The 138,666-nt window shown below is 40.2% G+C and overlaps 7 protein-coding genes across 7 annotated transcripts; 5 read left to right on the plus strand and 2 right to left on the minus strand.

The window, feature by feature from the left end:
• The first annotated feature begins 8,985 nt into the window (after nt 1-8,985).
• On the plus strand, nt 8,986-15,169 carry LOC119740487. The gene is made up of 4 exons (XM_038215813.1): nt 8,986-9,017; nt 12,221-12,323; nt 12,655-12,681; nt 13,953-15,169. Exons 1-4 carry the CDS (start codon nt 8,986-8,988, stop codon nt 14,400-14,402), a joined length of 612 nt encoding a protein of 203 aa, XP_038071741.1. The 3' UTR covers nt 14,403-15,169.
• A 1,790-nt stretch (nt 15,170-16,959) lies between these two features.
• LOC119736836 (betaine--homocysteine S-methyltransferase 1-like) lies at nt 16,960-54,025 on the minus strand. Its single transcript, XM_038210849.1, has 9 exons — nt 53,923-54,025; nt 29,755-29,887; nt 27,095-27,234; nt 23,199-23,390; nt 22,317-22,464; nt 21,646-21,834; nt 20,633-20,763; nt 19,990-20,084; nt 16,960-17,908 (listed from the first exon to the last, which is right to left on the minus strand). Exons 1-9 carry the CDS (start codon nt 53,929-53,931, stop codon nt 17,833-17,835), a joined length of 1,113 nt encoding a protein of 370 aa, XP_038066777.1. The 5' UTR covers nt 53,932-54,025; the 3' UTR covers nt 16,960-17,832.
• Nucleotides 54,026-54,283: 258 nt separating this feature from the next.
• LOC119736825 (betaine--homocysteine S-methyltransferase 1-like) lies at nt 54,284-63,776 on the plus strand. The gene is made up of 9 exons (XM_038210838.1): nt 54,284-54,474; nt 55,998-56,130; nt 57,298-57,425; nt 57,999-58,193; nt 58,339-58,486; nt 58,798-58,995; nt 60,066-60,196; nt 60,753-60,847; nt 62,803-63,776. The coding sequence occupies exons 1-9, from the start codon at nt 54,460-54,462 to the stop codon at nt 62,885-62,887; spliced, it is 1,128 nt and encodes a 375-aa protein (XP_038066766.1). The 5' UTR covers nt 54,284-54,459; the 3' UTR covers nt 62,888-63,776.
• An 8,163-nt stretch (nt 63,777-71,939) lies between these two features.
• Nucleotides 71,940-74,843, minus strand: LOC119733784. Its single transcript, XM_038207152.1, has 3 exons — nt 74,527-74,843; nt 72,985-73,442; nt 71,940-72,325 (listed from the first exon to the last, which is right to left on the minus strand). The coding sequence occupies exons 1-3, from the start codon at nt 74,687-74,689 to the stop codon at nt 72,068-72,070; spliced, it is 879 nt and encodes a 292-aa protein (XP_038063080.1). The 5' UTR covers nt 74,690-74,843; the 3' UTR covers nt 71,940-72,067.
• A 4,400-nt stretch (nt 74,844-79,243) lies between these two features.
• Nucleotides 79,244-87,601, plus strand: LOC119740500. Its single transcript, XM_038215824.1, has 6 exons — nt 79,244-79,463; nt 82,248-82,358; nt 83,191-83,305; nt 84,369-84,481; nt 86,495-86,728; nt 87,392-87,601. The coding sequence occupies exons 1-6, from the start codon at nt 79,244-79,246 to the stop codon at nt 87,481-87,483; spliced, it is 885 nt and encodes a 294-aa protein (XP_038071752.1). The 3' UTR covers nt 87,484-87,601.
• Nucleotides 87,602-93,776: 6,175 nt separating this feature from the next.
• LOC119740506 lies at nt 93,777-106,776 on the plus strand. Its single transcript, XM_038215837.1, has 7 exons — nt 93,777-93,837; nt 94,433-94,642; nt 99,565-99,675; nt 103,404-103,518; nt 104,011-104,123; nt 105,000-105,239; nt 106,697-106,776. Exons 1-7 carry the CDS (start codon nt 93,777-93,779, stop codon nt 106,774-106,776), a joined length of 930 nt encoding a protein of 309 aa, XP_038071765.1.
• Nucleotides 106,777-112,896: 6,120 nt separating this feature from the next.
• On the plus strand, nt 112,897-115,658 carry LOC119740511. The gene is made up of 4 exons (XM_038215851.1): nt 112,897-113,107; nt 114,654-114,758; nt 115,102-115,138; nt 115,316-115,658. The coding sequence occupies exons 1-4, from the start codon at nt 112,897-112,899 to the stop codon at nt 115,635-115,637; spliced, it is 675 nt and encodes a 224-aa protein (XP_038071779.1). The 3' UTR covers nt 115,638-115,658.
• The last annotated feature ends 23,008 nt before the right edge of the window (nt 115,659-138,666 follow it).

A 138,666-nucleotide genomic window follows, 5' to 3' on the forward strand; every position in this document is an offset into this window, starting at 1 on the left:
TTCAGATTTGAACCATTTTTGGGAAAAAAACTGAAATGTGTGTTTTCTGCCCGAATCCTGACTGTAGTGGGCTGAAATCTCTTGGGAATTCATTCATGGCATCTACCCACCTTGTGTGAACATTTGACTTAGTTTCGTGAAGTTGGATTTTTTGGCCCAAAATCAGTATTTTTTGATGACCGCGGATATGGAAAACTTTTCAGATTTGAACCATTTTTGGTAAAAAACTGAAATGTGTGTTTTTCTGCCCGAATCCTGAATGTAGTGGGCTGAAATCTCTTGGGGATTCATTTCTGGCATCTACCCACCTTGTGTGAACATTTGACTTAGTTTCGTGAAGTTGGATTTCTTGGCCAAAAAACAGTATTTTTGATGACCGCGGATATGGAAAACTTTTCAGATTTGAACCATTTTTGGTAAAAAACTGAAATGTGTGTTTTCTGCCCGAATCCTGACTGTAGTGGGCTGAAATCTCTTGGGGATTCATTTCTTGCATCTACCCACCTTGTGTGAACATTTGACTTAGTTTCGTGAAGTTGGATTTTTTGGCCAAAAATCAGTATTTTGATGACCGCGGATATGGAAAACTTTTCAGATTTGAACCATTTTTGGGTAAAAACTGAAATGTGTGTTTTCTGCCCGAATCCTGACTGTAGTGGGCTGAAATCTCTTGGGGATTCATTCCTGGCATCTACCACCTTGTGTGAACATTTGACTTAGTTTCGTGAAGTTGGATTTCTTGGCCAAAAATCAGTATTTTTGATGACAGCGGATATGGAAAACTTTTCAGATTTGAACCGTTTTTGGTAAAAACTGAAATGTGTGTTTTCTGCCCGAATCCTGAATGTAGTGGGCTGAAATCTCTTGGGAATTCATTGCTGGCATCTACCACCTTGTGTGAACATTTGACTTAGTTTCGTGAAGTTGGATTTTTTGGCCCAAAATCAGTATTTTTGATGACCGCGGATATGGAAAACTTTTCAGATTTGAACCATTTTTGGTGAAAAACTTAAATGTGTGTTTTCTGCCCGAATCCTGACCGTAGTGGGCTGAAATCTCTTGGGGATTCATTTCTGCTGCATCTACCCACCTTGTGTGAACATTTGACTTAGTTTCGTGAAGTTGGATTTTTTGGCCAAAATCAGTATTTTTGATGACCGCGGATATGGAAAACTTTTCAGATTGAACCATTTTTGGTAAAAAACTGAAATGTGTGTTTTCTGCCCGAATCCTGTCTGTAGTGGGCTGAAATCTCTTGGGAATTCATTCATGGCATCTACCCACCTTGTGTGAACATTTGACTTAGTTTCGTGAAGTTGGATTTTTGGCCCAAAATCAGTATTTTTGATGACCGCGGATATGGAAAACTTTTCAGATTTGAACCATTTTTGGTAAAAAACTTAGATGTGTGTTTTCTGCCCGAATCCTGACTGTAGTGGGCTGAAATCTCTTGGGGATTCTTTTCTGGCATCTACTCACCTCGTGTGAACATTTGACTTAGTTTCGTGAAGTTGGATTTTTGGGCAAAAATCAGTATTTTTGATGACCGCGGATATGGAAAACATTTCAGATTTGAACCATTTTTGGAAAAAAATTGAAATGTGTGTTTTCTGCCCGAATCCTGACTGTAGTGGGCTGAAATCTCTTGGGGATTCATTCCTGCATCTACCCACCTTGTGTGAACATTTGACTTAGTTTCGTGAAGTTGGATTTTTTGGCCCAAAATCAGTATTTTTGATGACCGCGATATGGAAAACTTTTCAGATTTGAACCATTTTTGGTAAAAAACTGAAATGTGTGTTTTCTGCCCGAATCCTGACCGTAGTGGGCTGAAATCTCTTGGGAATGCATTCATGGCATCTACCCACCTTGTGTGAACATTTGACTTAGTTTCGTGAAGTTGGATTTTTTGGCCAAAAATCAGTATTTTTGATGACTGCGGATATGGAAAACTTTTCAGATTTGAACCATTTTTGGTAAAAAATTGAAATGTGTGTTTTCTTCTGCCCGAATCCTGAATGTAGTGGGCTGAAATCTCTTGGGAATTCATTCATGGCATCTACCCACCTTGTGTGAACATTTGACTTAGTTTCGTGAAGTTGGATTTTTGGCCCAAAATCAGTATTTTTGATGACCGCGGATATGGAAAACTTTTCAGATTTGGACCATTTTTGGTAAAAAACTTAGATGTGTGTTTTCTGCCCGAATCCTGACTGTAGTGGGCTGAAATCGCTTGGGGATTCATTTCTGGCATCTACCCAACTCGTGTGAACATTTGACTTAGTTTCGTGAAGTTGGATTTTTTGGCCCAAAATCAGTATTTTTGTTGACCGCGGATATGGAAAACTTTTCAGATTTGAACCATTTTTGGTAAAAAACTGAAATGTGTGTTTTCTGCCCGAATCCTGAATGTAGTGGGCTGAAATCTCTTGGGGATTCATTTCTGGCATCTACCCACCTTGTGTGAACATTTGACTTAGTTTCGTGAAGTTGGATTTTTTGGCCAAAAATCAGTATTTTTGATGACACCGCGGATATGGAAAACTTTTCAGATTTGAACCATTTTTGGTAAAAAACTTAGATGTGTGTTTTCTGCCCGAATCCTGACTGTAGTGGGCTGAAATCTCTTGGGGATTCATTTCTTGCATCTACCCACCTTGTGTGAACATTTGACTTAGTTTCGTGAAGTTGGATTTTTTGGCCAAAAATCAGTAATTTTGATGACTGCGGATATGGAAAACTTTTCAGATTTGAACCATTTTTGGTAAAAAACTGAAATGTGTGTTTTCTGCCCGAATCCTGACTGTAGTGGGCTGAAATCTCTTGGGATTCATCCTGGCATCTACCCACCTTGTGTGAACATTTGACTTAGTTTCGTGAAGTTGGATTTCTTGGCCAAAAATCAGTATTTTTGATGACAGCGGATATGGAAAACTTTTCAGATTTGAACCATTTTTGAAAAAACTGAAATGTGTGTTTTTCTGCCCGAATCCTGAATGTAGTGGGCTGAAATCTCTTGGGAATTCATTGCTGGCATCTACCCACCTTGTGTGAACATTTGACTTAGTTTCGTGAAGTTGGATTTTTTGGCCCAAAATCAGTATTTTTGATGACCGCGGATATGGAAAACTTTTCAGATTTGAACCATTTTTGGTAAAAAACTGAAATGTGTGTTTTCTGCCCGAATCCTGACCGTAGTGGGCTGAAATCTCTTGGGATTCATTTCTGGCATCTACCCACCTTGTGTGAACATTTGACTTAGTTTCGTGAAGTTGGATTTTTTGGCCAAAAATCAGTATTTTTGATGACCGCGATATGGAAAACTTTTCAGATTGGAACCATTTTGGTAAAAACTGAAATGTGTGTTTTCTGCCCGAAACCTGACTGTAGTGGGCTGAAATCTCTTGGGGATTCATTCATGGCATCTACCCACCTTGTGTGAACATTTGACTTAGTTTCGTGAAGTTGGATTTTTTGGCCCAAATCAGTATTTTTGATGACCGCGGATATGGAAAACTTTTCAGATTTGAACCATTTTTGGTAAAAAACTTAGATGTGTGTTTTCTGCCTGAATCCTGACTGTAGTGGGCTGAAATCTCTTGGGGATTCTTTCTGGCATCTACTCACCTTGTGTGAACATTTGACTTAGTTTCGTGAAGTTGGATTTTTTGGCACAAAATCAGTATTTTTGATGACCGCGGATATGGAAAACATTTCAGATTTGAACCATTTTTGGAAAAAAATTGAAATGTGTGTTTTCTGCCCGAATCCTGACTGTAGTGGGCTGAAATCTCTTGGGATTCATTCATGGCATCTACCCACCTTGTGTGAACATTTGACTTAGTTTCGTGAAGTTGGATTTTTTGGCCCAAAATCAGTATTTTTTGATGACCGCGGATATGGAAAACTTTTCAGATTTGAACCATTTTTGGTAAAAACTGAAATGTGGTTTTTCTGCCCGAATCCTGACCGTAGTGGGCTGAAATCTCTTGGAATGCATTCATGGCATCTACCCACCTTGTGTGAACATTTGACTTAGTTTCGTGAAGTTGGATTTTTTGGCCAAAAATCAGTATTTTTGATGACTGCGGATATGGAAAACTTTTCAGATTTGAACCATTTTGGTAAAAACTGAAATGTGTGTTTTCTGCCCGAATCCTGAATGTAGTGGGCTGAAATCTCTTGGGAATTCATTCATGGCATCTACCCACCTTGTGTGAACATTTGACTTAGTTTCGTGAAGTTGGATTTTTTGGCCCAAAATCAGTATTTTTGATGACCGCGGATATGGAAAACTTTTCAGATTTGGACCATTTTTGGTAAAAAACTTAGATGTGTGTTTTCTGCCCGAATCCTGACTGTAGTGGGCTGAAATCGCTTGGGGATTCATTTCTGGCATCTACCCAACTCGTGTGAACATTTGACTTAGTTTCGTGAAGTTGGATTTTTTTGCCAAAATCAGTATTTTTTGATGACCGCGGATATGGAAAACTTTTCAGATTTGAACCATTTTTGGTAAAAAACTGAAATGTGTGTTTTCTGCCCGAATCCTGACTGTAGTGGGCTGAAATCTCTTGGGGATTCATTCCTGGCATCTACCCACCTTGTGTGAACATTTGACTTAGTTTCGTGAAGTTGGATTTTTTTGGCCAAAAATCAGTATTTTTGATGACCGCGGATATGGAAAACTTTTCAGATTTGAACCATTTTTGGTAAAAAACTGAAATGTGTGTTTTCTGCCCGAATCCTGAATGTAGTGGGCTGAAATCTCTTGGGATTCATTCCTGGCATCTACCCACCTTGTGTGAACATTTGACTTAGTTTCGTGAAGTTGGATTTTTTGGCCAAAATCAGTATTTTTGTTGACCGCGGATATGGAAAACTTTTCAGATTTGAACCATTTTTGGTAAAAAAACTGAAATGTTTGTTTTCTGCCCGAACCTGAATGTAGTCGGCTGAAATCTCTTGGGGATTCATTTCTGGCATCTACCCACCTTGTGTGAACATTTGACTTAGTTTCGTGCAGTTGGATTTTTTGGCCAAAATCAGTATTTTTGATGACCGCGGATATGGAAAACTTTTCAGTTTTGAACCATTTTTGGTCAAAAACTGAAATGTGTGTTTTCTGCCCGAATCCTGACTGTAGTGGGCTGAAATCTCTTGGGATTCATTTCTTACATCTACCCACCTTGTGTGAACATTTGACTTAGTTTCGTGAAGTTGGATTTTTTTGGCCAAAATTCAGTATTTTTGATGACTGCGGATATGGAAAACTTTTCAGTTTTGAACCATTTTTGGTCAAAAACTGAAATGTGTGTTTTCTGCCCGAATCCTGACTGTAGTGGGCTGAAATCTCTTGGGGATTCATTTCTGGCATCTACCCAACTCGTGTGAACATTTGACTTAGTTTCGTGAAGTTGGATTTTTTGGCCAAAAATCAGTATTTTTGATGACCGCGGATATGGAAAACTTTTCAGATTTGAACCATTTTTGGTAAAAACTGAAATGTGTGTTTTCTGCCCGAATCCTGACTGTAGTGGGCTGAAATCTCTTGGGGATTCATTGCTGGCATCTACCCACCTTGTGTGAACATTTGACTTAGTTTCGTGAAGTTGGCCTTTTTGGCCCAAAATCCGTATTTTTGATGACCGCGGATATGGAAAACTTTTCAGATTTGAACCGTTTTTGGTAAAAAACTGAATGTGTGTTTTCTGCCCGAATCCTGAATGTAGTGGGCTGAAATCTCTTGGGAATTCATTGCTGGCATCTACCCACCTTGTGTGAACATTTGACTTAGTTTCGTGAAGTTGGATTTTTTGGCCAAAAATCAGTATTTTTGATGACCGCGGATATGGAAAACTTTTCAGATTTGAACCATTTTTGGTAAAAAACTTAGATGTGTGTTTTCTGCCGGAATCCTGACTGTAGTGGGCTGAAATCTCTTGGGATTCATTCCTGGCATCTACCCACCTTGTGTGAACATTTGACTTAGTTTCGTGAAGTTGGATTTTTTGGCCAAAAATCAGTATTTTTGATGACCGCGGATATGGAAAACTTTTCAGATTTGAACCATTTTTGGTAAAAAACTGAAATGTGTGTTTTCTGCCCGAATCCTGAATGTAGTGGGCTGAAATCTCTTTGGAATTCATTCATGGCATCTACCCACCTTGTGTGAACATTTGACTTAGTTTCGTGAAGTTGGATTTTTTGGCCCAAAATCAGTATTTTTGATGACCGCGGATATGGAAAACTTTTCAGATTTGAACCATTTTTGGTAAAAAACTGAAATGTGTGTTTTCTGCCCGAATCCTGACTGTAGTGAGCTGAAATCTCTTAGGGATTCATTTCTGGCATCTACCCACCTCGTGTGAACATTTGACTTAGTTTCGTGAAGTTGGATTTTTTGGCCAAAAATCAGTATTTTTGATGACCGCAGATATGGAAAACTTTTCAGATTTGAAACATTTTTGGTAAAAAACTTAGATGTGTGTTTTCTGCCCGAATCCTGACTGTAGTGGGCTGAAATCTCTTGGGGATTCATTTCTGGCATCTACCTACCTTGTGTGAACATTTGACTTTGTTTCGTGAAGTTGGATTTTTTGGCCCAAAATTAAGTATTTTTGATGACCGCGGATATGGAAAACTTTTCAGATTTGAACCATTTTTGGTAAAAATTGAAATGTGTGTTTTCTGCCCGAATCCTGAATGTAGTGGGCTGAAATCTCTTGGAATACATTCATCGCATCTACCCACCTTGTGTGAACATTTGACTTAGTTTCGTGAAGTTGGATTTTTTGGCCCAAAATCAGTATTTTTGATGACCGCGGATATGGAAAACTTTTCAGATTTGAACCATTTTTGGTAAAAAACTTAAATGTTTTTTTTCTGCCCGAATCCTGAATGTAGTGGGCTGAAATCTCTTGGGGATTCATTGCTGGCATCTACCCACCTTGTGTGAACATTTGACTTAGTTTCGTGAAGTTGGATTTTTTGGCCCAAAATCAGTATTTTTGATGACCGCGGATATGGAAAACTTTTCAGATTTGAACCATTTTTGGTAAAAAACTGAAATGTTTGTTTTCTGCCCGAATCCTGACTGTAGTGGGCTGAAATCTCTTGGGGATTCATTTCTGGCATCTACCCACCTTGTTTGAACATTTGACTTAGTTTCGTGAAGTTTGATTTTTTGGCCCAAAATCAGTATTTTTGATGACCGCGGATATGGAAAACTTTTCAGATTTGAACCATTTTTGGTAAAAAACTGAAATGTTTGTTTTCTGCCCGAATCCTGACTGTAGTGAGCTGAAATCTCTTGGGGATTCATTGCTGGCATCTACCCACCTCGTGTGAACATTTGACTTAGTTTCGTGAAGTTGGATTTTTTGGCCCAAAATCAGTATTTTTGATGACCGCGGATATGGAAAACTTCTCAGATTTGAACCATTTTTGGTAAAAAACTGAAATGTGTGTTTTCTGCCCGAATCCTGAATGTAGTTGGCTGAAATCTCTTGGGAATGCATTCATGGCATCTACCCACCTTGTGTGAACATTTGACTTAGTTTCGTGAAGTTGGATTTCTTGGCCAAAAATCAGTATTTTTGATGACCGCGGATATGGAAAACTTTTCAGATTTGGACCATTTTTGGTAAAAAACTTAGATGTGTGTTTTCTGCCCGAATCCTGACTGTAGTGGGCTGAAATCTCTTGGGGATTCATTCCTGGCATCTACCCACCTTGTGTGAACATTTGACTTAGTTTCGTGAAGTTGGATTTTTTGGCCAAAATCAGTATTTTTGATGACCGCGGATATGGAAAACTTTTCAGAATTGAACCATTTTTGGTAAAAAACTTAGATGTGTGTTTTCTGCCCGAATCCTGACTGTAATGGGCTGAAATCTCTTGGGGATTCATTTCTGGCATCTACCCACCTCGTGTGAACATTTGACTTACTTTCGTGCAGTTGGATTTTTTTGCAAAAAATCAGTATTTTTGATGACCGCGGATATGGAAAACTTTTCAGATTTGAACCATTTTTGGTAAAAAACTTAGATGTGTGTTTTCTGCCCGAATCCTGACTGAAGTGGGCTGAAATCTCTTGAGGATTCCTTCCTGCCATCTACCCACCTTGTGTGAACATTTGACTTAGTTTCGTGAAGTTGGATTTTCTGGCCCAAAATCAGTATTTTTGATGACCGCGGATATGGAAAACTTTTCAGATTTGAACCATTTTTGGTAAAAAACTGAAATGTTTGTTTTCTGCCCCGAATCCTGACTGTAGTGGGCTGAAATCTCTTGGGGATTCATTTCTGGCATCTACCCACCTTGTGTGAACATTTGACTTAGTTTCGTGAAGTTGGATTTCTTGGCCAAAAATCGGTACTTTTTGATGACCGCTGATATGGAAAACTTTTCAGATTTGGACCATTTTTGGTAAAAAACTTAGATGTGTGTTTTCTGCCCGAATCCTGAATGTAGTGGGCTGAAATCTCTTGGGGATTCATTTCTGGCATCTACCCACCTCGTGTGAACATTTGACTTAGTTTCGTGCAGTTGGATTTTTTGGCCAAAAATCAGTATTTTTGATGACCGCGGATATGGAAAACTTTTCAGATTTGAACCATTTTTGGTAAAAAACTGAAATGTGTGTTTTCTGCCCAAATCCTGACTGTAGTGGGCTGAAATCTCTTGGGATTCATTTCTGGCATCTACCCACCTTGTGTGAACATTTGACTTAGTTTCGTGAAGTTGGATTTCTTGGCCAAAAATCGGTACTTTTGATGACCGCTGATATGGAAAACTTTTCAGATTTGGACCATTTTTGGTAAAAAACTGAAATGTTTGTTTTCTGCCCGGATCCTGACTTTAGTGAGCTGAAATCTCTTGGGGATTCATTCCAAGCCTCTACCCACCTTGTGTGAACATTTGACTTAGTTTCGTGAAGTTGGATTTTTTAGCCAAAAATCAGTATTTTTGATGACCGCAGACATGGAAAACTTTTCAGATGTGAACGATTTGTGGTAAAAAACTGAAATGTGTGTTTTCTGCCCGAATCCTGACTGTAGTGGGCTGAAATCTCTTGGGAATTCATTCCTGGCATCTACCTACCTTGTGTGAACATTTGACTGAGTTTCGTGAAGTTGGATTTTTAGGCCAAAAATCAGTATTTTTGATGACCGCGGATATGGAAAACTTTTCAGATTTGAACGATTTGTGGTAAAAAACTGAAATGTGTGTTTTCTGCCCGAATCCTGAATGTAGTGGGCTGAAATCTCTTGGGAATTCATTCATGGCATCTACCCACCTTGTGTGAACATTTGACTTAGTTTCGTGAAGTTGGATTTTTTGGCCAAAAATCAGTATTTTTGATGACCGCGGATATGGAAAACTTTTCAGATTTGAACGATTTGTGGTAAAAAACTGAAATGTTTGTTTTCTGCCCGGATCCTGACTTTAGTGAGCTGAAATCTCTTGGGGATTCATTCCAAGCCTCTACCCACCTTGTGTGAACATTTGACTTAGTTTCGTGAAGTTGGATTTTTTAGCCAAAAATCAGTATTTTTGATGACCGCAGACATGGAAAACTTTTCAGATTTGAACGATTTGTGGTAAAAAACTGAAATGTGTGTTTTCTGCCCGAATCCTGACTGTAGTGGGCTGAAATCTCTTGGGAATTCATTTCTGGCATCTACCTACCTTGTGTGAACATTTGACTGAGTTTCGTGAAGTTGGATTTTTAGGCCAAAAATCAGTATTTTTGATGACCGCGGATATGGAAAACTTTTCAGATTTGAACGATTTGTGGTAAAAAACTGAAATGTGTGTTTTCTGCCCGAATCCTGAATGTAGTGGGCTGAAATCTCTTGGGAATTCATTCATGGCATCTACCCACCTCGTGTGAACATTTGACTTAGTTTCGTGAAGTTGGATTTTTTGGCCAAAAATCAGTATTTTTGATGACCGCGGATATGGAAAACTTTTCAGATTGGAACGATTTGTGGTAAAAAACTGAAATGTGTGTTTTCTGCCCGAATCCTGACTGTAGTGGGCTGAAATCTCTTGGGAATTCATTTCTGGCATCTACCTACCTTGTGTGAACATTTGACTGAGTTTCGTGAAGTTGGATTTTTAGGCCAAAAATCAGTATTTTTGATGACCGCGGATATGGAAAACTTTTCAGATTTGAACGATTTGTGGTAAAAAACTGAAATGTGTGTTTTCTGCCCGAATCCTGAATGTAGTGGGCTGAAATCTCTTGGGAATTCATTCATGGCATCTACCCACCTCGTGTGAACATTTGACTTAGTTTCGTGAAGTTGGATTTTTTGGCCAAAATCAGTATTTTTGATGACCGCGGATATGGAAAACTTTTCAGATTGGAACGATTTGTGGTAAAAAACTGAAATGTGTGTTTTTCTGCCCGAATCCTGACTGTAGTGGGCTGAAATCTCTTGGGAATTCATTTCTGGCATCTACCTACCTTGTGTGAACATTTGACTTAGTTTCGTGAAGTTGGATTTCTTGGCCAAAATCAGTATTTGATGCTCGCGGATATGGAAAACTTTTCAGATTTGAACGATTTTTGGTAAAAAACTGAAATGTGTGTTTTCTGCCCGAATCCTGACTGTAGTGGGCTGAAATCTCTTGGGGATTCATTCCTGGCATCTACCCACCTCGTGTGAACATTTGACTTAGTTTCGTGCAGTTGGATTTTTTGGCCAAAAATCAGTATTTTTGATGACCGCGGATATGGAACACTTTTCAGATTTGAACCATTTTTGGTAAAAAACTGAAATGTTTGTTTTCTGCCCGGATACTGACTGTAGTGAGCCGAAATCTCTTGGGGATTTATTTCTGGCATCTCTTCACCTTGTGTGAACATTTGACTTAGTTTCGTGAAGTTGGATTTTTTTGCAAAAAATCAGTATTTTTGATGACCGCGGATATGGAAAACTTTTCAGATTCGGACCATGTTTGCTAGAAAACTGAAATGTTTGTTTTCTGCCCGGATACTGACTGTAGTGAGCCGAAATCTCTTTGGGATTCATTTCTGGCATCTCTTCACCTTGTTTGAACATTTGACTTAGTTTCGTGAAGTTGGATTTTTTGGCCAAAAATCAGTATTTTTGATGACCGCCGATATGGAAAACTTTTCAGATTCGGACCATGTTTGCTAGAAAACTGAAATGTTTGTTTTCTGCCCGGATACTGACTGTAGTGAGCTGAAATCTCTTGGGGATTCATTTCTGGCATCTCTTCACCTTGTTTGAACATTTGACTTAGTTTCGTGAAGTTGGATTTTTTGGCCAAAAATCAGTATTTTTGATGACCGCCGATATGGAAAACTTTTCATATTTGGACCATTTTTGGTAAAAAACTGAAATGCTTGTTTTCTGCCCGGATCCTGACTATAGTGAGCTGAAATCTCTTGGGGATTCATTGCTGGCATCTACCCACCTTGTGTGAACATTTGACTTAGTTTCGTGAAGTTGGAGTCTTTGGCCAAAAATCAGTATTTTTGATGACCGCGGATATGGACAACTTTTCAGATTTGGACCATTTTTTCTAAAAAACTGAAATGTTTGGTGTCTGCCGGGATACTGACTGTAGTGGGCTGAAATCTCTTGGGGATTCATTGCTGGCATCTACCCACCTTCTGTGAACATTTGACTTAAATACACACTTTGGGTCGCATGGGTGTCTAGTGCGTAAAGCGCTCGCCTCTCATCACCACTGTGGCCCTGGTTCGTTCCGGACTAGGACCATATGTCAGTAGATGTGTGTTGGTTCTCTTCTGTGCCATAAGGTTTTTTCTCCGGGCTCTCTGTTTTTCCTCTTCTGAAAAAACATTAACACTTTTGATCTCTGGCTGTGCTCCCTGGTCGGATATGGGTGATGTCTTCGGCTGCCTAAGGCGCCTTCACAAGCCTGCGGTTCGACCGCGTTTGTAGCCGCATCCTTCGCAATTCAGCTTCTTAGCTGCGAGTAAGGATGATTAGCTTCCTAAACTATAACGGTAAACATTCATCAGGAGCGCGCATGCATGGTTACAATTTGTAAGCACGCTCTTGGACAAAGGAGCATGGGCAACCGGTGTAAAACTGTGATACTACCTCAGTAAATGGCTTGTAAATGTGGTGTCAACAAATGAATCTGTTTATTTTGGCAAAAATAAATTACAGAACTAAAAACCAATTTGATTAGTTTTCTCCTTCTCCCACAGGTTCCTGACAGAGGAGGGCGCCCCCTGGAGGCCACGCCACCACCAGTTGAGATGCCCGCATTCAGACAGAGGACAGAGCAGCCCAAGGGTCAACGACCTCAAAGTGAGTTTCAGCATCTTCCTGCCACTGTGAAATATGAAATTTGATTTGAAAATTCAAATTTAGATTATTGAGTCTGAAACTACTTAACAAACTAAATTAGCAATATTTGTTACCGTAAATCATGGTGTAAATTGTAGCAGTTGAAAAAATTGGGGGGGGGGAGGGGAATGCCAAAAAGATTAGCAGGATAACAGAAATTTGCATTTACGTTTGCATTAACACTTAGTCTGTAAATAGCCTCAAACCATATAACACAGCATCTCAAAAGTGAGAACTTTGAAAAATTCTGCCAATTGAAAGCCTTCATTGTTTGAAATGATTTCCTTTACAGGTGGTCGAGGTGGCAGAGTGCAAGGAGGTAAGATTCAAAACACTCGTCATTTTTACTGTGACTGTACAATCCAATGCATGTTTACCTAGTACATGGACTTGCACATGATGTGCACATCTCGAACATGCAGTGAGACATTGGGGAGATTAACCTGATTTTGCCCATGTTTAAAAAGTGGGCGTGGCTTATAGCCAAATCTGAATCAGTCAATTACCAATTTTAAATATGAATTGCCTTACTAAAGAGATGAAGAAATGTGTTTTCAGTGGAAAAAAAAAACTGGTAATATGGGCACAGGGAGTTTCAGCAAAATGAAAGAGATTGTTGCCATCAGGTAGAAAATATTACTTTCCAGTACCTTGCAATTAATTACACATAGGCCATCAGCCTGGGGGTTTGGCCAGTATCAAATCAGGGCATAAATAATTATAGAGCACATGCGCAAGGTATACCGCCCCTAGAGTGGTAACAAGCATTTTGATGGACATTTTGAGAGAAAAAAGGGTGACAACACCCAAAAAGCTGCCACCGCTTCAATGCTATCACATATTTTCCAACTCTGGAGGTGTTTACCTTGCCAAAAATCGCTATGACGATTATTCCCCTCATCTGATACCGGTGGCCAAACTTTTGGACCGAGGCTGATGGCCTAACACTGTAACAGAGTGTATGGAAGCCTTGAAGCCACTTGCTGCAAGACACGTTTTACCATTTGGCCAAGTCAGATGTGTCCATATCATCACAGAGCTATATTAAATTACTAGAGCGCTGACTCATGTACAAAGAGATTCCGTCTGGGCGCATCCATGTCTGTGCACAAACCTATGGGAAACTCGAAATTGTGTACGTATTTTGTACGGCTCGTTTGTATTCCATACGGTGCGTTAGCGAAGCAGATACGCCCAAAACCGAAACGCACGATCAGCAAATGAGCATTTCATTTTGCTCTACACAAACAGCACAATGCGTGCATGATGATCCACTGCAGATGTTTTTGGCCGTGACGTATTTTGAAGCGTCATGACGCCTTCAAGTTGTTTGCATAAATTCTGCTTGCGGGTTGCATTTAGACTACACTTTTAAAATTCAATCCATCTAATTTCATGGTGTTCTACAAACACGCACATGAAATCAAAATGTCTGCGTCCAGAGCGGCTTCAAAGCGTCTCCGCGCACAAGAATGAGGAGTTAACGCTTTAGTAATTTGATGTAGCTCTATGGTCCGTACTCATTCAAAACCCTATTTGTCCAATATTTCTCTGATTTAGTTAACAACTGGGATTTTTTTTTTTAAACAGGATGGTCTGAAAGAGATGGCGGTGGAAGAGGCGGAGCTAGAGGAGGAGGAGGAGGAAGAGGAGGAGGTTGGAACCATGGGGGTGGGCACCAGCAGGGTCGGGGTGGGTATCAACATGGAGGGAACCAACAAGGTGGGTACCAGCAGGGTGCGTACCAGCAGGGTGCGTACCCGCAGGGCAGTTACCCGCAGGGCAGTTACCCGCAGGGTGGGCACCAGCAGGGCGGGCACCAGCAGGGCGGGCACCAGCAGGGCGGGTACCAGTCGGGCGGATACCAGCAAGGTGGGCACCAGGGGGAGGTGGGGGTCATCAAGGCGGAGGCCACAGAGGAGGGAGGGGCAAAAGAGGCAAGAGAGGTGGAAGGAATTAACAGGCGTCTTGTCTCGAGTCAGTCAGGTTAAAGCTAGCAGTTTGAAAGTACAGCTTTTCTCATATTATAAAAATGGCTAATACATGTAATACCCAAGAGCAGCTTGTCATGTGTTCCTAGTAGACACGCTATATGGCCTGGGTATGCCCAGGTCTTTGAAGTAGTCTTGGTTAAGACGTCGTATACTGGATACGCGATCATCTGCCACAAGGAGGCGTTATTGCAGTGAATGACTGTCACTTATGCACGAACCGCTGCTACAACATCTTGAGAATCTTGTAAAATTTCCCTCTGAATAATGCATTATTCAGGGGGAAACTAGTGCGCATGCACTACGTCTGCAGACAAATACAGTTCTTTTTCGGTCGCACCTGTACTGCATACATGTACGGCAAAAAAGCTGCCGTGAAGTTGCTCAAAAGACTTGTAACATGTTGTATGTATGTTGAATTTTTGAGTATGTATGTTGAATTTTTAAGTTTTGGTCGGACCTGTTGAAAGTTGTAGAAAGCACAGGTTATACACAGAATAGGCGCGACCGCATGGTACAACCGCTACAAGATTCCCAAAACATTGTTGTGATAGTGGTTTGTGGGTGTCAGCGGTTCGTTTTGATAATGCCCTCTTTTGGCGGGTGATCGCATATCAATATACAACAACTTCGTCTGGATCTGGTGACAAGAAGTATTTTGCATTAACTGAGGTCGAACAACATTCGCATGCATAACACAATTGTAAAGGTTGTAGACTGCATAGAGTGTGGAATTCCTGAGATTGGGCCCTCATGGCCTTTCATGATAGAAATGATTGATTGTTAATGACGTACATGTATCAATGATCAACTACAGAAGTACTTGAAATACTGAGAATCATGTTAAAAAAAACAGCTGTGGAGTGTTGCAAAGATAAATTTTATTTTATTTGTTCCCGTTTGTAATTGCATGCGACACAAAGTTAATCATACACAACTTAATCTTTAAAATTCAAAAGAAGTATTTTCTTTTTTGTATTTGGGTAATTCCGTAAAATACACCATACATCCGACCACATGACGCTCCCGTAAAAGGTCATTAATAGGTGGTGGTGTACCTTATTTTGGTCTGTAGTTGTTTTCTTCTCAATAGACATCAGATATTAGTGATGTCACATTCACTTTCCAAACAGCAGCTCATTGAAGTGTCTGGCATGTACATGCACGTCCGAATTTACGGAATTGCCCAATCCATTATTCTCCACATATTGTGTATTCTATATGTTAAAGTGCATTAGGATGAGACTGTCATAGTTGGGTAGTCAGTAAATTATAATTTATGCCTTAACCCTAACTCCCTACTTAGTTTTACTAGGTAGAAACCATGTCCGTCAAAATCCATCACTCACTCTGCTTCACATAATGCTTCAGGACCAAATCCGTTGAAATCCACCACTGGTGCTGGTGGATTTTGATGAAGTTGGTAAGGTTAGGGGTAAAGGAATTTCTGAGCCAGATCAGTCAAGCAGCAGTCAAGCAGCAGTAGTGTCCCCAAACCCAACCATTAAATATTTGGTGTCGTGTTTTGTTTCAACAACCAGAACGTCATTATTCAAAACGGGTTTTTTTTGTTGTGTAGTTTTTTATTGATTGTTTCATATGATACCCCAAAGGTGGATGGGGGTGTCAAATGTTTGAAATTCCTTCGAAATATATGTACACCACTGAACCAAAAATTCCTCCTTATTTGTTTAAGACTCATTGAGGTTTATTAGTTGGTCACAGTTCCGAGTTCACACACTTTCACAAAGGTTAGAAAAATACCTTCACCCTTTGTTTCACAGTAGTTTATATATGTTTATGAATCTTTAATGTTCATACAACTAATCAGTTCAAGTAATAAACTATTTGCCAACAAATAAATGCGACATCAAAAGCAATATTTGTCTTCTACATCAATCGTTTCTTTGGCGAGTTGCTTTAGTGAAATTACTTCTTAAAAAAAAAATCAGAAAATCTTTCTGTTTTTACTGCATGATAAAAAAAAAGATATTGTATGTGTTAATAACTACTATTAATGACTAACTACTACACTGACTATAGATCTCCCTGATACCTTGAATACATCTTTTTTTCTGACAAAATAGATTTCCTGAATACCAGAAAGCAATTTTTTTGGTATAGAAGTTTCCTGAGAAATTGTTATTGCTTATAAATCTGTATCCGATTAAAGAAACTTACATCACCTGAGCTGTGATAAACAAATCTAATTTTGTTTTAAGTTGCTATTTTTATAGAAAGCAACAGTTGTTTACTTTGAACCGAGACCTAAAACAAAAGAATCCGACCATATTCAGTGAGGAAGTTTTGGATATCTTTTGTGCGTTATGGGAGTAAAACAACCCATAATCAGGGTTCGACCTTAATTTTTATTTTCACTAGCCAGCTTGGCTACTGAAACAGATCATAACTAGCCCGTGGGCATTTTCACTAGCCCTCATGGTTTTTTTTTATAGAGCGTGTCTCATAAACAACAATGTGCATACATGTAAAATGTGTACGCTGAGGCAATCTTGTCAGTGTTTTCAATAAACCGATCTAATAATTTAACCCTAAACAGTTAATAAAATTAGACACAAATTGATACAGGTTTGCTTTCTGAATTTAATGATTTATGTATTTCTGTCCTTTCAACTTTGCCCAATATATTTTGACTTGCCAGACGGGCTACTTAAGGAATAGTTTGACCAGCCCGCCGCTGTTTTGACTAACATTTGGCAAGGGGGCTACCACTAAAGTTGAACCCTGCCCTTAACTATAAGGGCGTTAAAAATGTCCAAAATAGAAAAAAGGATGTTTCTTTTCCATGCAGTTATCAATTACTATGGCACAACAAACTCTACAAATGACTACCATGTCATCATGACGAGCCATTTTCGGGACAGCCTTGAGAGATTATGATCACGTTATTATCATCAACTTAAAATAATCCCCCAAACATAACACAGGATATAAATACACACAGCGACATACAGGTCATCCCAAATGCAAACAAATAGAGAGGGTCCAAATAAAATAATAGATAAACGCTTTGCCTGACACAAACAGTGCATGTGCATGAATCAATATTTTGCATGGTCATCAAGATAAACGATAACAGATATTGATGAGTATTTTTAACAATATCAGAGATGAATTCCATGGCACAATTTTCAAATACTGTTATTTTGTTTTGTCGACATTCAAATGAGTTTGAGATTACTTTTTAAAACATTGTTCTTTTTAGACTCCAGCTTAATACTGGGACCTTTTTTAGATTCAATATTTGCATAAAATGCTTGTTTTCAATCACACTTTTAACATAAAAATAACCAAAGGTTTTTGTTTATGATCCTAATCTACAGTCATTCCTCATACTGTTGAACCTGACTCAAATCTGACATTTTTTGTCCGAGTTCTCAAAGCAGGTTTTCTCCAAAACGCAGCCTTAATTATAAGCTGATCAAATTCTTCAATGCCATTTGCACAAGATAAGGTTGCTACTTTACATCGGCCAGCAATTTGATCTTCCTGCCAGCTGCTGGAACAAGCTTCTTCCAATATTCTGCATTTCCCCTGCAAAAGAAAAAAAAACGGAGCAAAGACAAGAAAGCCTTACTTTTTAAACCCTGAAAATTGCATTTTGCAGAAGCCGTTCCTTTGCTTAACCCATTGCTTTCCTTGCAGCCAGCCAACATGTGCACAAGTGTATTTACCATTACATCTGAGGACAAGGCATTGTCATTCCCTTTGCCCCGATAGTATAACACTCTCCCACAGAGCAAGCACACATACTTACATTTGAGGACCGTTTTCAACAACAGATGTGTGTTTGAGGACAACAAATTAAGAATCTGTTGTTCACTGGCTGTGTTGCTGTCCTTGGAATGTATGTAATACAAGAGCATATTGCCAAAAGACAACAAAAAAGTTGTGTGGTCGAGTCATTGTCCAAGTATGCCAAAAACATAAGTAAATCAGGTTGGCGCAGTGGTTTATGGTCCAAGTTCGATTCCTGCCCTGGTCAGTCCCCACTGATTGTCTGGGTTTTCCCCGTTTTTTTTCTGGGGTGTTCCGCCCACCTCTAAAAACTGTAATTTCTTCATTGTCTTCTCTCTGTAGGTTTCTTCAGGCATGCAAGCTACAGTGCCTATGGCACTTTTGAGAAATCATTTTAATAGTTAATCATAATTTATTTATGCATGGGGAACTGTAAGACAGTCTGGTCTGGGCACTTGGGCTCTTGATTATCTGAGTACTTATACCTACATGTATTTGGACTAAGTAACATTATCTTGAAACCACTCATAATATATTCATACTCATTCGAAGTACATGTACTCATTCAAGTTCAACATCATGGTGTTTGAACTTGATGCCTCCTATAAAACGTATAGTAACATTGAGGCCTCATTTAAATGTGCAGGCATGCAACAGGGAATTTGGAAAAAAATGAGGAAACTCCAAACCACACAAGACTTTGTATAGTATTTTTCAATTCGTAATAGCATTCATAAGGAATGGAAAACAAGGAAACCCTTAATATGAAACTGCAAGTAAATGTTATGAAGATGTCAGAATATTCAGTGCCAATGATTCACTTGCTGGAAATAAAACATCTTTTTAACACGTGGTTATCTTCAAATATCTGGAAAAGACATCAGCTTATCGCAGCCCTATTGATAGCTTAATTTTGTTTTTAGGCTTGCAGTACAGCTAGTCTTATCTTGCTTAAAACTTTGTCTAAACAAAGATATTTCCAAAAGCCTCAACAAACATTTTCACCACCAAAACACGATGATGTAGTTGTTTCTATAATGGAGCTTAAAATGATTACAAATGAAGGATTTAGGACTGTAAGGTGTAAATATTGACCGCTTCGAGTGATGTAGTAAAACTTGCCTTCCGAGATGATCCATGATAGGCCATTAGCCTGGGGGTTTGGTCAGAATCAAATCAGGGCGTAAATGATTATAGTGCGCAAGGTATACCGCCTAGAGTGGTGACAAGCATTTTAAATGGACATTTTGAAAAAAAGACACCCAAAAAGCTGCCACTGCTGCAATGCTATCACATATTTTTCAACTCTGGAGGTGTATACCTTGCCAAAAATCGCTGTGACAATTATTCCCCTCATTCCCCTTGATGGCCTTTGAAGCATTCTAAATTTCCCGAGGCGAAGTTGAGTGAAAATAGAATGCTCCATGGATCACCGAGGGAGGCTAATTTGACTGCACCACGAGATAAAGCAGTCAATACTTGTTTTATAACACCTCTCCCACAGATTCTGCTTGATTTTAAGTGATAACTGATTAATTTAATCTAACTGCAATTAAAATGTACTTCAAATTGAATATGAAAATGGGTGAAAGTTTACTTGCACTTGTCCAAACTACCCCTTCACAAAATGTTTGAACCCAGCTCTGTGGCCCCAGCACGCGCATGGGACTAATACGCGCTACGTGCACACCCGTAATGCTTTTACATACACTACCGGTTCTCATTGTATAGTACTTTTCGTTGTGCACAACAAGATGGCAAAAATACTGAATGCCATGTGACACGCTCTCGGCCAATCAAGATACAGAATCTGTGGGTGAGGTGTTATAATATGTTTTGGTCGACCTTTAACTGTGGTTTTAATTGCCAAATCATACCTTTCCCACATCTCCTCAAAAACGCTTTTTTTCAAGATCTCCCATTTGCTGCTCATGTCTGCCCCCGGGATATCTCTACCCCTCTCAGGTGCCAACTGCAATAAACACACGATTAAAGAAATGCAGTGAGAGAGACCTGCTAACAAACGTACTGTATCAGTCATGCGCCCACACGATTCTTTCTTCTGTCCCCTTGCATAAACTATAGGAACACTTCTGTCGTGCATAAAGGTATCTGTCGTGCATAAAGAACCCATAGGTCACAGGGAATACTCGAGTGCTAACTGTGTCTCGGGAAAGTGATACATACGAGGCATTTTGAGTATTTGCATATGATCCTACATGTCTTTCAGTAACTCACAGTGAACCAATCCATTAAACTTTAATTGCCCAATAGGCGCAGTGTGTGTGTGTGCATGCATCTTTGACCGATATTTGCCGTCCGTTGTGTGCAAATTCCTATAAAAAGGCTCATTATACCAATATTAATTAAACGCCAAACGTAAAATACAATTTCTTTTTCTGGCAACTCTTGCAACCCATAGTTTTGAAATCTGTCATCATGCAACTTTTTAAAATGAAATATTTTAAGTTGCATTTTTTCAAACTACTTTTTGACATCAATGGGTATGGCCCAACCCACCTCTTCTGCAATCGCTCTGATGTGATATGGCTCATACCCACAGCAGCCTCCGAGGTATCGCACTCCTAACTTGTACGCCTCCCGCGCAAACTGCTGCACATCCATACGAGTTAATAAGCGGGGCTCCATGGCTGTTAAAGATAAAAACATACTTCCTATTAAAATTATTCAACTATTGGTCAAATGCAGTTTCAAATAATTGAATACTAATTTATTCAGAAAGGGGCAGCCCTATAATGCAGACCTGTGATGGATTTGTGAGGACTCGTGACGGACTTAGCTATGGGCCATTCACGAGTCGGCCATATTGAATTGAAAGTGAGCTGAAATCTTAATTTTTTTAACTTGCAAAGAGAAATGAAACCAAGTTAATTTCTAAGTAATTCCCGTCTGCTTCAATGAATAATTTCAAATTTGTAATTAAACATTCCCTAATTTAAGATTTTAATGCCAGATTTTAAAAAAACAATGACAGTATAAGGCTGCATTGTTCCTGCATAAATAGTCTAGCGCCATCATTTAACAATTAACAATATTAATGAAATACATTCAGGGAACTCGACAAAAAAGGCCAACTCGTGAATAAGGCCCATGACCAGGCCCATCTTTAAGGGGGGGGGACCTGGTGGGGCCGGGCCCACTTGGCGAGCACACCCCCCCCCCCCCCCCCCCACGGCAAAAGCCATACATATGTATTTTGGGAAAGAATGTTGCAACCTGCTGTTACTTCAGTTATGTACAAAGTCTATGGAGAATCAAGAAAATTTTCTATGTATTTCCTAACAAAAATGGAAAAGTTTCTCAGTCCCAGATTCATGTCTCAGATTCATCATCATTTTTGCAATGGAATGACCCTCAGTGAGATGAGATATGAAGAAAAAAGTGGCGTCAGGTTGCAACCTTCTTTCCCTTTTTTGTATTTATTATGGTTGTGGGTCCCCTAGTTGCCCCCCCCCCCCCCATGCTCAGGGCTCGGGATGAACTGAGTTATGACTCTATCCCATCACACTCACCAAAAGGGAATTCTGGCAGGACTAAATATCCCCGCACCTCGTTCTCAATCTCCTGGGTGTGGTAGCCGACGGGCTGTGCCATGAGGTGGGCCTTCAGCCCCGCCTCCTCCAATCCTTGCTTCATCAGGGCCAGGGTCTTGAGACAAATGCTCGGGTCAAACATGCAGTTCACGCCAATGACGTCCGCCCCTTCAGAAAAAATAATGGAAAAAGTAATGAATGTACATAAAAATAAACATCAGCAAGTGGTTAGGGGGATAACAAAAACCAAGAAGCAATCGACAGGAATTCCAAATTTCACAAGAGATTCTTTAAAAATCTTGAAATCAGGAACATCCCGACAAAAAATCCTGAAATCAAGAAAATTCTGCCCCAAAAAATCTGGGAATTAGGAACAAATCATCACAAATCATTCTGAAAATCCGAAAAAAAATCCTACCAAATCTATAACACCTGTTATGTTGATGGAACTCAAGGCACAGCATCATTTACCGCTGCTTATACTGAGCCCGTACAAAAACAGATTTGTAATGGAGTCCATCACAAGCAAGAAACAATCGACAGGAATTCAAAAATGTAATTAGCAAAAGACTTAGGGCCCAGGCTACACTGATACTACAATTTTATTATCAGCATCTGCTAAACCACGAACACATCAAAGCCATCATTACCTGCTTTGACCATACGTACAGCACACTCCTGTGGAAGGACACCATTTTCGTCCCCGATGGGCGGTATCCTCATGGTGCATGCCACTGGCTTGCCAAGGGCCTTCATAGCCTCAACTGCCCATTCTGCTTCCTGGATGGTGCCAAAAAACTAAGGGAATAGAAATAAAACAGAGGATGTTACTTGGACCAAGAAATCATCAGAGGCAGAACAAGCAATATTATTATTATTAAACAAAATGAATCACGCAGAGTGGGAAAATCCATTTCCTTTTGCATACTTTCTTAATTACTTTTCCCTCACAATTTTAAATTGAATTGACATCTCGATGAGACATACATGTAGAGTGAAAAAAAATACACCAAAGTTTACTTACTATTATTTCTTTAGAATGTTTGAATTATTTGTGGCCCATCAAGAATTCGGATCTTGCCCATTTTTCAGAAGGTTGGCAATGCCCAAAATTATGGACTAAAATTAGTTTTTCCTTCAAAAAAAAACATACGTATTGATAATCTGTAAGCAGAAAAAAAAGGTGTTTTTTTAAGAGCACGCATAATTTGCAACTTTAGATTTTAAAGTTTAAAGTGCTTAATTAACCAACTGGAAATTATTTGAAATTTGAATTCGAAAGTTTATATTCCAAACATTTTGAGAATCTTAGTGTACAGCTAAAAGATTTTTCACAAGACTGTACAATTTTACAATAAGGCATTTAAACCAAAAATACTGTCAGAAATGAAGTCACTACAAAGATCTCTGGAGGTTATGAAGGAATATTTGTTGTCTCTAAATCTCCTGAGAAAAGATCTCTGCGAAGTGCGACAAGAATTATTTCTTGAAATTAGCCTAAAAAAAGCAAATTAAGAGAAGTAAATAATTACCTCTCCTAGCACAAAGTCCACGTCCTTTTCCATGAAGACATCTAGCTGTTTCTTGAATTCCTTCTGGACATTATCTTTGCCTTTGTCCACACAGTAGCACATGACTGGGGACAGCCCGCCGGCTACCAGCGCATCACCCTGAGAGGCGACCTGCCTAGCCAAGTCACAGGCTTGAAGATTCAGAGTACGTGCCTGTGAAACAAAGGAATATTACACACTTAAAGGCAATATGCAACATTTGCAAACATCAAAAAACGAAAGTACCAAACTATTATGAAACACCTTATTACTGGACTATTAGTGAATGACAGCATCCTTTTAAAATCATGGCACCTGGTGTGCTGTCATTTTTAAGAAAAGTGGTATATTTGTATCAATTTCCAGTGCTGGTCGGCCGACCAGCGTTGGAAAAAGCTTCTTCTATTTTCAAATGTACCATTATTTAGTTAGTCTGCATTTTGTTTGCAATCGATTACACACCTATGATCTAGTTCAAGCCAGCAAGACTGGTTACCTGACCTTACAATTCCCAGACATCTTTAAATTGCTCTGTTTCAGCTTAAGTGGGGTCAGGGAACCCGCAGACTACAGGAACATGATTGTTTTTCTTAGTTTTTCCAGCATCTAGGAACACAAAATTTCAAACAAGTCCGTGTACTCGCTATAAAATAATACCCCCCCCCCAAATCCATCCATTTCTGAAAATTACAGCAAAAGCAAATGTTGTATATTCCCTTCAAAATTTCTGTGCATATACTTTTCATAAAGTCAAAATTGAAGCTAGCTAGTTTTTGTGATAACTTTGATGCAATGTGTATGAAATTCCTTTGTCACACTGTATATGTTAAATTGGCTGAAGGTTCACACTGTGAGCAAATGTGCAGTGAATATTGAACACTATTTCCATTTTTATCAAGTTGGGTTGATTCTGTGCTTATAAGGATGTCAAGAGATGAACTCAAAGGTCATGTCAGTTACTTTATCCAAAAGTAAGTGAATTTCTGCCATTTCTCAAAGGCTAACATCTCAAAATTGAATTATGCTCTTGGAAAAAGCCAAGTAAAATTCCCAAGTAAAATGTACACCCTTTCACTTAATCGATTGTATTTCTGGATCTAGGGACCCAAATGGAATGGGGTGAAAAGGAGTGGATTGAAAAATAGTTAGGCTTTAATGTATTACATAATTTCATTGAAGAAAAAAAAAACATTAAACAGTTTGAATGATTTAATAGCTTTCTGAATGTTGCACTTTTTTTGGCACACTGTGCATGCACCTGACGATGATGATGTTAACTTTGCCAATTTCTGCTGTCAAAAAGTAAGTTTTTCCTCAAGTAAAAACATGCTTCCAGTTCCAAATCCAATTTTCTATAAACTGATGTGTTTGTGTGTGCTCTACATTGCTAACACAATAAGATAAGAACTGTATTTGTTTAATGCATACACTTCATGAGATTGGACTTTGTCATTAGGGAAAATGTCAAAAAACACTTGCCGACTGAATTCATGACTGAAACCTAAAATCAACTGTATGAAACTGACAAAGTTTCTTTAAGTTTTAGGCGGTGTAGCAAGAAATGACCTACAAGTCTGATACTTCTCAGCTAGTTTAATTCTTGCCTTTGAATCACAACTGCTCAGATTGTTACCTCGGCGATCAAATAAAAATGTAACTAAACATGTAATATATAGCAAGGAGTGCTCCAGTAACATGCAGCAAACAAATATTGACTGCTTTGCTTGGACACCAAGGGAAAAAATGTAGGTCATGTGATATAATGTGATAAAAATGTCATGGGATATATGTTGTTATAGTGTACAAATTTTGAGTGGCTCAGCGTGGAATGGGAGGAATATTATCGCAAGGTAAAATCTGGACTTTTCCATTTCACGAGGTGAAGCCGAGTGAACTGGAAAAGTCCAGATTTCACCGAGCGATAATATTCCTCCCATTTCACAATTTAAAGCCACTCAATATTTGTTTATGACATATAGATCCTTGTCATTTGATATATTTGAACTTTTTTTCAATACAAAACTGGAGGAAAATGTATTTCTCTCTTCCAAACCACCCCTTCACGAAAATGTTTGAACCCAACGCTGTAGCGCTGGCTCTTTGGAACAATACGCGCTACGCGCAACGCTGAACGCGCACACCAGCATGCATTTGCACAAAAATACCGCGTCATGATCCTAACTGTTGAATAGTATTTCCCATGGATAGTACTTTTTCAGCCCCGGCGTGAATGGGAGCAATAACGAAGGCCACGTGATGTGAGTTTCACCAATCAAATGACAAGGATCTGTATGTCGGTTATATAATGTTAAATGTTGGGGGAAAAAACATGAGACAATTACCAGTTAGGCATTACTAATACAAAATTTGTTTTGGGTTCATAGTACGCATGGGAAACACATGCACTGGACATGTAGGAGAAAGCGGGCAAGGGTCAAATTCATCCTGTACATATCAGTGCATTGTAAACATTGTCTGCAAATCCCCTAAGTGCCAATATTTTTTCCCCAAAATAGTCACACATGAGATAGACGGAATAACAATCTATAGATGTAGCATTTGTTTTCCCAAAGCAAGAAAGAAACAGCTCACATAATGACGGAATCGGGTGTACTGAAAGAGAAACGCAAGGTAAATATAACAAATCACTTTCTTTGGCAAGACATTAATTAGACTATTGAGCAGAACTCACTTTCCAATTATAAAGTTTAAGAGAGTCAAAGACTGTTAAATTTCTATTCAACTTCTGAATAAAAACCCAGAACCTGCACTGGTTTCTGTGTTTGTTCAGTGCACAGACATTTCTCGGTTTCTCGGTTTACCAAAAGTGTTTGATCTCCAAGGAATAATTACTCGATGATCATATAATCATATGTTCCCCCACCACTGCCCCCCCCAAAAACAAATACTGCATGCATGCGTCAAATAGGGTCTACCCTATGTTCCCCTACAAGGGCGGATCCAGGGGGGGGGCCAAAGGGGGCCATGGCCCCCCCCCCCCCCCCCAAAACGAAACCAATTTTTTTTTTTTTTATGTGATATCGCAATAAAGGCAGGCAATGAGTACACCACCATCTTTTCCTCAAAAAACATTGGTTAAAGTGATCAGAAATTGCCTCAGATCGCACCACAGAGCATCTAGAATCCAAAAAATTTCGGGGCCCTTAAGCGGGCCCCGAACGCCACGCCGTAATTTTTTTGACCCACTTTTTGGGGGACCAAAAATTGTTTTGGCCCCCCCCCCAAAAAAATTGTGTTCTGGATCCGCCCTTGTTCCCCAATACCTATGTTCCCCAATCGCGATGTTCCCCGAAGTCTTTAGGGTTAGGGTTAGGGTTGGGGAACATCGGTACTGGGAAACATCAGTATTGGGGAACATAGGTATTGGGGAACATAGGTATTGGGGAACATAGGTATTGGGGAACATAGGTATGCACCCCATCAAATGACTGAATTATCAGTACCATGCAATAAATCTCTTGAGTTTCATTTTGACTGGTTTTGAGGATAAAAGGTTAATTTTATGCTTCAAACTATATGCTCTTTTCATGAAGACGTAACGAGCAAATGTCACCTAGCTGAAGTGTTTTACTGAGGATCTGACTCCAATAAAACACCTTAACAAGCCAACTTTTCAGTTACGAGTCCGTTGTCGTGCTTGTTTATTGCTTGGTTCAACACGCATACAAGTCTCCGTGTCACGTGATGACCTTTTCCGGGTCATACAACTAGTCTCCGCTCAAGACACTACATCACCCTCCCCCTTCTGATTGTTAGTCGTTAGATTATGACTTGGAAGCATTTGGGGCGGAAGCCTTTCTTCCAACATTTCAACAAATTTTACATTAACAAAACACTAGTGCTTCCTGTAAACTAACATCGATAGTCTGGCCGTTGCCTTGTGGGTCTGGTTCCTCGCTCCTTCCCTGAAATGCCAGCTTATCATCCTGGGCATAGAATGTGAAAGTTGTTAGGACGTTGGCGCCAGCCCGCATATAGTCTCGGTGCAGCTGGGTCACTAGACAACAAATATGACACAAAAACAATTACATAATATTACAACAACAGTACATTATTTGTATTACAATTTCAGCATCTTTCTTGTTTAGAGGTGGGGACATGGTGTACGACCCCCCCCCCCCCCCTTCCCCTGACCTGGGAGTGGTCAGCAAAATTGTGTGTCTAGCAGCAAATTAAAAAAAAGGCACAACGATGGCGCAATGAAGAGTGCCACCTTTTGTCCGATGATGTCCAAGATCGCATGCTTTCTGCTTTGAACAAGTGCCTCCAAGGCAGTAGTCATATTATGTCCATCCCCACCCCTAGCTCCTCCCCTACCACGCCCGGGTCCGTCGGCACATTTTTTTGGTCACACCCCTCATTGGTGTCATCAGTAAAATCCTGCATTAATTGCCACTGCACCTGCCACTGAGACCTTAGATCAGGGAATATGCATAAAATACATTTTTTATCTTTTCAGGAAATCTTTCATTTTTTAACGTGGTTATGTACGGTATGTATTTGTTTGGCCCAGAAAATCAATTTGTGGTGGATATAGTACTAGTCATATCTCTAATTGCTGCCGTGGAAATGACACTGCAAAAACTTGTGCAGATTAATTCTTGCCTCAATAATGTAAACAATCAATGATTAAGCACAATTTGCAATGACTCAGCATATTTCTAGTATTGCTTTGCTATTAGACGTTGTCAGAATTGAAGTTTGGAATGTAAATGGTCACGTGAGTTAGATTTAATCATATAACTGACATACAGATCCCTGTCATTTGATTGGTGGAACTCACATCACGTGATATTCATTATTGCTCCCATTCACGCCGGGGCTCAAAAAGTCCCATTCGCCCATGGTGAACGGGATTCACTATTCAACAGTTAGGATCATCCTTGTTCCATAACACGGTGTTTGTGTGCAAATGCATGCTAGTATGCGCATTCAGGGTTGCCCGTAGTGCGTATTGCGTGTTGTTCCCAAGAGCAGCAGTAGCTACAAAGTTGGTTTCAAACATTTTGCGAAGGGGGGAGGGGGGGGGGGGGTTGGAGGAGAAATGTACATTTCCCACCAATGTTTATATTAAAATACAAGTACATTTGAATTGTAAATGAAATGACAAGGATATTCAGTTACATAAAACAGATATTGAGAGGCTTTAAATTGTGAAATGGGAGGAATATTATTGCTTGGTAAAATCTGGACTTTTCCAAAAGTCCAGATTTTACCTTGCGATAATATTCCTCCCATTCCACTCTGAGCCACTCAATATTTGTATAATATTATATATAATGCAGTGAACTGGTCTTTTTGAATTTTGTTGAATAATACAATGACCTACATCATTATATATTTTTTCTCAGTTCCGCATCTGTTTGCATTCTCTATGAATTATTATGGCTTATTTAACATGATCCCATTGAATTGTGTGATTTAAAAGAGTGGTTTTAATCCCAGTGGCAATTTCAACTTCAAGGGAAGCAATTGAAGAGATTAACCTTTTTTACTAGAGAGGCCACTCAAGGTTTGATCCTCAAGTTTCAACCTTCAATTACAAAGTTGGTCGTAGTACAGAGTTTGTAAAAAAAAAGGTGCAACATTCAGAAAATAAATACTTAAAACTGTTTAATGATTTTTTTCTCCAATGAAATTATATATTACATTAAAGCGTGACTATCAATCCACTCCCGGCTCCCTTTCCCCGTTCCATCTGGGTCCCTAGATCCAGAAATACAATCATTTAAGTGAAAGGGTATATATTTTGAAGAAAAAGACATTACTCAGTTTTAATTATTTGTTTGCTGAATGTTGCACCTTTTTTCTGTATAAGAGGGGGTCACGTGGAGGGGGGGGGGCACACATGCCTCAAGGAACCCTCCTACAGCTCCTTGAGTTGCCCCTGTTAAGAGTATAATTAACATTTTGAATAAGTACTTTAAGGGAAGATACAACATTTGCAAGCATCAAAAAACGAAATAATCAAATTATCACGAAATATCTCACTGGATTGTTAGGGAATGCCAGTCCAAAGCATCCTGTACAATCGTGGCTCCTGGTGTGCTGACATTTTCAAGAAGACTTGTATTTTTCCAATGCTGGTAGGCCGTCCAGCGTTGGGGAAAATTTGGTTTTTTTTCTTCAAAAAGTGCTCCTAGTTTTCCATATTTAGTTATTCAGCCTTTTCTTTGCAATTGATTATATACACACCTGTGAAGGGGTACAAGCCTGCTAGAATGATTCTCTGACATTACAATTCCCCAAAGTCTATAAATTGCTCCGTTTCATCTTAAGTGGGGTCAGGGAACCAGACTACAAGAATGTTTTCTTGGATTTTCCAGCATCTCCGAACCCAAAACGTGAGGCAAGTCAGTTTAACAATATTTGCTATAACATTACTATCCTCCAAATCCATTTATTTCTGAAAATTGAAGCAAAAGCAAATGTTGTACATTCCCTTTAATAACAAACACGTGTATACCTATTTAAGAGACTTAAAACAAATGCACAATTAAGTTGTAATTGGGCTCACCTGCTTCTGGATACTTCACAACTGCTTCGGGTGTCCATGTTCCAGCAGTCACATAGCCTCTCTTCTCTAGACAGACCACGTAGCTACCGTCCCCAATCACAACACCTTCCTCTAGGAGCTTCAGAAGGTTTCTCTAAGGAAACAATTTACCAAAAAAAAATCAAGATGTCACATACAATAATTGCGCCAAAGAAAGTGGAACATGCAGAAAATGAATAGTTTAAACTGTTCAATGTATTTTTCTTCAAAATATATACCCTTTCACTTAAATGATTGTATTTCTACATCTAGGGACCCAGATGGAACAGGGGAAAGGGAGCCGGGAGTGGATTGATAGTCAAGCTTTAATGTAATATATAATTTCATTGGAGAAAAAAATCATTAATTATATATTGCATTAACGCCTGACTTTTTTCTCAACCCACTCCTTTTTCCCCCTTTCCATTTGGGTCTGTAGATCCAGAAATACAATTGACTAACTGAATGGGTACATTTTACTTTATCCACTCGATCTCACCTGTGATGCCTATACAATGCTTAACCCAGTTTCAGCATGTCCAGGTGAGAGTGGTCACGTAAAATGTATACCCTTTCACTTGATTGATTGTATTTCTTGAATCTAGCTATTTGGACCAAAACTTACGCGGGCAGGGCTTGGCTAGATTCCAGGGTTGGGAAAAGTTGTTACTATTGTACAGATGTACATTATTTTGTTCAGAGTTCAGACTGTGTGTTTTCTGGGGTCCGCTCGTAAGTCCGACGCCTCATAAGTCCGACAAAATCGCATCCCCCAACCAAACAAAGGCCCATAAGTCCTCACCATATGCGGGCAGGCGCAGTGCACACTGAAACCGCTGCATGCTGATCCAGTGCTGCACAGGTGTCAACTGGGGTGCAAACACCACAACACTGCGAACTTCCACACTTGCTCTAGTGTACGCTCCTGCAGAGTACTGCACTCCAGTGTGGAGTAGAAGCGTACAGTATACTAAGTAGCTGGACTCAAGCCTCAACACTGCGCTCCGCATCATTTCAGGATGCATGCGTCCAACTCCATCAGAATAACTACCAGTCCTTGGACAAATCCCACCAGCGAACATCCGCAGAGATGCTGCAACCCTGAGACTTGCACTCAGAGCGCTGGATGAAGAACACCTGCTAGGCTGCTGAATGAGGGAGCCCGACGACTCAAGTCCCATCACCCATCGTCTGCCAAAGAGCTACTGCAGGATTTCTCCCAAGCAAACACGGCATCCTTGGTTGCAGACAAATGGGAGCAATCATGGCAAGGATCTACAACGCGCCTACATCAGTTCGTCGAAGACCACACCAACATCAGTGGAATGGATCTAACACTGCGCAAGGCCTGGACAAGACTAGACCGCCTTCGAACTAGCGTGGGGCGTTTCAGAGCCAACGTGGCCAAATGGGGCCTCGCGGACAGTGCCACCTGTGAATGTGGGACTGCAGACCAAACTGCAGACAATATTCTATCCCATTGCCCCATCTACCAATCTCCGCATGGTGCAGACTTGAGGATACCACCGGCTTCCTCTAAAGAATTGGGACTTTACATCCGAGGGGAAATCATGGACAGTTGGACACGATAGTTAGTTTCTTGACTGACACTGGAGCGACAGAGGGTTTTGTTTCCACTCGGCTGTATGACAGGACAGACCTGAAGTTAAGACCAGTGCTCAGATCGCAAGTTCCGCCGCGGGTGGGAGTGAGCTGCGCATCGCTGGATGTGCGAAGATGCCGATTAAATACTGGGGGAAGCGACATGCTACACAGCGTTTGAGTCGCAGACATCAGCGTAGCCGTTCTCTGGGACTGGACTTTTTGCAAGAGCATATTAAATGCCAGCTTATTTGGGATGAAGAGTGCTTTGTTGTCGGTAAGCACAGAGTTCCTTTACCACGGACTGCCGAACCAACGGTACGGGAATCCCTGCTGTCGGTGCCTGCAACTGAAACACTGGGTTCCGTGGATTCCCCATTAATTATTGCCGAGGGTCACTCATCTGGCAGTGACTGCAGAACCAGCGCTGCAAGGGGCCAGTACGCCAGTCATCAAGGACAGAAAATGAGGTGAGAACGGGTAGTCCTGCCGCCGGAGTGGGTAGTCCCACTGCCGCCGTTGCTGAACACCACGCGACAAAAGGCACCAGCCCAACTAAAACCCGCCGTGGCAGGGACGTCTGAAGACGCCGGGGATGCTTGCGACAAGTCAGCGGCGGCGACGAAAGGCAGTCAGCCACGGGAAGGCAAAGCGACGTACAAATGCAGGGTCTGCGGTCAGCAGTATATGTCTCCCCGTTTTAATACCCGGAGGCATGAAAAATCAGCGCATAAAGAACGGAGTTACCAGTATCGGGAGAGCCCAAAGTCCTACGGACGGTCCGACTACTTGACCCGGAACATGAGGGCCCTGCAGCATACGGGACCGACGAGTTGTGGATAGTTGATCCTCCACTTGTAAGGGACATCGTAGTTAGTTGTAGTCTGGGGACTAGAAGCAACGCTGATCGACTTCCACTGATGATGACACCACTTTTATTTCAAATGTCGTTGAAAAAAAAAGTTTTGGAAAATTGTGAATATCAGTTTATGTAAAATTTGTTGTAATTGTGCCCCTATTCAGAAGAATAGGCACATTCTTGTGAGGGGCAGTGTAACGGATAGTTTAAGCAGCTCTTTTGTTGTCATTGCCGCTTTGCTTTGGCTCCGGCTGTGCGCACCTGACATGGTTTTGGGCCCAGTTGGCGCGCTCTCCGGAAATGATGTTCTTGTTTTGAATATACTCATAGGGATCGAGAGAAAGAGGGTTATAAGAAACAATATTGCAACTGAATTCTTGTGCATGATTGTGGATTAGTGGTAAAAATGCAGGCTTAACTTGATCATTTTTTAAAGTTGTAATCAATTTTTGAAGTTTTTAATTTATTTAATCAGTTTGTGTTGGTCTAGCTACTTAATTGTCTTTATCTGTTGCCAAGTGTTGGTTTCGTAGATTTGATATTCCAGTCTTGAATTGTCTTTGGTCGTAATGTTTTGTTGTTATTTTCTTTGCTTACAGAAATATATATTCAACGGGATTGGGTATTTTATACACAGTACGCATGTTAATTGATTTTTTTTTTTTTGGACTTGATAGCATTTCAGGAGAGCCACCAGATGAACAATTTCACTTTTGGCAATCCTTCGTGTTATCAATATTATAGTTTTGTTTGTTTTTTTAGTCTTTGTCACACTGGCCTGTTACTTAAAATGTTTGTATTGCATTTTGTGTCTGTATGTGTTCTTACCTGAGAAATAATAAATAAAATGAAATGAAATACACAGTATTGAGACCCCCCCCCCCCCACACCGTGGAGGAAGTTCCTTCCTCCATGATTTAACATTATTATTTAGAATCATCACAAACTTTCCTTCGCAAACTGTATTACATTCCAGAATTTTTAAAAAGAAAACATTCCCACCTGGTCACGAAAGATAGATTTACAAAATACAAGATGTCAATATTATGAATATTCGGTAAAGTAATTTTATAAAACTTGTTTTCTTATAATTTGTAATGTCAATGGAGGTATACACAAACATAGTCATTTTAATCAGTAATAAATATATGAATGAATGAATCCCTGCATGTGCTCTCTATGGTCAGTTTGTGCACCATGGGCCACCCGGCGTAGTCTAAACATGGAGTCTCCATGAGCGGTGTGAAGTTGGTTACTTATTCCTCGTTCCTTGTTCGACATTCGCACGCTAAACACTACATGTACAAATCATGCATAGAGTGTATCCAAAGCTGCATATACACATTCGCAAACGGCTCATAGACTGGTTTCCTATCCCGCTAGGCCCAGGAACACTTTGTTTTGCCACACATTTTCGTACAACAGAGACCTCTTTTAAGCATGAAGAACACTTTGGACCGGGAAAGGCTGGATGTAGGGGGATGCATGAGGACCTGGGGAACTGGAAAATAATGGGTCTGACCTGGTCCAAGGGGTTTCAGTATTTTTTTCATATTTTTGAAAAAGACAAATCTACGGCGATTTTAATGCACATTTTTCCATATGTTTGTGTACAAAATCGGCGCTCTCAAAGAAATTCCTTTTAATCATGAAGAACGCGGCTTAGACCGGGCAAGGCTGGATGTAGGAGGATGCAAGAGGACCTCAGGAACTAGAAAAAAATAAGTCTGACCTGGTCCAAGGGGTTTCAGTATTTTTTAAATATCTTTGAAAAAGACTTAAATCTACGGCGATTATAATGCACGCTTTTCCATATGTTTGTGTACATAATCGGTGCTCTCAAAGAAATGTCCCTTTAAGCACGAAGAACGTCTTGGACCGGGCAAGGCTGGATGTAGGAGGATGCAGGAGGACCTGGGAAACTTGAAAATAATAAGTCTGACCTGGTCCAAGGGGTTGGAATATTTTTTCCATATTTTTGAAAAAGACTTTAAATCTACGGCGATGTTAATGCACGTTTTTCCATATGTTTGTGTACATAATCGGCGCTCCCAAAGAAATGCCCCTTTAAGCATGAAGAACGCCTTGGACCGGGCAATGCTGGATATAGAAGGATGCAGGAGGACCTGGGAAACTTGAAAATAATAAGTCTGACCTGGTCCAAGGGGTTGGAATATTTTTTCCATATTTTTGAAAAAGATTGAAATCTACGGCTATTTTAATGCGCGTTTTTCCATATGTTTGTGTACATAATCGGTGCTCTAAAAGAAATGTCCCTTTAAGCATGAAGAACGTCTTGGATGGGGCAAGGCTGGATGTAGGAGGATGCAGGAGGACCTGAGCAACTGGAAAATAGTAAGTCTGACCTGGTCCAAGGGGTTAAAGTATTTTTTTCATATTTTTGAAAAAGACTTAAATCTACGGCGATTTTAATGCACGTTTTTGAATATGTTTGTGTACATAATCGGCGCTCTCAAAGAAATGTCCCTTTAAGCATGAAGAACGCCTTGGACCGGGCAAGGCTGGATGTAGGAGGATGCAGGAGGACCTGGGAAACCTGAAAATAATAAGTCTGGCCTGGTCCAAAGGGTTGGAATATTTTTTCCATATTTTTGAAAAAGATTGAAATCTACGGCGATTTTAATGCACGTTTTCCCATATGTTTGTGTACATAATCGGCGCTCCGAAAGAAATATCCCTTTAAGGATGAAGCACGCCTTGGACCGGGCAAGGCTGGATGTAGGAGGATGCAGGAGGACCTGGGAAACTTGAAAAAAATAAGTCTGACCTGGTCCAAGGGGTTGGAATATTTTTCCATATTTTTGAAAAAGATTGAAATCTACGGCGATTTTAATGCACGTTTTTCCATATGTTTGTGTACATAATCGGCGCTCCCAAAGAAATGTCCCTTTAAGCATGAAGAACGCCTTGGACCGGGCAAACCTGGATGTAGGAGGATGCAGGAGGACCTGAGGAACTGGAAAATAGTGGGTCTAACCTGGTCCAAGGGGTTTCAGTATTTTTTTAATATCTTTGAAAAAGACTTAAATCTACGGCGATTATAATGCACGTTTTTCCATATGTTTGTGTACATAATCGGCGCTTTTAAAGAAATGTCCCTTTACGTATGAAGAACGCCTTGGACCGGGCAAGGCTGGATGTAGGAGGATGCAGGAGGACCTGAGAAACTGGAAAATAGTGGGTCTGACCTGGTCCTAGGGGTTACAATTTATATTTCATATTTTTGGAAAGCCTGAAATCTACGGCGATTTTAATGGACGCTTTCCCATATGTTTGTGTACATAATTGGCGCCCCAAAGAAATGTCCCTTTAGGCTTTACGTATGAAGAACGCCTTGGACCGGGCAAGGCTGGAAGTAGGAGGATGCAGGAGGACCTGGGGAACTGGAAAATAATAAGTCTGTCCTGGTCCAAAGGGTTTCAGTATTTTTTAAATATCTTTGAAAAAGACTTAAATCTACGGCGATTATAATGCACGTTTTCCCATATGTTTGTGTACATAATCGGCGCTCCTAAAGAAATTTCCCTTTAAGCATGAAGAACGTCTTGGACCGGGCAAGGCTGGATGTAGGAGGATGCAGGAGGACCGGAGGAACTTGAAAATAGTGGATCTAACCTGGTCCAAGGGGTTAAAATATTTTTTTTTTATTTTTGAAAAAGACTTAAATCTACTGCGATTTTAATGCACGTTTTTCCATATGTTTGTGTACATAATCGGCGCTCCCAAAGAAATGTCCCTTTAAGCATGAAGAACGCCTTGGACCGGGCAAAGCTGGATGTAGGAGGATGCAGGAGGACCTGCAAAACCTGAAAATAATAAGTCTGACCTGGTCCAAGGGGTTGGAATATTTTTTCATATTTTTGAAAAAGATTGAAATCTACGGCGATTTTAATGCACGTTTTCCCTATGTTTGTGTACATAATCGGCGCTCCCAAAGAAATATCCCTTAAAGGATGAAGAACGCCTTGGACCGGGCAAAGCTGGATGTAGGAGGATGCAGGAGGACCCGAGGAACTGGAAAATAGTGGGTCTAACCTGGTCCAAGGGGTTTCAGTATTTTTTTAATATCTTTGAAAAAGACTTAAATCTACGGCGATTTTAATGCACATTTTTCCATATGTTTGTGTACAAAATCGGCGCTCTCAAAGAAATTCCTTTTAATCATGAAGAACGCGGCTTGGACCGGGCAAGGCTGGATGTAGGAGGATGCAGGAGGACCTGAGAAACTGGAAAATAGTGGGTCTGACCTGGTCCTAGGGGTTAAAATTTATATTTCATATTTTTGAAAAGCCTGAAATCTGAGGCGATTTTAATGGACGCTTTTCCATATGTTTGTGTACATAATTGGCGCCCCAAAGAAATGTCCCTTTACGTATGAAGAACGCCTTGGACCGGGCAAGGCTGGAAGTAGGAGGATGCAGGAGGACCTGTGGAACTGGAAAATAATAAGTCTGACCTGGTCCAAGGGGTTTCAGTACTTTTTAAATATCTTTGAAAAAGACTTCAATCTACGGCGATTATAATGCACGTTTTCCCATATGTTTGTGTACATAATCGGCGCTCCTAAAGAAATTTCCCTTTAAGCATGAAGAACGTCTTGGACCGGGCAAGGCTGGATGTAGGAGGATGCAGGAGGACCGGAGGAACTTGAAAATAGTGGATCTAACCTGGTCCAAGGGGTTGGAATATTTTTTTTATATTTTTGAAAAAGACTTAAATCTACGGCGATTTTAATGCACGTTTTTCCATATGTTTGTGTACATAATCGCCGCTCCCAAAGAAATATCCCTTTAAGCATGAAGAACGCCTTGGACCGGGCAAGGCTGGATGTAGGAGGATGCAGGAGGACCTTCGAGACCTGAAAATAATAAGTCTGACCTGGTCCAAGGGGTTGGAATATTTTTTCCATATTTTTGAAAAAGATTGAAATCTACGGCGATTTTAATGCACGTTTTTCCCTATGTTTGTGTACATAATCGGCGCTCCCAAAGAAATGTCCCTTTAAGGATGAAGAACGCCTTGGACCGGGCAAAGCTGGATGTAGGAGGATGCAGGAGGACCTGAGGAACTGGAAAATAGTGGGTCTAACCTGGTCCAAGGGGTTTCAGTATTTTTTTAATATCTTTGAAAAAGACTTAAATCTACGGCGATTATAATGCACGTTTTTCTATATGTTTGTGTACATAATCGGCGCTTTTAAAGAAATGTCCCTTTACGTATGAAGAACGCCTTGGACCGGGCAAGGCTGGATGTAGGAGGATGCAGGAGGACCTGAGAAACTGGAAAATAGTGGGTCTGACCTGGTCCTAGGGGTTAAAATTTATATTTCATATTTTTGAAAAGCCTGAAATCTACGGCGATTTTAATGGACGCTTTTCCATATGTTTGTGTACATAATTGGCGCCCCAAAGAAATGTCCCTTTACGTATGAAGAACGCCTTGGACCGGGATAGGCTGGAAGTAGGAGGATGCAGGAGGACCTGGGGAACTGGAAAATAGTGAGTCTGACCTGGTCCAAGGGGTTAACATATTTGTTTCATATTTTTGAAAAAGACTTTAAATCTACGACGATTTTAATGCACGTTTTTCCATATGTTTGTGTACATAATCGGCGCTCCCAACGAAATGCCCCTTTAAGCATGAAGAACGCGTTGGACCGGGAAAGACTGGATGTAGGAGGATGCAGGAGGACCTGGGGAACTTGAAAATAATAAGTCTGACCTGGTCCAAGGGGTTGGAATATTTTTTCCATATTTTTGAAAAAGATTGAAATCTACGGCGATTTTAATGCACGTTTTTCCTGATGTTTGTGTACATAATCGGCGCTCTCAAAGAAATGTCCCTTTCAGCACCAAGAACGCCTTGGACCGGGCAAGGCTGGATGTAGGAGGATGCAGGAGGACCTGAGGAACTGGAAAATAGTGGGTCTAACCTGGTCCAAAGGGTTGCAGTATTTCTTAAATATTTTTGAATAAGACTGAAATCTACGGCAATTTTACCGACGCTTTTCCATATAATGTTTGTGTACATAATCGGCGCCCCAAAGAAATGTCCCTTTAAGTATGAAGCACGCCTTGGACCGGGCGAGGCTGGATGAAGGGGCATACAGGAGGACCTGAGGAACTGGAAAATAATAAGTCTGACCTGGTCCAGTGGTTTCGGTATTTTTTTTTAAATATTTTTGAAAAAGTCTTAAATCTACGGCGATTTTAATGCACGTTTTTCCTTATGTTTGTGTACATAATCGGCGCTCCCAAAGAAATTCCCCTTTTAAGCATGACGAATGTCTTGGACCGGGCAAGACTAGATGTAGGAGGATGCAGGAAGACCTAAGGAACTGGAGAATAACGGGTCTGGCCTGGTCCTGGGGTTGCAGTATTTTAAAAATATTTTTTTTTGAAAAAGACTTAAATCTACTTTGATATTTTTCACGTTTTTCCGTTTTTGTTTGTGTACATAATCGGCGCCACCAAACAAATACCCCTTTAGGCATGAAGCGCCTTTGACTGGGCAGCGAATTTTTTGTTATTATATAAAGCTTGTTTATAACTTTGCATTTCATTTTTAATTGCGCAAAGAAAATGTCATGTTAAAAAAATAAATAAATAAAAATCTATGATGGCGCGGTTTATATAAAAATGATCATACGCGTATTTCAGAATTATATAAAAAATACGAGTAAAACCAGTTACATCCTATGTAAAATAGGGATAAACTACTGAAAAATATGTCACGACAATACCAAAAACAATAACAATACGCCGAAACGAAGAACAGTAACATTTAATAACCAGTTTAAAGAGAATGGTCATAGTTTAACGGTTTAAAAAAACCCAGTAAGTTTGGGGCTGATAGATGAGCAATAAAATTGCGCCCCTTGCGACGTACATGGTTCTTCACCCGACTCCTTCTTCGCCCCATCCCCGCTTCGCCCCATCCCCGCTTCGCCCCATCCCCACTTCGCCCCATGTTCAAAGGTGAGGGGTGCAGATCAGTAAATAAACTGCCAAAGACCCCCGATAATATATGCTCCCAATTCTCATGATTCTAGAAACTCAGGAAAAATACAAACTCACTGATAAGGTAATCGAGACACAGGGACCGAGACACACATCAACTTTTTGCTCATTTCATCATCTTTATTTTTCTGTTCAATTTTGATGTACATGAACACGATATACAGGCCTTTACGGGGTGAAATTCCATGTTTATTTCAGTTTCCCTCACTTTACGTTATAAACTTTTCCCCGGACTTTAAATAAAAAAAAATGCCCGAATAAAATCCAGCTCCGAAAAAGCCTTTCCGGAGAATGATTGACAGCCGCATTGTTCAAATTTATACAAGGTTACTCTAGTTCGTTACAAAGTATATACATTTGGGTTCAGCTGTAGGCCACCTTTGATGAGGACCTGCTGCCAGTAATTGGAAAATTCTTAGATGATAAACAGTGATGATAGTATCTCAGCCAATGAAATGAGCCAGTTGGTTGATTTCATCACGGACCGTCTGCTTTCATGAATATGACGTTCTTCACACGCAACTGGAGTGATTGTCAATATTGAGCCACAGGTGCATGCTGCATGGCTCCGTGTCCATTTTCACATTCCAACCTGCTGGTTGCCTAGAAATACTGTTGCTAGGAGGCTCCCCTGTGATGTCTGAATGGTAGCTGCCGGTGGCGTAGCCAGAAATCTTGTATGTGATTATTTTTTTCTCGCAGCATGCAGAAAACTAGTAGCTCAAGAGTGCTGCCGCTTTTGGGAAATTTGTGCTGGCAAAGTTTTCACATTTTGGAATTTGGATGCAGTGTGCATGTCCGTTTAATAAAAGGTGGGTTTTTTTAAAAGAAAATCGGCGCTTAACAAAAAATGCTCATTCGACTGACACCAAGCAGATATCAGCCAATGATTTTCAATGCAGCAATAAGTGAATCTTTGGAATTGTTTTTAAGCCAATAAAATAGATGAGATTTTTTTTACATGGAACGGCTCGGCTTGGGCGAAGTGGGGATGGGGCGAAGTGGGGATGGGGCGAAGTGGTAAGGGGCGAAGTGACATGGGGCGAAGTGGAAATGGGGCGAAGTGTCCGACAGTCGTCTTGCTAGTTTTGCAGTAGTGTATTCCTGATATTGTAATTATATCTGTTCAACATCACAATAATTGGCAATTAAATTTCTCATATAGTTTTGTTGTGTCATGAAAACACATTTACAATATTACTTGATTATGGTTAATTTCAGATTAAACTTAGTTGCAATACACAGGTGCAACAGCCGCGTAGAAAGTGTCAATGGGTTGTGTGGGTGTTTCTTGCAGCATGATCTGATACACCGTGCCCTCTGGAGACATGCACACAATAGGGAACAAAAGCCTCTCCACAATTTCTATAGATGAATACGTCTCCACAAGGTTTTCACCAAACAGACGTATGAATTTTACTCAAAAACCGAATTTCAGCCAAGGAAATTAATTATAGTTAAAATAAAACAAAGTTTGAAACTACACTTTCAAACTCGAAAGCTTTACTACGGACACGAGAACAAAGAAATGTCTCCACGAGGATACACATTTCAGTGTTGAGTGCTCGTGAACAGGTCAGCGGTGACCGATCACCAATGCACAAAATGTGTTTCTTACACGTCCGCAAGGGCGAACCCTTTACAGATGAAATCACAAGCTCGACTTCTGGGGTGCAAAAGTGGGCTCCGAACGTCGTTCTCGCTAGCATAATACATGAATAAGCCAAAATTTTGTCTAGCCCCCCCAAAATAAATTCAGTAAAAAAAATTGCATTAGCAAAAAGAAGGATTGTGATGTACATGCGAACGGTCTCCCCCCTAAGAAGAAATAGCCGTGACAAGGGTGCATTAGTTAATATAGTGTGAATGATTTTAGGATTTTATTGGCGCTCCCCATTGAAAATATGGCATGGCCCCCCCCCCCCCCCCACCACCCCCACCTATTGATTTTCGGAGGCCTAAGTGTCTGGAAAAAATAACCGGTCAACATTTCAGCACGCCTCCCTGAAAAAATTGGATCCACTGTGCTAGCCCCCCCCCCCAAATATTGGTTCTAGAACCGCGACTGGAATAAGCCAAAACGCCGATTTTTTGAAGGATAGTTGTGTGGATGTTTATATCCTACTTTTACTTTTTAACGTTCTTTCCGATTAACACTATTTCGTTCAAAGCGCGTTTTGTAGCCCGGTTTGGCTGTTCCAGGACGGAGTGTCCCTTTAATCATGGCAACAGCGGAATAGCGTTACAGTCATCATGTAGGCCTTACTTTACAGGACGGACACCTTAACTTTGTGCTCAATAGTGTACCGAAAAAAAAACCCATTGGTTTCACTGGATTTAATTATCAAAGAAACATCATATAAATCTGTTATTCAATAAAACTGAAACTGTACTGTTTATTTATACATGTAAATTGAAATCAAGAAATGCATGTGTAAGTTTTGCAAGGCAGCTGCCTGCAACGTACTTTATTATTCATCAAGAATTTTTTTTTCGCTGCTGACTTTGTGTTGTGCCTTGAATTATTGTCCTGTAAGTTTTATCTTGAAATCCGCTTACTTTACGCAAGTCTTTACAAAAAGAAATTAGTTATTCATCGATGGTAATCATGGAATGATATTATGTTATTAAAATACTTTGCAGAGCCTGTTTCTCAAACCCAGTACATAAAGCAAACTTTATCATGTGTCTTGGACGTGACTTTGGTGTGACTTTGATTTAGGCCGCCAAAACCATGCACCCCCTCCCCCCCCCCCCCCGGCTCTAGAATATCTTCTATAGAGATCAATGCAGTAAGTGTACCACATTTGGAGCTTTAATCCGGCGTGTACGTCGTGATTTTTTGTCCTTGAGCCACTGGACTATAAAGGAGGGTATGCTCAGCTTGCTGCTATTCTAAGCAATCTGAGTTCCGTCGTATAAATTACTTAGGCAACTGATCCACCTTTCTTATTAACCAAATGAGCTATGACTTCATAAATCAATCAATCCATGTCTGGGGATATAATAGTCTACCCTCTGGATGAGGTGATTCCACTAAATATCTCATAATAAACACTTTTTAGTGGTTGGGCACATGAACCATTGTACACTAAAGTATGTCTGTGTCCAAACTCTACGTGTACAGCACGACAGTGGCGTAAATCTGCGCCGGCGAGTTTGTTTCTGCATTCAATAGGGGTCCGTTGTTCAATAGAGGACAATAGGGTCCCCAATTCCTGAGAGGTCCCCAATTTGGATTTGTGTACAAAACATACGGGAGGTCTTCCTAAAAAGCTGGTAGTACAAACAAAAGAGGGACAATAGGGGGTCCCCGACTGCAGGCAAATTCACTGGATATGGAGTTTGTATCCTCACTTTGCTTTCGTGTTCTAAAGTTTTCGAGTTTGAAAGTGTCGTTTCAAAATGCTCCTATTTCAACCTGAATTAATTTCCTGGGCAGAAATTCGTACTTAATATCCCTCAAACAAAATACTTGGGTAAAATCCATAGGCCTATATCTATTTCGTGATAATCATGTGGAGACGTATTCATCTATAGAAATTGCCATGTGGAGACGTATTCAGTCTTTTGTTCCCTATTATACCCAAGTATCCACTGGGTACCGTGTAGCAGATTTTCTATGGTGTAAATCGAGAAAACACACGTGCAACATCATTGGTGAATCGAGGATAGGAACCATATCGAGGACGACCTCGATTTAAACGAGTACAAAATCAATGAGAGCTGTAGCGAAAAAGTTAGTATTCAAACAGAAGAAAATGAAAGAGAAACAAAAGAAAATTCTCAATTTACACCATCAACAAACGTGGGTGTGCGTTGGGGGGGGGGGGGGGGCGTGGCGGCGGCGGGGATGACCAATTTTCCAAAACACCACTTTCATTGCTGTTGAATACATTTTTGTTGTTGGGATGTTAAAAAATACGTTGATTTTTTTTCTCATCACGAAAAAGGGGATGGTGTGGGGTGATTCAATGGCCCATCCCCCTGACCCCATGCCCCGTATTTACGCCCTGATATATTGTATCATACACTACATAAATCACTCTAAGACCTCGTGGGTGATTCAGTATACTATCGACCTCTACGAAATATATTTCGGTAAAATATGCTGATTGCACGTCCAAATAATCCGTAAACGGAAAAGCATGTGTAACAACGACATTATGTATTTTCTCAGATTCCGCTCATTTGTCGCGTTATAAACTGTGAGTTTCTCATGTAAACATTACATTTTGCCATCGGTTATGTTGAGCGTATTTCTGGGTATACACCAATGTTACCAGTGGGCGACTGAGTTTAAAATCTGAAAGGAATTCACAAGATTGCATTTTATATATTTGTCATGTTCTCTGCCATTGCGGACTTCTATGGTCTTCGAGATTGTGTCTTCTAGAGGGGCAACTGTATAAGATGACGTGTAGGTCTATGCTAAAATGCTTTGTGTCACATCACAAAGTAAGATTTAATTTGTATTCTATTCAAGCAAATTCTAAAATTGTCTATTTTAATTGGATTTAAATTTCTTTTTGCGCCCGTCACGCGTATAATGTAAGCCTGAATTATTACTGTAAAGCTGCAAACAATGCAGTATATTTTTATATTTCATTACAATTTCAATATCAACTATGTTTAATGCAAACATGGCGCTTTTTTTGGCTTGATGTCTCATTATAAAAAAACCTAACTTTTGTGTTGCTAGAAAGTGCATGAAAACGTTTATTCTTTGATGTGAGTTTGAAAATAGGTTCAATTATAGAATTATAGGTTTTCCCGGCCAAGTTAGCAGATTTGGCGGCCAAATGGCGACCAATCACCCATTTTCGCACGAATTCGAATGGGCGTTGAGATCAACATTCAATTACCTAAAAACACCAATCAATTTTACATTAGAAGCATGCGATTTCACATTTTAATCATACAATTTCAAAAACAGGGCATTCAAATTAAAATTGCACAAAAGTGGACCACGATATGAAACAGAAATAATGAAAAGGTGAAAGAAATAAAAAGACTGGCATCTGTAATTATTCCTCCGTTGACTTTCATTTTGAATGAGAAAAGTGCTAAATAGAATGCGCGGAAATGAAAACAAAAACAAGAATCTCATGCAAATAACTCTAAACCAAATGGCAAACCGACTTCGAAATTGAATGATCACTTAAATCGAATGACATAACTTCAATTAAGAATGTGTTCAACATGAAAATGTAAGGTTTTAAAATGAATTTGAACGACTGAAATCTAATACGAACCACGAGACATGTCGCTTCAAATTGGCCAATATCAAAAAGAATTCGGATGCTATTTCTGCGAAATTGGCCAGGAAAACCTATAAGAGGCTTTATGTTAAATAAAATCAATGGACGAGTCCGTCTTCAAGTCTTGACAGCACATAATTTGGAACTGTGCAATTAGTTTTGGGAGATCCACATTTACATGTTTTAGTACTAAAACAGATTTTATCTTGTCATTGATGCAGGCTTGTCTGAAGCATTTACTAAATAAAACTTTTTCATAATGTAAGGAAGCTTAAAAAGAGGGCGCCGGTCCTGACGAAAACTAAAAACCCTTGGACCAGGCCAATCCCATTATTTTCCAGTTCCTCAGGTCCTCCTGCATCCCCCTACATCCAGTCTTGCCCGGTCCAAGACGTTCTTTATGCTTAAAGGGATATTTCTTTGGGATCGCAGATTATATGTACATAAACTTATGGACAAACGTGCATTAAAATCGCCGTAGATTTAAGTCTTTTTCAAAAATACGAAAAAAATACTGAAACCCCTTGGACCAGGACAGACTTATTATTTTCCAGTTCCCCAGGTCCTCCTGCATCCTCCTACTTCCAGCCTTGCCCGGTCCAAGGCGTTCTTCTTACGTAAAGGGACATTTCTTTGGGGCGCCAATTATGTACACAAACATATGGAAAAGCGTCCATTAAGTTCGCCGTAGATTTCAGGCTTTTCAAAAATATGAAAGAAATACTTCAACCCCTTGGACCAGGTCAGATCCACTATTTTCCAGTTGCTCATGTCCTCCTGCATCCTCCTACATCCAGCCTTGCCCGGTCCAAGACGTTCTTCATGCTTAAAGGGACATTTCTTTTAGAGCACCGATTATGTACACAAACATAGGGAAAAACGTGCATTAAAATAGCCGTAGATTTCAATCTTTTTCATAAATATGGAAAAAATATTCCAACCCCTTGGACCAGGTCAGACTTATTATTTTCAAGTTCCCCAGGTCCTCCTGCATCCTCCTACATCCAGCCTTGCCCGGTCCAAGGCGTTCTTCATGCTTAAAGGGACATTTCTTTGAGAGCGCCGATTATGTACACAAACATATTCAAAAACGTGCATTAAAATCGCCGTAGATTTAAGTCTTTTTCAAAAATATGAAAAAAATACTTTAACCCCTTGGACCAGGTCAGACTTACTATTTTCCAGTTGCTCAGGTCCTCCTGCATCCTCCTACATCCAGCCTTGCCCCATCCCAGACGTTCTTCATGCTTAAAGGGACATTTCTTTTAGAGCACCGATTATGTACACAAACATATGGAAAAACGCGCATTAAAATAGCCGTAGATTTCAATCTTTTTCAAAAATATGGAAAAAATATTCCAACCCCTTGGACCAGGTCAGACTTATTATTTTCAAGTTTCCAAAGTCCTCCTGCATCCTTCTATATCCAGCATTGCCCGGTCCAAGGCGTTCTTCATGCTTAAAGGGGCATTTCTTTGGGAGCGCCGATTATGTACACAAACATATGGAAAAACGTGCATTAAAATCGCCGTAGATTTAAAGTCTTTTTCAAAAATATGGAAAAAATATTCCAACCCCTTTGACCAGGTCAGACTTATTATTTTCAGGTTTCGCAGGTCCTCCTGCATCCTCCTACATCCAGCCTTGCCCGGTCCAAGGCGTTCTTCTTACGTAAAGGGACATTTCTTTGGGGCGCCAATTATGTACACAAACATATGGAAAAGCGTCCATTAAGTTCGCCGTAGATTTCAGGCTTTTCAAAAATATGAAAGAAATACTTCAACCCCTTGGACCAGGTCAGATCCACTATTTTCCAGTTGCTCATGTCCTCCTGCATCCTCCTACATCCAGCCTTGCCCGGTCCAAGACGTTCTTCATGCTTAAAGGGACATTTCTTTTAGAGCACCGATTATGTACACAAACATAGGGAAAAACGTGCATTAAAATAGCCGTAGATTTCAATCTTTTTCATAAATATGGAAAAAATATTCCAACCCCTTGGACCAGGTCAGACTTATTATTTTCAAGTTCCCCAGGTCCTCCTGCATCCTCCTACATCCAGCCTTGCCCGGTCCAAGGCGTTCTTCATGCTTAAAGGGACATTTCTTTGAGAGCGCCGATTATGTACACAAACATATTCAAAAACGTGCATTAAAATCGCCGTAGATTTAAGTCTTTTTCAAAAATATGAAAAAAATACTTTAACCCCTTGGACCAGGTCAGACTTACTATTTTCCAGTTGCTCAGGTCCTCCTGCATCCTCCTACATCCAGCCTTGCCCCATCCCAGACGTTCTTCATGCTTAAAGGGACATTTCTTTTAGAGCACCGATTATGTACACAAACATATGGAAAAACGCGCATTAAAATAGCCGTAGATTTCAATCTTTTTCAAAAATATGGAAAAAATATTCCAACCCCTTGGACCAGGTCAGACTTATTATTTTCAAGTTTCCAAAGTCCTCCTGCATCCTTCTATATCCAGCATTGCCCGGTCCAAGGCGTTCTTCATGCTTAAAGGGGCATTTCTTTGGGAGCGCCGATTATGTACACAAACATATGGAAAAACGTGCATTAAAATCGCCGTAGATTTAAAGTCTTTTTCAAAAATATGGAAAAAATATTCCAACCCCTTTGACCAGGTCAGACTTATTATTTTCAGGTTTCGCAGGTCCTCCTGCATCCTCCTACATCCAGCCTTGCCCGGTCCAAGGCGTTCTTCTTACGTAAAGGGACATTTCTTTGGGGCGCCAATTATGTACACAAACATATGGAAAAGCGTCCATTAAGTTCGCCGTAGATTTCAGGCTTTTCAAAAATATGAAAGAAATACTTCAACCCCTTGGACCAGGTCAGATCCACTATTTTCCAGTTGCTCATGTCCTCCTGCATCCTCCTACATCCAGCCTTGCCCGGTCCAAGACGTTCTTCATGCTTAAAGGGACATTTCTTTTAGAGCACCGATTATGTACACAAACATAGGGAAAAACGTGCATTAAAATAGCCGTAGATTTCAATCTTTTTCATAAATATGGAAAAAATATTCCAACCCCTTGGACCAGGTCAGACTTATTATTTTCAAGTTCCCCAGGTCCTCCTGCATCCTCCTACATCCAGCCTTGCCCGGTCCAAGGCGTTCTTCATGCTTAAAGGGACATTTCTTTGAGAGCGCCGATTATGTACACAAACATATTCAAAAACGTGCATTAAAATCGCCGTAGATTTAAGTCTTTTTCAAAAATATGAAAAAAATACTTTAACCCCTTGGACCAGGTCAGACTTACTATTTTCCAGTTGCTCAGGTCCTCCTGCATCCTCCTACATCCAGCCTTGCCCCATCCCAGACGTTCTTCATGCTTAAAGGGACATTTCTTTTAGAGCACCGATTATGTACACAAACATATGGAAAAACGCGCATTAAAATAGCCGTAGATTTCAATCTTTTTCAAAAATATGGAAAAAATATTCCAACCCCTTGGACCAGGTCAGACTTATTATTTTCAAGTTTCCAAAGTCCTCCTGCATCCTTCTATATCCAGCATTGCCCGGTCCAAGGCGTTCTTCATGCTTAAAGGGGCATTTCTTTGGGAGCGCCGATTATGTACACAAACATATGGAAAAACGTGCATTAAAATCGCCGTAGATTTAAAGTCTTTTTCAAAAATATGGAAAAAATATTCCAACCCCTTTGACCAGGTCAGACTTATTATTTTCAGGTTTCGCAGGTCCTCCTGCATCCTCCTACATCCAGCCTTGCCCGGTCCAAGGCGTTCTTCATGCTTAAAGGGGCATTTCTTTGAGAGCGCCGATTATGTACACAAACATATGGAAAAACGTGCATTAAAATCGCCGTAGATTTAAATCTTTTTTAAAAATATGGAAAAAATATTCCAACCCCTTGGACCAGGCCAGACTTATTATTTTCAGGTTTCCCAGGTCCTCCTGCATCCTCCTACATCCAGCCTTGCCCGGTCCAAGGCGTTCTTCATGCTTAAAGGGACATTTCTTTGAGAGCGCCGATTATGTACACAAACATATTCAAAAACGTGCATTAAAATCGCCGTAGATTTAAGTCTTTTTCAAAAATATGAAAAAAATACTTTAACCCCTTGGACCAGGTCAGACTTACTATTTTCCAGTTGCTCAGGTCCTCCTGCATCCTCCTACATCCAGCCTTGCCCCATCCAAGACGTTCTTCATGCTTAAAGGGACATTTCTTTTAGAGCACCGATTATGTACACAAACATATGGAAAAACGCGCATTAAAATAGCCGTAGATTTCAATCTTTTTCAAAAATATGGAAAAAATAATCCAACCCCTTGGACCAGGTCAGACTTATTATTTTCAAGTTCCCCAGGTCCTCCTGCATCCTTCTTCATCCAGCATTGCCCGGTCCAAGGCGTTCTTCATGCTTAAAGGGAAATTTCTTTAGGAGCGCCGATTATGTACACAAACATATGGGGAAACGTGCATTATAATCGCCGTAGATTTAAGGCTTTTTCAAAGATATTAAAAAAATACTGAAACCCCTTGGACCAGGTTAGAACCACTATTTTCTAGTTCCTCAGGTACTCCTGCATCCTCCTACATCCAGCTTTGCCCGGTCCAAGACGTTCTTCGTGCTTAAAGGGACATTTCTTTGGGAACGCCGATTATGTACACAAACATATTCAAAAACGTGCATTAAAATCGCCGTAGATTTAAGTCTTTTTCAAAAATATGGAAAAAATATTTTAACCCCTTGGACCAGGTCAGACTTATTATTTTCAGGTTTGGCAGGTCCTCTTGCATCCTTCTAAATCCAGCCTTGCCCGGTCCAAGGCGTTCTTCATCATTAAAGGGATATTTCTTTTGGAACGCCGATTATGTACACAAACATATTCAAAAACGTGCATTAAAATCGCCGTAGATTTAAGTCTTTTTCAAAAATATGAAAGAAATACTTCAACCCCTTGGACCAGGTCAGATCCACTATTTTCCAGTTGCTCATGTCCTCCTGCATCCTCCTACATCCAGCCTTGCCCGGTCCAAGACGTTCTTCATGCTTAAAGGGACATTTCTTTTAGAGCACCGATTATGTACACAAACATAGGGAAAAACGTGCATTAAAATAGCCGTAGATTTCAATCTTTTTCATAAATATGGAAAAAATATTCCAACCCCTTGGACCAGGTCAGACTTATTATTTTCAAGTTTCCCAGGTCCTCCTGCATCCTTCTATATCCAGCATTGCCCGGTCCAAGGCGTTCTTCATGCTTAAAGGGGCATTTCTTTGGGAGCGCCGATTATGTACACAAACATATGGAAAAACGTGCATTAAAATCGCCGTAGATTTAAAGTCTTTTTCAAAAATATGAAACAAATATTTTAACCCCTTGGACCAGGTCAGACTTATTATTTTCAGGTTTCGCAGGTCCTCCTGCATCCTCCTACATCCAGCCTTGCCCGGTCCAAGGCGTTCTTCATGCTTATAGGGGCATTTCTTTGAGAGCGCCGATTATGTACACAAACATATGGAAAAACGTGCAGTAAAATCGCCGTAGATTTAAATCTTTTTTAAAAATATGGAAAAAATATTCCAACCCCTTGGACCAGGCCAGACTTATTATTTTCAGGTTTCCCAGGTCCTCCTGCATCCTCCTACATCCAGCCTTGCCCGGTCCAAGGCGTTCTTCATGCTTAAAGGGACATTTCTTTGAGAGCGCCGATTATGTACACAAACATATTCAAAAACGTGCATTAAAATCGCCGTAGATTTAAGTCTTTTTCAAAAATATGAAAAAAATACTTTAACCCCTTGGACCAGGTCAGACTTACTATTTTCCAGTTGCTCAGGTCCTCCTGCATCCTCCTACATCCAGCCTTGCCCCATCCAAGACGTTCTTCATGCTTAAAGGGACATTTCTTTTAGAGCACCGATTATGTACACAAACATATGGAAAAACGCGCATTAAAATAGCCGTAGATTTCAATCTTTTTCAAAAATATGGAAAAAATAATCCAACCCCTTGGACCAGGTCAGACTTATTATTTTCAAGTTCCCCAGGTCCTCCTGCATCCTTCTTCATCCAGCATTGCCCGGTCCAAGGCGTTCTTCATGCTTAAAGGGAAATTTCTTTAGGAGCGCCGATTATGTACACAAACATATGGGGAAACGTGCATTATAATCGCCGTAGATTTAAGGCTTTTTCAAAGATATTAAAAAAATACTGAAACCCCTTGGACCAGGTTAGAACCACTATTTTCTAGTTCCTCAGGTACTCCTGCATCCTCCTACATCCAGCTTTGCCCGGTCCAAGACGTTCTTCGTGCTTAAAGGGACATTTCTTTGGGAACGCCGATTATGTACACAAACATATTCAAAAACGTGCATTAAAATCGCCGTAGATTTAAGTCTTTTTCAAAAATATGGAAAAAATATTTTAACCCCTTGGACCAGGTCAGACTTATTATTTTCAGGTTTGGCAGGTCCTCTTGCATCCTTCTAAATCCAGCCTTGCCCGGTCCAAGGCGTTCTTCATCATTAAAGGGATATTTCTTTTGGAACGCCGATTATGTACACAAACATATTCAAAAACGTGCATTAAAATCGCCGTAGATTTAAGTCTTTTTCAAAAATATGAAAGAAATACTTCAACCCCTTGGACCAGGTCAGATCCACTATTTTCCAGTTGCTCATGTCCTCCTGCATCCTCCTACATCCAGCCTTGCCCGGTCCAAGACGTTCTTCATGCTTAAAGGGACATTTCTTTTAGAGCACCGATTATGTACACAAACATAGGGAAAAACGTGCATTAAAATAGCCGTAGATTTCAATCTTTTTCATAAATATGGAAAAAATATTCCAACCCCTTGGACCAGGTCAGACTTATTATTTTCAAGTTTCCCAGGTCCTCCTGCATCCTTCTATATCCAGCATTGCCCGGTCCAAGGCGTTCTTCATGCTTAAAGGGGCATTTCTTTGGGAGCGCCGATTATGTACACAAACATATGGAAAAACGTGCATTAAAATCGCCGTAGATTTAAAGTCTTTTTCAAAAATATGAAACAAATATTTTAACCCCTTGGACCAGGTCAGACTTATTATTTTCAGGTTTCGCAGGTCCTCCTGCATCCTCCTACATCCAGCCTTGCCCGGTCCAAGGCGTTCTTCATGCTTATAGGGGCATTTCTTTGAGAGCGCCGATTATGTACACAAACATATGGAAAAACGTGCAGTAAAATCGCCGTAGATTTAAATCTTTTTTAAAAATATGGAAAAAATATTCCAACCCCTTGGACCAGGCCAGACTTATTATTTTCAGGTTTCCCAGGTCCTCCTGCATCCTCCTACATCCAGCCTTGCCCGGTCCAAGGCGTTCTTCATGCTTAAAGGGACATTTCTTTGAGAGCGCCGATTATGTACACAAACATATTCAAAAACGTGCATTAAAATCGCCGTAGATTTAAAGTCTTTTTCAAAATATGGAAAAAATATTCCAACCCCTTGGACCAGGTCAGACTTATTATTTTCAGGTTTCGCAGGTCCTCCTGCATCCTCCTACATCCAGCCTTGCCCGGTCCAAGACGTTCTTCGTGCTTAAAGGGACATTTCTTTGAGAGCACCGATTATGTACACAAACATATGGAAAAGCGTGCATTATAATCGCCGTAGATTTAAAGTCTTTTTCAAAAATATGAAACAAATATTTTAACCCCTTGGACCAGGTCAGACTTATTATTTTCAGGTTTCGCAGGTCCTCCTGCATCCTCCTACATCCAGCCTTGCCCGGTCCAAGGCGTTCTTCATGCTTATAGGGGCATTTCTTTGAGAGCGCCGATTATGTACACAAACATATGGAAAAACGTGCATTAAAATCGCCGTAGATTTAAATCTTTTTTAAAAATATGGAAAAAATATTCCAACCCCTTGGACCAGGCCAGACTTATTATTTTCAGGTTTCCCAGGTCCTCCTGCATCCTCCTACATCCAGCCTTGCCCGGTCCAAGGCGTTCTTCATGCTTAAAGGGACATTTCTTTGAGAGCGCCGATTATGTACACAAACATATTCAAAAACGTGCATTAAAATCGCCGTAGATTTAAGTCTTTTTAAAAAATATGAAAAAAATACTTTAACCCCTTGGACCAGGTCAGACTTACTATTTTCCAGTTGCTCAGGTCCTCCTGCATCCTCCTACATCCAGCCTTGCCCCATCCAAGACGTTCTTCATGCTTAAAGGGACATTTCTTTTAGAGCACCGATTATGTACACAAACATATGGAAAAACGCGCATTAAAATAGCCGTAGATTTCAATCTTTTTCAAAAATATGGAAAAAATATTCCAACCCCTTGGACCAGGTCAGACTTATTATTTTCAAGTTTCCCAGGTCCTCCTGCATCCTTCTATATCCAGCATTGCCCGGTCCAAGGCGTTCTTCATGCTTAAAGGGGCATTTCTTTGGGAGCGCCGATTATGTACACAAACATATGGAAAAACGTGCATTAACATCGCCGTAGATTTAAAGTCTTTTTCAAAAATATGGAAAAAATATTCCAACCCCTTGGACCAGGTCAGACTTATTATTTTCAGGTTTCGCAGGTCCTCCTGCATCCTCCTACATCCAGCCTTGCCTGGTCCAAGACGTTCTTCGTGCTTAAAGGGACATTTCTTTGAGAGCACCGATTATGTACACAAACATATGGAAAAGCGTGCATTATAATCGCCGTAGATTTAAGTCTTTTTCAAAGATATTTAAAAAATACTGAAACCCCTTGGACCAGGTCAGACTTATTTTTTTCTAGTTCCTGAGGTCCTCTTGCATCCTCCTACATCCAGCCTTGCCCGGTCTAAGCCGCGTTCTTCATGATTAAAAGGAATTTCTTTGAGAGCGCCGATTTTGTACACAAACATATGGAAAAATGTGCATTAAAATCGCCGTAGATTTGTCTTTTTCAAAAATATGAAAAAAATACTGAAACCCCTTGGACCAGGTCAGACCCATTATTTTCCAGTTCCCCAGGTCCTCATGCATCCCCCTACATCCAGCCTTTCCCGGTCCAAAGTGTTCTTCATGCTTAAAAGAGGTCTCTGTTGTACGAAAATGTGTGGCAAAACAAAGTGTTCCTGGGCCTAGCGGGATAGGAAACCAGTCTATGAGCCGTTTGCGAATGTGTATATGCAGCTTTGGATACACTCTATGCATGATTTGTACATGTAGTGTTTAGCGTGCGAATGTCGAACAAGGAACGAGGAATAAGTAACCAACTTCACACCGCTGTCTCCATGGTCTAACCATAGGTCTAACACAGCATTTGGTACGTTTGAATACAAAACACTACTAAAAGCAAAGAACGGATTTGTTCGTGGTAAACAAACTTATAGGATGCATTCGATCTGTGAACTCACCTTCATCATGTTGATGAAAGGCTAATTGTCAGCGAGCGATTACATGGTACCGCAGTGCACTGCATGTCATGTTATGCCGCGCCGCACCATAGAGCATGGAGTTACAATATTAGAGCTAGGATATATGGTCAGATAGTGGGTGAAGGCCGCCGGCTGCGGTGTTTTTATCTGCAGCGCACATCGATGTTTATTTATATCAACAAAGACGTCACAACATTGCTATAATCACTCAGTCAAGCATTTCAAATAAAGGCTTTTGTCGAGCTTCCACAGTGGCTATCTACAAAAAATGCGCCCGCCCCCTCGGCGCGGCATATCGCATATCATTCAACAGTGAGCTCGAGTGACTCTGCATAATACCACTGTGCTATTTATACGGCGGTGGTGTTCAATTTGTTCCTCCATCCACCGTGCACCGCAAGGCCAAAAATATCATACAAGTTACTATAGGCCCCTACGATCGATCGCAGTTCAAGTTTGGTCTATCCGTCCGGGCCGTGTTTCAGCTGGATCGGCGTGGCCAAGACACATTTTAGAATGACTAGTAAGAAAGTAAGTTGGTTGTATCATGGAGCAATAAATATTAATAGCTCCATGGTTGTATAATAATACCACCATTCCTGCCTTGTTGTACCATTGTTACCAAATATCTATCTTACTTGTACTTAGACCCGTGAACGTGGCGTTGTATAGTTTACAAGCCACGTTCACGGGTCTAACTTGTACTACACTTGCAGTGCACGTATCGATCGCTGTTCGCATGTATAGGCCTACATTGTAGCCAGCTTCAGCCTAAAAAAAGTAGGCAAAGCAAGCATGCACGTCAACCATTGAGGAATTACTCCATGCGTACGGTATTCTGGGTTGGTGCGGTGACCATCTAATTCTACCTCCATATGGTGGTGACGTGACCACATAGGCCGATGTTCGTTTCCCGATCATGTACATTCCATCCCGATGTACTGGGTACAACATTTGGTGTTTCATGACAATTTGATCTCTGTGTCTTTAATCATGTTAATGCAAACATTGAAAGAACAGACAAATTATAGCCTGTGATGTTTATTTTTTTCTGAGGTTCGGGGACTTCTAGTAGTAGGCCAGCCAATGTGGAAAAGTTCTCTAGATAATAATTTCACAGCATTTCTGGGTAATGGCATCCATGGTAGATCAATTCTTTGAACCATAACAAACAAGATGTGCGTGGATGCCCTCGTTAAGTTTGACCCTAAATATATCTAATTTGCATAAATCATTAATCCCTGCCATGTAATATATTTGTTCCCCATATTTTGAGATATTTTGTATTTTTTTATTGTTGAAAATTTTATTTTGGGGATTCTACTAAAACACATCCTTACTTCAATAAGATTTTCTAAAGAAGTAACTGAATATTATTATGATGACATAGTAGGCCTAACGATCCAAAATGGCTACTATTACACCCCAAAGTTTCGCGCATTTACCTTGTCTGCAGATATCTTCAAGAAGTCTCACCAAACATCAGTATATGAGCTTCAAATCCACCATGTTGCTTACAGGCACAGTTACCCTATATTAAAACCGTATGGAAAAGCATGCGAACAATGATAACGTTGTGATATTTAGCCCAGCAACTAGCACCGGGGAAAACGAGGTGTCTGTTAATTGGCCTAATTAGTGAAGGGTTGCCTAAGGTGCCTTGAAAAAGTTTAAGGAAATTCCCAAAATTATTGGAAAAAAATAAATGGAAAGAAAACAAACTGACATTGACATAATTATTGGAAGCATTTGGGGGGGGGGATTTCCTTGAACTTATTCAAGTCTCCCACGTTCGGCGACCCTTCGCCAAATTTAAGCCCAGTTTACGAACAACGAGCTTGTTTTCCATTTTTACTTTTACAGTTTATTTTACGGAATGAAAAAAAAATATTCCGGAAATTTTGCTGCAGGAAAACGGAACTTTCCGGAAAGTTCCGTTTTCCAACAGCAGTACGTACAGAACATGTTGATGTTTTTCCCCAGACACACAGGGATCGTGATCGTCTTAGGGTGTACTAAAATGTACCAGTGTATTATGTTGCTCCCGTGAACAGGGTTTGCTGGAGCGTTTGGCTGCAGGAGAGGTCATCATTGGTGATGGAAGCTTTGTGTTTTTATTGGAGCGCAGAGGGTACGTCTCTGCTGCGGCCTGGACCCCAGAATCATGTGTTCTGCATCCTGAAGCAGGTAAGGATAAGACATATTAAGGGGCCTTTCACACTATCCAAAGTCTCTGTGTTGGACCCTTGGACCAGGAACCTCATCGCACCCACTAGAACCCAACACGGCTTCTACACAGGTCTGGCACTCTACAAGGATATCAAATCCAACACTGGTCAGGACCTTTCAATACTCAACTATATATTAGTAGGTCTATATGACACTTTCTGCTTTCCAACAGTAGTGGCATTGTCCTCAAGCAATGACAAAAGCGTCTGAAACAAACAGGATACAAACTAATATACCAATTAAAAGATAACCGTTAATCAATAAATGGTAGGTCATAGTTCTCTACGCCCTCCCAAGTCTTTGGAGGGGAGTGACAAAGACTGATAAAGTATAGTCATTTCTTGACAAAGTCCCCATTTCGCATCCATGTTGGTGGTTGAGTCTGCCTAGGTGAGCGGTGTGTGGTGCGAGTTGGAAGAGGAGACTGAAGGAGGTTTCGGGCTTCTCCTTGATGTCACCGTGGCGTTCTGCGGCATGAGTGCCCGTAGAGCTCGAGGGACCAGGCCGGTGGCTGCCGGGCTCTGTGTTGTTGGTGGAGGACGGTGGTGCCGGGATGGCTGGTGGTGGTGTCGCTGTGCCTGGTGAGCCATGGATGGTGGGAGTTTCGATGTGGAGCCGCCAAGGTGTGGCAGGATGTGGCGGAGCAAGGCTGTACGATGCAGGTTTGGCTACCTGGGCTGGTGATGTAGCTGTATTGGGCGATGGTCATTCGGACGTGCATCGGGCGGTGGAATCGAGACTGCCGCCTAGCCAGGTGCAGGTGCACTGGGTATGACTGGCAGGTACTAATTGCGCAGGAATATTCTGCCATCCATCCTCATCGCAGCTTGTCAAACTGGTGCATCTCGACTACAATGCCAGTCTTGTCCCACTCGGTGTTTGTCCCACTGGGTAGCTGGGTTGGGTCCAGTATCTGGTTCTGGTTCGGACACAGTCCCGGCGACGTAGCCTACAATTATAATTCATCCACTCTGCTATGATCTTATAGTTGTACAAATATATAGATTAAATTGCTTTTTCATACATGTAAGTACTGCAGGAAGCTTTGAAATTTTCAACGTCTTAGTTTTACAAATGAAACAATAAGTTATTTTCTTCTCCATTATTTCTACCTGACCGGTATAGTTCGTCAGTTGCATCGAGAGTACCTCAGGGCCGGCGCTGACGTCATGCAGACAGCGACATTCTACTCTTCTGATTGGCAACTCCAACATGTGGCAACCACACGTAACGACGAGAAAATGAAGAGTTTGGTGAGAATTGGCTAAGGCACTGGGATTTGCTGGAAAACCTAGCATATACTAGCAGTCCTTAAAACCCAACCATCCTCTTCCAAAATCGACCAGACACTTTTAAGTGCCTTTCACATACACTGTTGGACCCTGGTCCAACAAGGAGATTTTAGAAACCACTTTCACACAAGCAAGAATTCAACACAGCTTTTTATCTACATGGGTCTGGCACTCAACAGGGGTAAAACCCAAACCTGGTCGGGACCATGGTTGAGAGGTACTACCAAGGTAGAAAATCTAAAATCTTCAGCAGTGGCATATCATGGAGTCTGAGGTTAAAGTGGCTATGTCCCCCAACATTTTATAATGAGTGCCCTTTCTTCACATGTGCCCTTTTCCCCCCACGAGTGCCTTTTATTTTAGGTGCCTTTTTTTAAATGTCCCACGAACGCCATGAAGAGGGCCACCTGTTGTCCTACAGTGCCCGTGATTGTCCACTTTCTACAGCTCCCCCATCGGAAGATGGTGCCCCCCACCAATTTGGTTTGTGAAACTATGGTAGTGTGTTTTTCTGTTTGTTTTTCTCCTTGCCAGACTACAGCTGATATAAACAGTGCTGCCGTGGACATTGCAAGGGGCGTGGCCGAAGAGGGTGACGCCCTTGTAGCAGGCTCTGTCTCGCCTGTCTCTTCCATAGCCTTCAAGAAGGGCAAAGAACACGTAGTCGGTGAATTCACAAAGCAGATGGCAACTTTTAGAGAGAAGAAAGTGGATTTTCTGCTGGGTGAGGTATGTACACAGCAAACCTGCACAGTGTTTGAAATTGGCAGCAAATTGTTCAAAGGGACCACACTGGGTAAAATTTGTTATGTCCAAAGCATGAGAAATTTTAAGTGGAAATAAAATTCAACTAATGCTGCTGTACTTGTCACAGTTTTTCATCAATATAGAGGAGGCTGAATGGGCCATTCAAGCCATGGCTGAGATAGGCGTCCCTGTGGCCTGTACCATGAGGATACCTTCTCGCGGAGATGCTGCAGGGCATTCACCCCAGGAATGTGCTGTCAGAATGGCAAAAGCAGGTACCGTTCATATGTTTGCGTCCTACCCTTTAGTTTCCATCAGTAGTTAGTGTGCGAGTGTGGCATAGTGGTTGGTTCATGACTCATGATCAGAGATTCAGGGGTTCAATTCCAGCTGCTGGCCGTATGTTGGGTTCTTGGGCAGACCACTATTTCCACCCCTTTTCAAATTGCCTCTCTCCACCCAGGAGTGTAATTGCGTACTGACATTAGCTGTGGAGTATAACCTGCGATGGGCTCGCATCCGATCCAAGGGGAATAGAAATGATTTCATGACCGGCTCATGACAGACTTTTCTTTACTTATAACAGGTGCCAGTGTTGTTGGCGTGAATTGCATGTACGACCCCGACATTTGCCTGGAGACTATCGCCCTAATGAAGGAAGGCCTGAAGGAGGCGGGGCTTGATCAGACTTACCTGATGGTCCAACCGTTGGGGTTTCACACCCAGGACCCTGGCTTGATTGAGGATAGGCGGGGCTACAATGCACTGCCAGAGATGCCGTATGGTGAGAGACTCCCCTGTCAGATTCAAGAATGCTTATAAGTCTTTCTTGAAAATACTGGAATTCAATTCCTGGAAGGCAAGTCAAGTCAAGTCACTTACTTGTAAAAAAGTCACTTGCCTGTAAATTCATAAGAGACACACTCCTGGAAAAAATATTAATAAACTTATTCTTTATGATGGGACTTGTGGTTTTGGCTAAGTCATTTCAGCGTGATCGGCTGACTGATAAGATTTATGTACAAAACCTTCGGTCAGTGAGGAGTTGCATAGAAAGCTGGCCGAACCATTTTTTGCAAAAGTGTGCCGGTAACTGAGCCTGCGGGTAATGCTGAGCCTGCATACTGCCAAATTTACCAATAGCATCCCTACATTTTCTCGTGCAAATAGGACCGATTTGTGGACCCTAATTTTATCAAATCCACTCTTAGATAATAGCCCAAAAGCTAGGGAGATGATCCTCTGCTATATTCGCACGATTCCACAGATTTTGAAACTAGACGGTCTCGTTTTTTACAAAAAATTGTGGGGTCAATCTATGCAAATGATTCGCTTACAAATTTTTGAAACCCTAATTAAAATTATTGCGCCTGCTGTCGGTCTTATTGCGCCATTCTGATATGTTGTCTGTCTAGCCCCCACCCCCCACCCACCCACCCCCACCAAACCGAAAAATAATAGTAACTAAATACTTTTTAAAAATGTGCTCATTTATTCAGAAATTCATGAAGCATATATCCAAACTGATTGGATGTTTTCAAAGTGTCTTTCCCATTTGCAAAACTTCTTTTTTAGAAGCCCATTCATTAGAGAGACACTCCTGGAAAAAATGGTCCGGTTAACTTATTCTTTATGATGGGACTTGTGGTTTTGCCTAAGTCAATTGAGCGTGATCGGCTGACTGATAAGGTTTATGCACAAAACCTTCGGTCAGTGAGGAGTTGCATAGAAAGCTGGCCGACCACTTTTTGCGAAAGTGTGCCGGTAATGTTGAGTCACCGAGAATTTCATTTTTAACTCAAATCAAATTGACTTCAGACATTCTACTGTTAGTTTCTTTTGTGTTTCTTGCAGCATTGGAGCCACGTGCCATAACCCGCATTGATGCCCACAGGTTTGCCAGGGCGGCGTATGATCTCGGAGTCCGATATATCGGCGGGTGTTGTGGATTTGAGCCCCATCACATCCGTTCTCTAGCCATCGAGGTGAAACTTACTTGCATCAACTTTTGTTGTTCAACTTTTGTTGTTCAACTTTTGTGTGTTCAACTATTGCGAATTCGTAGCACGAGAACATGCTGTGACGTCACAAAATTCGCTTTCGCCGAATATGAACCGGTCTTAAGTCAATTACATGTGAAAAAAAAATGGTAGCTCTGTGCTAGTGCAGGATTTAACTTTGCAACACTGTGAGAGGTAAATGCTTGTCCTTGTAAATGCATGTGGAAGTTTAGTTTAAACCAGTGTTTATTGTAAATCTAGCACTGTTGACAAGGTTAATCTGGGAAGTCATATAGAATGCCACCACATGGTGGACAGAGCAAAGATTATGCTTGACAAATTCATGTGCTGTGAACAAGTAAGCTCGCGCTCGCTGGAAAGCAGTCAAACATAAATGACTTGATATACGGTATATAATCACACAGGTCCAGAGCCTATTTTACCACAAAGTCAGTTCTTAGCAAATTTGTACGTTCAGCTGCAACTCCATGGAATTGGCCCCATAGTGATGATAATTCAAGTTTTCTTCTTTCTATGTCAGTTGTCAAAAGAACGCGGACGGCTTCCGCCAGCTGCATTCAACATGACTCCATGGGATTGTCTTAAAGTCAGCAACACTTCCAGTTACAAAGAGAAGTGAGTATCAAAACCTTTGGACTATATACATAAATATAGGTTTTCTCGGCCAATTTCCTAAACTGTTCCATTCACTTCTGAAAATCGGTCATTCGTTTTGTCTGGATTTGGGAATCGCCGAATCGCTCTGAACACGCGTTTCATTTTCGCTACCAGAGCCATTTGATTCCATTTTAGTTCAATCAATAAATTAAGTGATTGAGCAGCACCTTTCGTTTATGCTCATTCAGATTCGTTAAGACTTCCTTCTCGCTTTTAGAGGGCGATTTCAAACATTGGCCATTCTATTTCACTTTTAGTTTCATGTTATGTGATGCAGTCTGCTATGTTGAATGAGAAAAAACATACTTTTGAAAAGGTATGCTTGCATAAATGAATGCACAGGTAACGTAATTGGCCGTCTGTTTCACAAAACCGAATGCACGGACAATGAAAACGATTGAACTTTCGTTGAATTGAAATGGATTAAAGACGCGCTTTCATACTCAAACGAAAACGAATGACCGATTTTCAGAAGTGAATAAACATTTCTGGAAATTGGCCGGGAAAACATATAGTATAGATTGCGCTTTTCGACTGCTTACAAGAGCTCCCATAAAAACATGACGAGCCTAAAGTCTGTGATTTCGGCCACGACTTATGAATCCGCTAGGCACCATGTTACACAACAGTCACAAGTAGCATGCTCCATGCGACCGCCTCCTTTGCGTGTTTGATGCTCTCATGACATGCATGATCGTGTTCAAGTCCAAGTTTTCAAGTTCAAGTTTGCTTTATTCCACTCAACTTCAGTAACATTTCGACGACAATTATGTGTGGATGTTATTAGTGAGGGCCATCTAGAAACTCATGAAGGTTTAAATAGCGATGACGAAGGTAGATACCAATAGTAGAATGGAAATCGTTGTTATCCAAATTTCCAAAGCAACCCAAGGGAACTCTGAGTAACAAATCAGAAGAACAAACACGTAAAAGAGGCCGAGAAAAACCTGAAAACATCAAGCAATTATTGACACAAGGTATTTCTGAGGTTTCTGCAGTTTCCAAGGTGATAAACTTCGATTTTTGCTGAATTCGAAAGTGTCTCTGCATATCAATAAAGAGAGGGAAATTACTGTTCAGTATTTAAAACTATTATATGCAGTTGCAATGCTTGAAAGTTGCCCTCGTGGAGACACTGACGATTTTGCGTACTTTTTGTGGTAAGACAAGAGTGAGTTTTTTTGACAATCGTGTGTTCAATTACCGTCCATGCACAGAGCTAAGCAGGACTCAACAAATTAACAATCATGATGCGCGCGCGCAGAGGTGACCCAATCAATGGCTTTAAATCGGTCCCCGTATTTTTTTGGGGGGAGGGGCGGCGGCGGGAAGTGATTTTTTTCCCAAACGACGTCCGCTTTCCATCTTCTGATTGGTCCATTACATGCATATCTAATGCCTTGTTCTCCACAACACAAACCCAAGATAGGCTTTACGTCTTGTGAGAAGTGTTCCTGCCTCACATTAGTTATTCAAAAGTAAAGTGAGAAGTGAAAATGCTCACTGGGCTTCGAACTCGGATCACCTGGTTAGAAGTCAGGACTACCTCCAACCAGTCCGCGTTTCAGCTGCCAATCGTCGGCGATTTAAACACCATTATGTGTTGTTATATAACTTATTCTGTAAAGCCCTGGACATAATGAATATGCATAACGCAGGGAGAGCGCCCTCTTTTGATATTGTCCGAACTCGTTGGGGAAAAAAATGTTTCGCTGCTGGGATACATTCTAATGGTGTGTCCCATTCACTCTCAAAAGTGGTTAAATGTGTTATGTACTATTAAAGCGCAACAGTCCTGTAAAGCAATTTGTTTCAAACGACCTCTGTAAATACAGGTGCAGATCCTTGCAAAATCAAGGTTTCAATAAATTAACCCCATTGCATTTTTTTTTCATTCTTCGTTTGATTCTCAGGACGAGCCAGGAATACTGGTTCAACCTCAATCCAGCTTCGGGACGACAAGTCAAACCATTTGCAACGCTCTGTAAAAAGGACTGATGGTGGAATGATAGAGAACCCCATTTTTGAATGAGATAATTCAAAAGTAAACCACACCATGAAATTAATGAAGGCGACTCACAAAGTTGTTTTCATATAATTATTTTTATTTGACTCTTAATGCTTTCTTTTTGCTGCTTTTGTTAAAAAATATTTTACAAACTGGTTTTCTTTCTGGTATTGATGCTGCTCTGAGCCACCCCCTTCAAGATAAAAGTATACATCATAACAGTCAAAAATGTATTCATACTTGACATGTATCGCAAATTATCTGATACATATTTGTTAGTAAATCACCCTTGATTTGCATTATTGCTATTATAATTTCATTCCTTTCTTCAGCTATTTGATGAATATTTTGTAAACAAAATTTGGTGAATGGATACAAAAGTTGCATACATTGCTATTATAATTTTATTAGTTTCTTCATATATTAGATAAATATTTTGCTACCAAAATTAATGAGATTGGACACAATTACTGTGCAAGTTGCCTTTTTTTTGCAAATTTAAATCATGATTTGAGCAAATATTTCTGGCAAGCATGGCAAATAAATAGTTTGAACTTCCAATATATAGTGTAGTACTTGTTATCATTGCTCACTGCAATTATTGCCCATTGCAATTATTGGTGTAGATCCCAATTTTGTATACACACCTATTGATGATACATAAGTTGCATGTAACTTCTGATGTTAAAGCTATATGTGTAATGGAAAATTGGGTTTTTGGGTACTGCACTGTGCTGTTTCTTTGCAATCAAGATACATGCTTATAGATATTACTTTCAATCAACAAGAAACTGGAATAAGTTCATGAGCAGAAACAATGATGTATTGCTTTGAACAATGTAATGAGGTGGAGATTAAACATACAATATGTAAACATGCCACACGTGTACTGATGTATGCATTTTTTTATTCTTTGCATTGATTCATACATGGAGAATGGCTGATCACTCTGCTGGATATGGATAATCGGTAGTAAACCTCTGAAGTTTTTCATAGACCCAGCCTAGCAAATCGGATTGGCACTTGAAAAAATGTGAACAGGTTCTTTCTATTTGGATAATGTTGCATTTATAGAGCAACATGCGGTGCATGTCTGGAAGACATGTACATTTATAGACCTTTGTCATGCTTCCACCATTTCAGTCATGTTCCCTGTATCAAATAACAGTACTGAATGCTAATGTTTTGTGCGTAAAAAGGAACCAGACTATTTTCCTTCCAGCCTCACTTGGTTACGTTAATTTGAATGCTGGGAACAAAATCAAGGTAGTCGCAACATGATAATGGCCTATATAGGCCCCCTTCATGAAAGTATTGCGCTTGCTGTTGTTCAGATACAATCCATCGTGGGCATGTTTGTATAATAGAATGCACAAGGTTTCTCCATTGAAGGGGCCATGTGAGTGTACAGCTGTATTGTCTACATTTCTTTTTGCAATATGCACACCGTCCAAACTCAATCTTTGACCACCAGTATCAGATGTTGTGACTCATTAATCAAGACATTTGTGGACACAATGCATTTAAACTGTGTACAGCTTTTCGAGAAAAAAAATGAAAAGTTTCGTTGACTCCCCCCCCCCAAAAAAATGAGCCCTTTTCTGTATCCTGCTTTTCCAGAATTAACCCCCTTCCATGCCCCTGCTTACAACTTAACCAAGATCCCCTGGCAGTTCAAATAGCTCGGTTAAATCTAGAACTTCAGGCCCCCAAAAGAAGTGTTGCAGTGTTTCCATCACCATCAGCATAATGGCCACAATTTCAGAAGCATGTATGATGAGTGGAGAAGTTAAGTTCTTAAAGAAAAGAAAAAGACGAGAAAGTGTGATGCTGAAGGGTTAATCCCCAGTAGGAAGGATGGACCGTCTTGTAAAAACAAAACGCCACAAGCTTAAGTCTTTTAGAAGCAGTAGCTGTGCAATCCCTCGGGTCTCCTCAATTGGCTCCCAAAAGGGCACCTTAACTCATCAATGATTTATCTCGATCAGAGTGCTCATGTCGGGATGTTTTCCAAACCAATTGATTGTTGTTTTTTTTTCCATCTAGTTAAGTCAGTTTAGAATTACACAAAAAGCTACGGGGATGGTGTTTTTATTGAATGATTATCTAAAGGTGCATGTCTTGTCATTGTTGTGGAACAGCAGACCAACTAATCAGTAGTGAGCCCTCTATATGGTTGGAAGGTGGTGCTTTTCTGTCTTCAATTTGGTCCACCAGGACTTTGATTGATGGCGTCATTATTTTTTACACACGTTAAATGCCAATCACCAAGCAATTTGCATATGAAGAGCCTGTCTTCAAATTGAAACCACAATTTTTGTGTTTCTGTCCATCTGAGGTCAAGTATTGGTACAATTTTCGGTAAAAAAAGAAGAAAATAAACCTTAAAAAATAAACACACACTAAAACAGAAACAAAAACAAAACAAAAACATACGAATTTAACTCAACTAGGTCCTAGTTATTTACATGTAACACAGTAACACCGGCCAGAAATATTGTGTAAAAGACATGTTGTCGACGGCTTTTGTGACTCAATTCTGGTCTTTGAGGATTATTTTTTTAATCAAATAAAAAAACCAAAAAAATCCCCACATAATTTGCTCAGTAATTTCCTTCACATTCCAATTTTGACCCTCCTTGGCTTGGTGATCATAAGGGTCTTTTTTTTGGGGGGGGGGGGGGAATAAGAAGAATTGTTTTTCCCTTGCTGTAAAATTGATAAGAACTGAAGGCAAATCCTTTTTAAATGAAGAATGAAAAAGGACCATGAGCAAGAATGAAGCACTATGTCACAAACAAAAATGAAATACAAATCACCATCCTTTTGTATTTATATGGAAATAAAACAAAATGTAGGAGGACATTCCAAAAAAGCTCATAGTTTGGGCCAAGCAAGCTTTCCTTAGTCTCTGAAAACATTTTCATTGCTTTTTAGGCATTGTTCACAACAGAATACTTGAACTAAACAGATTCAGGTGGTATGTTAGGGCTTACTATTGTGGCAAAGTTGATTGTGAAAGATCTTGGGACTGCAATAAGACAATTAAGGGTTGTCATTTTTGGGACTATAATAGATATGCTCCTACTAGTTAAAGGGTCGACTGGCAAGGAATTACTAGGGGATAAATATGTGTACAACTTTCGATCGATGCTTAGCAATCCTGACATGCAGGTTTGATTTTGGCAAGGATTTCGACTGAAGAAGAAAGTGCCTCATAATAAACCTATTTTTTTTTGGGGGGGGTGAAATTTTGATAACTGATAAGAATGGAAGTTGCTTGGAAATTACAGACAAATTTACGGACAAAACTTGCTTTAAACTTTGGGGCAAGAAATACAAATTATTTATAGTTGACATTTATGAATGTTTGGGGAACTAGTCTTAGGCCTAAAGTTTTGAACATTTTGGGAGTTCTAATAATTTAAGGGACATGGGGGACATGTACGTATATTTTCACTATGAACTTTGGAAATGTTGGCCAAAAAAAGGAAAACGTCCGATTTTCAAAAATACAACATTATGGGGGATTTTTTTACATATAGTAAAATACCTGGATCTGGTCTCTAATGTAATTGGCGAAAATTGCCGGGTATTTGTTAGGACATGAGGAGAAATAGTAAAATTATAGAGTATTGAAAAAAAAAAGGGTTTATGTTGGACAAATGTATTCAAATAATTTGGAAAATTCTGCATTATTAGGGCAAATCTATCTTGAGCGGTTGCAAAAGGCCTTGATTATTATCTATTTTAGGACATGCTGATCTACAAAAATGATTGAGAAAAATGTCGGGGAATCTACAATTTTTTAAGGGCTTCATCTCTATTGCTTTTTTTTTTTATTTAAGGGCGAACTTGGTAAGCACAATTTTTTTGGGTGGGGCATGCACGGAGAAATAATTTTGCTATTATTTGTACGGGCCTAATCACAGTTATCTTGTTTCATTTTTGATTTGGGGGTGGGGGGCAAAGTTTGTAACAACAAAGCAAATTTGGTAATCAGATTTTTTTTGGGGGGGGGGTCGACAAGTTGGTTTTCATTGGTAAGGGCCTATTCAAATTTGTACAATTCTTGAGAAAAAAAAATTGGGGACATTTGAAACATAAATTTCAGGCAATTTTTACTTAAGGGGCCAGCAATGTCTAGAATTATTCGTGGTTTTTTCAGGATTTGATCTTTTAATTTCCGGGAAAACAGGCCACTAATGGAATTTTATATAAGGGGAAACTTCAGAAACAAATGGAGCGATTTTAGAGTGATTATTATGTGGGGAGGGGGCTTATGAGAAATAGGGTTGTATTTGTTTTTTGGGGCCTATTCACAAAATTCTTCGACTGTCAGGGTTTGATAAAAATTTTCATTTCTAAATTTCTAGAAAAAAAGGGTCAATAGGGTTGAATACATTTCTACGGGCCTATACACAATTTACAGATGGGGGAATGAAAGATTTGCGTAATTTTTAGGGATAATTTTACAGGCAACTTTCACTTAGTTTTTGATATATTAGGGGCAAACAAGTCTCTAAAATTATTCATTTGTCATGGTTTGATCTAAGTTAAAGTCAATTTTTGGAAATTAAGGGGAAACTTCAGACACAAAAGGAGTGATCTTAGAGTGATAATTTTTGGGGAAAGGGAGGCTAATAATTTATAAGCGAAATCGGGTTGTATTTGTTTGTTTGGGCCTATTCACAAATGTCTTCAAGTTTCAGGTTTTGATCTAAATTTTGATTTCCAATTTCTAGAAAAGCGGGTCAATTATGGGAATCAGATAGGAAACGAATGTGGTAATCATACTTTCTTTTGTTTGGAGGGAGAGGAATAAAATTGTGATAAGTTGTACGGGCCTTGCATAAATGTCAGGGTATGATCTAAGATTTCTATACTTCCAAAATTCTAGAAAAGTAGGCAAAATCTGGGAATTGATAGTGGATAGTCATCAGTACTAAATAAAGATATTTTTTTGGGGAAGGAATATGATTGTCTTAATTTGAATGGACCTATATACACGATTTATAGATTTCGAGGAGAAATGAGAGGTTACTTAATTATTAGGGGCAACTTTACAAGCAAAATTTACTTAATGTCAATATATTAGGAGGCAGAGAAATCTCTAAAATTATTCATTTGTCAGGTTTTGATGTAACTTATTTTGAAATTTCTGGAAGAAAGGCCAATTTTGGAAAATAGGAAACTCAGAAACCAATGGAGAGAATGTGATATTAAATTGATTTTTTTTTCGGGGGGAGGCGGTGTTGTTGGAAGAAAACGTTTGTATATAGATCTAAGGGCCTATTCATAAAATGTTTCATTCGTCAGGGTTTGAAATTCTCGGGAAAATAGATCATAATAGATTTATGGAGATACTTTGGAATTAAATGGAGCGAATTTTATAATTATTTTTCTTTTGGAGGCCTGGGAGAAATAGAAGGTCCTAATAAAAAATTTTTTTCAGACTTCGGGGGGAGACTAAGGGAAACATTTGAAAAATGAATGTTAGGGAATAGCAAAGGTTTTTTTTCTTAATTTCAATATATATTTAGGGTTAGAACCGTTATAAAGTATTCATTTTAAGGATTTGATCGATTGTATTTTTAATTTCTGGAAAGCAGGCCAATTTTCGGATTTTAAGGGATACTTCAGTCACAAATGAAACTAATTTGATGTATTGGTAGGGGAGAATCAGTTTGTATTCATTAGTAAGGGCTTGACTCACACAATTTTTTGATTTCTGAAAAAAAATATTAATTCTGGGGCAAAAGCAAGCCAATTTTACTTAGTTTTTTTTTAATAATTGATTAGTCAGGGTTGATCTAAATTTTGTCATACTTTCAAATTTCTGGGAAACATGCCAATTCTGAGATAAGGGGAAAGATAAGGGATAATATCTGAGATAAGGGGAAAGTTCAGAAACGAATGGAGCTATCTTAGTAATCAATATTTTTGGTGGGGGAGGGCAGGAATGGGATGGAAAAAATACCTTTGTTTTTAATTGTAGGGCCTATTCACAAAATACTTAATCTATGAAGGTTTGGTCTAGGTTTTTGATTCTTGTAAATTGTTTTAGACAAGCAGGCTAATTCTTGGAATGAAAAGAGGAACGTCATTAAAAAAATAAAGCAAATTTAGTAATTAAATTTTGTTTTAGGGGGAGGAGGAATAACTTTTGTGTTGTTAGGACCTATATACACAATTCTTCATCGTCAGGGTTTGATCTAAGCTTCTTTTTTTGTTCAAAATATCTGGAAAAAGCAGGCCAATTCTGGGAATAAAAAGGGGACCATCATAATTTCTTTGGGGGGGGGGCGAGGACCTATTCAGAAAATTCTTCATCTGTCAGGATTTCTACAAAACTTCTACAAAAATGGGTATTTTTTTTCATTTTGAGGGGAAAAGTTGAAAACTTTACGTTCCGGGCAAGCAGGCAATAGTGAATGAATATTACATAATTTCAACATATTTAGGGGATCGAAAAGTCTAAAATGATTCATTTGAAGGGTTTGACTTGAATTTTTTTTAAATTTTATTTGGAAAAACAGGTAAATTTGGGGATTCGGGGAGTGTCAGACACAGATGGAGTGACTTTGGTAATAACAACTTTTCTTTGGGGTGGGGGCAATAAAGTGAGATTCATTTGTAAGGGCTTAGAATGAAACAAAAATTCAGGGAAACCTTGAAAACTGGACAAGGATCTTACATTGTGAAAATTTTGGACTATTTTACAAAATAAAGGGAAAATGTGGGGGGAAGGTTCAACATTTTGGGCCTGAGGATTTCAAATTTACAGCAAATAATAAAAGTCTTGGGGCATCAAAAAGTAAAAATTAGATTTTTTTGAGGATTGAATAGTATTTTTCCGAAAGAGTTTGATTATTTTTGTTTGATTATTTTTTAAATTATTTTTTGGAAAGATAGATTTTGTAATGGTCGAACAATTTTGGGTCTTGGGCCTGAATATTTCAATTTACAGCAAAGTCCTGGGGCTTCAAAAAGTTTGGGGAAAAATTATTTTGAGGATTGAATGGTATTTTCCGAAAGGGATTGATTATTTTTATTTGATTTTTTTTTTGTTTTTTTTTTTGGAAAAGGTAGATTATGCAATGGTCGAAAAATTTGGGGTTTACCGGAAAGTGAATGAAAATGTTTTCAGAGACAGACTTAAACACACAAATTGTAGTGGTATCTTTGTGTTGATTTGGGTGGGATTCAGATTAAGTCTTTCACATCTATTTCAAGGTGAATCATTGATACCGGTACATGTAATTCAAAAAGACCTCAAAAGAACTGGGGGAAACCTGTTATTATCTGGAGAGCTAAAAACCATGAAAAAAAATGAAACGAAGTGGACAGAACTAAACAGAACAAAACAAGCACAACAAAACAAAATCACGAAGAAGTATCTCCTGTGCCAATCAGGTTCAATGTGACATTGCCTATCCACTTGTCAGTAAAAGGTTGTGTAACTCAATGTTCTGGTGGAGCCATATAAGAGACTATGATTCCTGTAGTTTGACTAGTCATACTAACAGTGAGCAACTGATGTGTGTGTTTTCTTAATGGTGTGATTGTGATGTCAGTTTATACTGATGGAATAGACTGTGTAACACACTTGTAGTGGAAAAAAAAAGGTTATTGATGACCAAGGCTCACAGTGTGATGGGAAGATGTTTCCCCTGCAGCTGTAGCAAATTGCCAAAGAACAAGCCCCAATGATCTAGCATCAGATGTTCCCCCCTGCCACCAACTGTAACCAAACCTCAGCCTGTGCTGCAAGAGTTGACATTTCTGGAGACAAGAACAACCTGCAACTCTACCGGAGTTAAGATTAGAGTTATGAACTTGGACTCAGGTGTTTGCATCCTGGCAATAAATGCCATATCCTTCAAAAAGGATTCCAAGTAGATTGTAAAAGCCAGAAGACATTTTGAAAGTGATGTGTGTTTTTACTTGTTGGAAAGAGGGAAAGACTGTAAGCCAGTCTTGTGTAGTTTTTCAGGTGATTTATTTGGGTCTTATTTTGGGAAAGGTTGGATTGAAAGAAGAAATGAGAACACGCATAATCACTTCCACATCACAAATACCAAAATCATATCTGCCAACCCCCCCCCTTTTTTTTTTAGAATTCGTCAGCAAAAAGTCAGATAAAGGGAAAGATTTATGTTTGAGATCAAATGTTAAGTCACCTAAATGGGTTTACTGTAGTGTTTTTGCTTATTTTTTTTTTTTAAACCTTTAACCAATGTGAGTGCTGTGAATGTGTGTGTATATTATGCGCATGAAAATTACCACTGCAACACTGCATACGATATCTGCCGAGTCAAATGACCTCAAGAAAGGGCTCTAAAGGCTGTGCATTTAAGATGAAAGATGCACACAGAACCAAGCATTAAACTGCCAGGGGATGTATGGAGCTATAGAGGATTACAACCCAAAAGGAATATCTCAAGTAGCAAAGAGTGTGTGATGAATGTATTCCACTCAATTTGACCAACTCCCCCCCCCCCATCCCATGAACCCCCCCCCCCCCCCCCCACACCTTAAGGACCGAACCAGTATCCTAGAATGGTTGAACAGGCAGATCCTGAACATAGGTTAACAATTTCTTGAATGATGCTTGGTCTTCAACAAATGCAACACCTCCAAATTGTGGTCAAAGATTTAGTAATGATAAAACAGGCAAAACAAGGAATCTCTGTTGGTATGTAACCAGGCTGGGTCTTAAAGAAAAATGAGGTACTAACTGTCATATCCAATCATTGGACAGAGTTTGATATCTTTTGTTGATTCTGCTCATGTTCTGATGGAATCTTGCATTGCGGTCTTGTCTTGCACAGTGCAGTTCTACGGAATCTGACAATGGCAAACCAGATAAGTATCTGGGCCTGGCCTTCAGCTATGGCGTACATGCCTCACATACACCATTTCAAATTTCATAAGTTCTGATCTTTTTTGGACCGAACTGTGTCATTTTGAAGACTGATTCGAAGGATGATTTTATTTTTTGTAAAAATCACATTGCTCATGATTGGGACCAGTTTTGATATGATACCTGGATTTTGCCTATAGCTACTTAGTATACATGATCGAATGGATATTAGCACCAGAAACGTGGAGATTATGTTTGGACACAAATGGAAGTAAAATGAAAATTTTTGAAGAGATACTGAACTTCAGTGCTGTTTGTCGTCGAAGCATTTCCTTGCCCACATTATCTGTTGCCCGGGACTGCGGGCGTGGAACCTTTTGCTGTTATGACGCTCTTGGCGGCAGGTCATCCTCGGCATATCTGGGAGTCTCTCTTCGGAGAAAGTTTGCGGCACGAGCTGCTGGGGGAGGATGGTCTCCGCCCCCTTTATGGCAGGGAGCTCCAGACGGTCCTTGTTGTGATCGGCAGCAGTGTCAGCGTACCACAGTAAGTCATTGTCAATCTGCAATGAAAGACAAGCAAATGTTTTATCCAAAGTTGCAGCTTGTTAAATGTTGCTTTATGTATAAATTGTGCAATGAGTTGTGGAAAGTTGTGCAAATATAGCTGACAATCACAACAGTTGAACAGTTGATTGCATGTTCTCTTGTCGTCCTCAAGTGGTTGATGACCTTGTTGTTGAAAGACAATAAAATCACAAGTCAATCATAAGTTATCGGGTTTCAAGTCAAGTTACAATCTATTGCGTTGAATGAATTGTGACAGTTGTTCTTCTCTACATGTCACCTGACTTAGAATTGGACTTCATATGAGCGGCACGTGATTTTCTCCAGATTAGATCAGTTACAAATGGGGTTCAAGAAGAAGTAAAGGTATAAGAACAATTCTTCTTCTTTTTCCATTTCTCCAAATTCAAATTTGTTAAAAAAATCTGACAAGCAGTCCACATTGCACTGTTCATGAATATCAGAACTTTGCCAATAGTAAATCAGTCCAATTAACCAAAAGCAAACAGAGGAATGGTGCATTAATATAATGTTTGACCATTTATACCCTAGAAACTGACTATTTAGTCGGGCATAAATGCCTCCTCTATCATTAAACTGCTTTTATGCATACTTTTTGCATGTGGATTCTCAAATGCGGAAAAAGCCAGTATACCTTAGTTAATTCACGGTATTGTTCACTGACAGGAGCCCAGGCGTCCATCTTTGGTGCAGTCGGCCTCTGCCCTTTGTTGTGACCGTTGATGTCGGGCAGCTTGTTGGCAGCCTGGCCTCTCTGCTTTGTCTTCTTCTCTCTGGCTGCTGCCCCGCGGTGCCTGGAAGACTTCAGCCTCTCCTTCTTGGCTTTGAAGGAGGGGTGACGGCCAGACGGTTCGTCGGCAGTTTCGAAAATCGATGGCAGATTCTCCGGCTTGCCCCTCACGGAGACCCGACGCAGGCGGAGGTTGTAGCCGGCATGGCTCGAGGCGTCATCCATACCCTTGCTGCGGGTGTGCATGGCCGGTGGATGTGGGACTAGCACGGCTGTGCTTGGGGAAGGCGTACGGGATGTGACGATGAGCCCCTTGGCTTTGGCCTTCGGTTTCAGCGATGGCAGGAAACTCTGGACGTTTTCTAGAATCATGAGCAAAGACATTATGCTTATTTATAGCTAAATCAAATAGTACATTTTGAGCTGTAGTCAAAATAACGTCAGAGTAAACTTCGTGGATTTTCAAAGTGTGAGTGTTTTCAAAAATTGAATTTTACGAAAGCTATTTAAAATCGGCCGAAAATCGATGCTTCAACTTGGAATAAACCAAGGCTTTGCAAACTTAGTCACATTTGCAGGCCAACTCATCAAAATAACTTTTTCTTTTGAAATGTACTTTTTTCATAAATCATGTTCATAAGATAAATCTGACTTCAAAAGTTAAATCTAATTTCAAGGCCTTGGGCCTTTCGCATAATAGTGTGCCTATTATTATATAGCGACAAAGGTTTTTCTCACGAAATTATTGTTGATGTAATCTAACGTGGCACGGCCCCTAACATGGCGCGGCCCCTACGTTGCGCACTTTGGACTTTCGCTTCTAGACTAGTGCTTTGCTCGAACAACAATTTTACCTCAAATTTCACACTGAAATTTCACCAAGCTCAAAATATTCACGTTCGTCGTTCATAAATCTTGAGTTCGGGTAGCCGCTACAAAATTGGTGTACAATAAACCCTTATAAAAATGCGCCCAAAATAAGTACATAATTTTCTGACGAACTAGGCCTAGTACTTTAGTTGTAGAACGGTATGTGAGTGGAGATAATAATTTATCAGAATTTATTATCTTTGAATTTTGGACTAAATTTCATGACACTGAAATTTTTCACAAAGGTTCATCAACAAGGATTATTTAGATAATATAATAGTAACTTAGTAGGCCTACCAGTATTTATGAATAGAAGTTTTTTTATCAAAGAGGTTGAGTGTCATGACATTTTTCATCAAAGAGGTTTGGCAACTACTGCATGAGGAAAGTTGAGCGACACGGAGTGCGCCACGTTAGGGAACACTGCTGCTAGTGTGCCCCGCTTGTTCTATTTAAATTGTGTAGTTTAGGACACCTCTTTTTGTGCTGCGGGAATTTCTGATCTATTTGTATTGCAGTTTTCTTTTAAAGGAAGATTAAAGAGAAAAAAAACCGCCACAACTATTTTTTGCTTACCGTCCAATTTCAGCTGGGGTTTCGTTGGGCGGTCGAGGACTGCAACACGTTGACTTATGTTAGTTCCTCGCTTGCCGACCATTCTCAATCTCACGTTGAGTTTTTCCCCCGTGCTGGGGTCCAGCGTCGGCATAGGAATTCGTCCACTCACGTCCTGCGGCATGTTTATCTCACGGTCTAGACTAGTGAAGACCTTGTGCTGCAAATATCAGTGGAATTTCGCTTCCGAAAGTATGATTTGTCGCTCAAATTTTATGAAGGCAGTCCGTGAACATTGACGTTTTTCTTGTTTCTGAAAAGTCTGTTTACGTTTTACGTTGCCCGGCTCCACTGCACGCGCGCGTGCGCGCGTCACATGACCTTCATTGTTGACGTGACAGAAATGGTTGTGTCCTATTGGCCGAAAGTTTCTCACAATCGATTAGACTGCCTCCCAGTCCCACTATTATCAAAAAAAGCAGCTCAGGTATGCGTGTTGATCTAGCTTACCGGCCGACCACGCGTTATACAGCAGGCCTGCCTTTTCATTCACGCCCCTGATTTAGGGGGGCAGCATATTTCCTAGGCTGACATCTGTTGATGTCATTATTTATAATTATACATACAACATACGCATAGCTAAGAAAACAATCATTAAATGTTTACTTTTTAGTTCAGCAAAAAAAATTTCCGTGATAAAAGATGGGCGATTGAAAATAAGGAAGTAATAGGGGCGCTGTTCATGATTCAAATGTGCATCTTAAGCAAACTGGTGCGCTTACCTTCAAGATAGTGCATTTAAAGCTTTCGTACTGTTTGGTTTCCTTTTTTCTGTGTTATAATTGGGCCATTGGAAAAGTAGAAAATCCTGATTTTTTCTGTGTATATTTTCTCACTACAAAAATTAAGGGGGATGATCCATGGCCCCTCCCCGGCCTAAAGGTTGGAGGGAGAGGAATTTAATCATATCCCCCCCCCCCAGATTTACGCCCTTGTTAGTGGGGGTTCGAGAGTAAATAAAACAGGGGTTTTTTTTGGGGGGGGGGGGGTCGGGAAATAAGGCATAGAATAAATCATTGTTTGTTTTTGCGGTGTCCAGGGTATACGAAATCAATTCGTCATGACGTAAAATCGTCATGGTTTTCAAGGTCTACATGTTGTAATGTTATTCATCAACCATGGAGTAGTGCAGTAAAATAAGATTCTAAGCAAAATGAAAAAAGGCAGGGTTGTTTTTGAGGAGGGTAATTATTCACCTAAAATGTCTAAACGCGTTATAATGTACACACGTCAGTAATACCCTCCCAGTGTCGATTTTTTTGTTTCGAGGTTGAGAGTTTATAAATATAGATGCAAGAACGATGTTGTCACCAAGCTAGTCTGGTTCCCTGACCTGACAATTTCCCCCGTCTAAATTAATATTCATCAGGAATAGTTAGAATCTTTTGGTCTGGGAACCAGACTATCACCAAGCATCCTTAAATATCAATATTTATATATCAATATTGATAGCGCGCGGTGTATACCGTCCCAGCTAATAGTCATTGCAATATAATAATAATAATGGGTGAACCATTAGCGTAAGTTAACCAAGCATAACGTGTAATAAACAATGGAAGCTTTCGCCTTGAATATCACAATATCTCTTTATGGCTAATAATTCAGGTTGTCATAGTTCAGCTCTTTTTGATGCATGTAGGCTCCAATCGCCTAAAGGTCACGACAGCACGTAATTACTTCGGTCTTAGGATAATTTTCGTCTCATATACTCAGGGTTACCGTAAGGTCATTGCAAAATTCTGCTACATGCGCTTCAAAAATCTGTCAGATTTATCAAAAATCTGCCAAATTCCCCAGATTTCCTCGAAATACACTAGAAACCCTTAAAATCACATGCAGATTTGTAGTATTGCCTTGTTTAAGGTTCAAATTGCATTATTAACAATTTATAGTCACATAAAAATGTTATGAAATTTAGCGTAAATTTCAGGGAAAACACGGTTGCGGCGTGAAGTCCGGTTCCCAGTGAACCTCAGCGCCTAGACCAGACAAGGGTTTGTTTGAAAAGATTGAATTTTTTTTTTAAACAAATGTACCATTTTTTTTTCATTCTGTCAAATTTTCTGTCAAACTCGTTTTTTAACTAAGAATCTGTCACAGTTAGCCGAAAATCGGGTAAAACGGTCACCCTGTTCCTACTTTTTGTTCGTTATCAATAATAGCACCACTCAAAATCCAAAGAAGAATGTTCAAAACTTAACCTGTTGACGTTTCAGGTCATTGGCTATTGCAGTTTTTCAGGAAATAGTGAAAAAAAGCATGAGCAACCGTATCATTACGAAATACGATTTCGTCAATAGTGTGACCGGGTACCGTGCAATGGAAGTTTACCATGGAATATAACTTCAGCTCTATTTTTGCGTTGCGGCTGCGCCGTGCGTTTGGACGAATAATAATCAATGACAGTTGATTAACGTTCCACCAATCAAATGAAGGAAATTATTCAAACCTGTCGAAAATCAGTCAATGATCGTTGGAAATCACCATTATGCATGGTTCTTCTTAATGGCAGCAAGCTAGACGGAATAACTTCACGGTGTTTTAGTAACCGTACGATCTTTAGGCCTAATCAAAGTAAGTTTTTTTGTGATAATAATTCGGTCTGGTTGCTTTTGGGATTAAATGCAAATGATCCTATATTCCTTTAGATAAAGACATTATAAAATTCTTGTGGCCCACGAACATTGCTGCTCAAAACTGTTACCTTTTTTTGACAGCAGTGATTACCATGGTAACGGTTGAACAATGCAAGCGAAGGCTTCCATATTGACCCCGGCACTTTCGTGGTATCTCGGGCGGAACCATAGAGCTATAGTGTGGTCTCCGTAACAATACCGTGTGCTGCTGCAGCTATGCAACGACTGTTTCAGTATTATAAAATTGCAAGCTCAATTCAGTGCATCAAAGCGCTTCCTGCATAGAAAAGATATTAAGTGGATGTATGTGGTATTTATTCAGTTAGACTTTAAAGCTGCAACCCTTGCCAAAGGGGCATGGGCGTCGCCAGAATTGTTTCATAGAGGGGGCAAAGCACACCGCTCCACCCCCCCCCCCTCAAATCCCTATATTTTCACGATTGATCCTGTTTTCGAGGGTGGGCAGGGACATTTGCCCCCACCCATTAAATTAACAACAATATGATTTCGCGCCTCTTTTTCTTTTTGCAATGTTCTGTAGCGCCCTTGCCTGACTGATTTTTTTACGTTCTCTCACTAACGTGTTGGTCATTTTGTAGCACTGGGGGCGTGGTCATTTTATGTATAGGACCGTCTTAAATTCGAATAAAACGGCAGTTCCCATTTGCCGCAGAAGTCGCGCCCTTGGGCGGGGTATCACTGCGTCTCGAATGTTTACAAGCGTCTTGGGGAGGGGCATTGAACATTCCTCGACTGCTGATTGGTTCCCTAGGAAGGCGAAACGATGCTGGGGTCACCACACGTATAGTTATAGCCCGTATGTTTACAACTGTCGGATCGGGCGAGCCATTGATTATTTCTCGATCGCTGATTGGTTCAGCAGGAAAGCCTCGGGAGAAAATAAACAAAAAGGTAAACCGCAGTAACGAAATGGCCAAGACGTTAGTGCGAGTAGGCCTGGTCTTATTGTTGTGCCATTAGAGGGCGCACAGTGCACCGTCCACTATCGATGACTAGCGTCTTGGGCAAAGACTAGTTTGAACCAAGCCACTAGTGCCAAATCGACAGTGGAGACGGCAAGAGTGACTAGGGCCAGAGTTCTAGATCAAAACGTATTAGATCGAGTCCGCTCCGTGTATCAAGAATACACCAAAATGCGGACCTTACAATATGGAGGTTTGGTGTTATTGGTGTATACTGCCCAGCTTTTGCATGGAACAACAGGTAAGAATGAGAGGTCAATCACGCGTTGTAACGCATAACGAATGATTCATTCCGCGACACTTAATATCATCTCTCTAAACGGGGATGTAAACTCCAACTTGAGATAATATTGTAAAGATGTATAGATTACCGGAAGAAAACAAGAAACATTCTGACAAAGTAGCACTATTTTCAAACGTTTAATGAGTTTGCGGAAAAAATGGGAAAACACGGTTTAATTTAATAGGTTGCTGACGAGGAAATTAAAGTGGATTTATGCGGAACCTGCGATATCATTTTTTTTTTAAAGGACCAACCGAATCGTCAAAAATGCGTAACAACATAACACATTATTACTGTAATAATAACTGTTGTTTTCTAGTGCATAGTAATTTTTAAACAACTATATGATGTCCTCGACGCCAGAGAAAACTGAAGCAGTTAAAATTTCTTTACTGAATTATATACCGGTGTTATTTTTTAAAGGATTCTACAGAATGGACCTGTATGATCGAATGCATGCGGCCACGATGCGGGTAGTATGTTTCATGTTACTCGAAACTGTTTGTTTTGGAAACGAACATAGAAAACGTAAATGCAAAACCGATAACTGAGAAACTTTGCTGCACAATGCAATGATGAAGTGTATTATTTTGTGTGACTAAAAAATTGTATGTGGCGTGGAAAATAAGGGTGTCGTCTTTTACCAACCCAATCCCCCATAGGCCAACTCCGTGCATTTGATTTTCCCGCTGTGAAAGTTGTCTTGAAAATCATGGTTTCAACAAACCATCAGGTCCAATAAGAATGTATCTCGTACTCTCTGTTTTGGCATAGCGATGTCCTGCTACATGGGCCAGGAGCCGGACCCCTTCAGCGGTAGGTACCGCTGGGTGATCCCTGTAAAGAACCCCTGTCAGTGCAAGGAGGTACACGTGGGTTCACTCAACACCCGAGCACCCAGCAGACCCTTCAATGTGACCTACTATGACACCTTCTTGCGAAGCAGCGATCCAATGGAGATCGGAACATTTCTGAACTGCACCCAGACTGGTACCGGTAAGCTACTCGAGGAATAACATTATATTTTCATCATATATTTTAATATGCAATTTCTAAACTGCACTGGTAAGTCTCCAGAAGAATATACCTCGTATGTTTAAAATTGCAAAAAGGTCAATTTTGAGTAGCCAATATTATCCCAACGTCTACAATTGTAATTAAGCACTGATTTGCAAAAAGGGTCATGGATGAATTGAATTTGAGCATCATTTGCCAAGAAAGACTATATTAAATTTCAAGCTGTGTAAAAACAAAATAACTGTTGGTTTTGACCCGCACCTACGTATCTTTATAAGCTCTATACACTGACAGTGCTTCCAGAGAACTTGCACGAAAAGCTTATCGCAAGCTTGCTTGCTTTGGATTCGAACCTGCGACCTCGTGGTTGCTCACTCACACATCTGCAGCTAGTCCTGGTTGGTTCGAAAATAGTAATTCGGGGCATTCTAATGAAGCGTATTATATATTTAAGACATATCACGAGAAAATAAATAGAATGGCAGTCCACCCGGGAGGAATACTAGTTGGCCGAAACATCATTTGATAAAAAAACCCAACTCTATAGAAACATTTTGAGACGAAATGTTCAAATGCGGGTCATTCCATAAATTTGGGATTTCTCATCAAAATGTGGTAATATCCAGTGCTCATTGCAATTGACCTACCGCCCCTTACACAACCATATGGACTGTTTGTACATTAAGTTTTGTTTGGGATTTTGCGCGTTCCTCGTCCATTTGTATATCATGTAATTGGATAATACTTCACAAACTGCGTTGACGCGACTCTACCGCGATAGGTTAATTGCAATTTTAGTAGGAGTTTGTATCACATTGTTTTGAATTAAATACATGTAGGCCTACTCTCATGTATATATAAAATGTTTACAGTGTGTGAAAGCAAAAGCTCTCAGCTTGAATCTGAAAATTCATCGATCCCTTTTTCTAAAGGCAAATGTTTTTGCCTTTTTTTTGGGGGGGGGGGACCCTGTTCGGTAACAAACGCTGGGTGATCGGGCAGACAACTATATCTATAGGCATGGGTGTCGCCAGGAATTTTCTAGGAGGGGGCATATTTTTGCCAAAAGAATTCCAGTGTTTCTCAACAAATTCTCGATTTATCAGTTTTAGAGGGGGGCAGGGACAAATTTGCCCCCCAACCCATAAAATTCAAACCACAAAGCCTCTTTTTTTCTTCTGTTTTGTGTGTGTGGCTTTTTCAGGGGGGGGGGGGAGAATTGCCCTGCCTTGCCCCCCCCCCCCCACCTCTCGACGCCCATGATCGTGGGACATTGCCCAATTTTTATTCGTGAATATAAGTATAAGGAAAAATATAGGTAGAATAACAAGCAATTTTCAATATTTTCAAAATGGCTGCATTGCTTTTTTTTCTAGCTATTTTTTTTTTAAAGGACAAATCTGCGATGGCTCTATAGCCAACTATACTTCTTATGATATACTCTGAATGTGTGCCAAATGCCATGCTTGTATAATAGGCACAATCCCATCACTTATGTGCTGTACTATACAAGAATAAGTAGAGGCAATTTGGTAAAATTGTGAGGAATGATTTTAAATTCAACAGTTTTAACTATCTTTGGCGTGCCGCGAGAGGGAGCCTTCTCGGCTAATGACATCATTTTGCCAACTTTGTGTTTGACATTCCACATAGATTATTTGCATAATTGATATAACTATTGTAAAATATTCCCGTTTTCAAGTTATATTCAATTCTCATTGCACTTCCGGTAACACCAGAAGTAAAGGTCAAATGGCTCTGTGCTTGAGAATCAGACTATTACTTGAGACAATGTCTACAACTGTACAAAAAACAAAAACTACTCTATTCCATTGTAAAGCTTTATTTCAAAGTATTTTTTTTAATTTGACGTTCCTTTTTACAACATTGTGGAATGAAAATTCACCTGTTGACCTCCTCATGACGTAATTTCAATGTTCACCTATAACACATACCTGACTATGTATTGTCGAACGGTCAATCCAATTTGCTTTGAAGGTGTACAACTTTAAATCATGCGCAATTAAGATAATGTCACTTGACCCATGTTGACGTTATCGTGATGTTCCAAGTGTCATGACATCGGATCCCGGGTTCCATTTTGCCTAACTCTTTCCAGGCACTTCTGGTTGGAAAAAGTTCCAAGGTTTCCCTGTTAAATGATCCGGAAAATGATCAAAAGCAGTGTCATCATTTTTTTCATCCGGAAAATGTCATTAAGACCCTAAAAAGGACTAACCAAAAGGAACCCAGATTACGTGTCATATCTGACCAGCATATTTCTTCTTTTTAGATTGCACACAAATTATGGTGTCCTTTTTTCATACTTAAAGGCGTTTGCCGTCCGATGATGTTGTAAACAGATGTGTCGAGTTTTGGAACACTTTCTTGCACCTACTTTTTGTCTGTAATGTCTAGTCTGTAGACAAGTATACAATTTTTTGCATAGCACAAAAACTCTTTAGTGCCAAAAAAGAATATATGGTAAAGAAGTGAGGTTTATATCTTCACGGATATGAGTCCTTTTTCTGGGACACGTTTTGAAAAACAAGAGAGTGAAGTGTGTAACTGTCCTGTCTTTAGACTTAACATCCGTAAGTCATTTTCTACAATTTACACTTGATAAAAAGCTTTCATACTGTGTCTGAACGTGGCACAGACAATAAACATGAAACCGAGTGTATGGGTACAATTGAGAGTTTGGAACTACGTTTGAAATCTGTAAAAGAACTTTTCACTGAAAAACAATATTTATGTCGATAGCATCTTCGGATTACCCTGTGATCAACGAGCATGGAGCACGTTGGAGATTGTTCTGGTGGTGGACTGGTACCGTTTGGCCGGGTAAAGACGTTGTCAATGATGTATTGCAAGGTAAACTTCTGTTACATATCCATATGCCAATGTAGCCTACATGTCTGTGTTAATGCCCATGTCCATTTTCATGTTCATGTCCATATCCATATTTATGTCTATGTCCATGTCCATGACCATGAATTACCTTTATCCATGTCATTATCCATCTCCTTGACCATGTCCATTGTCATGTCCATCTTCATGTCCATCTCCATGCACATGTCCAAGTCGCTGTCCTCTCCCACTCCCATGCCTATGTCTATGTCCATGTCCATGTCCATGTCCATGTCCATACCCGTACCCTTGCATGCCCATATGTCTGTGTCCATGTCTATGCCTATGTCCATTCCCATGTCCATACCACAATTCCGTCTGGCTAGACCATGCGCCCATGTCCATGCTCATGCATGCCCATATGTGCATATCCACTGTTGCTGTCCATCGATGTCCAGGTCCATACCACGTTATGTCCATGTTCCTGTCCATGTCCATGTTCATAATGGGTCTCCGTGATATTTCTCTTATTAAAACTGCATTTACCTGTCTTAAAAAATACACACAATCGCCAGCGCCTTGAGTGCCTATTTGTTCCTAAATAATGCGCTATATAAGACTCCGGTATGTCTATGTCCAAATCCAGGTCGTTGCAAGTCCATGTCCTTGCCCATGTCATGTCCAGGTTTTAATGGCCGCGTGCGTATGCGCAAAGTCGTTATTTTAAGTCACAGAACATATCGCTTATTTGAACAACTCGAATCACATTTCAGAACAAGTTGAACCACATTTGACCTTGTGCTTCGGTTACACCCTCTTTCTACGTTTTACTGTCACATTTTTTTTTTAATTAAAGATGAATATGGCGACTGTGAGTCTAGCGCCCCCTATTGTTTCAGTCGGCTGCCTGGAGAACTGCAGGAATCCTCGTCAGAGATGCTGGGCATAGATTCAGCTGGGAACGTGTACAGGTAAGGTTCAACAACGCAACATTTATACAGGGTGGTTAAAAAAAGGACACCCACATTTGACAGCAATTTTCACCTATTTTAAAAATTATTTTTAACTGTCGATAAGTAGCTAATAAAGCACTGGCCTTTAAGCAAATGTGACGAAAAAATCGTTGCATTTGCACTTTTTGTCGTTGAGCTATGCTAATTTGAACATTTCATGTGCGAAACCTGTTTGTCCACGGCGGTATACATTCCCTTCGCTTGACTGAGCTCAGCTATCGGAGCTTTATTTGAAAGGGCACGACATTTGATTGTTATGTTATGTAATGTTATGCAACAATGAACTTAAGCCGACATCTCATTGAGTAGATGATCTTAACACTGACACGAATAATTGGACAGCTTCAATCAAAGTTACCAGGGCAAAATGTATTTTGGTGGGAGGGTTTATTAATTTTTATGAACTACGAAAACGTCCAATTTACATAGAATACCCGTGGACAAGACTGATTTTGGTGACTTATATTCAAATTAGCATAAAATCACTATCGTTGCGACTTTAACTAAGCTTTTTTCACCATGCATGGTTAAAGGTCTATACTTTACTACTATGTGAAAACATATTTAAAATAAGTTCATTAAGTAGGTGAAAAATGCTGTCAAAAGTGGGTGTCCTTTTTTTGAACCACCCTGTATGCAAAAAAAACCCAGTAAAAAACAAAACAAATCTCAATATTTAATCCTTAAATGGGTATACGTACCTAATTGCATTTGAGTTACCTAAGAAAAATTAAAGTTAATATACTTAGAAAACCAATGTCGAAGCTTTTGTCTGAATCGAGGGAAAATGCTCCAATAGCGGAACACTTTGAAGGCATGCTATAATCGTAATTTGGCTGGCATAGCCAATTTCGGGCCTATTTATGGCCTGCAACCTTATCGAAATTTTCCCAAGCCAAATACTATAGCGCACTCCGACTGTGTCTGTCGAATGTCAAAAATGATAATGGTAATGTGCTACATTTGCAAACTTTACGTCTGTGATATATTCAGTGCGATGTATGACTTTATTTTCCACAAGGTGGACGTTCAATCCTAGTAATGACGTAGCACACGCTGTGTGGCAGGCATTCCACGATCACCAGGAAACCAAGGTCACAGATGGAAACGAATGGAGTCCGGTTACTGTGGCTGGTAAGTAAACGTTGTAGAGGTGTGACGTCACGTAGGATCGTATCCAATAGTGACCTTTCGACACGTGCACAATGTCTCATCCAACATAATATTTATCATATTCCTACATTTTGCACGGGCAATTTAAATGAACATTAATTTGGTGGTTGAGATTTCTCAGACAAGAATAAATAAGGCTGGAAAATATGGGACGGTGCTTCACTGTTATCGCTCAGAATTTGGTGACAAATGCCGTTATTTTTTTCTTGTTTGTTTATTTTTGAATCGCTGTAGCGTTGTGCATGGACGGTGATTGAACACAGATTATCAAAACTCACTTTTTTCTTACCACATAAAGTATGCAAAATCGTCGGTGTTTTCACAAAGGCAACTTTCAAGCATATCAACATATAGGTTTTAAATACTGAACAGAATGATGTCCCTCTCCTTATTGAATCTGCCAGAGATACCAGCAAAAATCGAGGCTCATCACCTCGGAAATTGCACATTTTGTGGCGCGGCTTATTCCCATTTTGCAATAGGCTGGTTGCGCGCAACCATTACCGTCGTGATTTATATAAAATCACGATGCGGGCTTCAGACCTTAGCCTTGACCAAGGCGTTGGGCTGATCGATTCGCCGATAAAAGAAATCGCCGATAAGAAAATCCCTAATCAACTTGGCAAGGCATAATTGCGTGCACATATCGATGCCCGTACGCTGCTAGTGAGAAAGTCACTTGTACCATACAGCAAGGCTATGCTTGTACGTACGCACGTACACACACGTACTCGTACAACAGCCATGCACACACAGTACATGCATGAGCTAGTCCGCGTAACGACAGGCCACGCGGCGCGTATATCCCCCACACGTACGGACGACGTACGTACACCCACACGCAGAACACAGTAGGCCTACATTTACTGCCTTATTACACCATGCGTACAGTCCGTACTCACGTGTGTGTGCTTGCTGGTTGTGTTAGTACCGAACCGTTCGTACGGACAAGGGTCGGTGGTGCACGCACGTAGCTGCATTGATTGTGGGTGCAGGGCCCGATTATCTCCCTTCGACAAAAAGCCGAGAGACCGCCTGGAACAAGGCTATTCAGACCTATGCATACAATTTGCACACATCGAAAGGGATATGCCTCCTGCCGTTGAATGCCAGATTCACCGCTAGCTACCTGTCCCCATATTTGAAGTCCAAATGACAATGGGGACAGGGAACCAGACTATGACCGATGCGGCGAACCACTTCAAAGACGCATTGCGTTATACACCTTTATAAAATACGTGTACCGGTATTTAGAAATACATGATTTACTCACTTGTTCCATCGGTCAGTGTTCCAATACGTCAGGGAAGTAAAACTAGCCACGCCGTAAGTGCCATCGCCACGCACCAAATTCGTTCAGGCTGTCATGCGCAGTACGCTCCCACCACTGTCTTCCTGATCTCTCAACCTGGTATTGGCTCATTTGCATATCCACAAGTTGAAATGTTATCCAGCCAATATGCAGAGTCACAATTTCATATTAATATAAGCAATGAACGTGAAAACACGTAATACACGTTGGAAATATCAACACCAAGTACACCATTTATTATTCATTACCTACCAATTGCGCTATCGAATCAGGACAAGAAGCAAAATCCCATCACATGGCTTACTATATTGGAAAGGAGGTTGTAAATAAAGTAAGCCCTAGAGACGAGATTGGCCATGCCAGGGAAGTACACAGAGGTTTGCTCCTAGCTAGACTCCTCACACCGCCCCACTTGCATAAAAAGAGTCAGTTTATGTCCATAAAATTACTTTGTAGTGTGGTAGACAGCCTTTGCACTCAAATCCGAGAGAAATTGGTGACGCCAGCTTAGGGGTCGCTTCGTGAATACTCAACAAATATTGAAACATTTTTAGTTATGTCTATTTAACTTTATGTTGAACTCTTTCTATGATATGCCTATACGTCTAAAATAGGAAGACAAATAACGGGAGCTTATTATTGTTGGGGCTTCAACTTTTCAGGACTGGCACCTATAAAAAGACAAGACAGTTTCCACTATCGCGAGGAGCACGGAGTCAAGTCTCTCCAGATTGACGACGACAATTGTGACTGTTACACGTCACTGAGTCTCGGCCACGGCATGTGCTTCGACGGTCACACCCCCGGTTCAGAAAACGTGTATGGTGTGGATCTGCTGTATGACATCGACTGCCAAGAGCCAATACCGTCAAACAGTCTGCGTTTGTACTTCAGAGGTATGTACCAATCGCTGATCTCGATATCCTGCGACCGTATAAGCAGTCCCACCAGGTACGGATCCGTAAAAAACACACATAATTACAATAGTTTAGGAAGCGATTTTGGATCATCAGACACGTTTTTATTTATTCGTTTGCCCACAGTGTCATTTTACTCATGTTAATATTTATTCAAATATATAATTTATAAATAAGGTACTTTCAAAATAAGGTACTTTTTTGGCAAGAAATCGATTTGCGTTATTGCAAACGCCACGTCATTTCATAACAAAACTTGAACAAAGCAACACTTCGACATCCGTCTCTAAAAATGTTTTTAAAATGCATTTTGTCTATGACATTTCAGTTTAAAACTTTTATAGAAATTTATAAAGAATAAGAAGGGTCACACAATTCCAAATGCAAATTACCCATGTCAATTTGCCCAATTCTGCCAGGTGTTCACATACTACGTCACATTATTTCCAAAACCTACAGTCCACTTATGCTCAAAATTTGATAAAATGTACATCATAGTATTCCTTATATCCATACATTCATTCAGTTTTCACGCCAGTCATTTACATTGTATCACAAAACGGCAAACGTTTCAGGTTCTTCTGAATATTATAAAAATGAGCAATGGTTTTAAAGGAATTCCGCTTTGTTTTCCCGATACAGACGATGATGAGTGTGCTACCGTTACATGCCCTATCGGGTACCACTGCGTCGATGGTGTCAACTCCTTCACTTGCGTACCTAGTAAAGAATAAGTGTAAAGTTATGTTGCGTAAAACTGTTGTGTAAAAAAAATGTGTCATTTCTGCTCAATATTGAGCAAAATGAACATTTCGCTTGTGCCTCCTACTTGTGTCAAATGTGTTACACATTAAAGGGTAAAATAATACCCAACGGTGACCACGAGTCCCAGCAGCACATGCAAAAAGTTAAAATCATAGTCTTATTACCCAAGTGATGTGTTAAAGAAACTGGATTTACCCCACCACTGTGTAATAATTCTTTTATTGTACACGTCGAAGAGTAGAATTTACCACAACATTAGTTAAATGTTACCACGGTGCGGGTAAACTGACGCACGTGACAACATTTACCCAATATTGTGCACGCGTATCACTCATGTACATGTACAAGATGGCCGCCGCTTGTGAGACCTTCAACAATTTGTTGATTTTGAAGACGTGATTTCTTTGTTCCAGGTTAGTCAGTGAAATGAATTCAGTGTTGTTTCCTCCAAATGCGATGCTGATGTATGAGGATTAATATCGGGGAGATTGGAGAAGTGACATGCTTATTATTTAGGCATTATTTGCAACTTGGAGGTCACGGCTCTGCCAACCACGTTTCCATGCATGAACATGATGCATGCGTTTCATGTACCGTATAGTGAGTGTTTTCCGATCTAGAAACACGCAGTAAAGTGACCGATGTTTGGGAATTGTTTTTGAATGAGTTGATTGAGGGAAATTCTTACACCCCTGCCCATCATTTAGCCCACGTTCCTCGTAATAGTCCTCATGCATCAGCACCATATTTAAAAAATATCATCTTAGTCATTTTACTGACTTTCCAACCCAGGACTCAGTTATTGAAATCCCTCGCGATTGCTGTCTCTAGAATGCAATTCACATTGCCGCAGTACAAAATTGAATAAAACCGCAAGGGTCAATAGCAAAGGTACACAACAACTAATTTTAAAACAACCCAAGTGATTGGTAAGTTTAGAACCCAACAGTGCAGGGTAAAAATTAGAACCCAATATCTGGGTAAGAAACTGACACAACACTTGGGTAAAAGGAGGGTTGGGTAAAGTTTACCCAATAATTGAGTAAAAAGGGAACATGGTCGTCACATGGGTAAACTTTTTTACCCAGCTTTGTTGTGCAAACACGTAACACAATTATGGGTAAAAGTTACACTGAAATTGGTACTTGTTTACACTTTAGCTGTTGTGTAAAAAACTACACAAGTTGACGACCATGTTCCCTTTTTACTCTCGAAAAGGTAGTAATTTTACCCAATATTGAGCAACTATTTTTTTGAGTGAATATAAGGCTCAATCGATTAACGGGCAATTACCAACAGTGGTAAATCATGGTTATGCTTAAATAAAGTTAAGGTTTGGCCCCATGGGCGTCGCTAGGAGAGGGGGGGGGGGCAAGGGGGAACTTGCCCCCCCCCCCCTGGGGGGGGGGGAAGGGGGAAAAAAGTGCGAAGCCATATTGCTGTTAATTTGACGAGGGGGAGGGAAAATGCTCCCCTGCTCACGCTCGGGAAAAGTAAAGATTGAGAATACAATGGAAAAGTTAAGGAATTTAGGGGAACATTTGCTTTGCCCCCCTCCCGGATAAAAAACGATGATGACGCCCATTATTGGCCCTCAATAATGCTGATTTGTTATTTTTTTTAGTGTAATTTGTTGTATTTCTAGCAAAGTACAAACAAATATATTTAAAAACGAATAGGGCTTATATCCAACAAAATTGATTTTCAAATCGTCATCAAGAATTGCCATTATTCCCTTCGCTGAATTATTGTGTAAGTCTTGTTTAAAATGACATGCTAGCTTTTTGCCTCACATGTCACGACAATACAGTATGACGAGTTAAATTGCAGTACCCGCAGCTACATATACCTCAGATTCAAACCGGCCAACCGATCCGCAAGCTCAGTGGTCGAGTTGTAAGACGTCTGCACTTAAAAGCAGGAGGTCGTGGGTTCGAGTCCAACTCCAGTAACTTACACTCGGGAGGTAACACACTAAGTATACAGTGTTTATACGTCGGTGAGGGGCAAAACCCTATTATTATTGATTTACATCATCTCGACGTAAATTCAATCGTTTGAACAATTTCTCATGATTTGTAATATAATGAGTACAATGGCATATGAAATTACCTTTATTACTTGCATCTTTGAATTATTATGTGGGCCTAAGTTTTGTTGAAATCATAAGATTACACGTTTTTGGCCTTATGTTTATCATTATTGCTAACACAATTATAACAATCATATATATAATATATAAAATATCTATATATATATAAAAAATAATATAAATGTATATATATTAACACCTGTTAAGTGACCCATTAAGGAGACATTTTGTCGTCATTAATGATACATTAGGGAGACACCGGGCATTAGGGAGACATTATAGTGTCACCCTAATGTCACAGCCCCATATGGGCTCCGTGCGTGAACAGAGAGGGCGCCCTTTTACCTAGGATTTGTACTATGTTCACGCAGTGGTACGGCCGCGCGTCGCGGCAAACTTGCAGTCAGGCAAGATGGCGTCGGTCAGTCACCCCCAACTGTACTTTCTTTGCCGGTGAGGGGGTACTTGTGAACGAAGGGATAGAGGCAAAGTTTTAGAAAACTGTCGCAAAAAGGCTCGCTCGAGGTCCAAAACATAAATATTCCAAACACTCGTGGTGGTAGGATAAAGTAAACTTGGGGTAAGGGGTCATTACATTTAGGACAAAAAAAGTGTGTGCAAGACTTTAGGATGTCTCCCAAATGAACCATTACTAGTAATTATTATAATTATAGTAAATGCGACAATAAAATTGTGCCTCTAAAGGGGGGCTGCGACATTAGGGAGACATGAATATGTCTCCCTAATGACCGATGTTTCCCATTGTGGGAAGAAATTACGATAACGTGTCTCCTTAATGGTACCTTTTCACGTATAGTAGTATAAGACATAATGTTTGCTTGTATATATGCAGTGAAGATAAATAGATATTGTAATGTAGCACTTGGTCTTAACGCTATACAAACTGAATTAGCTCTCAAAACCTCGAAAGCAGCATGCATGCGTAATAATATGCGATTACAGGCAATGGTTTGGGGTGTTAATATCGTGCCTAGTTTTTAGCTTGATTTTTTTTTAAATTCATGGCAAATGGCAAAATATGCATATACGGTACGAGTTTCGAATTATTTCGCAACCCGAAAATAATTCAGTCGTTGATGGGTAGACATGTTCCCGCCCCCTATGCATTTTATGCTGAAAGGACGGAGAACCAGTCTACATTCAGGACGGAGATAGTTTGTGCGCAAAAAAAACAACTAAAACTTTAAGCCTCTTTTGAGAGGGTTGCGAACGCCCAAAAGTGGCTTTTTCAATTAAATAAAACGTAGCCTCATAAGTTGCAAAATTGAGGAGAATTCTTTTTGAAGAGCACGGTCATTTCGTCTTTAAAAATGGCTTATATGTAACAGCTTGTTTTCTTACTATAGAGACGGCTTTGCTTAGATTGTCGGAATTGTATTATAAAGTGCCTTTTTATCAAGATGACAGTTTTAATGCTTAGTTACAATTACAATTTGTATGTAAACCTTATGCGTTGGGGCGCATCAAAGAGCAATGATTTTGTATTGCTGGAATGGTAACACACCTATGTCTCCAACACACCTATGTCTCGACACACCTATGTTCCAATTGCTCAACCTATGTTCCGACAACTCTATGTTCCGACACCCCTATATGTTGCGACTGCTAAACCTATGTTTCGGCACCCCTACGTTCAGACACCTCTACAAGTGTATGGCCTCAACGCACTTGTCTAAACGGGCAATCTTATGTGCGGGGTGTCGCAACAGGTCTGTTGGTTATCCATTCAGACCGAGGACTTGGAACAATGGGGTGTGGGCGATTTCAATGGGCCCGAGGACCTGGGCCCAGGTCCTCGGGAGAATTGTGTTATGGGGAGTACAAACAAAAGGGAGCAAAAGAAGGAAAGGATCGGGTCCTCATGAGTATAGTAAAACATTCATGCGTGTGTCTGTATATATAGAGCGGTCACCACTGGGATAGGCATGGGTAAACATTTTGTGAATTCACTGGAACTCAGCCATTACGTGGCGCCCTACTTTTTTGCTTTTGTGGTAAAGTGTTTAAGTGCCAAAAGGGGTATTTAAGGCGAAAGCTCCTTAAGATTCAGATGTAATAAACTATATATTGAATGGCCAAATTGTGTTTTTAGTTTCCTAATCGATTTAATGGCAAATATGATAATTTGCAATTATCCAAAAAGCTACCTACCGGATTGTTTTTAAAAACTCTTACTTGGATATTGAAAATCTTACTTGGAAGAAATATAGAAATATAGTTGATTTCAAACGATCAATCAAATGACTGATTTTGGAATAAAGTTTTTCATCGACGAAATCGTGTTTCGTAATCTAAATGTTGTGCATTGTTTTCACTCGTTGTTTTTTTCCTGCAAAAAAACGTACGGAGCTAAACTTACACATGTTTTGAACAGTCAGTCTTCTGTGAGTTTTGAGTGATGTTATTTTTGAAAACGAACAAAATGCACGAAAAGCAAATCCTGTATGCCTATATAGCACCTAAAAAGGGCAGTTTTCGAGCATCAAAATGTTGTTCCTCGACACTTCTTTGCTTGATTTTTGCACAAACGTTTTTATCTTAATATTTTTTTGTATATTTTTATTTTAGGTTTTCCCGGCTGTTTTAAAAGATTTTTCACTCAAATTCACCAACTTTATCGTTTAATTTCGTCCACGAAAAATTTCACGCGCTTTTACAAAAACAACTTAGTCATTAACCGTTCAATTTCAAAGTTTGGTCACCCACTTTAGTCACCGGGTCGAGACAATTCGTCATTACAGATCAAATTCGTCCAAGCTGTTGCCGAATGGCAGCATTCAGAGATCAAATTCGTCTCATATAAATCAATTAGACGAATTTGATTTCTGAATAACGCAATTCGGCGTAGACGGGACGAAATCGAATACTCCGGGTCGAAAACGTGTGCTCATTGTTTGAATTTGTTTGCACTAAATTTGAAATTGTCTGACAAAACACGAAATTAAACATTGAAAGTGCACTAAATCAATGTTGCTGGACGAATTTGAATGTAAGAATCGGTGAATTCGAACGAAAAATGTTTTAAAATGGCCGGGAAAACACATATAATCTATCACAATTAATGAAAGAGTTTTTTTAATAAACCATTGTTCATATTCATATACCTTAAAGGGCAAATAATAAGGAACAACAGGAGAAAGTCTATTAGACATGGTTTTGTACAAGCTCCCTCTCTTAGTCCAGTGGAAATTAAAGTGAAGAGACAATCTACTCGATTGAAAGATTTTTTTCCAATATACTCTTACGTGTCTGTTTCCCATTTGTGGGATTCCTTTTTTTTACTCTGGAAATACGAAAGCATATTGTAAAAAAGTTTTAAAGGTATATAGTTATGTGCACGTTTTATTCTAGTTTGTTTTCCTGACGGTGTATCAAACTATTGTTTTGTGAAAAATGCTTTTTAGGCTCGCGCCCAGAAGGGGTATTAATTGCACGCGTACAAATGTGCTCATTGTGTGCCGTCAATTTCTCCATGACAAAAAAAAGGCGGCTGCAGAGGCGTCGTCGATTTCATATTCGTTGAGAATATTAAGACCATGAATTGGCCTGCCTACAAGTGACAATGGCCAATTTTACACTATATGACTTTTTTGTTGAGCTTCAATACACTTTGGAATTGTGATATTACCTAGATACCAAGGTCGAGTGCATAAAATAGACTTGTTGCGAGGGTAGACCACAATGCAAGACAAGTGGGCACAACGGCTCAACTGTCAAAAAAAATCAAATTGGATATTGCCAGCATCGCGTGAGGCAATTTCACACTGGTTTGCGGCGTGCTTCGACGTCATGGCAATCGGCAAATTCTGATAACGATTCATTACCTTCACTTAATAGAATCATATGCCCTCGTGGATAAAATTTTACCTCAAAGACACAAATAGCCTTCCACACCTAGGCCTTAATCAGTCCGATGCACAGATCTTGGTCGTAAAAAGTTCACGCAGTTGAGAGCAGTAATTAATGGTGTGCATTAAACAGTCTTAATGATTTTTTTGACGTCCTTTTTGGTGCCAAATGAACAGTACAAACGGTCGGATAGTCGCCTGTGCCAGATTCAGCCAGAGATTTAGATCCAACAAATAATTATTCTCGAGTCCGATCCTTGTGTGTATCGAAAATACATGCACCAGGACCAAAATGCTGAACATGACATTTGGAGTTCTGGTTTTATTGATGTATGCTGCCCTGCTCTTCGAAAGAACAACAGGTAAGAAATAGAGGATGATTACGCATCGTAACGCATAACGAATTATTCGATCCGCGACACTTGTCCACTTTCTAAACGGAGATGAAAACTACCATGATTAAAATGTAAACATGCATCGATTATCGGCGTTCTATCAAAGTAAAGTTAAAATTCGGAGTAACTTGCCATACATTTTGGGAACAGGACTGATTCTATGTAGTTTGCAGAGAAACGAAGCGGACTTAAGTCACTCAAGGAGGAACTTTGGATAAAGAGGAGACGCCGAATTCTTCGATAATTATGTTAACCACAAAACTCATTCATAATTGTTGATTTCGCCAGTCGATTTTTAAAAGAAATGTATAATGTCACGGCCTCCATAGAAAGCTGACGCAGTAATCTTCTAATGAATTTTACCGTTGTTTTGATTTAAAATGCTGATTATACCAATAATTATGTAGACACAGAAGAGCAGACGCATGCGACCATGATGAGAGTTGCATGGTCATTACCCGGAAACAGAACAAAGTTCCGTATAACTACACCCAGCATCTAAGATATTATAGCTCATTTTTTTTTATAACAAATGTAATTGTAATGTTTGTTTTTGACATAGCGATGTCCTGCTACATGGGTCAGGAGCCAGACCCCTTCAGCGGTAGATACCGCTGGGTGATCCCCGTAAAGAACCCCTGTCAGTGCAAGGAGGTACACGTGGGTTCACTCAACACTCGAGCACCCAGCAGACCCTTCAATGTGACTTACTATGACACCTTCTTGCGGAGCAGCGATCCAATGGAGATTGGAACATTTCTGAACTGCACTGGTAAGTTACTTGATGAATATACCACCTTTCTAGTGTTTAATGGCGAAAAAGTCAATTTTGAGCGGCCAATTTTATCCCAACGTCTTCGATCAATAATTAAGCACGGGTTTGCCAAAGCAATTCGCAAGCTTGCTCGGTTGGGATTCGAACCTGCAACCTGGAAGTTACTTAACTCACTCATCCATCTGCAGCTTGCCTGGGTCGGCCGGCTGGTTTGAATATAATCATTCAAATAATGTATGACATGTCACGAGAAATAAAACGGAACACTAAGTCCACCCGAGGCGGAATACTTTTGCCGAAACATCATTTGCGAAAGATACATATTCATTTTTTTGCAAGCATTTTGTGACGCAAATGTTCTCAGAATGTACGGGTCTTTCCATGAAGTTGGAACACAGTTTCAAAGTTGGCTGTTGTTGATTACGAAAAGGGCCTTCGCAATCAACTTTTCTAATTAACCTATAACTGCATGCAAATTATTGCTTCACGAGTTCTTGAGTTTGTAACACATTTTTTGGAATTAAAATTCATGTACTTTCATATCAAATTTTGTAAAATGTAATCCGGCCCTCGAAAATGGAGCGAAAGTGTGACAATCAAAAAACTAATTATATTAAACTATGAACAATTGTATATATGAAATGATATTTTCAGCATATGAAAATTGTTATAAGATGTACACAAATTGTCACCAATGTCATAAATTATGTTGCATCTCAAAAATAAGGTTCACTGATGTAACACGTGACGTCCCCTTCAAGTCCTTTTTACAGGGCTGTATTTTGGCAATATTTTCGGCCGCAGCCATCATTTTTACCTGGATTTTAAGTTTTTTGAGTTGCTACTGTCACCCCCCAAAAAACCGGATAGGAGAGTTTCAAGTTATATTTAAACATAATCTTTATCGAAGATAATAATAATAATAATACCGGAGTCCAATATAGCGCACTTATCTATACCAACAATTCCGTAATCAAGCCGCTGGTAACGCTGGTTAAAAAAAAGAGAGGTATATGAAGTTTATGAAAAATATGAGACCCATTAATTATGTAGCACCTTATAAGGGTTCACAAGGTGCGGCGCATATTGCAGCCACTGCCAGAAACACCGGGGCAATCCCCCTCTCTTAGCATGGTCACTGCAATGCATTATGGGGATCCAATATTACCATTTCCATTTTAAATGTTCAACATTTCTCCAAAATATTTCTCATTTTTGGCACTTTATGGCTGTTTTGCATTAGCAAATCCAAGGTAGCAACAATTATAACATCTGTACTCAATTCAATCCAAATTCAGTGTATATTAACTTGAATAAAAATGTGGGGACAAATTTACAAAAAAACAAACCACTTTTAATCCCCCCCCCCAAAAAAAAGCAGTTGTAGCATCACCTATTTGGGACCTCGGGTGCCGTATGTGGAGATATTTGATGCATAATGTGGAAATAAGTACAAGTATTGTGCGTCAAGTGAAAGCATTTGAAAGGAATAAGTAGAAATCATCATATCCCCCAAACCCTTGACCTCTGAATTGTTTATACAACAATGTTTTGTAACATGTTGATTGTCGTGAGACAATTTTAAGATGAATGCTGCCGTCATTCAGATGTTTTTTTTTCGGGCCAAAGTGGGGAAGTGGGAGGGGGAGGGGCGGGGGTTGCAACATTCAACCGCAGATCCATTCCTTATTTTTTAGTTAAAAGTAAAAACATTATCACGTGTGGAGATATTTAGGAATTATCACTAATTCTGCCAAAATTGTGTACACTTTAATTTATAACCCTGAAAAAAAATACGTTTTGGATCAAGCACCTAGTATAATTGTGTCAAAATCAACCAAGAAAACTGTTGTTATAGACCTTGTAGCGTTCATGCATTCCAACATCTACAGATATACTTTATGTTGACATATATCTATGACTTTCCTAACGTCTTACTAAAAGAATTGGAAACGTAGCATCTTCTGTTCGTAAGATATGCAAATTAGATGGAAAACTTAAACGAATCAATTTAAAAAAAAATAGAGATTCGCGTTTGTTACATTACAAACGCTGAGTGATTGGGAGGCAACTATTTCGTGGGACATTGCCCATTTTTATGTGTGAATATTTTTATGTCAGAACAGAAAAATAGAATCACAAAATTCATCCTTTTCTAGTGGAATCTTTTGTTTTTAACTTGATCCAAAGCGTTCTTTTCAGGTAAATAAATTATAGTGTACATTTTCTTTACGCGTACACGTATTTCCGGTTTAATGACGTCATCAGTTAAAACGTGCAAACGGAATACAGGATAAGTATTCATCACGACGTGCAAAGAACTTTCGAGCATATAAAAAAATGGCAATGAATATATAAGTGTAGGCCCATGTATTGATAACTCCAAACTTCTGGTTTGATGACGTCACATACAGCAATTGGAAGCCCAATGTCAACATTGTACCGAACATGGATTTTTTGTGTGCATTACGAGCATAGTCATTGGACACGGGTCAAATGACTGAATTGAATTTAAAAGAAAATATTTTCAAATTCTCCGTACTATAACTTCCGGTCTGATGACGTCATGAATGTGAAACCACGCAGAGGCAATTTGGTAAAATTGAGATGAATTGTTTTAAATTCAATAGTTTTTACTCTCTTTGGCGTGCCGCTGGAGGGATCCATTTCGGGTAATGACATCATCATGCAAATTTTCGCGTTTGACATTCCGCACTGATTATTTGCATATAACTGTTGTAAAATTTTCCCGTTCTTAAGTAACATTCAATTCTCATTGCACTTCCGGTAACACCAGAAGTAAAGGTCAAATGGCCTTGTGCTTGGGAATCAAAAACATTGCCCGAGACTCTGATTACGCTACTTTATTAGTACCTTTGTAAAGCTATTATTTCAAAGTAATTTTTCAAATTGACCTTACCTCTTACAACAAATTGGAATTTAGCATCTTTTGTTCATAAAAAAATAGAAAGCAATAAAAATTCACACGATGACGTCATCATGACGTCATTTCAATTTTCATATATAACACATACCTCACTATGTATTGTCAAAGTTTCAACCCAATTCGCTTTGCAGATCTCTAGATATACAACTTTAAATTATGCATACTTAAGATAACGTCACATGACCCATGTTAACGTCATTGTGGTGTCACTTATTTAAGGCCAACTTTAGATTAGGGTCTTAGTGTGTACCTTGTATGAAGGCCATCTGAATGCATTTCATGTCTAAGTTTGCAATTAGATCAAACCTTGAATCATTTGTTTTTAGAATTAATAAAATAGATCAGTTGATGACGTCATCCTGACGTCACTTCAGATTCTGAATAGTATTATCAATATCTACCTGCCAAAACAGTTTCATAACAATCCGACATTCCCTGACATGTGTTTATAAATAGATGCATATAGTCGATGACGTCAAGGTGACGTCACACACTTTTTTTTTAAAAAGTTGTGAATAATCTATGACCTTACAAACGTAATTCACAAAAAAGGAAGACCAAAAAAAGAAGGCCATATTTGACCCAGTGTAAAGTGAAATGTGGACTCCTCCACGAAATGAGTCCACGGGTTACAGAAACAAGATATTTTTAGGAGTCCAAATGGCATACGATACGGGTTTCCAATTTGCCTAATTCTTTCCAGGCACTTCTGGGTGGAAATTTTCCCAAGTTTACCGGGTAAAATGATCCGGAAAATGATCAAAAGCAGTGTAATTTTTTAAGACCCTGATAGGCTATCAGCTTCGGTCCAAAATTGGGCAACCGGTATCAAAATAATGATCGAAAGGAGCAATGCTCATAGCAATTTTCGGCAAGGTTTGCACATCTAGAGTTGCAAAATGTGTGTGAGCGTTTGCCTTTTTTTGGGTGTTATCACTTTTTTTTCTTTCTCAAAATAGCCGCAATATACTTGTAACTGGATTAATTATATGTGGTAACAAGCATGGCTTGGCCGCCATTTTTGTTTTAAAAAAAGGTGATAGCACCCACAAAGCTGCCACCAAAATTACTCGTGGAGATCAAAACCCAGCCAACGAAACTACCTTGTGAAATTTGAAGATCCACGAGACTAACAAAAACTTTGAATGAAATTCAACGTATAAAATCGAAGCTGAACATGAAAATAGCGATAACGATGTCTCCACATTCAGTTGCTGCAACGAAGTAGACCTCTCCATGTGACAACAGCCCACACCTTGCTTCTGTCTAACCACGTTGCTGCTGGGTTAGCCAATCCGCTCATTAATGCATTATTTATGAGCTCTAATCCATCCCTTAGACTTAAAACCCATTCGTGCTGCGTGTAAAATATTTTATCGTTCTGTCGATAAAATTGATTATTCCCCTCATTTGATACCGACCAAACCCCAAGGCTTATGGCCTATGAAAAGTACTGTTAAAGCCAACAGGAACCCAGATTCCGTGTCAAATCTGGCCAGATGTTTTCTTCTTCTTGGATTGCACACAAAATGTTTTGTTTTCATACTTAAACAGTAAAGACTCGTTTGCCGCCCGATGATTTGTTTTAACCACTGCATGTAAAGATGTGTCAAGTATTGGAACACTTGTCTAATCTGTACATTAGTATAATGTTTGCATATTACGAAAACTCTATAGTGTCAAAAAGAATACATTGTAAAGAAGTGAGATTTATATATTCACAATATGCATGAGTACTTTTTCCAAGACATGTTTTGAAAACAAGAGAGTGAAGTGTGCACCTGTCCCGTATTTAGAATTTAACTCTGTAAGTCATTTTCTACAATTTACACTTGATAAAAGGTTTTCATACTATGCCTGAATTTGGCACAAACAATAAACATGAAAAAGAGTGGGTAACAAAAGAGTGTTTTGAAGTATCTTTAAAATCTAAAAGATGCTTGACCTTAATTTTTTTTTATTATCTTGGTAGCATTTTCGGATTACCCTGTGATCAACGAGAATGGAGCACGTTGGAGATTATTCTGGTGGTGGACTGGTACCATTTGGCCGAGTACGGACGTTGTCAATGATGTATTGCAAGGTAAAACCTTCAATAAACTTCAGTTATTGTATCCATGTCTTTGTCCGTGTCGGTCCGCCTGTCTTTGTTCATATCCATGTCCATGTCCATGACCATGACCATAAATGACCATGTCCATGTCCATGTCCAAATCCTACTCTTTGTCCATCTCCATGTCCATGTCCATCTGCATTTCTATGTCCATCTTCATGCCCATGCCCATGTCCATGCCCATGTCTATGCCCATGTCTATTTCAACGCTATGTCCATTTTCATGCCCATGACGAAGTCCATGCCCATTTCCATGTCCGGGCCCATGTCCACATCCATGTCCATGCACATGCATGTCGATGTCCATGTTCCTGTTTACGTCCAGGTCGCTGTCCATTTCCATTACCATGTCCATATGTCTATAATAATGATAATACTAATAAGTTAACCATTTATATAGCGCCCGTCCATGAAGGAAATCATGCTCCAAGACGCTTTCTATAAAAAGACACAGGATAAAAATACAATGAAGTGTATACTTAAAAAGATTTAAGTCCGGTTCATACTCCACGCGGAAGCAAATGCGAAGCAAAATCCACGTCGCCAACAATGGGCCTAATTCACAAGTTGGCCATTTTTGTCGAGTTCCCTGAAAGTATGTGTTAACTGTTCGATGGGATGGGGCTCCAGACTATTTATACAGGTACAATGAAACCTTCTTTTACTGTCTTTTTTTTTTTAAATCTGGCTTTAAACATTGGGGAATTTTTAGTTACAAATTCAAAATTATTCACTGAAGCAGACTGTAATTGATTAGGAATTAACTTGTTTTCATTTCTCTTTGCAAATTCCAAAAATTAATATTTTACCTCATTTTTAATTCAATATGGCCGACTCGTGAATAAGGGCAATGCGCTGTGAACACATCGCTAACGTCACGAACCCCGCCCTCCCCCGCACCGACGCGAAGCATGAGCCGGGCTTGTAAAATGTAAAACCAGTCTACGCAAACAGTTCGCTAAAACAGTATACCACGAACAATATAAGATAGCAATAAGTTAAAGAATACACATGTATAAAAACAGCTTTAGAAATCAGTTTATGCAAGAACAAGAAATGTGGACAATTAAGTTAATTTAAGTTCAAGTTAAAAAAGCTTGATTAAAAAGATAAGTTTTAAGCCCTGATTTCAATTTACCGAGAGATTCAACTTCTCTAAGGGTCACTCCTGTAGGGCCACCAATGAGAATGCTCTGTCGCCACACATGGACAACTTAGTCATTGGACAGTGCAACCTCGTTGCATTTTGAGACAGGCGAGTCTTTTTTAGGGAGACAGATCTGGTACTACAAATTAATTCATCGGGACACTGACCGTTACATTTATAAACAAGCAAGCACAGCTTGTAAATAATTCGATACTTAACTGGGAGCCAGTGAAGTTCTATGATCACCGGAGTTATGTGATCAAATTTTCTAGTACCTGTGAGAATCCTGGCCGCTTAGTTTTGGACTCTTTAGGTGGACTGGGGAAGACCAGCAAACAATACATTACAGTAATCAATTCTTGTCATGATAAGCAAACTAATAACATGTTGAAAAACAGGATAACTCAGATACTCTTTGATCCTGCTTATATTGTACAAGTGGTACATACATTTGCGGGAAACCTCCCGTTTATGTGTCTGCATGTTCATATTACAGTCCATGTTGACTCCAAGGTCTTTCGCTTGAGTTGAAGCAGTGATGCAATCATCCCCGATGGTGATGTTGAGAGCAGGAACCTTTTCAAGTTCGATGGTGTTCCAATTAGAAGAACATGTGTCTTATTGGTATTCATTTCCAGGTCATTGGAGGTCATCCACCTTTTGATATGATGTCAATGCAACAATTCTCAATGGTAATGACACTGCCTGACACCTCCTCTGATACTGCCGACGTTGACAGGTACAGTCTTGGGTGTGGACTCTCACTGTCTGATGCTGGTTAGACGGATAGGACGTAAACCATCGCGGAGTGTCAGGTGATGCACCGATATATAAGACTGCAGCACCTTGAGAAGAATTTGATGGTCGATGGCATCAAAGGCTGCACTCAGATCCAGCAAGTCTAAGATGGCGACTTTCCCCTGGTCAACACTCATCAAGATGTCAGTTTGCATGCGAGTGAGAGCTGTCTCCGTCCTATGACATTTCCTATATATAAGCGGACTGACACTGCTCGTTTAATTGCTGACGAGAGAGGTGATGTACAAGTTGTTCGGAAAAAAACTTTCTGAAGAACCTTTGCGCAAAAAGATAAACCTGTGATGGGTCTATAATTCTGCAAAGCATCATTGACTTCATCAGGATTCATTGTTCGAAGTTTGGGAACTGGTGTCACGGTAGCCGTTTTGAGAGCTTGCGGGACAACACCGTGCACTATTGATGAGTTCACGATCGATGTCACCACTGGAGAAATGACTGGAAGCTTAGTCGGGATAGGATCAAGATCACTCTGTTTTGGTGATGACAGTTTCAAGTAAAAAATCACATCAAGGTGCCCTAGCTGTCGGTTTAACACTGTGGTCGGTGATGTCTCCGACGGACTAGCTGCGGCTTCTTGATATTTTAGCCGCATAGTGAGAATTTTCTGCTGGAAGAACTGGCTGAAGTGATTTGGAGGTTCCTGTACAGAACTACACGTTGGCAGGACCGTCGCTGACTTTCAACATAGAAAATAGTCCAGAACACGAAACATGCGGTTGCCATCACCTTGTGATGGCAACCGCATGTTTCGTGTCATCGACAACATTTTGCCCTGTTGATCTGACTCACGACCTTGTTCTGCTGATGTTTGTATATATCTCTGTCTATCGCGAGTTTAGTCATGCGCCATTTTTTCTCAAGTTTCTTCAGCAACAACTTTTCTGTATATACGAATTTCATCAGAGAACCATTGAATTTTAGGGCGAACAATGATTGTCTGCAATTACGATGGAGCGTGTTTGTCCAAGAGAGTTTGCAGCGTTTGGATAAATCGGCCAGCAAGGAAGTAGTGATGACTGCCATGAAGAGGGTTACATCAATGTCTATAATCCTACGGTAGGTGCATGGTGCCTGGTGTCTCAAGGGCTTATTGAAATCAATCTCACCAGTTACCATCGAATGATCTGACAGTGTTGGATCAAAAACATCAGTTGTTCTAATGATGTCAGAATATGAACGATCACCAGGAGGTCTAAAACAGGATCACGGATCATTATGAGTAGGCTCCTTGACATGCTGCTTCAGATAACATGATTCAAGGAGATTTGTGAATGCAAATTCTCTCTCGAGAATCTGTCTTGTTGAAGTGTATGTTGAAATCACCCCTGATCATGAACTCTGCTGATGAGGAAAGTATCTCCTCAAGGAGGCGACCAAACTCTGTCAGGAACATGCTGGCACTTGAGGAAGGTGGACGATACAGAATTAAGAGCCGAAGCGTGGCATTCCTACACAGAATATTACAATCCATGTACTCGAAAGTTATAACTGACAAAGTTTTGCACCATGTCCATGTCCGTGTCAATGTCCATGTCAATGTCCATGTCCAAATATAGGTCGCTGTCCATGTCCATGTCCTTGCCCATGTCCATGTCCGTGCCTAGCTTATGCGCAGAGTCATTTCTTTAATTCATAGGACAATCACTTATATGAACAACTTGAATCACTTTTGACAAGTGTTTCGACGACATCCTCCTTCGTTTCACTGTCACGTTTTTTATTTCAATTGAAGACGAATATGGCGACTGTGATTCTAGCGCCCCCTATTGTTTCGGTCGGCTGCCTCAAGAACTGCAGGAATCCTCGTCAGAGATGTTGGGCAAAGATTCAGATGGGAACGTGTACAAGTAAGGTTCCATAACAAATTTAAACCGTCGCAAGAGGAATTCATAGATACAAAAGAAAATAAAAACAAATGAAAAAGGCCATGCATCCACCGGCTTTAAATTGGTATTAAAATCTCAACGTGTAGTTAAAGACATCTGAATATTTTACTCGTTGAATTGCTAAACTTACTTCATTGTACTTGAGTAATTTTACCAAAATAAATAAAAAAGGAAATAGGCCTATGCAGAAAAAAACGAGGTTGAAGCTTTTGTCTGAATCGAGGCGTTATACTAGAAATGCTCTAAGTGAAGAACATTTGAGGACATGCAAATCGTGATTTGGACGGCGTTTCAGATATGGTCTGCAAGCTTTAATATTGAAGTTTGCCCCTGCCAAATAGCGGCCCCCGACTGTGTCTGTCGAATTTCAAGAGGGCTAACTGTAATGGTGCTAGATTTGCAAACTGTACGTCTGTGATATTCAGTGCGCTATCTGACTTTGTTTTCCACAAGGTGGACGTTCAATCCTAGTAATGACGTAGCGCACGCTGTGTGGCAGGCATTCCACGATCACCAGGAAGCCAAGGTCACAGATGGAAACGAATGGTGTCCGGTTACTGTGGCTGGTAAATATTGTGTTCAACAATTTATAAATCTCACAAATATTTGGGACCTACACTGGTCCTCCACCCATAGAAAATGGGGACCGGTAGCTAGCTCCCACTTAAAGCCATTGATTGGATCACCTCTGCCTGATCTGCATGATTGTATATTATTTGAAAGGATATTCACATAAGTGCATGGATGACACTTGAACACATGGCTATCAAAAAACTGACTTTTAGTTTTACCACAACCAGTAGGCAAAATCGCCAGGGTCTTCACGAAGGCAACTTTCAAGTATTTCAACTGCATAGGTTACAAATCCTGAAAAGTAGTGCCCCTCTCTTTATTGATACTCAGCGAAAATTGAAGCTCATCACCACAGAAATGGCACATTCGTAGCCCTGTTGCCATTTTGCAATAGCCTGGTTCCGTGCAAACATTATCGTTGCGATTTTGAATTCAGGAAGCGGGAATTAGACCTTTGCAAGTCCTGCATTATAATTTGCATACATGGGAAGGCAAACATCCTAACGCATTCAGGATTCACTGCTAGCTAACTGCCCCTACATTCCAAGTCCGAAGGTCAACGGAAACGGAAAGGTTTGCTCCTAGACTCCCCACTCTGCCCACCCCGCCTCCTCGGTGACACCAAAAAGAGTCACAGTTTATGTCAATAAAAAGACCTTATAGGGCGGTAGACGGACTTGCACTCAGATCAGGGAGAACTTTGTTACGACAGGTCAGGGGTCGCTTCATGAATACTCAAAACAATATTTAAACCCTTTTAGTTCTATCCAATTTACTCTATGTTGAACTCCTTCTATGATAGGCCTATATGTCTAAAATGAGAAGACAAAGCCCTGGAGTTTATTATTGTTGGGGCTTCAACTTTTCAGGACTGGCACCCAAAGCAAGACAAGACTGTTTCCACTATCGCGAGGAGCACGGCGTCAAGTCTCTCCAAATTGACGACGACAATTGTGACTGTTACACGTCACTGAGTCTCGGCCACGGCATGTGCAAAGCGGGTTACAGCTCCAATTACGGTTCAGAAAACGTGTTTGGTGTGGATCTGCTGTATGACAGCTACTGCCAAACGCCAATACCGTCAAACAGTCTGCGTTTGTACTTCAGAGGTATGTACCAATAGGCCATATTTTCAGCAAATGAGGACGCTCTCACGACGCCATTTTGGGGTTACAGATCCCAAGTTATTCGCTATCGAAATATTACGTTATAGCAAGCGAGGTCACTGGATTTATCTGTGCTGCAGAGTTGTAACGAGTGATTTTTGTGACTCGAGTCGAGTCGAGTCATTTTAAGGAAGTGACTCGAATCTAGTCGAGTCATAGGTCAAAAAGGTCGAGTCGAGTCGAGTCAAATTTATGCTTCAGTCAATTTGAGTCACTGATACCTGAACACACCTAATAAATTACAGAATAGAAGAAGGAACACAAGGCACCAGCTTATTATGAAGATCCAAAGACTTAAAATATGCTGCTTCGAACCCAGTAAACAGCTTCTGCCGGTCGTTTCTACCAAAGATCTACGTAACAGTTAACAATTAAGAAGCGAGTTCGTGATGCGGCGTATTATGTGTGCGCGATAAGCGAGTCGAGTCGACTTAGTTACCTGTTATGAGACTGGAGTCGAGTCGAGTCGCAAAAAATTGTGACTCGAGTCGGACTCGAGCCGAATCATTGACTCGAGTCATGACAACTCAGCTGTAATGCACTGGATTTTTATGTACTGCACGTGTGTTAGAATCAAATTGAAATGGTTTGGAAAATTGGTCAATAAATCGGTCAACTGTTTCGCTGCAATCAGACAAAAAATTCACACTGTAGATGTATTTTTTTTCGAATTTCTTAACAAAACAACACACAAATCAGTGCTCAGAAAATACTCGTAGTGAGTCCGTAGTGAGTGGTGTAGTGAGTGGTGGCCATTTTGCATCGGCGTGATCCGTTGCTGTGCCAAAGAGCTGTTATACAAAAAAGTGCTAATTTTGTCGTAAAGATTTCCAATTCACAAAACAAAGTATGTCAAAATAAGGTACTTTTGGGAAAGAAATCAATTTGGCGTTATTGCAATAATTTATTAGTTAACTATAGACCTTGCTCTTTCAAACGCCACTTTGTTTTTTGAAAATAATTTCGCGTCATCTCAGAACAAAATCTTGAACAAAGCGTCACTTTGTGAGACGAAATGACATGCCTCTCTAAAAGTGTTTTAAAAAAGTACTTTGTCGATGAAATTTCAGTTTGAAACTTTTATAGAACATTATAAACATTAGGAGGGTCACACACTTCAAATAACATGTTAAATTCGCTGCAAATTACCCCATGTCAATTTGCCCATTTCTGCCGGGTTTTTACATACCTTCACATTATTTCCAAAACCCACATTCAATTTATGCTCAAAATGTGATGAAATGTACACCAAAATATTCCTTATATCCATGCATTCATTCAGTTTTCACGCCAGTCATGTACGTTGTATCACAAAAGGGCAAAGGTTTTAAGTTCACCTGATTTTTATACAAATGAGCAATGGTTCTAAAAGAATTCCGCTTTGTTTTTTCCTGATACAGACGACGATGAGTGTGATACAGCCAGATGCCGAAACGGGTACCACTGCGTCGATGGTATCAACTCCTTCACATGTGTATAAGGCTCAATCGAGTTACGGCCGATTACCAACCGTGTCAAATCATGCTTATGCGTATAGCAAGTTAAGGTTTTGCCCTCAATGCTGGTGGTATGTTATTTAATCTGTTGTATTTCTAGCAAAGTTCACAAAAATATATTTTAAAACGAATAGGGCTTATTAACATCAAAATCGCTTTTCAAATCGTCATCAAGAATTGCTATTATTCGCTTCGCTGAATTATTATGTAAGCCTTGTTTAAAATGACCTGCTAGCTTTTTGCCTTACATTTCACGACAATACAGTAAGAAAATTTTAATTGCGGTACCCGCAGCTACATATACATCAGATTCGAACCAGCCAACCGATCCCGCAAGCGCAGTGGTCGAGTGGTAAGACGTCTGCACTTGAAAGCAGGAGGTCGTGGGTTCGAGCCCCACTCAAGTGACTTTTTCTAACGTACACTCGGAAGGTAACACACTGAGTATATAAAGTGTTTATACGTTGGTAAAGGGCAAAACCCTATTTACATCACTCCGACGCAAATTCCATTGTATGAACAATTTGTCATGATTGATAATATAATGATTACAATGGCATACAAAGTAAATTACCTTTATTACTTGCACCTTTGAATTATTATGTAGGCCTAAGTTTTGCTGAAACCATAAGATTATACATTTTTGGCCTTATGTTTATCATTATTGCTTACACAATTATAACAATCATATATGTAATATTTAGAATATCTATTCCTATAAAAAAAAATAATACAAATGTATATATATTAACTATGAACACTTGTTAAGTGACCCATTAAGGAGACATTTTGTCGTCATAAATGATGCAATAGGGAGACACCGGGAATCAAGGAGACATTTCAGTGTCACCCTAATGTCACAGCCCCTATATAGAGACAAACTTTTACTGTCGCAAAAAGGCTAGCTCGTGGTCCAAAACATAAATATTCCAAACATTCGTGGTGGTAGGATAAGGTAAACCTGGGATAAGGGGTCATTACATTTAGGACAAAAAAAGTGTGCGCAAGACTTTGGGATGTCTCCCAAAATGAACCATCGGTAATTATTATAACTATAGTAATAGTAGTATAAGACATAATGTTTACTTGTATTTATGCAGTGAAATAAGATAATAGATATTACAATGTATCACTTGGTCTTGACGCTATACAACCTCAAATAGCTCTCAAAACATCGAAAGCGTCATGCATGCGTAACTATTTGCGATTACAGGCAATGGTTTGGGGTTTTAATAATAATGATGCCTAGTGTTTTCCTCGATCTTTGATAACAAATACTAAATGTATGGCAAACGGCAAAATATGCATACTGTGTGAGTTTCGAATTATTTGCAACCCGAAAATAATTCAGTCGTTGATGGGTAGACATGTTCCCGCCCTCTATCCATTTAACGCTGAAAGGACGGAGAACCAATAAACATTCAGGACGGAGACAGTTTGTGCGCAAAAAAAAACAACTAAAAATTTAAGCCTCTTTTGAGAGGGTTGCGAACGCCCAAAAGTGGCTTTTTTAATTAAATAAAACGTAGCCTCACAAGTTGCAAAATTAAGAAGAATTCTTTTTGAAGAGCACGGCCATTTCGTCTTTACACTTGGCTTATATGTAACAGCTTGTTTTATTATTATAGAGACGGCTTTGTTTAGATTGTCGGAACTGTATTATAAAGTGCCTTTTTATCAAGATGACAGTTTTAATGCTTAGTTACAATTACAATTTGTAAGTAAACATTATGCGTTGGGCGCGTCAAAGAGCAATGATTTTGTATTGCTGGAATTTATGGTAACACACCTATGTCTCAAACACACCTATGTTCCGACACTCCAGTGTTTCGACTGCTCAACCTATGTTCCGACAACTCTATGTTCCGACACCCCTATATGTTGCGACTTCTAAAACCTTTGTATCGACACCCCTATGTAATTGTTCAGACACACCTCTACAAATGTATGGCCCTAACGCACCAGTCTAATCGGGCTAACACAATTTTATGTGCGGGTTGTCGGAGCACATGCAGGGTTGGTTATCCATTCAGACAGAGGACTTGGAAAAATGGGGTGTCTGCCATTTCAATGGGCCCGAGGACCTGGGCCCAGGTCCTCAGTAATTTTTTTTATGGGAGTATTAACAAAAGGGAACAAAAGAAGGAAAGAATCAGGTCCTCTTGAGTATAGTAAAACACACATGCGTGTGTCTGTATATATAGAGCGGTCACCGCTGGGATAGATATGGGTAAGCATTTTGTGAATCCACTGGAACTCAGCCATTAGGCCCCCCCCCCCAAAAGTCTCCAGTTTCTGGTATGGAGCCTGCCCCAAATGTGTGGTGCGGCGACGCGGTTTTTTTTTTAACCCAACTTTTTTTTCTCTTCAAATGTCGACTGATGTTGCTGATGACGATTCGATCCCCTTAAAACTCTCAAAATATCCTTCAGAGTGCAGCTTGAGGTGACCTCAGTAAGGCCATAAGGCTTGAGAAGTATATTGAGCTAATTAAAAAGCGTTGACAGGTTCCAGATACACGACCATCGCACCGTCAGTCTGGCTTCCAGACGCACAATCACAAACTTACAACACCGTCTGCAAATGGTGCCCGATTAAATTTAGTGCAAAATATATGGGAGCCCAGAGGGGCCACATAAAGCTTATACTCGATCGTAACCCCATCTAAAAACACGTTAAAATTGTGCAGCAGCAGGATTCCAGTCGAACCAGTGAGTTTGTCGGTTTTGAGACATCATCTTACATTGAAAAAAAAAGTCATTTTGCCGACGCGCATGGCTACGGCGACGCGCGCGCATACCAGAAACCGGAGCCTTTTTGGGGGGCGGGGGGCCTTACGTGTCGCCCTTCTTTTTGCATTTGTGGTAAAGTGTTTTAGTGTCAAAGAGGTATTTCGGGCGAAAGCTCTTTAAACTTCAGATGTAATAAAATATATATTGAATGGCCAAATTGTGTTGTTAGTTTCATAATCGCTTTAATGGCATATATGATAATTTGCATTTATCCAAAAAGCTACCTTCTACCGGATTGTTTTTAAAAACTCTTACTTCGATATCGAAAATCTTACATTGAAAAAATAAAGAAATGTAGTTGATTTCAAACGATCAATCAGTTGAGTGATTTTTGGAAGAAAGTGTTTGATTGACGAAATCGTGTTTTGTAATCAAAAGGTTGTGCATTATTTTCACTCGGTGTTTTTTCCCGAAAAATGTATGGAGCTAAACTTAGGCCTACACATGTTTTGAACAGTCAGTCTTCTTTGAGTTTTGAGTGATGTTATTTTTGAAAACGAAAAAAAATGCACGAAAAGCAAATGATCCTATATGCCTATAGCACCCCAAAAGGGAAGTTTTCGAGCAGCAAAATGTTGTTCCTCGATACTTCTTTGCTTGATTTTTGCACGAAGACCGCAATCTTTTTGATTTTAATATTTTGTACATATTTGTTACAATCTATCACAATTAATGAAAGGTTTTTTTTAACAAACGATTGTTCGTATTCATATACCTCAAAAGGCAAATAATGAGGAACAACAGGAATAAGTTTATGCCTGGTTTTGTACAAGCTTCCTCTCTTAGTCGGAAATTAAAGTGAAAAGACAATCTAGATTGAAAGAATTTTTATATACACAGGGTGAGTTTAAAAAAAACGAAACCCAAATGTCGGGACTATTGTTGTATTGAAGATCTGCATGTAGCAATTTCAAAATCTAGGATATGAAAGCCCAATTCATAAACTATCTTTAAGTACAATCATTTAAATTACTCATGTACTTTTCAAGTTACAGAATTTTAAACTCAACCACCGTTTTAAGGTTCTGTCCACGGAAGGTGTGCGTTCTTTCAGCAAAACGAAAACAATTCACACACAACCCTATGTGATTTCTTTTCTTTTTACTGAAAGAACACTGAACCTTTTTTCTGATCCGTGGACAGAACATTAAGGCGGTGGTTGTGTATTCCGTAACTTGAAAAGTACATGAGGGATTTGAATAATTCTTGTACTAAAAGAATGCTTAGGAATTGCACTTTCACATCATCGATTTTCAAAGTGCTATATGAAGATCTTCCCTAAAACAATGGTCCTAACATTTGGTTTTTTTTTTTACTCACCCTGTACTCTAAGGTGTCTGTTTCCCATTTGTGGGATTCCTTTTTTTTACTTTGGAAATACGAAAGCTTATTTTAAAAATGTTTCAAAGGTAAAGCTGTGTGCACGTTTTATTCTAGTTTTTTCCTGATGGTGTTTCAAACTATTGTTTTGTGGAAAATGCATTTTAGGCTCGCGCCCAGAAGGGGCATTAATTACACGCGTACAAATGTGCTCATTGTGTGCCGTCAATTTCTCCAGACAAAAAAGAGGCAGCTGCAGAGGCGTCGTCGATTTTATATTCGTTGACAATATTAAGACCATGAATTGGCCTGCCTACAAGTGACAATGGCCAATTTTACACTATATGACTTTTTTGTTGAGCTTCAATACGCTTTGGAATTGTGATATGACCTAGATACCAAGGTCGAGTGCATAAAATAGACTTGTTGCGAGGGTAGACCACAATGCAAGATCAGTGGGCACAGGTCCATGTCAACAAAATCAAATTGGATATTGCCAGCATAGCATGAAGCAATTTTACACTGGTTTGCGGCGTGCTTCGTCGTCATGGCGATCATTCCAATTCTGATAACGATTCATTACCTTCACTCAATAGAATTGTATGCCCTCGTGGATAAAATTCACTGGAATTTTACCTCAAAAGACACAAATAGGCAGTCCACACGTAGGCCTACAAAGCATTCATATGCGCATATCTTGGTCGTTTAAATGACCACTCAATGATCAGTTCACGCGCTGAGAGCAGTAATTAATGGTGTGCAATAAACAGTCTTTATGATTTTGGCGCCCTTTTTGGTGCCAAAAGCAGTACAGTATCCTTGTGTGTCGAGATTACGTGCACCCGGACCAAAATGCTGACCATACAATTTGGAGTTTCGGTCTTATTGATGTGTACTGCCTTGCTCTTAGATGGAACAACAGGTAAGAAAGTAAGGCCGATTACGCATTGTAACGCATATTGAATTGATCGATCCGCGACACTAGTCAATTTTCTAAACGGAGATGAAAACGAGTTTAATACCAAGATTAACTTGTAAATATGTATCGATTGTAGGACATTTTATCAGAGTAACGTTAAAATTTGGAATAATCTGGCATACATTCTGGAAACAGTTACAGGACCTGGCGCGGATCCAGGATTTTTGGCGGGGGGGGGGGTCATCTAAAATGTAGACAGGTTTTTTTCTCCGGACACTTGGCCTTAAATCAGTAGGGGGAGGGGCTCGTACCATATTTCAATGGTGGTGCTATTCCAATCCGATGATCATTAACATTATAATTATAAAATAGTGTACAAATACCCCCGTAACACAGCTGGCTCTGTCCGACTTTTGTGCACATGCGGATATTATTACCACTATAATTTTTAGGGTGTATATAGCGGGGGGGGGGGGGATTCACATCATTTGCATTGTATTTACATGGACAAAATTGTCAAAGCGCTAGTTCGGGGCGGGGGAGTTTCAAATCCCCCACCTCTGGATCCGCTCCTGAGGACCGATTGTAGTTTGCAGCAGATTCGCTCGTACCCCCGCTGATGAATTTAAGCTCTGATTGGATAATATTTTGTGTGACCTGTGACCTGCAAGCCTCACGGCCACGACCCTACAAGGTGTTAAACGGCCGTTAAGACCGAGTCACAACTCTCTATTCCCATTCATAAATGCTTCTCTTTTTGTTGAAAAGCGTAATACGGTCGGAAAATCTGTTTTGTCATTTTTTTCCAATTCCATTAACATGCTCAATCTCCGTTTCGCATTCACGGAGGGTCAAATTTGTCTGCATGGTCTGCAATGGATAAAAGATCTTTCTTAATTGTTGATTTCTCCCGGCGATGTTTAAAAGAAACTTATAATGTCTTGGCCTCCATTGAAAACTGATGTAGTAATCTCTTTAATGAATTTTACCGTGGTTTTGTATGTTTATACCAATTATGTAGGCATACCAATTATGTACACATGTAATTTGTAATGTCTGTTTTTGACTTAGCAATGTCCTGCTACATGGGCCAGGAGCCAGACCCCTTCAGCGGTAGATACCGCTGGGTGATCCCCGTAAAGAACCCCTGTCAGTGCAAGGAGGTACACGTGGGTTCACTCAACACCCGAGCACCCAGCAGACCCTTCAATGTGACCTACTATGACACCTTCTTGCGAAGCAGCGATCCAATGGAGATCGGAACATTTCTGAACTGCTCAGCTGGTGAGTAACGTTGAATGCAAATGTCGGCTTCTCATGCTACATCTTTTATATGTTGCTACCTAAAAAGATGATAAGGCATATTCAAAGTAAATTAAAACACTGTAATATTATGGCATTTAATAGTAAATGGAATGGGTTTTTAGAAAAATCTGCGTACCATTGCACCTGCATGTACATGTAACGATGCACATGAACATTGACAGATACATTGTTTTATCCATAGTTTATGGGAATTCATGTGGATGTCTGCGAAAAGGCATTGCACTAAAATGTGTGTGACCAAAACTTGGGTATCTTAATAAAACTAATAGAAACTAATGCAGTGCAAAAGATATGTTCTTCTGTTTTCTTCGATTTCTTCAATGTCATCGCCAATGCTCAAATTTGGGAGGTTGTATTTTATATACTAAATATTTTGGTACGTGATAATTATAATTGATCTACGAATAAACACAACTTTGTAATTGTCTTGCTTCATCATATATTTGGGCTTATGAACAATTTTGAAAAATTTGTATTTTGAATTTTGTAACACATTTATGTTCTGTCTCGTTATTCAATATTGGAAATTAAATTGGAGTCTAAACTATTGTTTGGATTAACATAGATAAGAGATGCATTTGTTTTATATATGATTTAAAATGATTTTTTTTCAGCTTAAAATGCTTCTTCCTGGATGGTGTATAAGTAGGCAAAATCTTTGATCATAATAATAGGTTTTATATATTGTTCACCATTTCTAAGGTGTGCGTGCAGCACTTCGATTTCACCGGACGCGATAGGTGTGTTTACCAATCAGATAATTCAGATTCACGATGGAAGTCACATGATTCAAAATTGACTGCTGCCATTTTGTCATCAAATGACTGGTCATCATGTGACTGATCATCATGCGACCGATTATAGAACGGAATCGGGCATGTGTGCGGGTAACGTTGCAGTCTAACCGTAACGATGAAAAACCGTACCGGTGATGGGGTGATCCGGTGAACCGCTAAAATCGGGAAGGTGTGCGCTGGGCTTAATTCAATATCGAAACGTCTTATACAAACTAAAATAACATTTATATTTCTAGGAAAACAGCAAATGGAAAAACCCCTATTTTTCGAGGTGAAACTCCGGGAATGTTTCTTTAAAATTGATGCAATACTCAAAGTACGTCTGGCACGTATTCCATTCGTCGAATTAAGAATTTATAAGAAACGTGTGCTGTGCCAAATCTGTTTAATTTACTTTCTGAAATCGCAAAATATTTAAAAACTTTCTTTCGGTATATAGAGGTGGCTCATGTACAGCTGTTGCAATCTACGTTCAATTGATGACATTTTTAGTAATTGAATGCTTGAAAACAAAAAGAAAAAATTACCTTGATTCCAAATTCCAAATCTGGTTCAATGGATATGTAGGTGTGAATTACTTAAATAAATGGAACAACTTCGAAGATGATCAAATCGTCAAATGCGACGGACTGTAAACGAAGGAATTCAGAATTCGATCCACTGAAGCAGACGCTTTCTACAAACTTTCCTTTTCCTTTCTACCTTAGAATTGCCAGCGTCTTGCAAAGCCTACATGGAGTCTGGACGATCTCATGGCAGCGGGCACTACAAGATCCAACCTCGATGCGCCGGGAACAAACAGCTGACTGTCTGTAAGTTTATTGTCAGGCAGCTAATTAATCGAAATTTGTGAAGACATATTTCAATATCTAAACATCGGTGGTTTTTTTTCTATTCTGAAACTCATTCCAAAGGGAATAACTTTTATATTGCGAGGAATTGAAGCACATCTATTTTAAGGTGAAAGTCACAATGCTTCTTTATAATTGATGGAACATTCATGGTAGGTTTGAAAGACGTATTCTGTTCGTAGAATTGAGAATTTACAAGAAACACGTGCGGTTTCTAATACTTTCTTTAATTTAGCTTCTAAAATCGAAAGAAATCTAATCTTTCTTTCGGTGGAGGTGGCTAATGTTTTGTGTTTAATTCCAGATTGTGATCAACATTCAAATGGCGGAGGATGGATGAGGTAAGTGACACAAACTTCAGCCATTTTCCATATTTAACTTTTATACCACGGATGCAAGGTGTAAGATTCAGCCGTGGCAATTTGTCGCTGAACAACAATTGGTTCTAAAAAAATCATGTACAAGTAATTGGCTGTTGATAAGTTATGATAAAAACCCATACTTTTTTTCGACTGAAGGGTGTATCAGAAGACTGGACCGAGACAATGTTCTGGCTACAACTTCGCTTGGACCGGAGAGCTGATCACATGTATGGGGCTGGACACCGAGATCACTGGGTTTGCAGTGAGTGATAACGTCACCACCATCAACACCGAAGACTCGTGGATCCTGAGGGATAGTTCTTGGCAATTTAACTCCTTCGAGCAGTGCTTGAACTCTGCTTGTACGGAAACCGACAACCTGCCGCTCCCACACGCTGATGTCATCGCCAACCTGGCTAACTGCAGAACCCCAAGTGGAGTCGAATGGTCCCATGACTACCAAGGTAACGTTAGTTGAGGTATTCAGCGTAATATGCATGTTTATAAGATAATTATAGTATGGTGAAGTAAATTTAATCGTTTAGTTTAAAACTGGGTAGGGGCCTGGTCGCCGATAACTGAGCCAAAGAGATCAGAGGGTCATCATCGGCGGGTAGGCCCCTAAGCAGTTTTAAACCACACGATCATAACTGCTCCATCACACTATTATCCCCTTCGAAATTATGATATAATAACTGTGAAATAATTTGACTTAGTATTTAGTAGGAAACTTGCACAGGTGGGCAAGGGGACATTTGTGGCTAACTTTTTCTTCTCAGAAATTAGTATTTTGCCCTACCTCGACATTTTGCACAGTACAGCGTCTTCTACTTTCAGAAACTTTCAGACGTCGTTGAAATTCACCCAAATGGTCCAGTAAAAACTTCCCTTCGCCCTGCGGGCAAATTGTTTGAAATATAACATCCCCATGGTCAAATTCGCATTGAATTATGGGTAGACTAATTAAAGTTAATGTATTGTGTGCACAAACCAGTCTAACGCTATTTTGCTTTTTAATTGGCCATCATGCACATCTTAAAGCAATTTAGCATAAACGAAAAAATTGAAGAAATAGAACCGAACGGGAAGGAAAATGATTGGATAGCGTTGAATGAGAAGCTTGAAAGCCTGATTCTGATTGGCCAGTTTCAGGGTCATAGCTCAATAAGTAATTGATGTCCAAAAAGGAATCTCCGAAGCTTTACAATGCAGAAGTAAACCGGTGTTCGACTCGACTGCCGTGGTTCATGGGTACGAATCCTGACCTTGGGAACATGGTGCTTATGCTCTTGAGCAAGACACTTTTTTGCTTCTTCCCTCGGAGTCGGATGGGACGTAAAGTGTGTGTTGTGTAATTCACGCTAGAGAACCCAGTTCTGATATGCAGGCGTAAGCTTAATATGTAGGCGTAAGCTTAATAGAAATCAGACGATTGTTTTTCTTTAATCAAGATGGATACGCCAAGATCGAGGGCAAGCTGAGTACTAACGGTGGCTGGACGGAAATGCATAATGGATGCAGCAGCTCCGTTAGCATCGGAGACCGAGTCACGTTCCGCATCGGGGGAGGGCCTGATCACACCGGCGAATTCATCCATGTGAGCTGTAACGCCTACGAGATAGAACCTCAAAACAAAGTCACTTCTCTTTGGTAAGTCTGTTCCATCTTGGCAAATCGTCCGAAAAATGTACAGACTATCAACGTACGCTGTGTTCAAATGATCAGGTTCGGATTAAGTGGACCAATTTTCATTGAGAGGCAACAATTCTCCGATGATAATTGTTGAAATGGGAACGGGTCATGGCTTGTAGACGCTGAAGGTTGTGAAGTGCTGGATTCCTCAGTTCCTTAAAAAATAAAAAATAAAAAAAGATAAATAAGTAACATTTGTAAAATTGCAATTATGTCATCAGCCTGGGGGTTTAGTTGGTATCAAATGAGGGGAATATTGCTCATTGTGATTTCTGGCAAGGTATGCACCCCTGTAATTGAAAAATATGTGATAGCACTGAAGGGTGGCACCTTTTAGGGTGCTATCCTTTTTTGAAAAAAAAAATAGTGGCCAAACTATGCTTGTTACCACCTATAATTAATCCGGTAACAAGCATATTGGCGGCCATTTTGAAAAAAAAAATGTAAAAATGATAACACCCCAAAAACTGCTCACACTCTCATTTTTCAACTCTAGATGTGCATACCTTGCCAAAAATCGCTTTTAGCATTGCTCCTTTCGATCATTTGATACCAGTGACTCAATCTTTTAGACCGCAGCTGATGGCCTAAATGTAGACGGAGGATGCAAAGTGGCACATTTACCAGCCACCTTCGGATCAGCCGGTCACAAACTCCTCATAACCATCTGATATTGAGCGGAGATACTGACAGTTTGATATTATCGATTTTGACAGAGTGAAGACTTTATTAATAACAGATCGCATCGCTCATTTGTCGTTTCAGGAACTGGAACAATGTGCGGGCCATCTGGATTATGACAAAGTAGGCCTATGACGACTACAGTCAAACAAATACGCCTATATAGATAGGAGGGACCGCACATCCGCGCCGAAATGTAGACACTTGGGAGGAGGGAGGCTGGTACCCATCTTCCAAATGGGGGGCGCTCTTCAAAACTGAATATTATGCTATACTGGAAAATATATGCCGATTTTTAAGGCGCATTGTAATGTTTTTGAACGGATTTTTATTTTTTTGTACGTTGATGTCAGAACTCTAGAACCTTTCATGGAAATACTTACTGATAAATATCTTTCGAACTCCTGGGGGGGGGGGGGGGCGGTCACCCCCCTCCCTCTGCCTATGCCACTGGATAGGCCTGAGTACACCTTCTATGCATCCATTGCAACTAAATAAAAATAACAAAACAAAACACCCTTTGAGTTACCATTAACGCATGAGGTTTTAACTGCCTCTTTTATATTTTGTTTAGAGATCTTCTATATTGAATAGTGCTTTATCAAAATGACATTTCGATTATGCACGAAGCAGTGGCGTATCAAGGGGGGGGGGTGCTGTTTTCCCAATAATAATAATAATAGAGAACATTTATATAGCGCCAAAATCCGTCTAAAAAAACGCTCAAGGCGCTTTACAAGTTTAAAAAATAAACTAATACTATAGCATTATATATATAAAAAAAGAGAGTAATACTGTAACGTTAACATGTTTGAAAAAGTCGATACAAAGAATAAAAATGTCAAAGATAAAAATAGTAAAATAGAAAAACTTAACATACGCACAATCCAAAAAATATAAAAGTATCCAAAAAATACACACATTATATACACATACAAATATTATACACATACAAATTACCAACCCATAGAGACATTGACCGAAAGAATTGAAAATATATCAGGACAAGCAAAATGCTAGTGATGAAACCAAATACATATGACAGATATTACTTAGGAAAAAATATATTAATGCACCCCCTTTAAAAACAAAGACAAACTGAAAATTTTACTGTAAGGAATCATATGGGAAGAAACTAATCATATACATCTAAAGCATCTAAAACAAAAAAACAAAATACATACACATATATAAGCATTATACCAACACACATACAATTGATATATTGTATAAAATATACAATTTGCCAATAAAAACAGCTGGACACATCTAACGAATAAAATGATCATAACAGACAAGCAGATTTAGTCTGATCCCAAAATCAATGACAATTCTAATGTCACAAGTATTACTTAGCAAAGAAATGAGTCTTAAGTGCTCTCTTGAACTGGTTAGTTGAGTCTGCTGAACTTATGTGTAAAGGAAGATTGTTCCAAAGGGATGCTGCAGAGTGTTGGAATGCACGAGTACCTCATGAACGATGGGTGCGGGGGACAACAAGTTTGATCAATTCCGAAGAGCGCAGGTTCCGTGCGGGTAAGTATCTCGGTAAGGCATCAATGAGGTACTCTGGTGCCAGTCCACTAAGTGTATTGGAAGCCAGCAGCAAAATCTTGAATGATATCCGATCACATACGGGCAACCAATGAAGAGACTTCAGCACTGGGCTGATATGTTCGGAGCACTTGGTCAGCGTAACTATTCTAGCTGCAGCGTTCTGAAGTCGCTGGAGCCTGTTTAGTTGATATTGCGGAATGTTGTAGAGGAGTGAATTGCAGAAATCCAGACGAGATGAAATCAATGCATGTACAAATTGTTCAGTCGCTGTACGGTTCAAATATCGGCGAATAAATCCAAGATTGCGTAGATGAAATCTGACTGACTTGGATATGCTGGAGATATGGTCGTTGAATGTCAGCTGGGAATCAAAAATCACTCCAAGGTTGCGACATGTGAGTGAAGGGGTGATGTCAGCAGAACCGATCCGTATTGATGAGATGTTGATTTTATTGAGATTATGCTTGGAGCCAAATAAAATGTAGTCTGATTTTGCATCATTCAGCTTCAGAGTATTGGCAGTTGTCCATGTTCTTATCTCATCAATACATGCTTCAAGGTTGGCGATGGCAGATGATGCACTGGATTGTACCGGATCAAAGGACATGTAGAGTTGTAAGTTATCTGCATAACAATGATACTGGATGCCATGTCTCTGGATTATTTTGCCGATTGGACTGGTGTAGATAGAGAACAGCAAAGGACCACCGACAGACCCCTCCGGGACACCACAAGCAAGAAGAGTCGGAGAAGATTTTGTGTTGTTGATGCACACTGATTGATGACGATCAGTGAGATACGATTGGAACATTGTAGAGCTGTGCCTGTGACACCGAGAGCAGATAATCGATTTATGAGAATGTTATGATCTACTGTGTCAAAGGCAGATGACAAATCTAACAGCACGGTGGCAGTAACTCTGCCCCTGTCAAACTGCTGAAGAATGTGGTTGGACAAGCGAGCAAGAAGTGTCTCAACGCTGTGATGCCGGCGATAAGCAGACTGGCGGTTATCCAGAAGGTTGTTCGTACGGAGAAAACACTGAAAGTCTGGAGAAAGCAACACGTTCAAGCAGTTTGGAGATGTACGTAAGATTTGACACGGGGCGATAGTTGCTCAGATTGTCCACGTCCAGATTCGGCTTCTTTAGGAGTGGTCGTACAAGAGCACATTTCATTGATGAAGGTGCAACACCACATTGCAGACTTTGATTAACAATGTTTGCAATGGCAGGTATGATGGCTTCATCACATTGCTTTAGAAGTGACGTGGGTATGGGATCTAACTCGCATGATTTTGTTGGTGCTTTTGCGAGGAGTGTCCTAATTTCCTCAGGAGAGGTTGACTTGAGAAGTGGCAATGTCGACGATGGAGGTGGTTGCAGTAAAACAGTCCGAGGAGACACTGGAGTGAGCATCAGACTGTTCCGAATCGTTAACACCTTTGATGTGAAAAACTGGCTGATAACAGATCAGCAAACTTAGAAGAGTACACGTTCGATGAATTATCCATGTGGATGTTAAAGTCACCGGTTATGATTAGCGACGACTGGGTGAACAGGTAGCTATCAATGAGACAAGTAAACTCGTCGAGGAAGGTACTGAAAGCAGTATATCCAGGTGGACGGTAGATAATCACCAACCTGGTCTTATGCGCTAGATGTACATCTAATAATTCAAATGAACCAAAAGTTCGGGGTTTCGGATTGATTTTGACATCCATGCCACTGCGGGTCATTATGCCAACACCTCCTCCACGCTTATTTACTCGTGGCACGTGATGAAAAGAATATCCGCAGGGAGTGAAATCAGCTATAACTGCAGAGTCATTTGGAGTCAATCAGGTTTCAGAAATTCCTATGACATCTAATTCATGTTGATGGACGAGGTCTGCAAACTCAATTGTCTTGTTTTTAATTGACCGTGCATTTAGCGTGCAGAAAGTAGTAGGTCTATGCTTGTGTTGATGACTCCCCATTCAATGCCCCTCTGATCTCAGGCATGTCAGGTTGGGCCTGACATCACGAAGATTAACATGAATGCCTGACACATTCTTGGGGCGATTATGACACAGTGGGCGATTTCCAACCAAAACAGGTATATAGGAAGTCATATTGTTCTGCAGAAAGGGTGATTCAAGAACAAGTTCTGATGCAACACTGTTGTGGGGCAGGGTATGGATCGAGTTGACCAATGTTACTACAAGTATAAATAGTGCTAACAGTTCCAGAAGCCCGACATCAGAAATCACCATTTTTCTTCCAGATTTTATGGCAAAATACATTGTACCTCGTTCCTGGTTACCTCTTGTAGTCCACTTTATATGACATGATGATGGATGATGCACACAAAACAAGATAAAAATCGATTTTAAAAATGAAGACAGGACAGAGAAATAAACAAGGTTTCCATCTTGAACAGCGCCCTCTATAATTACATAGTTACAAGATAATTACAAGATAATTACATAGTTAACAAAAAGGTCTGGGTCATAAATATTATAACCAAACATAATAGAAAATACTGCAAGAACAATATTGACTTTACAAATTGACGTTAACCATTCCTCTACCTTTTTCCAAAAACATGAAACAAAAGGACAATTAAAAAATAACTGATCATTTTTCTCCAGAACGGTTTTACAAAATGTACAAAAAGGGTATCAGACAAACCAATTTTGTAGAGAAAGTCGTTATTTACCTTTAACCTGTGCCAAAAATTAAATTGGAACTCTCTACACTTAACATCCAACGCACATATACGGTCCCAATCATCTTTATATACCTGATACTTCTCGGTCCATTTGTCAATACTTTTACACGGGATAGTTCTAATTTTATCCATTAGGAAATTGTTACCCAGCTGGCTCCGTCCAAATTTTTTTGCAAAGGCGGACATTATTACATATCTTTTGTGGGGGGAGGGAGGATGTGAGTGCAAGGGGAGTTCACATTATTCTTTTTGTATTTCTATGGAAAAAGAAAAAAGAAAAAAGAAAAAAAAAATTCAGTCAGAGCTGGGGTTGACCCCGAAAGTAGGTGTTTGTTTAATAAAACGTGGCCAGTATACAAGTTGTAAATTCGCGAGGAGATTTTTTTGATGAGCACGGAAAATATATCCTTAAAATTGGCTTATAGTATAGGTATCTGCTAGTTTTATAATTATAGAGCTGGCTTTGCTTAGATTGTCGAAATTGTATCCAAAAGTGCCTTTTTATCAAAATGCCAATAATGTGTAGTTAAAATTAATAAAATTTGTAAATAAACCTTATGCGTTCAGGCGGATCAAAGTGAAATGGTTTTGTATCGCTGGGATAGTTACACATCTATGTTCCGATACCCCCATGTTCTGACTGCTCAATCTATGTTCCGACACCATCCGATATCAAATGTATGTTCCAACCTCTGTCCATAACGCACTAGTCTAAACGGGCTAACACAATCGTATGTGCGGGTTGTCGGTATACAGAGCAGTCACCGCTGCGATACGAGTATACATTTGCAAATTCATTGGAACTAAATTTAAATAACATAAACACTCGCCGAGATGCCTGCAACGCTTATAGTTTTTAGCTGCTAGCTGCTTGTTGTATTTGTAGAGATCACAAGACGCTTTAAGATTGTCGCTTTTCGAAAGTGCTTTTTTCAAAATGTCATTTAGATTATACAGGGTGAGTAAAAAAAACAACGAAACCCAAATGTCTGGACCATTGTTTTAGTAAAGTTCCACATGTAGCACTTTTAGTCCTGCATTTAGTACAAGAATCATTCAAATCACTTATAGTGGGGGCCAATGTACTTCCGTTGGCATGTCATGTTAATTTATGGCAACCATTATAAATGTAATCTTATGAGTCCTGAGAACAAGAAAATTGATGTTGCCATTTTTTCCATTGACCTTTAGTGACCTTGACCTGAGGTCAAAGTTCATGGGTCATTTTCACCTAAAATGTGCCTTTCAATCAAAACGTCAATGGAAAAAATGGCAACATCAATTTTCTTGTTCTCAGGACTCATAAGATTACATTTATAATGGTTGCCATAAATTAACATGAAATTTCGACGGGAACCCAAATCTGCACATTGACCCCCTACTAAGAGATCAGTGGTATCACCCCCCCCCCCCCGCTTTTTTATTTTGATTTTACGGAGGCCAAGTGGCCAAGTGTGTGGAGAAAAAAACCTGTCTACATTTCGGCGCGGATGTGCGAAACCGGTTGCCCGCCCCCCCCCCCACCCCACCCCATATCAAAAGCTGGATACGCTACTGACACGTGTAGTATAGTACCTAACTGTTTGTTTTAATAGGTAGAGATGGCACTATGTCAGTTGTGTTTTGGACTAAACAACGTTTGTTAATTAGCCAATTTAAAAATCTTTGGCAATCGTTAGATATGCTGCAGAATATTTGGATAACGAAGAAGGGCCTTTTAAATTTGGTCATTACCTATGGTTCATTAAAGTTTAATTATTCTGGTGTTAACGAAGCCAAGGCTATATACAGCCCGCAGGCCTGTTTGAACAAACCTATACAGGGTGAGTAAAAACACACCAAATGTCGGGACCATTGTTTTAGTGAAGTTCTGCATGTAGCACTTTCAATATCTAGGATATAAAAGCCCAATTTATAAGCTTTCTTTTACAAGAATCATGCAAACCACTCATGTACTTTTTAAGTTACGGAGTTTTAAACACAACCGCCGTTTTAAAGTTCTGTCCACGGATCACAAAAAAAGGTGTGCGTTCTTTCAGCAAAACGAAAACAATTCACACACATCGTTATGTGATTTTTTTCGTTTTGCTGAAAGAACACTGAATTTTGTCGTAATCCGTGGACAGAACCTTAAAACGGTGGTTGTGTTTAAAACTCCGTAACTTCAAAAGTACATGAGTGATATTGAATGATTCTTGTACTAAAAGAAAGCTTATGAATTGGGCTTTTGTATCGTAGTTTTTGTTAATGCTACATGCAAAACTTCACTTAAGCAATAGTCCCGACATTTGGGTTTAGGTTTTTTTTTACTCACCCTGTATATGGAGGGAGAAGCCAGGGATGAAAGGTTTGATTTTCATCAGGGAGGAAAACCCAGGAACGATATTCCAGGGTAATTCACTTAATTCGGATACAGACCGAAAACCAATTCCAGATGTCGGCCAAGGTGGGATGTGAACCCGGGCCACAGAGGTACTTGGTGGAAGGCATCATACTTACTTTTGTCACTCTTTTTTTCTCCCAAAGAGATTTCACTCATCCAAATGGCCAAAATCTATCCAATCGAAAAATCGAGTTTTCATTTGAATTTTTTCTTGGTTGGTCCTTGTTTCATATTGAGGGTTTAGTCAAGTTCACTATGTCCAGATATTGAACTTCGTTAACTTTTTTGGGGGATTTGCAAACCTATACATTTTTGGAATCTGTGTGGTATAGGCAATCAGAAAACCAATGTTTACAATTTGCCGAAAGCATGCATGGCGGCCATCTTGGATTTTCAAAATGGCCGCCTTCAAAATGGGTGTTTCTCATTATCTCAGCATCCAGGTGGCCTAGAGTCATGATTTTAACGGCTAAACATACATTTTCAGGGGTGAGGAAGCCAGTGGTACAAAGTAAAATAAGCTAAACATAACCACAAAGCGGCCATCTTGGATTTTCAAAATGGCCGCCTTCAAAATGGGTGTTTCTCAATATCTCAGCATCAAGGTGGCCCAGATTCATGATTTTAACGGCTAAACATACATTTTCAGGGGTGAGGAAGCCAGTGGTACAAAGTAAAATAAGCTAAACATAACCACAAAGCGGCCATCTTGGATTTTCAAAATGGCTGCCTTGAAAATTGGTGTTTCTCAATATCTCAGCATGCAGGTTTCCTAGAGTAATGCTTTTAACGGCTAAACATACATTTTCAGGGGTAAGGAAGCCAATGGTATAAAGTAAACTCAGCTAAACATAACCACAAAGCAGATTTTCATGTTCATTCCATTATAATACATTTTTTAAATGGCTCAAAACTTCTACATGTAGCAAGTCAAACCTTTAGCATGTCTAGGCAGCTTCTCATTAGAGACACACTCTCGGAAAAAATGGTTCGGATAACATTGTTAACTTATTTCTTATGATGGGACTGCGGTTTGGCCGAAGTCAATTGAGCGTGATCGGCTGACTGATAAGGTTTACGTACAAAACCCCAAGACAACGAGGTTTTTGTATAGAAAGCTGCTGGACCACATTTTGCGAGAGTGTGTCCGTAATGCTTGAAGCCTGCCGGTAATGCTGAGCCTGCATACTGCCAAAGTTACCAGTGGCATCCCTACATGATTTTCTCGTGCAAATAGGACCCATTTTGGGCCCTAATTGTATCAAATCTGCTCTTAGATAATAGCCCAAAAGCTAGGGAGATGATCCTCGGCTATATTCGCACGATTCCACCGATTTTTAAACTAGACGGTCTCGTTTTTTGCAAAAAATTGTGGGGGCACTTTTTATGCAAATTAACGACGCGGACGCGTAGAAATTTTGAAACCCTCATCAAATTTATTGCGCCCGCTGTTGGTCTTATTGCGCCATTCTGATATATCTTCTGTTTAGCCCACCCCCCCCCCACCACAGCCACCCCCCCCCACCACCACCACACTGAAAAATAATGGTAATTAAATACTGTTAAAAATGTGCTCGTTTATTCAGAAATTCATGAAGCATATTCAAACTGATTGGATGTTTCCAAAGTGTCTTTCCCATTTGCAAAAGTTCTTTTTAAAAGCCCATCAACCATTAGAGACACACTCTCCGAAAAAATGGTTCGGATAACATTGTTAACTTATTTCTCATGATGGGACTGCGGTTTGGCCGAAGTCAATTGAGCGTGATCGGCTGACTGATAAGGTTTACGTACAAAACCCCAAGACAACGAGGTTTTTGTATAGAAAGCTGCTGGACCACATTTTGCGAGAGTGTGTCCGTAATGCTTGGACAACTTCCATATCATGATAGCATGCCAAAATAAGTGTGGTATAACAAAATCTTTGTTATATAGCAGAATCTTTACACATCATCATCATCACTGTCACTGGTCGGCAACATGTCACTCCTAGAGTCCTCATCATTCTAGCACTGGGTGCTGCACTGGCAGAGGTCTGTGCATGATAAGTTCTTGGACCTGCAAGAGCATCGAGATGTTGAACAGTCTGCTCTGCACTGGCATCTCACCATCTCAATGATGGCCTTGGGGGCTGGGAGGACCTTAGTTGTGATTGGCTTCACCTGATCAGCTGCTGTGTCCTTGTAGAAGCCATACTGCAGCCGATCCAGGAACTGCTGCTGAGCAATGCTTGCCTGGCCCCATACTGTGGCCTGGATCTGGACTCGGTGGATGTGCTGCTTGAGAGCACCAAGGGACCGGAGGCAGCTTGTCACTTTCAGCCATATGCTTGCAGAAAAGATGCCATCGCAGCTCAGGGGTGCTCGCAATCTGGATGCCCTTTGGCGCGTATGCAGCACAGACGAATGTAGCCAGCGTTGACAGCAGCTCTTCAGTGACTTCAGCGGCATCTGAAAGCATCTGCAGAGCATTGATGACTACTCCGCCTGCTTTGAGGTAGACTTTCAGCCAGCTTGCCTTTAATTCCTATGCGAGAGAACCTCCCAGTGTTGTCTGCCCCCGTGAATGCATGGAAGGCTGGCAAAGCCTTTGCTCTTTCTGGACCTAGATCTGTCCATATTGGCTGCACTTGGACCACTCCGGAAGCCATTGACATGGACGTGTTTCTCAGCAGAAGGTCATAATGTGCTACGACCAGCACCAGAACATCAGTGTCTGGGGAGAAGACAACCAACTCTGCATCAGGTGGGTTCCTCTGTGATGCCAGCAGTGCATGATAGATTAGCAGCGTGTCCGCCTCTTCGTGATTGTTGTCCTCGATTAGCAGCTCGCTATTGCTCCTAGTACGTCCTGCGGCAGATGTGACACCAGTGAAGAAACACAACGACAAGATGTTCATGTCTGGCAACAAGAAAACCAGTGTGAAACTCAGAGACAATACTGTAGATCTGAAGGAGACCAAGGATCTGTACGGAAGGCTAATGGTCCTTGCCAGGTCAAACCGAAACATCGACCAGAAAAAAAGCCATCGGCAACTATGAGTTCACGTTGACACCAAGGGCACTGTTTGCTGCAAACGGGGCAATGCTACCATGTACTGACAAGGCAAAGTTGATCCACCTCCTTGAGAAGCTCGGAACAGCAGAACCACCCAATGAAGATCAGCAGCAGCAGCTGCACGATGCAAGTGTTCTGCAGCGCGATGCAGTGGATTAGTCAAGTTCACTATGTCCAGATATTGAACTTCGTTAACTTTTTTGGGGGATTTGCAAACCTATACATTTTTGGAATCTGTGTGGTATAGGCAATCAGAAAACCAATGTTTACAATTTGCCGAAAGCATGCATGGCGGCCATCTTGGATTTTCAAAATGGCCGCCTTCAAAATGGGTGTTTCTCATTATCTCAGCATCCAGGTGGCCTAGAGTCATGATTTTAACGGCTAAACATACATTTTCAGGGGTGAGGAAGCCAGTGGTACAAAGTAAAATAAGCTAAACATAACCACAAAGCGGCCATCTTGGATTTTCAAAATGGCCGCCTTCAAAATGGGTGTTTCTCAATATCTCAGCATCAAGGTGGCCCAGATTCATGATTTTAACGGCTAAACATACATTTTCAGGGGTGAGGAAGCCAGTGGTACAAAGTAAAATAAGCTAAACATAACCACAAAGCGGCCATCTTGGATTTTCAAAATGGCTGCCTTGAAAATTGGTGTTTCTCAATATCTCAGCATGCAGGTTTCCTAGAGTAATGCTTTTAACGGCTAAACATACATTTTCAGGGGTAAGGAAGCCAATGGTATAAAGTAAACTCAGCTAAACATAACCACAAAGCAGATTTTCATGTTCATTCCATTATAATACATTTTTTAAATGGCTCAAAACTTCTACATGTAGCAAGTCAAACCTTTAGCATGTCTAGGCAGCTTCTCATTAGAGACACACTCTCGGAAAAAATGGTTCGGATAACATTGTTAACTTATTTCTTATGATGGGACTGCGGTTTGGCCGAAGTCAATTGAGCGTGATCGGCTGACTGATAAGGTTTACGTACAAAACCCCAAGACAACGAGGTTTTTGTATAGAAAGCTGCTGGACCACATTTTGCGAGAGTGTGTCCGTAATGCTTGAAGCCTGCCGGTAATGCTGAGCCTGCATACTGCCAAAGTTACCAGTGGCATCCCTACATGATTTTCTCGTGCAAATAGGACCCATTTTGGGCCCTAATTGTATCAAATCTGCTCTTAGATAATAGCCCAAAAGCTAGGGAGATGATCCTCGGCTATATTCGCACGATTCCACCGATTTTTAAACTAGACGGTCTCGTTTTTTGCAAAAAATTGTGGGGGCACTTTTTATGCAAATTAACGACGCGGACGCGTAGAAATTTTGAAACCCTCATCAAATTTATTGCGCCCGCTGTTGGTCTTATTGCGCCATTCTGATATATCTTCTGTTTAGCCCACCCCCCCCCCACCACAGCCACCCCCCCCCCACCACCACCACACTGAAAAATAATGGTAATTAAATACTGTTAAAAATGTGCTCGTTTATTCAGAAATTCATGAAGCATATTCAAACTGATTGGATGTTTCCAAAGTGTCTTTCCCATTTGCAAAAGTTCTTTTTAAAAGCCCATCAACCATTAGAGACACACTCTCCGAAAAAATGGTTCGGATAACATTGTTAACTTATTTCTCATGATGGGACTGCGGTTTGGCCGAAGTCAATTGAGCGTGATCGGCTGACTGATAAGGTTTACGTACAAAACCCCAAGACAACGAGGTTTTTGTATAGAAAGCTGCTGGACCACATTTTGCGAGAGTGTGTCCGTAATGCTTGGACAACTTCCATATCATGATAGCATGCCAAAATAAGTGTGGTATAACAAAATCTTTGTTATATAGCAGAATCTTTACACATCATCATCATCACTGTCACTGGTCGGCAACATGTCACTCCTAGAGTCCTCATCATTCTAGCACTGGGTGCTGCACTGGCAGAGGTCTGTGCATGATAAGTTCTTGGACCTGCAAGAGCATCGAGATGTTGAACAGTCTGCTCTGCACTGGCATCTCACCATCTCAATGATGGCCTTGGGGGCTGGGAGGACCTTAGTTGTGATTGGCTTCACCTGATCAGCTGCTGTGTCCTTGTAGAAGCCATACTGCAGCCGATCCAGGAACTGCTGCTGAGCAATGCTTGCCTGGCCCCATACTGTGGCCTGGATCTGGACTCGGTGGATGTGCTGCTTGAGAGCACCAAGGGACCGGAGGCAGCTTGTCACTTTCAGCCATATGCTTGCAGAAAAGATGCCATCGCAGCTCAGGGGTGCTCGCAATCTGGATGCCCTTTGGCGCGTATGCAGCACAGACGAATGTAGCCAGCGTTGACAGCAGCTCTTCAGTGACTTCAGCGGCATCTGAAAGCATCTGCAGAGCATTGATGACTACTCCGCCTGCTTTGAGGTAGACTTTCAGCCAGCTTGCCTTTAATTCCTATGCGAGAGAACCTCCCAGTGTTGTCTGCCCCCGTGAATGCATGGAAGGCTGGCAAAGCCTTTGCTCTTTCTGGACCTAGATCTGTCCATATTGGCTGCACTTGGACCACTCCGGAAGCCATTGACATGGACGTGTTTCTCAGCAGAAGGTCATAATGTGCTACGACCAGCACCAGAACATCAGTGTCTGGGGAGAAGACAACCAACTCTGCATCAGGTGGGTTCCTCTGTGATGCCAGCAGTGCATGATAGATTAGCAGCGTGTCCGCCTCTTCGTGATTGTTGTCCTCGATTAGCAGCTCGCTATTGCTCCTAGTACGTCCTGCGGCAGATGTGACACCAGTGAAGAAACACAACGACAAGATGTTCATGTCTGGCAACAAGAAAACCAGTGTGAAACTCAGAGACAATACTGTAGATCTGAAGGAGACCAAGGATCTGTACGGAAGGCTAATGGTCCTTGCCAGGTCAAACCGAAACATCGACCAGAAAAAAAGCCATCGGCAACTATGAGTTCACGTTGACACCAAGGGCACTGTTTGCTGCAAACGGGGCAATGCTACCATGTACTGACAAGGCAAAGTTGATCCACCTCCTTGAGAAGCTCGGAACAGCAGAACCACCCAATGAAGATCAGCAGCAGCAGCTGCACGATGCAAGTGTTCTGCAGCGCGATGCAGTGGATCCAGAAACAATAGACTACACACCCACTGAAGATCCTCATCAAAGTCGAAAAATTGCACTGGTGGACGGTATGGTGGTCGTGCAGAAGCTAACAAAGAAACCAGCCACGGTAGTGACAGTCAAAGACCTCAGTGAATGCTTCAATACCAGACTGATGTCTCTCACAAGAGACTGTGATGAGATCATTCTGGTGTTTGTTACATACAAGGCTGATTCCCTGAAGAGTACCACAAGGGAGAAACGGAGACAAGGGAAGGATCTGATCCAATATCAGATCAGAGATGACACCAGCATCAAGCACATCCCAATGAGCCGGTTCCTTTCCCACGACAAAACGAAGGCTGATCTGACTGAGTATCTGGCAGCAAAAACCCTGGAGTACAACCAAGACTCGTCAAAGCTGGTTATCGCATCTGCCGCAGGACGTACTAGGAGCAATAGCGAGCTGCTAATCGAGGAACAATCACGAAGAGGCGGACACGCTGCTAATCTATCATGCAGTGCTGGCATCACAGAGGAACCCACCTGATGCAGAGTTGGTTGTCTTCTCCCCAGACACTGATGTTCTGGTGCTGGTCGTAGCACATTATGACCTTCTGCTGAGAAACACGTCCATGTCAATGGCTTCCGGAGTGGTCCAAGTGCAGCCAATATGGACAGATCTAGTTCCAGAAGGAGCAAAGCCTTTGCCAGCCTTCCACGCATTCACGGGGGCAGACAACACTGGGAGGTTCTCTCGCATAGGAAAGGCAACCTGGCTGAAAGTCTACCTCAAAGCAGGCGGAGTAGTCATCAATGCTCTGCAGATGCTTTCAGATGCCGCTGAAGTCACTGAAGAGCTGCTGTCAACGCTGGCTACATTCGTCTGTGCTGCATACGTGCCAAAGGGCATCCAGATTGCGAGCATCCCTGAGCTGCGATGGCATCTTTTCTGCAAGCATATGGCTGAAAGTGACAAGCTGCCTCCCACCCTTGGTGCTCTCAAGCAGCACATCCACCGAGTCCAGATCCAGGCCACAGTATGGGGCCAGGCAAGCATTGCTCAGCAGCAGTCCCTGGATCCGCTGCAGCATGGCTTCTACAAGGACACAGCAGCTGATCAGGTGAAGCCAATCACAAATAAGGTCCTCCTAGCCCCCAAGGCCATCATTGAGATGGTGAGATGCCAGTGCAGAGCAGACTGTTCAACATCTCGATGCTCTTGCAGGTCCAAGAACTTATCATGCACAGACCTCTGCCAGTGCAGCACCCAGTGCCAGAATGATAAGGACTCTAGGAATGACATGTTGCCGACCAGTGACAGTGATGATGATGATGTGTAAAGATTCTGCTATATAACAAAGATTTTGTTATACCACACTTATTTTGGCATGCTATCATGATATGGAAGTTGTCCAAGAAGCTGCCTAGACATGCTAGAGGTTTGACTTGCTACATGTAGAAGTTTTGAGCCATTTAAAAAATGTATAATAATGGAATGAACATGAAAATCTGCTTTGTGGTTATGTTTAGCTGAGTTTACTTTATACCATTGGCTTCCTTACCCCTGAAAATGTATGTTTAGCCGTTAAAAGCATTACTCTAGGAAACCTGCATGCTGAGATATTGAGAAACACCACTTTTCAAGGCAGCCATTTTGAAAATCCAAGATGGCCGCTTGGTGGTTATGTTTAGCTTATTTAACTTGTACCACTGGCTTCCTCACCCCTGAAAATGTATGTTTAGCCGTTAAAATCATGACTCTGGGTCACCTTGATGCCGAGATACTGAGAAACACCCATTTTGAAGGTGGCCATTTTGAAAATCCAAGATGGCCGCTTTGTGGTTATGTTTAGCTTATTTTACTTTGTACCACTGGCTTCCTCACCCTGAAAATGTATGTTTAGCCGTTAAAATCATGACTCTAGGCCACCTGGATGCTGAGATATTGAGAAACACCCATTTTGAAGGCGGCCATTTTGAAAATCCAAGATGGCCGCCATGCATGCTTCCGGCAAATTGTAAACATTGGTTTTCTGATTGCCTATACCACACAGATTCCAAAAATGTATAGGTTTGCAAATCCCCCAAAAAAGTTAACGAAATTACACAGTGAACTTGACTAGTTTTTTTTTCAATCTAAAATGCATTGATTTTCTCGATCGTCTGGTCCCCAGTTTTACTTTTTGGAAATTGGACGATGAATGCCAACTACCATGATTTTGGTGGTTAAAATACAGCACATGCCGATGCTTCATTATAAAGGCCAGACTCATGTGGCTGGTATTAAGACTATCATCCAACGGTTCCATTGTCGAGGACCCAAATTGTGTGCCTCGCCCTTCGCTTGAATAGTGCACGAAATTAATTTATTCCTAGGTCTTTTTTGTGTATAGATTTTATTTCAGTATATCACAAGTAATGGCAATCTTGTTATGACAGACAGTGAATCGTATAACACAGGGTGAACAAGGACCAGTGGAGGTGAAAGATTCGGCGCGTGTAAGCCCTGGTTCCTTGTTTATTCGCAAGCTCGTGTTTAAAAACAAATTCCAAAGGCATGGTTGTGTGTAGCCCCATAAATGTGGCCAATTTACTGGACTTCCTCCGTAAATAAAGGCCGAACTTCCACCATGTACAAAAACATGTCGAACTTTGTCAAATTTTGATTTTCACATTTAGGCATAGTTTGTAGTTTATTTTTGCTTTAGAGGCATACTCACCCTCTTTATAGGCTGATCAGAAAGTGCTGCCTTTTTTCAGATGTCTAATTTTCGTGAAATTTCAGTGTTGAAATTTTGATACGCAAACGTGTGCAAACCAATCTGGAAATCTCACGAAAAAATAGACATTTGAAAAAGGCAGCACTTTATGATTAGCCTATAATAGAGGTGAGTATGCTTCTAAAGCAAAAATAAACTGCAAACTAAGCCTTAATGTGAAAATCAAAATTTGACAAAGTTCGACATATTTTTGTACATGGTGGAAGTGTGGCCTTTATTTATTTACGGAGGAAGTCCAGTAAATTGGCCACATTTATGGGGCTAGGTTGTGTGCACATTCTTATTTCGCTTTTTTTTTTCTTATAGTCTTTTAAACTATTGTTTTGTAGAAAACGCCCGCAGACTCGCGCCAAAAGGGGCATTGTGGGTAAAAGCTCCTTTAATCTACAAGTGTTTAAAAAGGTCCGTTGTGTCGTCCGTTTCTCCATAATCGCATTAAGGTAAAAAAAATAGGACTTTATTGACGACTTTGCCTGATTTCTAGTGACAAAGGCCGTACAATTTAGCCCTACCACTTTGTCGTTGAGAGCTTCAATATTTCATTATATGATTATCACCTAGATACCAAGGTTGAGCACATCAACAAACTTGTTGCGACGGTAGACCTTAATGCAAGGTCAGAATGCACAATGGTCCAACTGTCAAATAAGCAACTCGGATAATGTTATGCATCGCGTGAAGCAACTGTCCACTGTTTAGCGGCGTGCCTTGTCGTCATGGCGATCCTCCAAATTCTGCTAGCGATTCATTACCGTGAATTCCATGCCCTTGTGCATGAATGTCGTTTTAATATTGCAATTTCACCTCAAGACACGAAATGGCGGTCCATCACATAGGCCTGAACAATTCTGATACACATATCTTGGTCAAAAGGGACCGCTAAATGATCAGTGCACGCACTGAGAGCAATGAATGGTGTGCATTAAACAGTCTTAATTATTTTTTTTGACGCCCCTTTGTGGTGTGAGACATATACAGGCTAACAGTTCTTGATGACGGCTTATTCCGTATCGAAATAGTGTCATTTTTGGGCTGGATTTTGAATTTAATTGCGGTGTTGCAAGTAGTACCTGACATCAAATGTTTAAGTCCCTACGCAAACCCGTAAGGATGAGGTTGTGAATTTTTATGAAAGGTCTGAAAATTTGATGAAAAGTCTCTGAAAGATGACAAGGGCGGATCTGGGGGGGGGGGGGGCCAAAGGAGGCCAGGCCTCCCCCCCCCCCGAAAAAAAAATACATTTTTTTTTTAAGATGACTTCGCAATAAAGGCAGGCAATGAGTAAACCATCATCTTTTCCTCAAAAAACATTGGTTAAATAAAGTGGTCAGAAAAGGCCTCAGATCGCACCACAGAGCATCTAGAATCGAAAAAAATTCTGGGCCCTTAAGCGGGCCCTAAACCCCACGCCGTATTTTTTTTTAGGACACACTTTTTTGGGAACCGAATTTTTTTTGGCGCCCCCCCCCCCTTTAAAAAAATTGTGTTCTGGATCCGCCCTTAGGGGCGGACCTGGTTTTCAGGAAACAGGGGGGGGGAGGGGGTGTTAAGTTTGTTAAATAATCGTGCGAATAGCTATTTTGCAATAAATAAGCAGTTTAATGATGTGGTTATTAAATACACTTGATGAAGATGATGTGCTCCGTTTTTCTAAATCATTATTTAAACCGGTATGCGTACCCAATATGAATCAGATGGAATGAAATGTTGCAATGTGATATTATTGATTCCATCATAAATTATTAGTCCAGTACATAATTAGTTGTTAGGAAATTAAAGTTTGTTTTAGTTTTGAACATATTTATATCAGAAAGGTAATTTAATTTTAAAACGTTTTTTCCTGATCAATTAAGAAAAATGTGTTACTCTTAACTGTTAAAGTTATTCCAGAAAATCAATTACCGATAGTCAAGTCAATCGCGCTGTTACTATGCATACATCTTAATAACTGTTACATGTCAATGTGTGCAAATTAATTGAGCGCACGCGCAAATGTGCCGTCGACATCGACACACACACGCACGGCGGCCAACACACAAGAGAGCGATACCTTTATTTATCCTGAACGTCTGCTGATGTGCACTTCGTATTCGAAGGAAGATTTCAGGATGTCGATACTGATAGGCATTGCGGTGATTGTGTCACTTGTTGTGCTCGCCAATGAAACTCAAGGTAATTTCAGTGTTTAAATTGGCAAATATCCAACTTGGCTTGTAATTTTTTTGTAATCGTTGTTTATTTTTTATTTTAATACATAATTTTACACATTTTAATTTTTAAATTTTACACCTTGCTCATTCGGTTATGCAAAACGTTTATTTCAATTCCCACAATAATAGGCAAGAATTTTCACATTCGGGTAAATTTATCGAAAGCTCAAATTATAGGTTTTCCTGTCCATTTTCATACTTAGTTCATTCGATCATGCAAAACCTGTATTCAAATTCGCAGAAAATGGGCAAGCGTTTTCACAGCCAGTTGAGCGAAAAGTTGAAAATACAGGGTGGTCCCATACTTCCACTATTCAGAGACCTACGCTATTGACATAATATGGACAGGAAATTTTGTTGGAAGGAAAACGATACCAAGAACTCCCGATCCAAGCCCGGTTCATACTCAGCGCGACTGCGTCGTCAGGGCGTGTTTTCGCGATGCGAATTCGCACAAGTTGAACACATTGCAACTCCGGCGAATTTCGCAGCGAATGCTCCCCTGACGTCAAATTCGCTTCGCATTCGCATTCGCGTGGAGTATGAACCGGGCTTAAAGCCCGGTTCATACTCCAAAGCCCGGTTCATACTTCACGCGAATGCGAAGCGAATTTGACGTCATGAAACATTCGTTTCGAAATTCGCCCGAGTTGAAATATGTTCAACTTTTACGAATTCGCAGCGCGAATACTTGCCATGAAGACTAGTCACAAATTCGCGTTCGCTTTCGCTTTCGCGCCGAGTATGAACCGGGATAGAGTCCAGTAGTTTTGATGCCAACGCCATTTTTGTTAACCAAAGTCAGGGGCTCTAATTAGAAATATCGCATAGTGAACAAAATAATTATCTTAACAAAACGAAATAAACTTGATTTTCAAATAACTATAGTACAGCCCATGTTCACCCTTCTGCTGTGTCTACATGCGTCATCACATCATACGTAATCCAATCTAATCCCCGTCTTGCACTAATGCACTTTATCCAAGACCAGATAATCCCCGAGGTTACAGACCAGTAAATAAACTGCCATGGATCCCAATGATAAATGCCCCCACGTCAGAAATTCATGAAATACTCACGAACTCTCCAAAGTGTTCTATCAAGGTGTCTCCAAGGTAACTGTTGGTAGAAATTACCATTTCAATTCAATTCAATTCAATTCAATTCAATATAACATTTATTTATATCCAACCATGAACAAAATACAATTCATATAGCATGTAACAATAAAGGAAAATAATTATAGAATATATAAATTTTGTCTATGAAAAACAAATAACAAATAAGTGAAGTCGTAAATGACAAAGCAATTAAATCCAGCCATAATAAGCCTAAGCTTGTCAATGGCAGGTGCTAACAGCATATTGTGACCACTATGAAGCAGTAAATGAAACACAAAAACGTTCACTAATAAAACAATTGTAAACACATAATACTCAGTCAATAACAAAGCAGTTAAATAGGTAATTAATAATCAGGAGTTAACTATCAAAAGTAAGAACGCAGAAAGATAAAGAGCAAAAATACCTGTATAAATAAAAAGTACAGGCTAAATTATATAATGAAAAAAATAGGGTGGACATAGGCATATTTATTTTCCAATGCAATGCTTGTACGGAAAGCCATTTAAGATGATCACCTGTTAAAACAGTCCTGAAGCCCATTGGCATATTGAAATACGATGCCCATACGCTCCATTGCAAAATAGAGAGCTTTTTGGGCCCAATTTCATACACATTTCACAAAAGTACACACTCACAGTCCTGTGCACGGCTTCCACCCTTCTTTTTGACAAACCCTCAATTCAGGGCCCCCAAAATGCTCTAATATCGAAGAATCTGAGGGCATGCAAATCGTGTTTTGGCCTGCGTGGGAAATTTCGGGCCTTTTTACTAGTCTGCACCCCTGACTTTCGTTCACAAAAATGGCGCTGGAATCAAAACTCCTGAACTGAATCGGGAGTTCTTGGTATCATAAACCTTCTAAAAAATATAGCCATACATAATTATCATCAATGGTTTAGGTCCCTGGATATTGGAAGTATGAAGTTACTGAATCTAAATCAATATAGTATTAGGTTCGACCTTAGCGGTGGTCCGCTGGCCAAATGCCAGTTGAATTGTCGGCGGACCAGCTGAAACACGTTGCCAAGTGGTCCGGCTGGCCAGCCGAAAAAAATCTGCATCAAAAAAATGCTTGTTGTATTTATTTGGTTTCTTACTTACATTCGCTATTTTTTTCAAAAGAAACCTCCGTTATTTTTACAAATTCGCTTCGCGATATGACTACTTCGCAACTCGATGTCACGGTGACTAGTATAATCATGTGCGTAAACCCAGCTCAATGCGGCGATGACTGGTTCCCGCCGCGCCAATTTAGAAGACATCATGAGGAAAATGCGGTAACTAGTCTGTGCACGGCTATGCGATCGAAGCGCTAGCATGGCTATGCATTCAGGCGCCAGGCACGTGCTCTGTCAACTGGTCGGATTCGACATCGTAAAAATGCCAAGAAAACACCGATGGAGAAAGAACATTTTTGCAAGTTAATTTACAGAATTGATCTAGCTTGTCTGTGTATGTATTTTCTGTGTTCAAGAGTTCATTTTGAGATCGTATTTGGAGTGATACATGCCGTGTGTTTACCGAAATTTCTGACCGTAAAAACGGGTCCGTCGGCCCATGGTGGGCCGCTCGCCACACACGCACGCATCACACACCTCGGAGTTTTGGCCAGCTCCCCGCGTCTTGACTAGCGTTGTGCATATGGTGCGAACGACCTGAATTTTCCATGATTTTTTGAAATTATCGAACGTAAATATATTGACAATAATTAAAGGTAGGTTTTATTCACTTTTTGTTGCCATTTCGTGTATAGCTTTCGTAGTGCAATGAAAATAGTTCAGGCTAAAACTTCGCATAAAATTGAATACCCCATTCAATATGCATAAAAAAATTGGCAAAAAAAAGAAGAATTTCCGACCGACCGACCCTATTTTTGAAAGGCATGTAATCGGAAGCAGTATTTTTTTGGCCTAATTAAGGTAGGTTTTATTCACTTTTTGTGGCCATCATTTTGTGTATAGCTTTCGTAATGCAATGAAAATAAATCAGGCTAAAACTTCGCATACTGAGGCCTAATTGAATACCCCATTCAAGCTGCATAAAACAAATTGACCAAAAAAACCCCCAAAAATCCCGGCCGACCGACCGACCCTATTTTTAAAAGGCATGTAATCTGAGGCAGAACTATATATTTGTTTGCGGCCTCAGATCAAGGAGGAAGAAAATAGACCTCTATTGCTCAGGTGACATGATGACATGGGT

This window comes from Patiria miniata, unplaced genomic scaffold (genome assembly GCF_015706575.1).
Source record: "Patiria miniata isolate m_02_andy unplaced genomic scaffold, ASM1570657v1 HiC_scaffold_10, whole genome shotgun sequence".
Classification (NCBI taxonomy): Eukaryota; Metazoa; Echinodermata; class Asteroidea; order Valvatida; family Asterinidae; genus Patiria; species Patiria miniata.

Bases quoted from the DNA above. Each gene is read 5' to 3' on its own strand.
- LOC119740511 (XM_038215851.1), top strand. From the start codon at position 112,897: ATGTCCTGCTACATGGGCCAGGAGCCAGACCCCTTCAGCGGTAGATAC. The intron at 113,108-114,653 runs GTGAGTAACGTT...TTTCTACCTTAG, and splicing joins ATTTCTGAACTGCTCAGCTG to AATTGCCAGCGTCTTGCAAA. The intron at 115,139-115,315 runs GTAAGTGACACA...TTTCGACTGAAG, and splicing joins AATGGCGGAGGATGGATGAG to GGTGTATCAGAAGACTGGAC.
- LOC119740487 (XM_038215813.1), top strand. From the start codon at position 8,986: ATGGAAAACTTTTCAGATGTGAACGATTTGTG. The intron at 9,018-12,220 runs GTAAAAAACTGA...CTTCTCCCACAG, and splicing joins TCAGATGTGAACGATTTGTG to GTTCCTGACAGAGGAGGGCG. The intron at 12,682-13,952 runs GTAAGATTCAAA...TTTTTTAAACAG, and splicing joins AGGTGGCAGAGTGCAAGGAG to GATGGTCTGAAAGAGATGGC.
- LOC119733784 (XM_038207152.1), bottom strand. From the start codon at position 74,689: ATGCCGCAGGACGTGAGTGGACGAATTCCTATGCCGACGCTGGACCCC. The intron at 73,443-74,526 runs GTAAGCAAAAAA...TCATGATTCTAG, and splicing joins ACCCCAGCTGAAATTGGACG to AAAACGTCCAGAGTTTCCTG. The intron at 72,326-72,984 runs GTATACTGGCTT...CTTTCATTGCAG, and splicing joins AATACCGTGAATTAACTAAG to ATTGACAATGACTTACTGTG.
- LOC119736836 (XM_038210849.1), bottom strand. The intron at 20,764-21,645 runs GTGAGTGTGATG...TATCTTTAACAG, and splicing joins CCTGCCAGAATTCCCTTTTG to CCATGGAGCCCCGCTTATTA. The intron at 20,085-20,632 runs GTGGGTTGGGCC...TGTTTATTGCAG, and splicing joins TCAGAGCGATTGCAGAAGAG to TTGGCACCTGAGAGGGGTAG.
- LOC119740506 (XM_038215837.1), top strand. From the start codon at position 93,777: ATGACATTTGGAGTTCTGGTTTTATTGATGTATGCTGCCCTGCTCTTC. The intron at 104,124-104,999 runs GTAAATATTGTG...TCAACTTTTCAG, and splicing joins GTGTCCGGTTACTGTGGCTG to GACTGGCACCCAAAGCAAGA. The intron at 105,240-106,696 runs GTATGTACCAAT...TTCCTGATACAG, and splicing joins TCTGCGTTTGTACTTCAGAG to ACGACGATGAGTGTGATACA.
- LOC119736825 (XM_038210838.1), top strand. The intron at 56,131-57,297 runs GTAAGGATAAGA...TGACCGGTATAG, and splicing joins TGTTCTGCATCCTGAAGCAG to TTCGTCAGTTGCATCGAGAG. The intron at 58,996-60,065 runs GTGAGAGACTCC...TGTTTCTTGCAG, and splicing joins ACTGCCAGAGATGCCGTATG to CATTGGAGCCACGTGCCATA.
- LOC119740500 (XM_038215824.1), top strand. From the start codon at position 79,244: ATGTCCTGCTACATGGGCCAGGAGCCGGACCCCTTCAGCGGTAGGTAC. The intron at 79,464-82,247 runs GTAAGCTACTCG...TTATGTCGATAG, and splicing joins CTGCACCCAGACTGGTACCG to CATCTTCGGATTACCCTGTG. The intron at 86,729-87,391 runs GTATGTACCAAT...TTCCCGATACAG, and splicing joins TCTGCGTTTGTACTTCAGAG to ACGATGATGAGTGTGCTACC.